The sequence below is a fragment of the Callithrix jacchus genome, chromosome 20, assembly GCF_049354715.1.
Source record: "Callithrix jacchus isolate 240 chromosome 20, calJac240_pri, whole genome shotgun sequence".
In the NCBI taxonomy this organism is placed as follows: Eukaryota; Metazoa; Chordata; class Mammalia; order Primates; family Cebidae; genus Callithrix; species Callithrix jacchus.
In genome coordinates, this window is record NC_133521.1 from 24,221,466 (window position 1) to 24,349,423 (window position 127,958).

The window sequence follows — 127,958 nt, forward strand, 5'->3', positions numbered from 1 at the left end:
GGGGGTTTCACCATGTTGGCCAGACTGGTCTTCAACTCCTGACCTCAGGATCTGCCCACTTAGGCCTCCCAAAGTGCTGGGATTACAGGTGTGAGCCACCAGGCCTGGGCCCCCAGCTGCTTTAAATGAGCACAGAGCATCAGCATAGCACCCTGATTAGCTCAAACTCAGAAGCTAGACTGCCTGGGTTCAAATTCTAGCTGGGACCTTAGTAGCTACTTACTACCTTATCCATGCCTTAATTTCCTCATCTGGAAACTATGATGGACCTGACAGCAGACTTGTTATGAAGTTCAAATCAGTTTATATAAACCATCTAGAAGACTGACTGGTAGCCAGGCACGGTGGCTCACGCCTGTAATCCCAGCATTCTGGGAGGCTGAGGCTGGCGGATCACCTGAGGTCAGGAGTTTGAGACCAGCTTGGCCAATAAAGTGAAACTCCATCTCTACTAAAAATACAAAAATTAGCCGGGCATAGTGGCATGTCCCTGTAATCCCAGCTACTTGGGAGGCTGAGGCAGGAGAATTGCCTGGGAGGCAGAGGTTGCAGTGAGCCAAGATTATGCCAACGTACTCCAGCCTGGGCGACAGAGCGAGACTCCGTTTCATAAAAATAAATAAAATTAAAATATAAGAGTGACTGGTATATAGAAATCCCTAACATAAACATTTTCAATTATAATGTTAATGCCCATATCGTCAAATAACATAATCCTCAACACATTTATTCACTGAACTTCCTAACTCAATTTTAAGACAAAATATAACAATGAATTAATAATCTGTACAAGTGCTGACAGGCACGCAGACTGGTGTGACCTCTATGGAAGGGATTTTAATAATATCTAACAACTACAGACGCACATTTACCTTTTGAGTAGGTAGGCTCACTGCTAGGAGTTTACCCTGAAGATACATCTCCAGGCAATGTTAAATGAAAAAGTAGATATGGTATGTCCATTCAAAGGCCTACAAGTAATAGCACTCAGTAAAACTAAGTATGCCTATAGTCCAGACCTTGGTTTCCAAAAACCAATCTTCCACTATAAGAAACCAGGTCTCTAAGCCGGCATGATGGCTCACGCCTGTAATCCCAACACTTTGGGAGGCTGAGGTTGGATCACCTCAGGTTGGGAGCTCGAGACCAGCCTGGCCAACATGGTGAAACCCATCTCTACTAAAAATACAAAAATTAGCCAGGGGTGGTGGCAGGCGCCTGTAATCCCTTTACTCAGGAGGCTGAGGCAGGAGAATCAGTTGAACCTCATTGCAGTGAGCCAAGATCACACCACTGTACTACAGCCGGGGCAACAGAGCAAGACTCTGTCTCCAAAAAAAAAAAAAGAAAAGAAACTAGGGCTCCTTGGAAAAATGGCTGATTCCAGGTCAAAGGCAGGGAAAATGCAAGGTGAGCCTGGAACATCTTTTTGTGTCAGAAAGTAAGAAAATGCTCAGAGATGAATGGGAGCATGTCAAAAGGACAGAGTTATATCTGTTAAGAGTATAGTATCCAGAATACATAAAGAATTCTTATAACCCAACAATAAAAAGTCAAATAGGCCAGGTGCAGTGGCTCATGTCTGTAATCCCAGCATATGGGAGGCTGAGGCAGGAAGATCACTCTAGCCTGGGAGGTCAAGGCTACAATAAGCTGTGACCAAGCTACTACACTCCTGCCCAGGAAACAAAGTGAGACCCTGTCTCAAAAACAAACACAAAAAAACAAGAGGCAAATAACCTAATTTAAAAATGAGTAAAGAATCTGAATAGACATTTTTCCAAAGATATATAAATGGCCAACACACACATCACAAGATGCTCCTTAACATTAGTCACTGAGATACCTACCACCTTCATACAATAGCTATAAGTTTTCTTTTTTTTTTTTTTTTTTTTGGAGATGGAGTCTCGCTCTGACACTGGGCTACAGTGCTGGAGTAGAGTGGTGCGATCTCCGCTCACTGCAACCTCCACCTCCCATGTTCAAGCAATTCTCTTCCCTCAGCCTCCCGAGTAGCTCGAATTACAGGCACCTGCCCACACCCAGCTAATTTTTGTATTTTTTTTTAGTAGAGACTGGGTTTCACCATGTTGGCCACGCTGGTCTCAAACTCCTAATCTCAGGCGATCTACCCTCCTCGGCCTCCCACAGTGCTGGGATTACAGGCAGCAGCCACCATACCCGGCCAGCTGTAATTTTAAAAAGCAAACCAAAAAAAACCAGGCTGGGTGTGGTGGCTCACTTCTATAACTCCAGCAGTTTGGAAGGCCAACATGGGAGAACAATTTGAGGCCAGAAGTTCAAGAGCAGCCTCGGCAACCTCCGTCTCTAAAAAATAAGATAAAATAAATATGGCTTTACAATGTCATTCTTTCCAGAATTTCTGACAATTTCAAGTGAGAAAGGTAAATATTTTTAGTTACGTGATCAGATACCCCATATGATTAGCAGACAATTCAATATGTCTCCAGTGGGATGATTCACCATAAGGAAAGCCACCAAAAATTGTAAGCAGTCTGGATTCGTGTTTATTGAAGCCAGTAATTAGAGACATCTTTTTTTCCCCAGGACTAGAAAGCAAGGTTCCACATGACTGCATACTGCACCCAGACAGAGCCATACCCCTGGACTAAGGCTGGTGGGGGATAATCTGCAGTCCTAATTTTAAGTTAGAAACACCAATAAATTTAGTATACAGACAACAGTGAACTTTCACTTACAGCATCAACATTGTTAAGGTCATAATGTACAGAGCAGTCACTTTCAACTTTGTTAAATTAATAAAACATGACAATGTCTTCAGTTTAAATACTGATTTTAAAATGCCAATCAATCAAAAAAAAAGTGCAAAAAAAATAACATAATCTAGCAGCATATCTGTTGCATTTTTAGGAAAGACCAATTCTTGGCCGTTATCTCGGCCACATACTCAAAGTTGGGCTTTTCTTTGATTTTTTTAATTTTAAAGACAAACAGCAGATGTAACCATTACAATATGCATAAATAGTCATAAAATTGTCTTTAACAGTCTTCCATACAAGTGTACTCTGCAAATAAAATGAATTTTACTTTAAAAAGTAAAGGCTGTTTATTATTTGGCCTTTGGTTCCAATGCTGGAAAACCCAAAATAACAAAACTCATCTCCCTTCCTCCCACCTCCCAAAAAGAACCCCGAAGCTCCCCAAAGTTGGTAGACTTTGGCAACCACTGAGCACATGACACTATGTATCAGTTTCTTCTGATACTAGGAGCATCCACTTGTCATGAGTAAATAAAAGTGGTCTCCAAGAAACCTTCCTTCAGAAGACGTGTGTCTTAGCATTTCATCAGTTTTAGTAAATTTTATATTGACACAAAAAGTGCTTATCAGTTCAAATGATAAAAAATTAAAATTAAAATTTTGCATTAAAATTTAAAATTATACCATATCCCTCTTAGGCATGTGCCTTTCCAGGAATTCCCGTTTCTGAGGTCACTCATTTAACTCCCAGGGACTAAGTGACCCTACTTTCAGTGCGGCCACAAGCTGTTTGGCCTCTATTGGTCACTATACCACGATTCTCATTCTACAGTCAGTTAACTCTCATTACCTAGACAACCTGGTAACTACAAGCCACAATATGTTTGTTTTTTTTAAAAAACGGAATTAAAAAGGGGAAAAAAAAGTATATTTGAACAATAAAACTGGCAGAAGAAACATTTCTGTCAGAAAGGCAAGTTGATACTCAGCTTTCTCCTTAACAGTGTTCAGACCTTTATGAAAGCAATTCAAGACAGTCTTAAGAGTCTTGTACACAACATAGGGTATTAAGTTATCCCCAGCACTACATTAGTGGTCAGTCAAATCTGGTATGTAAAAGTAATTACATTAGGGAAGTTATGCTTAGACACAGTACAACAAACATTCATATAAAAAAAGTAAACTCCACATGGTGAACTGTGGTTTTTTTCCCTTGGTTTGACAACAACATTTTATACATTAAATTCATGGTAGTGTTTGTATTTAAATGCTGTCATATATAATATTAAAACTGCCATTTCAAATCCACAGCAATCACTTCCAGAATGGTGTATGACATGACAATATGCATGAATTTGCCCTAAGTGGGGAGACACCTGAAACTCTTTATTTCCGTAAGAAAAAAAAATGCTACATTTTATGAAAACACATAACAACAGAAATGTATCATTTCCATTTTCAGTATAAAACAATCACACTTATCTGTCCATTTGATAGCACTGATCAGACCAGGAAGCTAGGACAAGACCCCTTTGCATTAGTGGAACTCTGTGATGCTTTCCACAGATCATAAGGCAGGGAGTGGTATAAGCCAATTAACCAGAGTGCAATTACATTAAAAACCTCCCGAAAACTTTCTGTGGCACATTGCATTATGGTAAAATGAGAGGTTGATCACCCATTTCTATTAGTAGGCCAGCTTGTGGTAATAAAAATGAAAAATTTAATTTAAAAACCAAAGCAGGAGCTATTTTGAAAACAAAATTCAAAGTAAACTAATTCTGTAACTGCTGACTTTGAAGACATCCCACAGTGACTGTCTGCCCCACAACACATATATGTGGCACCCAAAACCTCTCACAAGGACATAGCTGGGCCAAACATATGGGTCCTGGGCAGTTGCCATTGTTCCCACCCTTGGGTCAGCCCCACCTGACTCAGGCACCCCCACAATTAATATATCTTTCAAAAGTTAAAGATGCATTCAGAATAAGCCTAATTCCAATTTTGCTTAGTGTTTTGTTTGGAAATGCTTCTAACAATGATTCTTCGATTTCTACTGAACACACAGTATTTACTAACACTGCTCATCTCTTCCTTCCTCCACCTCCCCCAGCATTCAACTTCCCCACCATCACTTCTCTCATTATTCCTTCTGGTCTTTCTTTCCTGCACTTTCTGCTACTTAATCTGCTTCCCAAGAACAAGTGAATTTGCTAACATGAAACTGGTCAGACTAACCATCATCTTACCAATGATATCTTGGTCTCATGTGCTCCACCCTGATAGAAAGTGGGCCATCTTTCTTTCACTCTAACTTCCCCTCCACAAGAAGCCCAGATGTGCTTGCTTCCCACAAAAGAGCCACATGCCTGAGAGTCCAAGGGTTATCCTTAACAAAGGGGTCTGACATGTCACCTTCCTAAATGTGCATTTCACACTCGGACAAGCCAATGAAGTTTTTTTTTTTAAAGTTCATCTCCCCTGCCCCAAAAAACTGATAGCATGTGCCATATCAGAAAAATCCTGGTCTTAGCAGATCAATATACATAGTTATTTGGTCATTCGACATATGCACTTTTTAAGGAGGTTCAGGCTTCATTTTCTGTTGAGTTTACCATAGAGTCTGGCTTTCGAGTCATTCTGTCCAGTTCTTCCTGAACATTTGACAAAACAGTCTTTTGTCCTGGGGGAAAAAAAAGGCAAAGTAATGATGTGAGAAGAAACAATGTATTTTTTAAAGGAGAATTTAAAATTATACAGCCTTCTCTAATCACTTGATCACCTTAAACTTAGTGAGAATGAGGAAAGCCTTTTTCCACTTCAGTGGTGAGGAGACCCCAACTCAACACATCTTCATCCCAAAAGTCACAGGCCAGTGCTTCCTCCCAACTAGGTAACTTGACTGCTCCCTCGGGGCAGGGAAGGGAAGGGTACCTTTGTGCCAAACTCAAGAACCTTTCTGAAAACCCTCTCACCATCCAACCCTGACCCCTGTGCCCTCTCACCACCATCTTCCTAGAGGTGGTGTCCAAATTTCAGCAATACAGGAAACTATTTTCTTTGCCCAAGATAGGTGTTTAGGTTTTGTTTCTAATTACAACATTCTAGACTGACTCACATGGAGAGCCTGAAAACACTATGTTCCAATAAGAATATAAGACTACAGCCAGATAATTCAATCCTGCACAGAGTCTGTACTCATGTTTTTCTGCTGTCAAATACTAACAGGTCCAGAAACGTAGATCTGTTTCGCAGTAGGGAATACTACCAGCCCAGTCTGGGCCACTAGAACAGACTCTGAGTTTCTTAGAATGTGGGAGCCACTGGAGGGCCCAGGCTGCCCCAAGGAAGGAGTGATTTCCTAAGGGTCTCCACTGCACTCCAGCCTGGGCCACAAAAGCAAAACTCTGTCTTGGGAAAAAAATGTCACTGGTTCACCCTCCATGGACTATGACTTCTACTGGAGAGGTTCTACACCAGGGCTGCATATGTAATTTAGTCTATACCTCGAGACTCACCCAACAGCCAGTTCCCAAGAACCCAAATGTACACAAACCCTCTCAATGTGCCAAGGAAATCTGCATGGTAGTAAGGCAATCCCACTGAAAGCACGGCACACTGCTCAGTAGGAAGCAAAGACCTGCTTCCTTGCTTGGCTATTCAGGACACAGCGGGGTCTGCAGGGCAAATGTCTGCCTCTCCATCCTTGCAGTACTGCTCAACCATAAGAGTCACAGGTCTCCAGAGCCCTTCTGTACCTGACTTCTTGGCTGTGCTCTGCACCCCACCAGCACCAGGACTTCCAGGAGAGCCTGTCTTTTTACTCAAGAGACTGTTGAAGAAGCTGGCCAACACCCCTTCACTTGCTGCATTATCTAAGGAAAATTAAGGGGGAAAAAAGCATCATATAAACTAGAAGACTTAAAATTAAAACCCTGGTTCTCAGCTTGTAATTAGCCACTTGTGGCTATCAACTTCCTAGCATATTGATAACATTCATTTGCTATGATGCCTTTACACTGCTACTGCTGAGGCTAATTAGCACAATTACTAAGTGGAACCATGTTTACATTTCCCACTTGTTTGGGGCAGAATAGATAACCTGTGCTCCACACCACCTCCCTGTCCATGAGACTGTGGTTTTTCAAAATTGCTGAGCACTTAACACTCCAAACTTGCTATGAAAAGCCCACATCCTGAATAGAAGACACCCATCAAACATGCAACCATTAAATACAATTGTTTTTTAATGGTTTTATTGCAGGCAGTATCTTTGGGTATCACTAAGTCACTGGGATAAAAACTACTTACACTGAAACATAATTGAGCTTGACAAGAGAAGGGGGAAAAATCCCCCAAATTCATAAGTAGTAATAATATAAACATGATGAGAAACAAAGCTAAGGATTCAAAATACACATTTTAAAGTTATCTCCTGAGTCAGGTGTGGTGGGTCAGCGCCTATAATACCATTACCTCGGGAGACCAAGGGGGTAGGATTGCTTGAGGCTAGGAGCTTGAGACCAGCCTGGGCATAGTCAAGTGAGACCCCTATCTTTACAAAAAAATTTTTTTTTGTTTTTTTGAGAGGGAGTCTCACTCTGTTGCACAGGCTGGAGTGCAGTGGCACAATCTGGGCTCACTGCAGCCTCTGCCTCGTGAGTTCAAGCGATTCTCCTGCCTCAGCCTCCTGAGTAGCTGAGATTATAAGTGCCCACCATCATGCCTGGCTAATTTTTGCATTTTTAGTACAGACAAGGTTTCACCATGTTGGCCAGGCTGGTGTTGAACTCCTGACCTCAAGTGATCTGCCTGCCTCAATCTCCCAAAGTGCTGAGACTGCAGGATTACAGGCATGAGTCAGAGTCTTGCTGCCACCCTGGCAGGAGTGTGGTGGCAATAATTATAGCTCACTGCAACCTCGATGCCCTAGGCTCAAGTGATGCTGCCGCTTCATCCACTTGAGTGGCTGGTACTAGAGGAAAGCACCACCATGCCCAGCTAATTAAAAAAATTTTTTTTGTAGAGATGAGATCTCACTATGTTGCCCAGGCTGGTCTAAAACTCTTGAGCTCAAGAGATCCTCCCACCTTGGCCTTCCAAAGTACTAGTATTTTAAGCATAATCAGAACTCTGGAGGCAGAGGTTTAATTCTTTTAAATTCAATTTTAAAAATTTAATTAAAAAAATTTTTTTAAAATCAGCTGGGTGGTGAGGCGCGGTGGCTCATGCCTATAATCCCAGCACTTTGGGAGGCTGAGGTGGGCAGATCATGAGGTCAGGAGATCGAGACCATCCTGGCCAACATGGTGAAACCCTGTCTCCACTAAAATACAAAAAATGAGCCGGGCATGGTGGCGCACACCTGTAGTCCCAGCTACTCGGGAGGCTGAGGCAGGGGAATCACTTGAACGGGGGCGGTGGAGGTTGCAGTGAGCTGAGATCACGCCACTGAACTGTAGCTTGGCGACAGAGCAAGACTCCATCTCAAAAAAAAAAATTAGCTAGGCATGGTGGCACACGCCTGTAGTCTCAGCTACTCAGGAATTGAGGTGGGAGTTTGAGCCCAGGAGTTTGAAACTGTAGTGCGCTATGATTGCATCACTGCACCCCAGGATGGGTGACAGAGTAAGACCCTGTCTCTAAAAAAATAAAATAAACCGACCTTTTATTTTGCATTCTTCTCTGAAGGAATGCGCAGGGCCTAAGTGAGGTCTCACACAGAGCCAGGTGCATGGGCTACCAATTCCAACAAAGAAACAGGCCCTGGTCTCTGTCTACCACAGGCCGTCTTCCTCTGGGAGAGGGGAAATGGAAAGTAGCCCTTATTGGGGAAGAGAATAGCCCAGCTCTCATGGGTCTCCACCTTATAGACCCAACCACCCAGCCGCTGCAGGGCTCAGGTCTAAAACTAAACTACTCTCCACAGAGACATACTTTTAAGGAATACATACTTTTGATGTTTGGGTCTGGCTTCTTAACTGATGTGCCTGGGGAGGAGCTAGGCACACTGGCTGGCCCTCCCCGACCCTGGGTCCTTGGAGAGCCAGAGGGTCCTCTTGCAGGAGATTCCTAAGTCCAAAAGCAGCTAACGTCACACACAGGCATAACAACAACAAAAAATACATATCCCACAAATGGAGACATACTTCTGCAGGAAATTTTTCACAGGCTATGGTATAGGACTGGGAGTACGCTCCCAACTCAAGCCCTTTCTGGATCTGTTTCTCCTAAGAGAAAGACATCCAGATAACAAAGCCAGCTCACTCTAATTCCCAGAGTTGTGTTCTTTCATCAGAAACTTCTTGAGTTTCTTTTACATTCCTGGTCATAGGTTTTTAGGGAAGCCAAATTCCTACTGAAAATACAAAACCCACACAAATATAGGCTCTCACAAATAATAGTATAAAGTTTGACGACACCTACAACAGTGGGCCTTGACCCTCTGTTTAGCGTAAAGTACTCACGGAGGCTCTTGTGGGTGTGGCTGGCTGCTTGGCAAGGAGTGACTGCAAAGAGAGGGACAAACTGGCCATTAACCAAGGCCTGCAGAGAACACGGAAGGTCTGGAGAAAAACTTACTCCAAGTATTCCACTAGAGGGCACTATTAACAACTAAGTCCTGTTTTATACTGTAAATACAAAAAATCTAATTAAGAGTTTGGTATATGGTGAAAAAAAAATACTCCAAGTAACCAGTTTTGAAGCTAAGGAAGCAAGCAAGGCACAGAAAGGAGGAACAGTTGGAAAAAGAACCATCAAAACCTTCTGCTGACCTGCCTGTACCACTGGGCAGACAATAGGCAGACCCAGGATATGTCTAACTGTAATCTGGGTGAGAGAAATGTGAAGCTGGGTTTGTATTCTAAACTGTCAGCTTGGGGAAGTTCCTCTCCTCACCTGCAAAATGGGCATCACCTGCCTTTATGCACAGGGCCGTGTGGGGCTACATGAAATAACAGAAGAGTGGGCAGGTTACTTGGTAAACTGTCAACATAGGAAGTATTGTGCCAGAAAACCTGCACTTCCAAAGAAAGAGCACTTAAAAGACACGAATCCTACTACTGCTGTAGGAGAGTATGCACGGCAGGCAGGTGATCTCCTAAGGCAGGTGGTCAATCCCCAACTAATCCTAGAAATAGGAAGGAATGAGGAGACCTGGTCTCAATCCCTCTACCACTGCAAGCTCTTTGTGACTCCCCACATGGAGATACCCCCAAACCCACCCTAAGAACTGGCATTTCATGCTTGAGAAGGCCTCTGTTCTAACCTCACTGGTCTTACCTGTTGCTTCATTAGGAACACCTGCTCATCTTCTGCTGCCAACTCTTTGTCATGGACCAGCTGTGAAGCAATATACACATCTGTGGCCACAGGCCAAGAATACTCCCAACCACTGTTTATGCCGAAAGAAGAGTCTGAGGTTCGGGCTTCAACACAGGTCTGGGGAATCCCTGCTGAGACTGCAGAGTAATATTTTTCTAGCCTGGCACAGACCTCTCCCAAAACCAGCCATGGCATGTAGTCAACTGGCATTTTTGTCTGCAGAACATCACATGAGGGGATCCAGTAATAGTAATCCAGAGGCAACAGCAGCACTGGCAGGACTTAATGGGAAACACCACCAACTCCAGGTGGGCATTCCATCACTCCTGCCCACTGCCCTGAGCCATTTACATAAAACCAGATCTCATTTAAAGATCAACAAAAAGGCCCTGGTGCTTACTGCTGACCCCCATCCCCTACCCACCCCTCCCCCACCAATTTATACAATGTGTAAGACCTGTTTCTTTATAGTTTTCTTTTTTTTTTTAAGACAAGGTCTTGCTCTATCACCCAGACTGGAGTGCGGTGGCGTAATCTCAGCTCACTGCAGCCTCAGCCTTCTGGGTTCAAGTGATCTTCCCACCTCAGCCTCCCTATTAGCTCAGATTAATAGACATGCTCCACCATGCCTGACTAATTCCAGGTCTCACTATATTGCCCAGGCTGGTCTCAAACTCCTGGGCTTAAGCTATCTTCCTGCCTCAGCCTCCTAAACTGCTGGGATTACAGGAATGAGCCACCACACCCTGCCTTTATAGATTTCTTTTTGCATTAAAAAAAAACCTAAAACCTTTTTTTCTTTTCTTTTGACACAGAATCTCGCTGTCGCCAGGTTGGAGTACAGTGGCGCAACCTGGGCTCACTACAACCTCTGCCTCCCAGGTTCAAGCAATTCTCATGCCTCAGCCTCCCAAGTAGCTGGGATTACAGGTGCCCAACACCATGCCCAGCTAATTTTTGTATTTTCAATAGAGATGAGGTTTTGCCATGTTGGCCAGGCTGATCTCAAACTCCTGACGACCTCAGGTGATCCACCCACCTTGGCCTCCCAAAGTGCTGGGATTATATGCATGAATCACCATGCTCGGCCCTAAATCCTTTAAGCAATTGATGTGACTACCTTTCTGATGGGAGGTTTCACAATAAAGTCTTCATATGCATCTTCTGGCTTCACGGTTGTAAAATTTTCATGTAAAATAGCTATTTTCTTTTCATTGTCCCAGCCTGCAGGTCTAAAGGCAAAGAGAGAAGGACTGAATTGTTTTTCCTGGGGCTGCCTTAGAGTATACTCAGATCACATTCAGAACACCTGGGTAAGACCCTTCCCACAAGACACACAGTGTAGTTGTTGGGGGTTGCTTGTAGCTTTTGGCAGATATGCCAAAATACACTGAGGGTATAATCCATCAGACCATCATCAAAGGTCCTGCTCCATACTGAGTTCATGGGCCCAAGGCCTAAGCAGCCAGTATAAGATCTGACTCCTCAGGCCGCCCTACTCAAAGCATTCAGCACCCTCCCACAACTCCGCCTAGAAGAGCAAGGACACAGTGGGACTCTTTTCCGACAGAGAAGAGGATGCAGAGAGCAGCACAGAAGGCAGAGCTCAGGATAGGACAGTTTTCTTGGGCTCTGTAATGGCTCCCCTCCTGTGGGTTGTTTCTCTCTCTGACAATTCTTCTTTCAACAGTTATCTTGTGGACTGGTTCATTAACTTTGCTGGCATGAGAAGATGTGTCCTAGAGCCAAGGGGACACCAGGGCCTGTGTTTATCCAAGGCCCAAAATGAGAGGAGCACAGTTCTTGAGGTTCCTACACCAGTGCTGCCTAGCTCAACATCACAGGGTAGGATGCCACCCAAGTTCCATTATGTGAAGCCACAGGTTCCCATCTGAATCCTTTAAAAATAGCAATGGTAAAATGTCTTGTATGACACTTTTGAACTCGAGCAGCTCTGAAAGATGCCAATTGATTGTTCTTACAGGCCTCTCCTTCTCCATCTGACTCCTGCTCCATAGCTCTATAACCAAAAGTGTGCTTAGCCAGGGTGCCCCACCCCAATATCCTTGCTGACTTTGCCAGTCACCAGAGAGGTAACCACCAACAGGACCAAATGTGCAAAGGTGTAGGGCATGATGGAGATACTACCGTGGGCCATGTAGCCTTTGGAAGCTGCCAGACGTTTCTTCATTCCAGACCAGCTCCAAATCCAACCAGTCTCCTTGCTTCTAGGGATGACATGTGATTTGTATACCGAGTGATGCCAAAAACACACCACTCACTGGGCTTGCGCCTTTGGCACCTGCCTGACTGCTCTGAATGATTCTCTAAAATCAGTCTAAGCCTGTAGGTATGCCATCTATGACTAGCCTGAGTGACACCCTCCTTGAATGTGCAGGTGGCAACCCAGTTCCCTGAGAGCTCCTGGCTTTCGCATTTCCAGCCTCTCACAGACTGCACTCCCCACTCCCCTACTGCAATTCTTCCTAGTCCTCCTGGGATCTACCACTTGTCTTCCAGCATCACCCTCCTGCCTTCCCCACCACACTTCCTCCATAACCCCATCACTGCCCTTCCCTTTTTCAGCTGTGTGTCCCTTCTACAGTGCAAGAAACACGTATCATTCGTGTCCCTTGCAGAGAACATGAACACCTAGTGGGTGCTGAGTAAGGTTTCCTGAATGAATAATATAATTGTCTTTTAAGTCAAGAGGATACTGAAGCCTGAACATCAATCTGCTAACACAAGTCCTGTCAGAGACCACAGCTTCACCATTTATTTATGCATCCAGCAACACTATAATTCTCTAATGAGAGAAAGACACCAGCTTGGGAAAACAGGTATCCAAGTCTCTTATCAAGTACAATCAACCCCAGTGGCTCCCAAAATGTGAAACGCAAGAAACACAATAAGCACTTGTATAGCCAAAGCCTGTGCTGACAGAGATGCCAAGAGGATGTCTGCAATCATTCCAGCCAACATACAGATAAACCAGGTGCTTTAACAGACGACATTCAGGCCGGGCGTGGTGGCTCACGCCTGTAATCCAAGCACTTTGGAGGCCAAGGCGGGTGGATCACCTGAGGTCGGGAGTTCAAGACCAGCCTGACCAACATGGTGAAACCCTGTCTTAAAAGCAAAACAAAACAAAACAAAAACAAACAAAAAAAACCAGACAACATTCAGGATCCCTGAAGCACAAGTCCCTGTATTCTCTCCCTAACTCCCCAGAGTTGACAATGAGTGCCAAAAGTGGCTGGCTTAAGTTTTGGCAACTTGCTCTCAATGAAGAAAGGCAGCACCCTGATCACACCACCCACTTCCCTCAGGCAGATGCCTCATAATCCAGAAAGCAGCAGAGAGAGTGCTGGCTATAGAAGACACAAACAGAAGGCACCTTCCTTGAAAGGGTAAAATGTAAAAATCAAATGTACTGTAAAAAGAAGAGTTTCAAACCATCATCTCAAAAGAACTCACATAAAAACGGCATCCTTTTCCACAACTAAGGCAGGTGTGGTGAAGTGGAAACCGTACATTTTATGAACAATATACTTATACAACAAGTCGAGGTTTTTCTCTTCTTTCACTGATGTGTAAATCAAGGCGGCTCCATCTAATCAAACTGCTTAAGGAAAATCAATTCACTGCAGGAGACAAATACCTCAAAGTTCTACTCATAGGTTGATCGGCTTTTGATCAATACATGAGCAATAGAAGGCATTACAATTTTAAAAGCTAAAATGCTTATAGCATTACATAGACATATTGCATACTGGTAAAAAATAAAAATAAATAAATAAAAAGGTAAAAAGGTCATAGTAGCAGATACCAAGTCAAAAGCCTAAAGCCACGTTGACGCTAGTGGGCTGTACAGCTTATTTTTTAACATGTAAATTGTTGTCTTGATCCCACAGATGACTTCCTGAGAAATCAAGTATTGGCTCTGAGGTTAGACCAGGAAAACACCCTCAGAATACCAATGTACACAGATTCCTTCCCAGGCAGATGCTTACATGTGACCAAGTTTATCATTAAACACATCTTTTAAGGAATGGGTACCAACAGACTAATGGGCTAGTTCAAAGGAAGTGGCAGGAACCCATCTCTCACCTCCACCCCAGGGTGTGGAACCATAGCACCAACTGCTATTGGCCTTTTACAAGTAACAGGACTTAAAAGACTGCTGACACCACCTCTCTCTCATGGTCACTACAAAACATAAACAAATGGAAAACATCAGTAGCATATAAAAAAATACCCTGTTTAGGAATGACCTTTTCTGCATAAAAGCAGTTTAAAGATGTTTCTAAGACAGTTTGATAAAAGTACTTTGATGATAAAATGATCATATTAAATTCTTAACATGAAAGTTCATCAAATGCACAGCATTAATAAAAGTGGGTGGATGTGGTAACTCATGCCTGTAATCCCAGCACTTTGGGAAACCAAGGCAGGCAGATCACTTGAGGTCAGGAGTTTGAGACCAGCCTGGCCAACATGGTGAAACCCCGTCTCTACTAAAAATACAAAAATTAGCTGGGTGTGGTGGCTCACACCTGTAATCCCAGTGACTCAGGAGGCTGAGGCAGAAGAACTGCTTGAACCCAGGAGGCAGAGTTTCAGTGAGCCAAGATTGTCCCATTGTACTCCAGCCTGGGCAACAAGAGTGAAATTCCATCTCAAAACAAACAAAAAAATTATCCAGATGTGGTGGCACACACCTATAGTCCCCAGGTACTCAGGAGGCTGAGACAGGAGGACTGCTTGAACCCAGCAGCACAATTGCAAAGAGCTGGGACCACACCACTGCACTCTAGCCTGGGCGACAGAGCAAGCAAGAAAAAAAAAAAAAAAAAAAAGGCCAGGCACAGGGCATAGTGGCTAACACCTATAATCCCAGCACTTTGGGAGGCTGAGGTGGGTGGATGATCACTTGAGGTCAGGACTTTGAAACCAGCCTGGCCAATGTGGTGAAACACCATCTTTAATTTTAAATAAATAAATAATCAGAGGTAGACACAATAAGCCTAAAACTCCAATACAGTAAAACATAAACCTAATAAAAAGATACATAGCATTTCTCTCTGGCAGAACACTATTCTGAGTTTGGGAGGCACTTTATCTCTTTGAAGATGCCCCATTTGAAAGAAAGCTTGTGACCCAGGCCCCACACAGCACCCAAAGGATACACTGAAGGCAGAACCTTCGCAGGTGTGACTGGATAAAGTCCAAATGCTCATCCCTGTAATCATGCTCCTTCTCCAGGACACTCACCGCATCACACTACAAGAAAGACAGACAGAGTCATCTTTTTGCGTCATTGTCTGCTGATTATGGAACAGTGCATTCTTCAGAAAGAAAGTATTGTAGCTGCAAAGAAGAAAACCACAGCTCAGGGTCCATGCATTAATTAGAGAAGAGTAAAACAGAACAGGAGATTTTTTCCTGGTTCATCTTGGGCCTGTTTTTTTTTTTCTTTCATCTGTAGAGTGAACATGTAATAGGCCTGATCATCTAACAGCTGTTTATCAAACAAGGTCCTATCAAGAGACAGACCCACTGTACACAGCTGTGTACTCCACTCCACAGGGCTCCATTCTCAAAAACAGGATGAGAATGGCACACTATAATTGGGTAACATGATGGCTCTGACTGGAAATAAAGTACTTTTAAAACCCAAAACATGGCCTGACACGGTGGCTCACGCCTGTAATCCCAGCACTTTGGGATGCCGAGGCAGGTGGATCACCTGAGGTCAGGAGTTCAAGACCAGACAGATCAACATGGAGAAATCTCATCTCCACTAAAAATACAAAATTAGCTGGGTATGGTGGTGCATGAGTAATCCCAGCTACTCAGGAGGCTAAGGCAGGAAAATCACTTGAACCTGGAAGGTGAGGGTGCAGTGAGCCAAGATCACACTGTTGTACTCTAGCCTGAGCAATAAGAGCAAACCTCAGTCTCAAAAAAAAAAAAACAAAAACAAAAACAAAAACAAAAAAACTAAAAAATGTTATAAAACCTATCGCTTTTTTCCTTATGTAAGAGGTGCAACTTTATTTCTCTATGACTAAACTGCTTTTTGGTTTTCATTTTCGTTTGAGACATAGTCTCACCCTGTTGCCCAGGCTGGAGTGTGCAAGCTCATTGCAACTTCAGCCTCATGGGCTCAAGCAACTCTCTTGCCTCAGCCTCCAGAGTAGCTGGGATGACAGGCACCTACCACAACGCCTGGCTAATTTTTGCGTTTTCAGTAGAGACAGGGTTTTACCATGTTGGCCACACTGGTCTCAAACTCCTGACCTCAAATGATCGACCTGCCTCAGCTTCCCTAAGTGTTGAGATTACATGTGTGAGCCACCAAGCCTGGCATGACAGAACTTAATTTCTGTTCCCACCTCATCATTCTATTTTTCCACCAGCAGTTTGGACCAGATCAACTGATTTAAATGGCCTTTAAAAAAACTGCTGTGAGTTCTGAGTTTGAAAGTCAACAGTGCTTCAGAGAGATTAACCCTAGGCCATGAGCGAACCAACTAGTCATGTTTTCTGCATTTAAATTTCCAATCTACTTGACAATTTTTCCTGTCTTGACATATTCAATATACCTCAATATATCCCAAATAAGCCCAACTCTTCCTTGGGAAAAAAATGTCATCGGCTTCTCAAACTAACTTTCAGATGCCAACTGTTCACTAGCCAACCCAGCCAAGCCAATAACCCCCTGGCACGCACCTTTGTGCACACGACCAACACTGGAATTCCTAGGTTATGAGTCAGCACGTTGTCACCCAGAGGCAGGGCAACATTTTCTTCATCAGAGCCTGAGGTCAGAGGGCCTCTTCTCTGTGGGGAACCTTGACAACCTTCTTCAGGTTCCACATAGTCTTGAAAATCTTTCACAACTGGGGGGAAAGGAAAAAAATTACATGCAGGTAAATAAAAATACACATCAGCTTCAGAACACTGAAAAGAGTAGTAACAAACACAAACATGTGCAGTTTTATGTGATAAACTTCTCAGACACATCCAACTGCAAAATAAAGAATTTGGGAATGGTGACACAAAATGCCAATTCTGACATACTCAGTGTGAGCTCTGTAACATCGGGGCAGCAAAGACATTCTCCTGGATATCTTTAATTGCACCAAATCCCTGAAAAGGTTTTTTTTTTTTCCTTTGTTGAGACAGAGTCTTGCCCTGTTGCCCAGGCTGAAGTGCAGTGGTGTGATATCACAATCTTGTGAGCTTAAATTATCTTCCCACCTCAGCCTCCCAAGTAGCTGGGACCAAAGGCATGTGCCACCACGCCCAGCTAGTTTTTAAATTTTTGTAGAGGTGGGATCTTCCCATGTTGCCCAGGTTGGTCTCAAACTCTTGGGCTCCAGAGATCCTGCTACCTCAGCTTCCCAAAGTGCTGAGATTATAAGCTTGAGCTACCATGCCTGGCCCTTAAACAGGTTTTTTAGAAATTCTAAGGTTTTTTAGTTCTTACCATGAAGAAAGCAACTTTTCTTATGTATCTTACATTTTCAAAATACCAGAAGAGTTGAACTATGTTACTTCACCATTAGAAATAGCTATAACTTACAATACTCATCACACACTTCATTAGAAATGCTTAATTAGCTGGGTGCAGGGGCTCATGCCTGTAATCCCAGCACTTTGGGAGGCTGAGGCAGGTGGATCACCTGAGGTCAGGAGTTCGAGACTGGCCTGACCAACATGACAAAACCCCATCTGTACTAAAAATACAAAAATTAGCAGGGCATGGTGGTGCACCTGTAGTCCCAACTACCTGGGGACTATTCATACTGAGGAACGAGAATCACCTTAACCTGGGAGGCAGAGGTTGCAGTGAGCTGAGACTGCGCCACCATACTCTAGCCTGGGCAACCAAGTGAGACCCTACCTTAAAAAAATAAACATGCTGGGTGCGGTGGCTTACGCCTGTAATCCCAGCACTTTGGGAAGCCAAGGCAGGCAGATCACGAGGTCAAGAGATCAAAACCATCCTGGCCAACACAGTGAAACCCCGTCTCTACTAAAAATACAAAAAAAATTAGCTGGGGGTGGTGGCACACGCCTATAGTGCCAGCTACTCAGGAGGCTGAAGCAGGAGAATTGCTTCAACCTGGGAGGTGGAGGAGGTTGCAGTGAGCCAAGATCCCGCCACTGCACTCCAGCCTGGGGCCTGGCGACAAAGCAAGACTCTGTCTCAAAAAGATTAATTAATTAAAATAAAATAAAGCTTAATGAAACAATTTGAATTTCACAAGAACATGCTGTTTCCACGCAGTTGAGGTTTGTCAGCACTAAGTAAGCAGGCTGGTCTTACCCAGCACCAGATGCAGTTCCTTGTTATCCTTACTCTCGTGGACTCAGTCTCATCTTTAGGGGATCCTGAGTCACTTGTGCAGGGTTCGTAGCCTATTCCTGCCTAACACAAGAAAGGGTCAGTGGTACAATATCCACTTCTTGGCATACAACATTCACTAATCCAGCTAAGGAAGGCCATTAAGGTGACAGTGGTCCACGTCTCAGTTAAGCCAAGTGACCACAAAGCCCACAGAATCTGCACCTTTATGTGGGCACTTCAAGGCTCTTTTGTTGGGCCAGAGAACAAAAGATGTGATGATTAAAGCTACCTTGAGCCAGAGAAGAAAAAAGGCAGCTCTACCCTTCTAAGTCCAGTAAAACTGAAGGATCAAAGGCCTTTTACTCTCACCAACATGATCACTAAGTAAATGCAAATAACAGGACTAAAGAGGACCTAGAGAAGGTTCCTACCTATTCCTCTTCACCCACAGAACAGGTTTCAAACATTTTAAAACCACAAGTTGTTATTTACAAAGATTTGAGATTATTATGTGAGCATCTGAAATTATCTGAGAGCTCTTTGTCTTTCACATAATAGTGAGCAAATTGAAAACTAACTGATTAAGCCCTAAAGTACAAATGTGATATTTCATCTCTACAATGTCTCTTTAATTAAGCTCATTCATATAACTTCACTGTCAGGCTGGGCATGGTGGCTCATGCCTGCAATGGCAGCACTTTGGGAGGCCAACACAATCAGATCACCTAAGGTCAGGAGTTCGAAACCAGCTTGGCCAACCTGGTGAAACCTTGCCTCTACTAAAAATACAAAAGTTAGCTGGGCGTGGTGGCAGGCAGCTGTAATCCCAGCTACTTGAGAGTCTGAGACAGGAGAATCACTTGAACCCAGGAGGTAGAGGTTGCAGTGAGCCAAAATCATACCACTGCACTCCTGGGTGACATAGTGAGACACTGCGCCCAGCCTGACAGTGAAGTTATATGAATGAGCTTAACAAAAACCAAAAAACAGACAACAAGGACAACAACAAAAAACACTTCACTGTCAATATAAATAATCTTCTCAAAGTGACCTTTACTCCATTTTGGACTAAAACAGACAAGAACTCAACATGGTTATTGAAGGGTCTTTAAATAAATCAAATATTCTCACATTTTCTCTTTAAAAGCACTTTAACAAATCTTCAAATCTATAATATATACAACGGCTTAACTGGGTAAGATCTAACACCCCAAGATCTCATGAGGCCTCAGTTAGGGCTTCCCAGACAGTGAGCAGCACAGAGCCTGTAAAGGCTCACAGGTGAGCTAAGCTACGGTAGGAAGGTGGGGGAAGGCAGTTCCAACAGCCGGCTCCATGAACCTCCACCCCATTTCCTGTGCACTGCAAACTTTTCTGCTGTATTTCACCTGTGCCATGAGGTGAAAATAGTTCAGAGTCCCGGGTTATTATTCACGCTCTAAAAGAATGACTTAATTATGGCTGCCCAATAACAGCAGGAAATTCACGTTTTAAAATAACTTAGCATTTTATTTTATTTTATTTGAGACAGGGTCTTAGCTCTGTTGCTCAGGCTGCAGGGCAGTAACACAATCACTGCAGTGTCGACCTCCTGGGCTCAATCAATTCATCTGCCTCCGAGTAGCTGTGACTAGAGGCATGGGCCACCATGCCTGGCTAATTTTTTGTAGAGACAGGGTTTTTCCATGTTGCCCAGGCTGGTCTCAAACTCTTGGGCTAAACCAATTGGCCCACTTAAGCTTCCCAAAGTGCTGGGATGACAAGCATTGAGCCACTGTGCCCAGCTAAAACTTAGCATTTTAGAAAGCAATTTGGAAGGCAGAGCAAATTTACACACATAAAGGTAAATGAAAAGGGAGTATTAAAAACAGAAAGGAACAAGGTTTTGGATAGTAAAACGTGCATTTTTTTTCTTGGGTATACACATACTGAAGTGTTAACAATTTTTCTCCAGATGGTGAGATGGTGAGTATTTCACAGCAGGGGACATTAGCCCACCTGGGCTTCCCTTTGGAATCAGATGGGAGTGGGTATGAGAAGGAGATCACAGAGTACCTTCAGTGCTGCTGCTGCTTCTCTCTCAACTTTTCCCTCCTACCTCATTTATTGGTTCCATAGTCCTGAGAAGACCCTATAGTCCTACATAAGCATAAGAAAAGCCCCAGATACAAAACAAGAAAGAGAAGACTGAAGTACAAAAAGCACCGCCTTCTGGTGGCTACAGGGGATGCTTTCCCTCTCACTTAGATGATTCCTCCAGCCAAACAGCTGCCACAGACACAAAACCACTGGGAAACCTAACCTTAAAAGAGAGTGGCCAGTCATGGAGCAGCTTTCCAAAGTCAGCAGACTGGAGACTGGTGTTGGACTGGAAACTTAGTTGGATAATAGCCCTTCACTCATTCCATATAATATCTAGAATCCAATTAATCTGGAAAGCAAGAATCCTCTGAGCAAGAGGATACCCAACTCTTTACTAAAATGTAACCTAAACCCAGTACTAACAAAGCCTCCTCTAAGATACAACACAAAGGTGTGGCTACCATTTCAAACATCTGAGAAGGGGTGGTGACGGCAGAGAGGACCTTGGAAAGCCAGCCAGTCATGAGACAGACGTGGTTCCAGTAACTACTAGTTGCCCTACCGTGTCCTCTCTCCTTTTCTTCCTTATAACCAAACTGAACTTTGATATTTACAATACATGGCAACTCAGAGTAAAGATTACATTTCCCAGCCTCCTTAAAAGGCAGCAGGCCCTTCAGCCCTGCATTCCTCTTCCTCCATCCTGCTGACTGGAACACGGATGTGAAGGCTATAGCTCTAGTTGTCAGGAGGAAGAGAACCACACCCTAGAAATGACAAAGCAGGAAGCACAAAGGAACAGGGTCCACAAGCTGTCTTCCCAGGGCTACTTTTCAGTCCTGAACTACCTACACCTCTAGATTTCATTTACAGGAGAGAAATAAACCTCAGTCTTGTTTAAGCCATCATTACCTCAGGTTTTATGTCACATGCAGCTGAATCTAATCCTAAATAACAGCCATCAATGACTAAACCACAAAATAAATTAGTGTCTCAGGGAAATTTAAACTCCCGAGGAGCAGGCATTTTGTTTGCTGTGTCTCCAGCACCTAGAACGGTACCTGCTACCTGGTACAGTATAGGGTAGACACTTGCCCTATCTGGGGAAAAACAATATCCTTGGCTCAATTCTCTCTCTTTTCTGTCTTAACAAATCTCTACAAGGTTATCTATCACTCGTAAGAAAACAGCTTCAGAGAACTGAAGTTGCCAGTGCATTAGCCCACTCATCTGGGTACAAAGCTGTCTGTGCAGTGGATGAAAACAGGTCTTCAGACACAGAACTATTCAGAGAAGTTGTCTTTAGGGGCTCTATTTCAGGGAAAAAGAGGCATTATCTAGAAAGGTCAGTGGTTGAAGACAGACAAGCTGAGCTGCATAACAATCACAGCAGTACATATGCCAGTGACCAGGGAAATATAAACATGCCCAACAAACTGAAGAATACAATGTTAAACTTATTGTTTTAGCCAACGTGGCACAGAAGCAAGATGAAGTATGGGACAGGAAAACACACTGAGGGAAATCTGGTTTAAAAAGCACATCAAAATTTCGGAACCATTTTGCCAGTAAGTGTGAAGATCCCGTGGGCCATGCCCCAGAAGCCCTCATTAATTCACTACGGGGGGTGATGTCATCCCGTGGAAATAAGCCAGGTTGGGTCAAGCCTGCCCGGCCAGGAAGGCAGCTGCTGCTGCTGCTGCCATAGCTCCAGCCCCTGCCCCTCCCATTTCCCTGGCAAGTGGACAGAAGCTGATGTAACTGCACAGAAGCTAGGGAAAGGAAAAACAAGCTTCTGAACCACATTAAGGAAAAAAAAAAAACCCAAACAGAGTTCCTTTAATTTAAAAGTTCTTTATTCTCAAAAGGACTTGGATGTCCTTAGTCTTAAAATAATCTTTCATTTTAATTAAAAAAAAAGGACCTTCCTATTTCTAACTAAAATCATATTTGCTGGATTCCAAAATGAACTAAGGTAGGAGCTGAAAGCTTTGTCTTTTTTTAAGACTTCTTCTAAGCCTGCCAACATGAGGGTCCATAGGACCTTAATGTAATTCCAGGCCAGCAAACTCAAGCTGCAGAGACCACAGCAAACTCTCACATCCTCTGATGTCAACTCAGCAGACAGAGAGTAACAGAAAAGCACAGAGATCCACAGAACTTAACACATTTTGGGGAGTCAGGGAAGAACTCTTATTTGAAACAAAAACCAATGAACATAAATATCGATTTGTTTTCTTCAACTTGTGACACCTGAGTTAAAGACTGCTTTGAGGCCACGTGTAGTGGCTCACGCCTGTAATCCCAGCACCTGGGGAGGCCAACGTGGGTGGATCACAAGGTCAAGAGATCGAGAACATCCTGGCCAACATGTGAAACCCCGTCTCTAGTAAAAACACAAAAATTAGCTAGGGATGGTGGCGCAGGCCTGTAGTCCCACCTACTCGGGAGGCTGAGGCAACAGAATCACTTGAATCCAGGAGGTGGAAGTTGTAAGTGAGCTGAGATCACATCACTACACTCCAGCCTGGTGACAGAGCAAGACTCCATCTCAAAAAAAGACTGCTTTGAATACTTTTGACTACTGAGTTTACAAGAACCACTCTGAAATAAATGGTGCAAACAAAACAAAACCACAAATCAAGGAAAGTCTCTAGATTGTGAAAAGGAAGGTGGTTAGAAGCATCTAAAAAAACTGGTAAATTTCCCATTTCAGAAAATTCTATTTTACTCACACTTCCGTTCCAGCTCCCTCATTTTTTCTGGTGGAATTTTCATTTTATCAATGTGCTCACGTAAAACACTAGCCCATTTCTGCAGAGATTCCATCACAGTCCAAGGTCTAGACATGTCTGCAACAAAAATGACGAGGGTCTCTGGCAAGGATTCAGCAGAAACTGCAAATTTCAGCAGGCCTTTGTGGTACAAGTCTCCATCCAGAATCCACACATTGCAGCGTGTGTGATCTGAGAAAAGAAGTAAAGCTAGTTACCATCTGACAATGTCCATCAGCACAGCTGTAGAAATAGACACATCAGGTAGACCTTGAAGGTGACAGCTATGAATTCTAAATAGAATGCAAAATTTAGAAATCCAAACCAAAAAGTGCCCAAGTGTCAGTAGACAGCAATCCTTGGTCCTGGTGCCTTTAAAATTACAGTAATGCAGGGTCCAGGCATAGTGGCTCACTCCTGTAATCCCAACACTTTTTGAGGCTGAGGTGGGTGGATCATTTGAGGTGAATTTGAGACCAGCCTGGCCAACCTGGCGAAACTCCATCTCTGCTAAAAATAAAACAAAAATTAGCCGGGTGTTGTGGCGCTTGCCTATAATCAATCCTGGCTACTTGGGAGGCTGAGGTAGGAGAATCGCTTGAACCCAGGAAGTAGAGGTTGTGATAAACTGAGATTGTGCCAATGTACTCCAGCCTGGGAGACAGAATGAAAGTCCGTCTCAAAAAACAAAACAAAAAAAAAAAAAACAACCTACAGTAATATAGAAGTGTTCACACCTAAAAAGGTTTCCAAAATGTCTATGAATACTGAGAGTATCTTAGCTTTCAGTAAGAACCAAAAGATTCTATTGTTCACTGGTCAACTGTGCCACAATCTAAATAATCCATCATCCTAAGATAACAGAAATTAGTGAGGCAGTGAGCTCTGCCGAAGAGCCTATATTTAAACAAGCCCTTCTTGTGTTGGTCACACTAAACAATGCATTCACATCTCATGAAGGATACCCAAGAGACAGAACCTTTGTATTTAAATGTGAAGATAAAATCATTACTTACATAAATTGAGACACGAATTAGTTGCCTAATTATTATAGGGAATTAATAATTTGTTATGATATGGTTTTTTTTTTTAAATCCTTATCTTGTAATTTTTTTTTTGTCAGGTTACCTAAAGTCATAAAAAATCCTTATCTTAGACATCCTTATGGCAGTAGACATACATGAAATGATGTAACGTCTGAAATCTGCTTCAAAAGAATCTAGTGGGGAGTAAAGGGAGCAAAGAGTAAAAGTACAGTTGAAATAAAATTGACCAAGAGCTGGCAATTATTTATTTATTTTTGAGACAGGGTCTGAAACACCCAGGCTGGGGTGCAGTGGCACCATCTCAGTTCAACTGCAGCTTCAATCTCCCTGGCTAGTGATCTGCCCACTTCAGCCTCCGGAGAAGCTGGGACTACAGGTACAAGCCACCATGCCCAGCTAGTTTTCAAATTTTTTGTAGATAGAGTTTCCCGATGTTGCCCAAGCTGATCTCCAACTCCTAGGCTCAAGCAATCCTCCCGCCTTGGCCTCCTAAAGTGCTGGGATTAGAAGCCTGAACCAGTGCGCCCAGCCACAACCGGTAATTGTTAAAGCCACATGATGGGTACACTGTGTGGCTCATGATACCAGTCTCTACTTCGTATATATTTTTTGTTTTGTATTTAAAATGTTAAAATACATTCATACAAATGTGCAAGTGCTAAGCTTTAATGAGACATGGTTCCAAACTCATACCAGGATGATCTAACTGCAGACGACAATTCTCCAAATTTGTTTATTTATTTGAGACAGAGTCTTGCTTTGTTGCCCAGGCTGGAGTGCAGTGGCATGATCTCCGCTCACCGCAACCGCTGCCACCCCTCCCTGCCGCCCAGGTTCAGGGGATTCTCCTGCCTCAGCCTCCCATGTAGCTAGGACTACAGGCACATGCCACCATGTCTGGCTAATTTTTCTATTTTTAGTAGAGACAGGGTTTCACCACATTAGCCAGGGTAGTCTCAAACTCCTGACCTCAAGTGATCTGCTTGCCTCGGCCTCCCAAAGTGCTGGGATCATAGGTGTGAGCCACAACACCTGGCCAAATTTATAATATATTTTTAGAAATTTTCAGTTATCTTTGAGAACTATATTTTACTTATTTTTATTTTTTGAGATGGAGTCTCCCTCTGTAACCCAGACTGGAGTACAGTGGCGCGAGCCAGATTCATTGCAACTGCCAACTCCCAGGTTCAAGACATTCTCCTGCCTCAGCTTCTGAGTAGCTGGGATTAAAGGTGTGTGCTACTATGCCCAGCTAATTTTTGTATTTTTAGTAGAGATGGGGTTTCACCATGTTGGCCAGGCTAGTCTCGAACTCCTGACCTGACGTGACCCACCTGCCTCGGCCTCCCAAAGTGCTGGGATTACAGGTATGAGCCACTGCGCCCAGCAGAACTATTTTTTATAAAAGTACCTTGAGAACTACTATCAAAAATATTTTAGTTAACTATTAATGCTTTTTCGTTTTGGACAGAGTCTCGCTTTGTTGCCTAAACTGGAGTGCAGTGGTATGACCTCAGCTCACTGCAGCCTACACCTCCCAGGTTCAGGCAATCCTCATGCCTCAGCCTCTTGAGGGGCTGGGATGACAGGTGTGAGCCACCACACCTGGCCTATTTGCTTCTTTTTCAACCAATTCCAACACACACTTTAAAACCAGCCAGGCACGGTAGCTCACGCCTGTCATCCCAACACTTTGGGAGGCCGCGGTGGTGGATCCCTTGAGCTCAGGAGTTTGGGACCAGCCTGGGCAACATGGCAAAACCCCATCTCTACAAAAAATACAAAAATTAGCTAGACATGGTGGCCTGCACCTGTTGTCCCAGCTACTCAGGAGGCTGAGGATGGAGGATTGCTTGAGCTAAGGAGACAGAGGTTGCAATGAGCCAAGATCATGCCACTGCTCTTCAGCCTGGATGACAGAGCCAGACCCTGTTGCAAAAAAAGAAAAAAAGAAAACAAACAAAAAAACTCAATCTTCCTCTTTTAGAAAAACATACTTAAAAAAAAAAGAAACCTATCTTTTATTAACTGTCTTTTTTGTATAAGCAATTAACATGCTATAAAAATTTATATTCATGACTTAGTGTCAACAGTATAAAGTATCTAAATCTAGCTATACTTTCAAACTCTATTTTAGTTTATACTTTCAAACTCTATATTTAGCTTTAGTTTGGGTTCTGTGAATGTCTTCAAAAATATTGCTCTGTACCCAAAGTCTATGGATTTTAATGCCTACCCATCCTCAGGCATGGTTCCTTTTTTCAGCCTCTCTCCCCACTGCCCACTACACATAACTCACCCATATGCTTGGAGATTACACCGCGTGTAGCATTAAACAAATGCCCCCAAACTTGGAGGCAGAAGTCCTTTGACATGTCACATCCCACCACAAACCAGGTACAAGCCAGAGACTATTTTCTCTACCTGGGTAACTGCCTGCAAAGTGTATATTTATAACTCACCCACACCACACAGTAAAAAAGACTAGCACTGGAAAATGTATAATTAACAACAGATAAGGGCAATTCTTCCATCAAACAGAAACTTGCAAGTAGGCGGCCTAAAAAAAATCCAATAAATGCAAAGACCAAGAAGTTTTTAAGGTAACCTTAAAAAAATCTGTATAGAAGTTAAAATATACTTAAAAGCAAATAAATGTGGTCAATACGATGCTTTGGCACGAAATATGCTTATGCTATCTTGAAACAGAAGAGGCTATAGAGATTCACAGATTATCTACATCATGTTTTATACTTTCAAAAGAAACAAAAGGGTACTAGAGCTATCACCACATCTCAAGCACTGTTATACTTGACACACCCTGTCTCATCTTGTATAAGCACCATTACCCCATTCTACAAATGAGGAAACTCAAGTGCAGAGTAGTTAAGTCAGTTACCCAAAACCACACAACTACTGACTACAGGCATGGCATTCTGAACCAGTTATGTCTGGCTCCAAAGCCACAGTTCTTTCCACAATAACCAGGTTGTTCACACACACACACACACACAAAAAAAAATCTGGAAGCAAAAGACTCAAGGCACGTGAGATCCTCTGGCCAGGCTCAGCAGCCCTGTATGCATAGACTCCAGTGGGCCTAGATAGGTACCCAAATGCCTCTGTTGTCCTTATACGAAAGACTCTTACCCATGCCCTCTACTTTTTTTTTTTTTTTTTGAGACAATCTCACTCTGCTGCCCAGGCTGGAGTACAGTGGCACGATCTAGACTCACTGCAACCTCTGCCTCTGGGGTTCAAGCAATTCTTCTGCCTCAGCCTCCTGAGTAGATGGGATTACAGGCATACAACACCATGCCTGCCTAGCTTGCTAGCTAGCTAGCTTGCTTAGTTAGTTAGTTATTTCGATATGGCATTTTTCTCGTTTCCCAGGCTGGAGGGCAATGGTGTGATCTAGCCTCACTGCAACCTCCGCCTCCAGGGTTCAAGCAATTCTCCTGCCTCAGCCTCCAGAGTCACTGGGATTACAGGCATGTGCCACCACGCCCAGCTACTTCAGTATTTTTAGTAGAGACAGGGTTTCCCATGTTGGTTAGGCTGATCTTGAACTTCCAGCTATTTTATTGTATTTTTAGTAGAAATAGGGTTTCACCATGTTAGTCAGGCTGGTCTGAACTCCTAACCTCACGTGATCCGCCCACCTCGGACTAAGTGCTGGGATTACAGGCGTGAGTTGCCGCACCTGGTCACCAATGCTCTCTACTAAACAGCTCTTGGAGATGTTAGAATTATGGTGCTGGAAAGAACCTTGGTTCAACTTTATCATTTTAGCAGTAAAAAAATGGGGGACTAGAGAAGGTAGGATCAGCCCTTGTTATATAATTGACCTTACATCATAATCTTTACTGCTTAAATGAGTAAAGGCAAATATAAAGAAATTTTTTATTTGAGACAGAGTCTTGCTTTGTCACCCAGTGGAGTACAGTGGCACAATCTCAGCTAACTGCAACCTCTACCTCCTGCGTTCAAACTATTTTCACACCTCAGTCTCCCTAGTAGCTGGGACTACAGGCATGCACCACCACACCCAGCTAATATTTTATATTTTTAGTAGAGATAGGGTTTCACCAAGTTGACCAGGCTGGTCTTGAACTCCTGACTTCAAGTGATCCACCCACCTTGGCCTCTCAAAGTGCTGGGATTACAGATGTGAGCTACCACGCCTAGGCTAAAGAAAGTAATTTAATGAATACACTTCATCTTTAGGTTATACAGGTAACTTTTCAACAACAACAAAAACAGGATCTAGGTACCAATAATTATTTGTGAGTCACTAAAAAGATCTAACATAGGCTGGGTGCAGTGGTTCACTCCTGTAATCCCAGCACTTTGAGAGGTTGAGGCAAGCAGACTGCTTCAGCTCAGGAGTTTGAGACCAGCCAGGGCAAACATAGTGAAACCCCATCTGTACAAAAATTAGCCAGGTGTGGTGGGGTACACCTATAGCCCCAGCTACTTGGGAGGCTGAGGTGGAAGGATCACCTGAGGCCAAGAGGCAAAGGTTGCAATGACCTGAGACTGAGAAACTGCACTCCAGCCTGGGTGACAGAGTAAAACCCTGTCTCAAAAAAAAAAAAAAAAACAAACTAATGTAAAACCACAAGATTATAAAGGAGGCATTACTAAACAGTTGAAACCCAAAACCGTTATTCCAACTCAAAATTACACTTATAAGAAAAAAATTTTTTAATTATATGTAATCCTTATGAGAATGTTTCTCATGTCCTTTTAATCATCCTAAGCAGAAACTATTATTACTATTCACATTTTAAAAATGAGGAATTAAAGAACATTACCACCTCTGAGCATCTATTCCTCTACCAGAAGAAACAGAAAATAAGCATTTCTTTCATTCTTTTTTAAAAAACAGAGATGGTCTCACTCTGTCACCCAGGCTGGAGTGTACTGGTATGATCTTAACCCACTGTAGCCTCCAACTCCTGGCCTCAAGTGATCCTCCCACCTGAGCTTCCTGAGTAGCTGGGATTATGGCAGGAGTCACCAAGTCTGGCAGAAACTACCATTTCTAAACTGTCACAAGAGACTCAGGAAACTCTCCTATGAACATATGTTAAATTGTTACACTCTAAATCACACCAACTTCGGATTCTCTACTAGAACCAGGAAGAGTAACAGTGGTCCCCAGAACAGCCAAGCATTTCTCTCATATAAAACTCCAAAGCTTTAAAAAACCTTTCTTACTACCTTTATGGGTAAGTGAAAATTTACCTACAGTATATCTTCTTAAGTGCAGGCTAGCCAGAACAGTGGCTAACAGTCCCATTCCCCAATTTTGCTAACATACTCTATAAAGAAAAGTGGGTTAAGTCCTGCAAAAACTGTATACTTCATCTATTCTCTGCGATTAACTTTCTGAGAACCAAACAGAAAATAGAATGCCTGGTCATGTCGCAGGAACTGCACCCAAAGAGTCAGAGTCCTGCATACATCCCCTTATCATGGTATCCATGCTTCACTCACCATCTCGGTCCTCATCATGCACACTGAGGTAGAGATATTCTAGGCCTCTTCCTTTTTTGCCATGCTCAGCTCCTTGTAGTTTAGTCATGAGGGTTGTTTTACCAGAACCATCTTCACCTACAAAGGATGTTTGCAAGACAAAGGTGTACTGTTTATTCTGGGCAAGGATGGGGAGGCATGACACTCACATGACAAGGAACAACTAAGAATTTCATGCAAAGCCTGCTGTTGAGGTCTCACCTGCTTTCATAAACAAAGCAGACTTTGCTGGAAGAGTGGTTGGGAGGGTGGGGAGGAGAGGGTGGTAAAGGCAGCAAATTCCAAGATCTAAAATGATATTCTACTGCAGTTATCCTTACTTCACAAGGGAAGTAATGAGGCAGGTCCACAGGCCCTATCTACAATTTATAAGACATGCATTTGGAGAAGTGAAAGTAAAAGGTAGGGTTAGTTTCTCACAAGATAAACTTTCACAAGAAAAACAAGAAATCTTCAAAATATGATACAATTAACCTAAAAGTCCAGGTACTGTGAACTAAAAAAAGGTCTGATCCTGCTTCACAGTGGTGAAGAATGGAAGTTATTTACTTTTGATTTTAGTACATCTCCTTCACAAGCATTCTGGAGGCTGAGAAACTGACGAAAATAGTAACAGACCTAAGCAAAACTCTAGTACAATCTCAGTTAATTATTAAGCACTTCCTCATCTCCCTCCACCCAAACAACACCCCCCTCTCCCTGGATCCTTAAACATCAAGGAGAACCATCGACAACAAACATTACTAGGCACTTCTGGCATTTAATAATATGGAATTACAGAACACGAGAATTGAAAGGCAGTCCACAGATCAAAGACCTCCTCTCCATCTCCAATGCCTCTACCTTATTCAGGCCCTCCGCATCCAGACCATAGTGCGTACCTGTCAGACTGACTTCAGTACCTGCTCATTTTGAGCTACTCGTCCCTCTGCAGGAAGTGTTCTTTCTAAAACTCAAATCTGGTGGTTCTGATCCCCCACTTCTTGAAGATCTCTAAGGGTCCGATATTACCTACCACAGTCATTTCCTGAGGAAGGTCACACATTCTCTTCAGTAACAGTAGGAAAACTACCAAGGTAGTGATTCCCATGAGAATTGGGGGATGGAGGTGAGATAAAAGGCCTCTGAAAATCAGAGAACTTCGAGAAATAGCATTAACTCTTAAGCCTTCCCACAATCTGCCCCCAACTTACCTTAGCAGGCACCAACCACAGGCGCTTCTAGCAGTTTCCAAACCCCATACCCTCTCGTCACCTGTGTCCCTGCATATTGACACTTTTCTGCAAAATACTCAACCCCCAAATCACCCTCCTTCAACAGCTCCAAGCAGTGTGATGCTTCCACAATAATCCGCATGGTACCATGCAATCACCAATACATCCGTCTTCCTCGACTGAGATTCTTGTGCAGTGTTTAAGAGACGTCTATACTGTGCCAGTGTCCAGCCCACAGGTCCCAAGCAATAAATGGACTTGCTGTGTGAATGTACCCAAACTCCCTCATTTGAGGAGAGTGACGCCAGAGAAATCAGGGGACCTGACTCAGGTAATCTAGCAGTGAGAGCAGGAAAAGTCTCCAGTGCTGACTCTCTGTCCTTTGCAAACTCCCTAAAACCTCCGACTGTGCACTACTGATGAGGCTTAAAGAAGGGTTCTGTGGCCATTTCCCCACAGCTCCGAGCCCAGGTCACCTCGTTCTGCCACTTTCTACGCCTAACCTCATCTACTCACTCCCCTCTCCACGATCTCAATTTGGTAACCGTCGAGGCTATGGGGCATCGAAGGCCAAGTGACTCAAACAATGTGCCGACAACCCCAGAGCACCACTGGGCTTTCCGAAAAGGGTAGCATCCCACCCTCAGGCGAGGGAGATTGGTCACTCTCCAGCTGCCTTGCTAGGTCTGACGGTGCCTTTCCCGCCAGGTTGCGGGCAGGCGGCTGGAAAGGGGAAGGCCGGGACCTGTGGGAGGGGCGCCCGCCTAGCCCACCCTAGAGCCCCGGGGCAACGCCTCGCCGCCGGCGCTCACCGAAGACCAAGATGTTCTTGCCGGACGGCAGCTTAGACCTGGCGCGGGTGGACACTTCGCTCAGGATGGAGGACCTGCGGCGACAATGGCAAGAATGGTCAGCCCCAAGCTGGGATGGCCCGGCCCGCGACGGCCCCTCGAATGTGTCCGACGATCCTGCCCAAAGGCCGCGCCCTCCCCTGCCCGGCCCAACCGCCCTCGGCCTCACCATAGGCTCTGGCCTTCCTCCTCCTCACTAGTCAGGTCGCTGACGGCTGCCACCGCGGGCCCGTTGGGGCCCAGCAGCAGCTTCTTTTCCACCCCCACCGGCGCCATCTTGCCAACTGCAGCCACAAAGAGGGCCCTCCCCCGGGCACGCCGAGGACCCGCGAGGACCCCGGCCGGGCCGTTCTCCGCTCGCCGTCCCCCGCCCCGCGCCTCCCGCCGACCTGGCTGCGGGGACTGCGCTGCCCAACGTGTCCTCTAGGCCTGCGACGGCCTCGAACTACCACGGGTTGCGAGGCCGCCGAGATGGCGGACGGCAGTCAGGCAGCCGCCGGGGCAGCCATGCGCTAGGAGGCGGCGGTGACAAGGGCTGGCACCGTCCGCACCGAGGGCGCGCTGGCGGCCTCTGCCGGCCCAGAAGCGCAAAGCAGCGCCTCGCCACGCTCGCTGATTCTCCCCTGAGCCGCCTGGGGCCGGGATAACTGACCCCAAAGCCTAGGCTTTGGAATGAAACTGATGCACACACAAAGGCGCTATTTATCTAGAACTCACTGTGTGCCAGAGTCACACATGATCTCACTGATCTTATCTTTCACAGATGAGGAGCCTAAAGCTCAGAAAGTTTAAGAAACCCACCCGAGGACCCAAGGCTAGAAGATAGCATTCGGTGTTTCTACTCTTATTCATTATATCATGTATGAACTTGGCCTAACTCTAGTCAAGCCTTGCGTTGAAAGACTAGCCTTAAGCAAGACCCCAAAATCCTCATAAATATCCTGCTTTTACCCCATCTCCGCTGAAGACTAAAGACTGTGAGATAGTGCTCTTGACCACAGTGCATAATACACTTGGCTGTGCTTTACTAATATGCTTTTTAAAATGATGTTTTCAGGGAGCCAGCATTTCACACCAGAAGAGCCTTTAATTTCCTCTCGTTGGTGGAGCGGGGGGCAGGTGCAGAGCAGGGAGGAAAACAGGGAAAGGGATAGAAAAGGGAGAGGAGAGTAACCGAAGGAAAACAATACATTCCATTATCAAGCTTTATTTTAGGTGTGGCCTCTACTTGAGGGCTCTTACCATTCTCTATGGAAACAGGCTAACAAGACATTTCTAAATATCACAAGAAAGTGGAATATGGCAGAAAAGCACCAACTAAGTGGGTTTCAGATGAGTAGGATTGTGATCCTGATGCCAAAAATCTGGCAGCATGAATTACAGGATACAAGAAATGGGCATATCATCTGCCAAACTGGATGTAAAGTTTAAACAAGACGAGAGTGAAAACCCATTGAGTTCCTCCCTTGGATATCTGGGAAAATAAGGCAAAGTGCCAGAAGTCCTAAAAGGGCAAGCAGTGCTGAATTTTCACAGGACAGAAAATGGAGTTGAAAATTACAGGCCAATAAGCTTAATCAGCACTAAATGAAATTTCGTGATTTAGAGGTTAAAAAGAGAGTACCAGATTTACACAGTATCTTTCTTTTTTGCAGGAGTACCATGTAGGTGGATGCTGCAGATATAGCAAATGCAGGTTTCAATAGGGCTTTGGACAACTCACATCTTAGATGAGAAAGTGAAATGGAGGCTGGATGATGGCATTGAGGCTTATTAAAGACTAGCCCAGCTAGGCATGATGGCGCACGCCTATAATCCCAGCACTCTGGGAGGCCAAGGCGGATGGATTACAATGTCAAGAGATTGAGACCATCCTGGCCAACATAGTGAAGCCCTGTTTTTACTAAAAATACAAATATTAGCTGGGCGTGCTGGTGCACACCTGTAGTCCCAGCTACTCAAGAGGCTGAGGCAGGAGAATTGCTTGAACCCAGGAGGTGGAGGTTGTAGTGAGCTGAGATCACATCACTGCACTCCAGCCTGGTGACAGAGCAAGACTCTGTCTTAAAAATAAATAAAATAAAAAAACAAAGACTAGCCCAGAGATGAAAAGGAGGGACCAGCAAAAAAGGCTGCTAGGGGCCTGCCCAAACCTACTGCCCTGGCTAGCCAAGTCAGGGTGCCATCAGAAACTAAATCTAACAAGATGAAATTTAGCAGGAACTACTAAAGTCCTGTGGAAGGGTTTTAAAAAAATGCATAGGAAGACCAGGTGCGGTGGCTCATGCCTGTAATGCCAGCACTTTGGGAGGCCAAGGCTGGTAGATCTCTTGAGGTCAGGAGTTCCAGACCAGCCTGGCCAATAGAGTGAAACCCCATCTCTACTAAAAGTACAAAAAAAATAATTAGCCAAGAATGGTGGCATGCACCTGTAATCCCAGCTACTTGGGAGGCTGAAACACAAGAATCACTTGACCCCAGGAGACAGAGGCTGCAGTGAGCCGAGATCGCACCACTGTACTCCAGCCTGGACGACAGAGCAAGACTGTGTCTAAAAAAGAGAAAAAAAATGCATAGGAACGGGATAGGAAATTGTTTGAAAGTAATAAAAATTACAGTCCAAAAGTCATTACTATATTAACTATAATCTGAGAATTGGTCATGTAGAATGCCAAGAAGCCTTTTAGGGTAGAACCCATAAAACCTCACTGATGCTAACAAAGAAGCTAGCCCCCCATGCCAGTCAGGCTGATTTCTTAGGGTGACATTTCTGGACACATTTTGCAAAGACAGAGGTGTCCAGTGGTCAGTGACTAAACTCATAAGGGGACGTGACATACTTGGGCTCATCAATATGAAGGATAAAGATATCTAGAGAGAAGGGAAAGTGTAGCCACTTCTAAAAAGCTAAACCAAATACACACCAAAAAGAAGTGAACCTGACTATACAATGTGGGAGTATTCAAATCAACATCGCAATTAGCCTTTAGAAGAATATTGTTTACTACAGTAAACAATACGGAAACTTTTTAAAGAGACAGGGTCTCGCTCCCTTGTCCAGGCTAGAGTACAGGGAAACACTCATAACTAACTACAACCTTGAACTCTCAAGTAACTAGAACCACAGAGGCATGCCGCCACATCCAGCTAATTTTTAAATTTTTTGTAAAGATGGGGGTCTGTTGCCCAGGCTGGTCTTAAACTCCTTGCCTCAGTAATCCTCCCATGTTGGCCTCCCAAAGTGCTGGGATTACAAATGTGAGCCACCACTACAGCCAAGGAAATATTTTAATTAACAAAATGGCAAATATTAATTTAGTATGTGGGAACCTTAAATAGCTTGGGAAACTATACTTTCTGAATTCTGGGGAGGGACATTTGCACAGTGTAAAAATGCCAAAATCCAAATGTCTCACATAGTATTTATTGCAACATAATGCCAAATAACATTTAAAGGTTCATCATTCTTTTCTCTATGTCCTTTAAGCTTAAGGAAAAATAAAAGCATATTCCTAAACAAATATTTGATCTTATGAAGGAATTTTATTAATCTGTATACTGAAAATATATTTGCTTTATAAATCATTGTAATAATTTGGTGAGTTTCAGCATCACAAAACTGTTTAATGAAAACTGTATCCTCATTTCCACATTCCTTCTCATGAGAGTTTAGAAAAATACTTTAAATGTAAGGTTGTATCTTTCAAGGCACTGTATTTTAAGAATCCAAACTAAAAACTGACAGTCTTCTTCCAATCAAGAAGCTGCACACTCGGGGCGTTTGGTCAGCTTGTGGTATTTGTGAGCAAGGTCCACAGCCTTCCGTCCTTGCTGAAAGGGGAAAGACCACAAAATTAAATTCCAGTGATTTCCCATTTTCTTAACTCCATTGAAAAGGTAATTTACTTCTTCTTCAGTAAAGTTTTTTCGAGTTCTTCTTGTTTCTGTAATTAGAATTGTAGAATATGTTAGTATTTGCTGAACAAAGGTCCTGAGATGCAAATAAGTGCTTATTTGGATATGTTTAACTTATACTTAAGGATATAAATATAGAGAGAAATGCCAGGGCTACTCATCATGTGGAAACCCACTTCAATTTTAAAAACCTGAGTGCCTAATATTAAGCTAGTTGCTATCACTGCGACTTCTTCAGTAAGTATAACTTAATCTACAGTAGTAATACAATATCTTTCAGTCAAGAAACAAAAGTTTATAAACATTTGATTGTTAATTCAATGTTCCTGTGAGGCCAGTTAACAAACAGCTTACCGGCCAGGAGTGGTGGCTCACATCTATAATCCCAGCACTTTGGGAGGCTGAGGCAGGTGGATTACTTGCAGTCAGAAGTTCAAGACCAGCCTTGCCAATGTGGCAAAATGCTCTCTCTACTAAAAGTATAAAAAGTAGCCAGGCGTGGTGGCACATGACTGTAGTCCCAGCTTCTTGGGAGGCTGAAGCATAAGAATTGCTTGAACTGGGGAAGCAGAGGTTGCAATGAGCTGAGATCGCGCCACTGCACTCCAGCGTGGGCGACAGAGCAAGACTCTGTCTAAAAAAATATAGAGCAAGACTCCATCTCAGAAAATAAATAAAAATAAAAATAAAAAATAAACAGCTTACCTATCTTACAGTCTTCCCAAAGGGCTCCATAACTTGATAGAATAGAAAAGAATATCAACACTTGTTATTTTAAATATTAGGTTTGATAATGATTTTAAGAATAGAGGTCTTTTGAAATTTGCTTTTAAAAATGTGGTCAGCTAGATCAAAACTCAAAATATAGGCTGCAAAATGGGGAAGGAAGTTTTTAATTATCTGGTTTTTAAGGGATACTTTCTATAACCAGAAAGAATATACAGTTGGTATCTGTAAACAAACATTTTCTGGTGATGATTACTAGGAAATAGTATTCTTTAAGCTTTTTTATTTATTATTATCTCATGTTATCATTGTAGGTAGATGCTGGTGAGGAGAAGTTTTTTGTATTTCCACTTGAGGCTGTTATTTACTTTAGTAGTACTGGGTGCAGTTGTCCTGGGTCAACTTGGAAATCTTAGAAAATCTTGCCCTTGCAGGCCAAGACAGCCATTTGTTTAGCTTTCCTAAGAGCTACTGTTCAGACCTTTTAAAACAGAGGAGAAAATCTTCCCAGCAGAAGGTTGAGAAATCAGTGTAAATAATGTCTGATTACTTGATAGTATTATTTAGAATGTAAGCTCCATGAGGACAGCAATTTTTATCTATTTTATTTACCATTGTATCCCCAGTGCTCAAAATAGTATCTGACACACAGTAGGTGGTCAGTAAATACTTGTTGAGAGAAAAAAATTACTGGCAAAACTATCTCAAAACATATCAGTGAAATTACTCCTTCCTTTTAGGTCTACTGGAAAACTGTGGCTATCCAAGAAATAGATTTTAACTTCCCTTGCTAAATAATTTGAACTCATAATAATCAGAACTAGATTGGTTACTATAACTTTCAGGATATTGATCCCTGTAGTTGATCATGTAAAGCCCCTTTTCCATTGTGGCTGCCCTCTCCCTGACTTTTATACTTAACATCTGTGTCCAAATCCTCTAAGATTCCTACAGCAGAGTACTGAGCAGCCTGGAAGAAGGAAACAGGTCTCTACACCCCAAACTCCTTGCTCTGTGGCTTCTTTAGTGCTCCTCTTAATATTGACTAGGTATCAGGGATGAGCAGGGAAAAATGGGCTTATTCTAGGGACTCTTATTTTTCAGGCCCTGTCAAAACACCAATCCATCCTGAAATAGAGCCTTGGGGAAATCTGTAAATGCTTAGTACAGTGGTCCCTTCTCAAAATAATGGGCTCAAATTTGAGCCCAAAATTGAGTATAAAATATAATTAAATGAATTGTAGTAAGTGTCCTAAAAGAAAGTCAAGAGGGGAAAAAATGGCAACATACCAAATATTCCTGGCCTGCTTGTGAAAGAAATGTAAGAATCACTACTTTCCCAAGATTCCTTTCTAAATTCTAAAAAGTTAGGCCAGATTATCTGGTTTTAGCTAAAGCAAGTGTAACCTACAAAAAAAAAAAGTATGTTTTTTTCTGAGCTCAATGTCACTTAACGGTATATGAGACCCCTGTATATAATCATTGTATAACCATAATTATGCCCATTTCATGAAGCTCTGCAAACTATTTTACTATACAAATGGATTACAGAATATTTTTTGTTGTTACCTACTTGCTTTAAGACATTAAAAAAAATCTATTACTAATTTGATGCCAAGTCCTTGTCAAGAACAAGATCTCCAAGTGCATGATGTTTCTATGAAAAATATCCATTTTCTAACAATTACTACAGAAAGTATTATTTCATAAAGTGGGCTCATCTGTAGTGGGACTATACTTAATTATAATTTGCATGCAGAACTTTTAATCTAAAAAAAAGGCCCAAATATAAAAAAAAATTTGAAATTTCTTGAAAGTTTTGGCAGTGAAAATAGCCAAATAAATATATGTGGCAAAATGCTTCCTCAATGTATGAAGTCCAAATGACTCTGTAATAAATAACAGAGTGGCTCTATAGATGTTACTAATTCCTAGATTACTTTGATAAGTAATATATCCAACCAATTTTAGTCAGCGGGTATTAACTCCATATAAATAAAAGAAAATTATAATGTTATTTAATCTTCTGATAAATTGGAAATGGTGATCAATGTGAAATGTTAACCATATAGTTAAATAAAAATTCCCATAAATCAACTAATTGTTTAAGAAGCCTTTTGATTTTTTAAGCAGAGTTTTAAGGTTTATACTATTTGTCTCTTCAATTTTTATTGTTTCAAGGGCTGTAGTTATGAACAAAAACCTCCTGGAAAGTCTCTCTGAAGCACTTGTACATAATAATTGTGTTCTTGAAATAGAAATATGAAGATAGAACAAGGGCTTCTGGAGAATGGCTTTTTGAATTAAATTTCTGTTACTTACCAGCTATTAATAATTATGCCTTACAATAGGAGAAAATTAATATCTAACTTACAATATTGCTATAGGAATTAAAGAAAATAATGTCTATACAACATCTAACACCTAGCAGGTGCTTAATAAATGTTAGTTTACTCCTGCTCCTTCCCCTGCTGGCAGGCAATGGGTGACCAAGCAACGTAAAGAGGAAATTCTCTTTTATTAGAAGGTAGGACCCTCATCAGAGGCAAGGTTTACCATTTAAGATCCATTAATGATGGGTAAGAACAACCACTCAGCTGATCTTTTTTCCTCAGAAATATATGAAATTTAAGTTCATTTAAAAAGTATATATATTCAGCCAGGCACAGTGGCTCATGCCTGTAATCCCAGCACTTTGGGAGGCCGAGGTGGGTAGATCACTTGAGGCTGGGAATTTAAGACCACCCTGGGCAACATGGTGAAACCCTGTCTCTACTAAAAATACAAAAATTAGCTGAGCATGGTGGTGCGTATCTGTAATCCCTACTACTCAGGAGGCTGAGGCAGAAGAATCACTTGAACCTGGGAGGTGGAGGCTGCAGTGAGCCGATTGCTCTGCTGCACTTCAGCCTGGGTGACAGAGCCAGACTCTGTCTCAGGGAAAAAAAAGTTAAATTAAATATATTCACTTATTCCTCCAGGGGTAGTAGATTCATTACTGAGTCGTCGTCTTCTACATGGGGTCAGGAGAATTTCTGAAAAATATGGAAAACATTTAGCACACTTAGCGTATCAATCTGAGTAATAGCATATCAATTCCATTAATATATTTCCTTTATTTCCCCATCTAGTTGGAATCCTTAGGTAAATTAGGAAAAATTTTTAAACTGACAGAGTCTAAGACTACTCCCTGGGTACATCTTGAATTACTGGTTGCTTAGAGACAGATTTTCTTTTTAACATTATCCTCTAGGTTTTAATGTATTTAATGTTGTAGATAATAGTTCAGAAGGTATAGCCATAATTATAGTTTTAAAGCTGCTGAATTAATTACTTTTGTTACAGATAAGTGATTTCCTTAGTTCACTTTTATATCTGTCTTCAGCTTCCACAATGACTCTGTGACGATCACATTGGTATGGGCAAGAGTGCAAGAGCTTGCTAAAGTTTCGGCTATTCAGGGATTTTTCTACTGCTATGCAACCTAAAAGAAAACAAATTAAAGTTATGTATAGATGTCACAAAATATCTAGTAACAAATCTATGAAAGCAAATATCTATGTGATGGTAACTGAAGTAAAATCAGGAACTATGCATACCTCAAGAAGCTCAAAATCATGTAAGAGAGAACAAGACTCAATCTTAAAAAAAAAGAAAAGAGGGCCGGGCGCAGTGGCTCAAGCCTGTAATCCCAGTACTTTGGGAGGCCGAGGCAGGTGGATCACAAGGTCAACATGGTGAAACCCCGTCTCTACTAAAAATACAAAAAATTAGCTGGCCATGGTGGCGCGTGCCTGTAATCCAAGCTACTCAGGAGGCTGAGGCAGGAGAATTGCCTGAACCCAGGAGGTGGAGGTTGCGGTGAGCCAAGATCGCACCATTGCACTCCAGCCTGGGTAAGAAGAGCAAAACTCCATGTCAAAAAAAAAAAGAAAAAGAGCATCTAGGGCTAGGTGTGATGGCTCATGCCTGTAATCCCAGCACTGTGTTGCCCAGGATGGTCTTGAACTCTTGAGCCCAAGTGATCCTCCCACTTGGGAGGATCCCACAGTGAGACCCTGTCCCTACCAAAAAAAAAAAGAAAAAAATAGCCAGTGTGGTGGCACACATTTGTAGTCCTAGCTACTTAAGAAGCTGAGGCAGGAGGATCCTTTGAGACCAGGAGTTCAAGGCTGCAGTGAGCCATCATCACATTGCTGCACAGAATAAGACACTGTCTCGCTCTCTTTTTTTTTTTTTCTGAGATGGAATTTCACTCTTGTTGCCCAGGCTAGAATGCAATGGCACAATCTTGGCTCACCGCAACCTCTGCTTCCAAGGTTCAAGCGATTACTCCTGCCTCAGCCTCCCAAATAGCTGAGATTACAGGCATGTGCCACCATGCCCAGCTATTTTTTAGTAGAGACAGGGTTTCTCCATGTTGGTCAGGTTGGTCTTGAACTCCCAACCTCAGTTGATCCACTAGCCTCAGCCTCCCAAAGTGCTGGGATTACAGGAGTGAGCCACCGCACCTGGCCAAGACCTCTGTCTCTTAAAAAAAAGAAAAGAAAAAAAAAAGAACATCTAGTTTGTCTGGTTTTGAACAAGAGTCACTGTTAAGAGAAGATAACCAAAAGAAGTGATCGTTAGCCTCAGTCAACTTTTTTGTTTTTGACATTATGTAAACTTTCAAACACTGAACCCCCGTGTATCCATCACCCAGCTTCAATAATTATTAACTCATTGCCAATAATGTTTTATTTATACCTCTACCTACTCAGCTCTGTCCTTATATATTCATTCGATTATGATACCTGGAATTTACATTAAAGTATCATTTCATCTGTAAATATTTCACATCTATCCTTAACAGATAGGGACTTGTTTTTGTTTTTCCTGTGACAGGGTCTCATTCTGTCACCCAGGCTGGAGTGCAGTAGTACAATCACAATTCACTTCAATCCTGACACTTTGGGCTCAAGTGATCCTCCAGCCTCAGCCTCCTAAGTAGCTGCAACTATAGATGTGCTTCATCACACCTGGCTAATTTTTTATTTTTTGTAGACACAGGATCTCCTTACATTCCCAGGGCTGGTCTCAAACTCCTGGGCTTAATCCTCTCACCTCAGCCACCCAAAGTGCTGGGATTACAGGTGTGAGTCACTGTACCAAGCAAGGACTTCTGTTCTGAGATAGTGTCTCACTCTGTCACCTGGTGTTGGAGTGCAGTGGCATGATCTCAGCTCACTACGACCTTAACCTCCTGGGCTCAAGCAATCCTCCCACCTCAGCCACCCAAGTAGCTGGGACTACAGGCATGTACCACCACACTCAGCTAATTTTTGTATTTTTTTTAGAGATGGAGTTTCACTATGTAACAGCCTAGGCTGTTCTCAAACTCCTGGGCTCAAGTGATACATTTGCCTCAGCCTCCCTAAGTGCTGGGCTACAAGCATGAGCCACTACGCCTGGCCAGGATCTTTTTTGTAAATACATAAAACTATCATAACACCTAAAAAATAATGCTTAATATAATCTAACATCCAGTCTTCCATTTGCCCCATCAATTCAAAAATTTCTTTTGAAATTTGGTTATTGGAATCATGTCCCAAATAAGGTACACCATTCCTTTATTTTTTTCAAGAGACAAAGTCTCACTATGTTGCTCAGGCTGGACTTGAACTCCTGGGCTCAAGCAATCCTCCCACCTCAGCCTCCCATGTAGCTGGAACTACAGACACATGCACCACTGTGTCTGACTTATATAAGGTTAACATATGTCAAGGTGCTTTTAATCTATCAGTTGTCTGATACATTAGTTGCTTTTATCAGTTGTCATTTACTTACTGAAGTATCTCTTCCTTGTCATTTACTTATTGAAGATACTAGGTCATTTGTACTATAGTTTCTCAAAGACTAAGTTTTGCTGATTGCATCCTAGCTGTGTCCTTTAAAATGTTCTTGTGTGTCCTATAAACTAGTAATTAAATTTAAATGGTCGGATTCAGGTTCAAGTGTTTTTACTAGAATTCCATGCAGGTAGTATTTTGTGTTTCTTACTGTATCACATTAAGAGGTACAAATTCTGTCTCTTTTTTTAAAAAAATGTAATTGGGCAGCCTCTTGAGCCAGAGTAGGCTCAGAGAAACTCCCTCGTTTTAAAAAAATATTAAGATAGATCAGCAGCAAACCACCATGGCACATGTTTACTTATGTAACAAACTTGCACATCATGCATATGTACCTCTGAACTTAAAATAAAAGTTGGAAAAATATTTTTTAAAAAAGATAGATTGGTAGGTTTAAGTTATGTCAGCCATGTCTATCCATTAAAAAATTCTCCATCAGCTTGTCACCTAACTGTATCAGTGGCCCGTTCCTGAAGGACTAGAAGTTGGCCACACAGATAGCTGGCTGAGATGAAGACATTTCAGTACAATGAAGATGTGCAAAAGCACAGAAGTGTGAAAAAGCATAGTGTTCAGAGAATCATGAACACTCTAATAAGGCTAGAGTACAGAGAAGTGTGGGAGAAAAGGTGAGGCTGAGGAGGGTTGCAGGGAACCAGACCAAGGAGAATCTTGAAAGCCATGCTAAGGAATTTTAACTCTCTTCAAGGCAACAAGGAGGAACATAGAGATACTTATTAAGCAGTAAGTTGACATGATTTCATTTGTCTTACAGAAAGGGCAGCTGAAGGCAAGAGGATCAGTTGAGAGGTTACTTTAGTATTCCAGAAAATAAATGGAGAGATTTTGAAACAAGGCATTTGCAGGGAGAATGGAGAGATTTCTGAGGTAAAATTAGAAGGATTTGATGAATAATGAGCTATTGGGGTAAGGAAAATGTTTAAAATAACTCTCAAGAAATCTGGTACTTGATGAAATGGCAGAGTTTGAAATAACCATAGGCTAGGCACGGTGGCTCACACCTGTAGTCCCAGCACTTTGGGAGGCTGAGGCAGGAGGATCATGAGGTCAAGAGATCAAGACCATCCTGGCCAACATGGCAAAACCCAGTCTCTACTAAATACAAAAATTAGCTTGGTGTGGTGGCACGCACAGGTAGTCCCAGCTACTTGGGAGGCTGAAGCAGGAGAATCACTTGAACCCAGGAAGCAGAAGTTGCAGCAAGCCAAGATCACGCCACTGCACTCCAGCCTGGCGACAGAGCAAGACTTCATCTCAAAAAAAAAAAAAGTGGAGAAAAAAGACATATGGGATTCCGATTATGGCTAGACATCAGCTTTAGAGAAACAGAGATCACCTTTTCATCCAAGAGGGAAGAACAATGATGTTCTGAGCTGTATGTAGAGAACTTCAATTTTGTCTATAGAACAGAGTACAACAGCAAGATGAACAAAGAAGAACTACCAGGGTGTAAAAGAGGAGGAAAAGGGATAGAATAAGTATTGTGGACATTTATAAGAGCCCTGCAGAAAAAATAAATAATGGACATGAAACACTAGAAATATTTACATATTTATTATAAATATAAAAATAGGTATTTTAATACTTAATGCCTATGTTTACAGAATAATCCAGAATGCATACCTAGTAATAATGGTTCTCTAAAAACAACAAATATTTATTTTACTCAGTAAGGTTTAATTAATAGATGGTATCAGGACAAAAAGATAAAGTAATAAAAGGTATTGTGTTGATTCATATATATGAATATTGGAATACTGGAAGCTCAGCCTGATGCTGATAAAAGGTGGTTTTGTTTTGTTTTATTTGAGATGGAATCTCACTTTGTAGCCCAAGCTGGAGTGCAGTGGTATGATATTGGCTCACTACAACCTTTGCCTCTGGGGCTCAAGCGATTCTCCTGCCTCAGTCTCCCAAATAGCTGAGAATAGAGGCATGCACCACCATACCCTTTTAATTATTTTGTATTTTTAGTAGAGACCGTGATTCACTATGTTGCCCTGGGTTGTCTCAAACTCCTGAGCTCAGGTGATCCACCTGCTTCGGCCTCCCAAAGTGCTGAGATTACAGGCATGAGCCACCGAGCCTGGCCTGTTTTTTTTTTTGTTTCGATTTTTTGAGACCGAATCTCGCTCTGTCACCCAGGCTGGAGTGCAATGTTGTGATCTTGGCTTACTGCAACCTCTGCCTTCCGGGTTCAAGCAGTTCTCCTGCCTCAGCCTCCTGAGTAGCTGGGATTACAGGCGTCTGCCACCTCACTCGGCTAATTTTTTTGGTAATTTTATTAGTAGAGACAGGGTTTCACCATCTTGGCCAGACTGGTCTCGAACTCCTGACCTCATGATCCTCCTGCCTCGACCTCCAAAGTGCTGGGATTACAGGCATGAGCCACTGTGCCCTATTTTTTTTTTTTCCTCTTTTTTCTTTCTGGCCTTTTTTTTTTTTTACTTATAGAGACAAGGTCTTGCTATGTTTACCATGCTGGTTTTGAACTCCTGGCCTCAAGCAATCCTCTAGCCTTAGCCTTCCAAAGTGTTGAGATTACAGCTGCCTCACCTGGCCAAGATAGAAGATATTAATTTGAATGTTTTGATATTCCATAGTATTATTCCTCCAAAGGAAACAAAGTAAATCATATATATAGAACTATTGTAAATTCTAGTTAATTACAATAAGTGTGGTGGCTCATTCCTGTAATCCCAGAACTTTGAGAGGCTGAGGCGGGCGAATCACTTGAGGTCAGAAGTTCAAGATCAGCTTCGCCAACACGGTGAAACCCTGTCTCTATGGAAAAAAAAAAATAGCTGGGTGTGATCCCGGGTACCTGTAATAACAACTACTTGGGAGGTTCAAGTTCAAGAATCACTTGAACCCGGGAGGTGGAGATTATAGTGAGCCAAGATTGCACTACTGCACTCCAGCCTGGGTGACAGAGTGAGACTCCGGATCAAAAAAAAAAATTCTAGTTAATTAATATCATAAAAGTCTTTGTGAAACAACTGCAATTAAAAAAATACTTACCTGAGCACCTATATGTCAATATTTTGGAACAACTGTCAGTTGCTAAAAAACTGACTACTTCTTTATTTATTATATCTGAACATAATGTAAATGGATCTGGAAAAAATTGCAAAATGGAAGATTTTTCTGATTAATGAAAAGAATCAGACATTTAAAAAATATATTAAATATCAAGCTTTTCATAAACCTTAGCCTAGTACTATGCATCCAGTGATGCTGGTAATAAACAGAAAGAGTCTGGATATTAATAGAAGGCATTTACAACAGAAAGAGTCAAAGGTGCGGCTTATACTTTAGAGGGCCAATATACCAACGGACTTTTTTTTTTGAGGCGGAGTTTCGCTCGTTACCCAGGCTGGAGTGCAATGGCACGATCTCAGCTCACCGCAACCTCCGCGTCCTGGGTTCAGGCAATTCTCCTGCCTCAGCCTCCTGAGTAGCTGGGATTACAGGCACGCGCCACCATGACCAGCTAACTTTTTGTATTTTTAGTAGAGATGGGGTTTCACCGTGTTGACCAGGATGGTCTCGATCTCTTGACCTTGTGACCCACCTGCCTCGGCCTTCCAAAGTGCTGGGATTACAGGCTTTTTTTTTTTTTTTTTGGAGATGGAGTCTCACTCTGTCACCCAGACTGGAGTGCAGTGGCATGATCTCGGCTCACTGCAACCTCTGCCTCCTGGGTTCAAGCAATTCTCCTGCCTGAGCCTCCCAAATAGCTGAGATTATAGGTGCCCACTACCACACCTGGCTAATTTTTGTATTTTTAGTATAGATGGGGTTTCACCATGTTGGCCAGACTGGTCTTGAACTCCTGACCTCAGGTGATCTGCCCACCTCCACTTCCCAAAGTGTTGGGATTACAGGTGTGAGTCACCCCACCTGGCCAATGTACATTTTTAGCTACATTGGTTACCTAAATATATTGGTTACCAAAGAAACATTTTTAACCATACCTGTTACTGGTAACTGCTGCTTTATGTTTTTGGTAATGTGAACTGGATGTTTAAAAACATGGTCACTAAAAGGAAATAGACACCAGATTACTAAAAGTAAACATACTGTTTGGTGTGTGGACCAGTGTTTCTGTAAGCAGTGTTGTGATTTTGGGTGTTTGGTAGGCAAAAGGAACTGGGAATCAGGATCTACCAAAATCTACCAAATTCTGCCAAAGTAGAGCCTGTAACAATTACAGTCTTGTTTCTAGATCTAGAGTTAAACAAGACTCCAGAGGGCAACAGTGTTGATGCCAGAAGAAACATGGGAGAAAAAGATTATAAAAAGAAGAAAGTAGGAGAGATGAGGGCAAAAAGGAGAGAGCAAAATCAGTGGAGCAAAAATGAACATGGGCGCGGGATGGCAAAGTGCTAACAATAATAATTTAAAGAGCTGAATTTAAAAATCCTTCCTAACCCTCAAAACATTTGTGTGTTTGAACCCTGGGGTCCTTGATGAATAAATACAAGTTTTGGTTATACTGTCACAATGATAACAGGCAGTACAGAAAAAGGCAAGAACTGTAGACCACATAACAGGCATAGCAGTAGCTTTATGATTATAGCTATCTGCCCATGTACATATATTTGTAGGCACTACTACATTGGAGAAAAAAAGCGTTACAAAGAGATGGAAATATAAATAACTTGGCTGAGGTAGAAATATGGCTAACCCTAGAGGGTGGAAAGCTTGGGATGGAGGGCAAGAAGGCTGGCCCAGGAGCATGTCTCACTGCTTCTCAACTCCCCATCCCTGATAAATCAAGTTAAAATTAACATCAAGAATGGTCTTGAAACAGACAAAAGGGGTGGTCTTGGCATAATCCTTCTTCCTGGTACATAGTTTATACCCTTCAACCTGTCCGAAATGTAGTAGCATACTCTTCATTTTTCCTAAGCACTGTAATCATCAGAGCACAACCCAATAAAGGGTTTAAGAAAAGCTACAATCCCAGGTCTAGCCCCATAAGCTAACTACAAGGGAAAAAAGAGTATGTTCTAGAGACAAAGTGCAGGGAAAAAATAAAAGGGCAAACCCAAACCAAATTTTCCTCACATCCTTTATCACATTAAATTTAAAATGTGATATTCTCTTTATCACATTAAATTTAAAAACTAGTTTTTGCTATACTGCTGATAGATTATCAATGTATGCATTGTTACTTCAGATAAACAGTTTCCATTTAGGTTTTATTTTCTGACTATCCTTTCTAAAATTCAAATCTGTTATGTCACTCAATTTAAAATCCTTAGTCACTCCCTATAACCTGTGAGTTAAACCCCAAACTCCAGAGTATGACTTTGCAAGGCCCTAGATGAACTGGCCCATAGCTCCCCGTACAAACTCCTTTCCCAACACTTCCTACTTTCGGCTCTTCCCAAGACCATGTTTCATCACATCATTTCTATATGCCCAGTATTTGACAGTGTGGCATACAGTAGTACACAATAAATGCTTGCTGAATAAATAAAAGTTACAATTAATTATTAAACATACCTTGATTGAGAAGCAAAATTATTTTCAAAAGTTTCTTCATGTAAGTTTTGATTGCAGCTTGACTTGGCTTTATATAAAGTCTTATTTCGCTCACTCTGCCTATAACAAGCATGAACTGGATTTGCACTCTTTAATGTTGTCTTCATTTGGTCATCATTTGTACATGCTTTAGACATGACTCCATGGGACTTATAACTCTGAAGCTGTCCAAAATGGCTTTTATCCTTGTCTTCTGCTTTGGTACCTCGACCAATATGATCTCCATGGAGATTTTTCCATGTGTTCTGAATACTTACATTCATAGATGAAATATTATCCTGATAGTTTTCTCTTTGTATTTCTTCCTACAATGTAAAAATGACAAGTAAATAATTTCAATATGGCTGGATGTGGTGGCTCACGCCTGTAATCCCAGTACTTTGGGAGGCCGAGGTGGGCGGATCATGAGGTCAAGAGATTGAGATAATCCTGGCCAACATGGTGAAACCCTGTCTCTACTAAAAATACAAAAATTAGCTGGGCGTGGTGGTGTGTGCCTGTAGTCCCATCTACTTTGGAGGCTGAGGCAGGAGAACTGCTTGAACCTGGGAGGCAGAGGTTGCAGTGAGCCAAGATCGCACCACTGCACTCCAGCCTGGCACCTGGCAACAGAGCGAGACTCTGTCTCAAATAATAATAATTTCAATATAACCATTCCCTTTATAATCCAATTTATACTTCACTTAAATAATGAAGAATGAAGAAAAAATTTATGGTTGCCAATAGAACATATATGATAAAAGGGCCGTTCACATTAGGAAGAAAAGGGGTTTATTCATTAAATGATATTGGGACAATTAGGTAGCCATCTGGTGAAAAAATAAGTTGATACCTTTCCAAGTATCATCCAAAATCAAATAATAAAAGAAAACTGCCGGGCGCGGTGGCTCACGCCTATAATCCGAGCACTTTGGGAGGCCGAGGCAGGTGGATCACAAGGTCAAGAGATCAAGACCATCCTGATCAACAAGGTGAAACCCCGTCTCTACTAAAAATACAAAAATTAGCTGGGCATGGTGGCGCGTGCCTGTAGTCCCGGCTACTCAGGAGGCTGAGGTAGGAGAATTGCTTGAACTCAGGAGGCGGAGGTTGCAGTGAGCCGAGATCACACCATTGCACTCCAGCCTGGATAACAAGAGCAAAACTCCATCTCAAAAAAAAAAAAAAAAAAACTAATAAAAAAATTGTAAAGTTCTGCTAGAAACCAAAAATGTTATTCTGGGCAGGGCTCTCAGGAATAAAGAACCAGAAGTAAAACCAAATGACTATCAAAACACCCATAAGTAATATGTACAAAGCATATCTTAAGCAACAGGATAATTTTTGTTTATTTGTTTTATATTAAGATGGGGTTTCACCATGTTGGTCAGGCTGGTCTTGAACTCCTGACCTCAGGTGATCCGCCCACCTTGGCCTCCAAAGTGCTTGGATTACAGACATGAGCCACCACGCCCAGCCGATAATTTTTTTTTTGAGATAGGGTCTTGGTCTGTTGCCCAGGCTGGAGTGCGGTGGCATGACCACAGCTCACTTCAGCCTTGACTTCCTGAGCTGAAGCAATCCTCCCACCTCAGCCTCCTGAGTAGCTGGAACCGCAGGCACACACCACCACACCAGGCTAATTGTTTACTATTTCTTTGTAGACACTGGGTATTTCCATGCTGCCCAAGCTGGAGGATAATTTTTTAAAATCACATTTATAAAAAGCGACTACAATGAAATATGAAAAAGATCAATGATAGCATGAAAAAGCAGGCACAGAAGATGAACAGAGAGTCTATAGGAAAAGAAATATAAATAGCTCTTAAACATAAGAAAAAATGTTTCATCCCACTTAGGAGAAATAAATATTAAAGCTACATTGAGATATCTTTCTTCATCTATCACACTTACAAAGATCAAAAGACTTTGAGGAAACAGATACTCTTTTTTAAAAAACAAAAAAAACCACATTTTTTTCTTTTAGAGATGGGGTCTCACCATTTTGGCCAGGCTGGTCTTGAACTCCTGACCCTTAGGTGATCCCGCCCACCTCAGCCTCCCAAAGTGCCAGGATTACAGGCGTGAGCCACCAAACTGGCCTGGAAACAGATACTCTTTCTTTTTTTGAGACGGAGTTTCGCTCGTTACCCAGGCTGGAGTGCAATGGTGCGATCTCGGCTCACCGCAACCTCTGCCTCCTGGGTTCAGGCAATTCTCCTGCTTCAGCCTTCTGAGTAGCTGGGATTACAGGCATGTGCCACCATGCCCAGCTAATTTTTTGTATTTTTAGTAGAGACAGGGTTTCACCATGTTGACCAGGATGGTCTCGATCTCTTGACCTCGTGATCCACCCAACTCGGCCTCCCAAAGTGCTGGGATTACAGGTGTGAGCCACCTTTACTAGTGGGAGTATAAATTGATACAACTTCTGTGGAGAAACAATTTGACCGTATCTTTCATAATAAAAACTATGCCTATTTAGGTATTCGAGAGGTACTATTATTTTCTCCATTTGTCAATGATGAAACTCAAGCACAAAGAGATTAAATAACTTGCCAAAACTTCCCCTAAAGTTCACAGCATCCATGAATTTGGGTATCTGTGGGAGATCCTGGAATCAGTTCCCCATAGATACCAAGGGATGTCTGTACTTTAAATGGGTGAACAGTTATGGTATATGAATTGTATCTCAATAAAGCTGTTACAGAATTCACTCACACACACACACACACACACGTACATGTGTAGCAGGTATTTAGAGTTGTTTGCAATGGTAAGAATTTAAATATAACCTACATGTCCAACAATAAATGACTGGTTAAATCAATTATGGCACGTCTGTAATAGTGAATACTACTCAGACAATTAAAATAATAAAACCACTATATTATACTAACTTGGACATTATGTTTTTATTTATTTATTTTGAGATGGAGTCTTGCTCCATCTCCCAGGCTGGAGTGCAGTGGTGCTATCTCAGCTTACTGTAACCTCTGCCTCCCAGGTTCAAATGATTCTCCTGCCTCAGCCTCCCGAGTAGCTGGGATTACAGGTGTGTACCACCACATCCAGTTAATTTTTGTATTTGTAGTAGAGACAGGATTTCACCATGTTGGTCAGGCTGGTCTCAAACTCCTGACCTCATGATCTACCCATCTTGGCCTCCCAAAGTGCTGGGATTACAAGCGTGAGCCACTGTGCTTGGCCTGTTTTTATTTTTTTAAATATATGCACATACAAAGACACAAAGCTGCATTCATAGAAAAATATATTTATATAGAGAGGAGAGAGGTTATTAGATTATTACTTCTTTTTTCTTTCTGGAACCCCAATTATTCAGATGTTAGATCTCTTGGCTCAATATTCCATGTTTCTTGTCTTTTCAGTCATCATTTCTACTTTTTAAAAATCTTTTTTGTTCTATGTCAAAGCATGATTCTTCAAGTATTACTATGGAGTTTTCCATTTAAAACCATTAAAAACAAATAACTTGGGAAGAAAACATTTTTTTACCCTCCAACCTCTACTGTTAAAAAATATTGGCTGGGCATGGTGGCTCATGCCTGTAATCCCAGCACTTTGGGAGGCTGAGGCAGGTGGATCACTTGAAGTCAGGCATTTGAGACCAGCCTAGCCAACATGAGAAGACCCTGTTTCTACTAAAAATACAAAGAAATTAACAGGGTATGGTGGCACACATCTGTAATGCCAGCTACTTTAAAGGCTGAGACATGAGAATTAGTTGAACCTAGGAGGCAGAGGTTGCAGTGAACCGAGATTGTGCCACTGCACTCCAGCCTGGGCATCAGAGCAAGACTGTGTCAAAAAAATTGTTTTTAAATTCACGTCAGTGTAGTGTGGAGAAAAAAGAAATAAAATTTTAAAATTTGAAAAAAGTTCTATATTCTTTAAAACAAATAATCCAACCCTATTTCCTTCTCTTTCAAGCTGTTCTATTCTGTGGAGAATTTCCTTTGCTTTCTTCCAGTGCTCTTCGAAATTCTTCTCATTCACATTTATGTCCTTTAATTGCTGTGCTTCATTTTCATCAAAAGGATATTCTCCTAGACTGAGAGATAATTTCTCAGCTTTGTAATATGGGAAAAAACAATGAACGAAAGGTTATTTAAACACTTTATATATAATGACAACCTCACACCCTACCCTCTGCTTTCTCTAAATTTTTCCATCCAGACTATCTTAACAGCTTAATTGGTACTGAAAAATAAGTGGAAAGAGTACTTTGCAGAGGCCCAGGACTCAAACTGTCATAAATTAGACTTTACTCTTCAGAGTTACAGAAGAAAGAACATGCAAATATGTTATGCCAGGCACATAAACACTCTCAGGTACATGGATACTGGTTTTAAAGTAGTTATATTTTTAGCCCGGGCACAGTGGCTCATGCTTGTAATCCTAGCACTTTGGGAGGCCGAAGCAGGAGGATCACTTGGGGTCAGGAGTTCAAAACCAACCTGGCCAATATGGTGAAATTCCAACTCTACTTAAAAACAAAAAAACAAAAAGTAGGCAGGCATCATGGCATGCCCTATAGTCCCAGATACTTGGGAGGTTGAGGCACAAGAATCCCCTGAACCCAGGAAGCAGAGGCTGCAGTGAGACATGATTGCACCACTGCACTCCAGCCTGGGCAACAGAGCAAGACTTCATCTAAAAAAAAATAGTTTTTAAAAATAATAATGTTCATAAGGCGATTCCTTCCTATAATCTTTTAAATTTTTTTTTTTAAACATAGTGTGCCTGCAGTTTTTCTTCCACAAAGATCAAAATTCTTATGGCCACTGCCCTCTGAGCTCAAGCTACATTGGCCATCAATTCCTTAAGTGCACCAGGGTCCCCCCATCACAGGGCCTTTGTGCCTCATTGTTGCTTATGCCTGAGACACTCACTGCTAACAAATTCCTTTCTTTTAACCTAGTTAACTCTAGACATTGAGTTCTTAGCTCGAGAATCACTTCCTCCCAAAGCCTTTTCTGCTCCATGTCTAGGTAAGATTCCTTTGTTATAGGCTCTTAAAGATCTGTGGTCCATCCCTTTATACTTGTTATGTCAATTTATAATACCACATAGTGTCTTTTTTTTTTTTTTTTTTTTTTTTTTGAGACAGAGCCTTGCTGTCACCAGGCTGGAGTGCAGTGGTGCAATCTTGGCTCATTGCAACCTCCGCCTCCCGGGTCCAACAATTCCCCTGCCTCAGCCTCCCAAGTAGCTGGCACTACAGGTGCTACGGGCATGTGCCACCACACCTGGCTAATTGTTTGTGCTTTAGTAGAGAGGGGTTTCACCATGTTGGCCAGGATGGTCTTGATCTCCTGGCCTCCTGATCCGCCTGCCTTGGCCTCCCAAAGTGCTGAGATTACAGGTCTGAGCCACTGCATCAATCCATAATCTCATTTTTTGAGTTACTATTTCTCAAATTAAGCTCTGTGAATACACAGACTTTTTTTTTATCACTGTATACCTGATGCCTAGCACACTGCTCAGCACATAACGGAAACTCAAAACATTTTAAAATAAATAAACGTACTTATGATTTAATAATAAATAAACCTTAGTCCTCAAATTCCTACAAATGAAATTTGTGTACATGGCATAAAATAGTGAATTAGCTATACTGCTGCTCTCTTCCACATAGGTTTGTATATGCTGAATATACCCTAGTTGTCATATCCAAATTACATACTCTTTTTTTTGAGACAAGGTCTCACCCTATGACCCAGGCTGGAGGGCAGTGTTGTGAACAAAGCTCACTGCAGCCTCAACCTGAGCACCTCCTGAGCTCAGATGATCCTCCTACCTCAGCTTCCCAAGTAGCTGGCAGGCATGCACCACCATGCCCAGATAATTTTTTAAATTTTTTTATAGAGACCTAATTTCTCCATGTTGCTCAGGCTGCAAAACTCCTGGACTCAAGTGATCTGCCTGCCTTGGCCTCCCAAAGTGCTGGGAGTACAGGCATGAGCCACTGTGCAGGAACTACTCTTCTTTTCAAACGTATGAAGAATCTGAGAGCTAAAAGGGCTTGGCTCATGAAAGCAGATATAAATTCCCCTTTATAAATTTTGGTTGGTATGTCCTTAAAGTAACAGTAAACTTACTAATTTTTTTGCAGTTGTAAAGCACAAATGTGGCAGCTTTGTTCAGTTCCTCATTCTGAGATTCAGTTAAGGCTTGAATCATGAGTGGAAGGCCATTGTGCTTAAACAGGTCATACTGATTTTCCTCTGGAAAACAAAATTAAAGGGGACAATAATTGTATCAGAAACTATCTATATGAGGTCATATTTTTTCCTTGTGATAATTATGAACATAGTTCAAAATGTTAAAAATAGGCTGGGTGTGATGGCTCACTCCTGTAATCCCAGCACTTTGGGAGGCTGAGATGGGTGGATCACTTGAGGTCAGGAGTTCAAGACCAGCCTAGCCAACATGGTAAAACTCCATCTCTACAAAAAATACAAAAAAATTAGCTGGGCATGGCAGCAGGCACCTGTAATCCCAACTTCTCAGTAAACTGAGGCATGAGAACTGCTTGAACCTGGGAGGCACAGGCTATAGTGAGCCAAGATCGTGCCATTATACTCCAATCTGGGCAACAGAGTGAAACTTCTAAAAAAAAAAAAAAAATCAAAAAAATTTAAAAATAGAGAAACACATAGTTTCAAAAGGATTTTTAATACAGAAAGTAATTCACTTACACTTAATACCCATTTCATAAGTGATTTCTGAAATGTAGCCACACAGTATCATAATTCATAAAAGTAAACAGACTGCCCTCACTTGACTTGAAAAAGATTATATTAATCCTAAATTACAGAGAGGTTAAGGTAAAGAACAGACAATAAATTAACAGAGGGAGTAGAAAGTGAAGGAAGGAAGAAAGAGTAAAAGCAGCAACAGAAAGCAAAGGGAGGAGAGCAGAAAAGTGAGAGGGGATAGAGTGGGGGGGGGAGATTAGAAGAAGAGAGATGGGTAGAGAGGAAGGTGGAGAGAGTTGGTAAGAAGGAGTAGAACAGAAGGAGAATGGGAGGAAAGTAGAGAGGGGGAGGAGGAAAATAAAAGGGGGAGAAGGAAGAAGAGAAGAGAAGAAAAGAGAAGAGAAGGAAAAGAGAGTAACAGGTAGAAAAAGAAGGAATCTTTGAAAGTTTTAACAAGGAGAACAGAATTAGATTTGTCCAGCAATGTGCAGAGTGGACTAAAAATGAAGACAGAAGGGAAGGAGCTTTCTCCCTAAGCTGCAGTGAGAAAATCACTGCAATAATATTGGTGAAAGATGTTGTAGAGCTAAGAGCCTACTTTGGGAGGACAGCACTGGAACTGAACAGAAAGGGATAAACAGAAGTAGAATCACAGATCTTAGTGGCTGACTTAATACAATGAGTGAAGGAGAATTAGAAGTTAAAATGACTAGTTTGGGGTCTGAATAACTAGGAGAAAAGCAATACTTTTTTCTTTCTTTCTTTCTTTTCTTTTTTTTTTTTTTTTTTTTTTTTGAGACAGAGTCTCACTCTGTCGCCCAGGCAGGAGTGCAGTGGCGCAATTCAGCTCACTGCAACCTCCGCCTTCTGGGTTCAAGCAATTCTCCTGCCTCAGCCTCCTAAGTAGCTGGGATTACAGGCCCCCACTACCATGCCTGGGTAATTTTTGTATTTTTAATAGAGATGGATTTTCACAATGTTGGTCAGGCTGGTCTTGAACCCCTGACCTCATGATCCACCCACCCTGGCCTCCCAAAGTGCTGGGATTACAGGTGTGACCCACTGCACCTGGCAAAAGCAATACCTTTAAGACCATCACATGACTGGAAGAAAAAAACAGACGTGTATTTCCACTCTACTATTTTAATAACCATACTCAATAAATCTAATACATACCACAATCCTCTGTGCAATGACCAAGAGTGAGCATGATGCTGAATTTTTCTCCTGAATCCAGACTTTCATGAAGCAGTAATGCCAGAAGTTTTGAAACAATGTGGTACTTGCAGAGTACTATCCCAAAAGTAGCTATTAGTACAAAATAGGAAAAAGAGATACTCAGAAAAATTTAAAACGTATGAATATATATATATATTCATATAAATATATATATATTCATATAAATATATAAATATATACTAATATATTTTTCAGAGTTTATTCAGGCAGAATGTTATATATCTATATAACATTAAATATACAAATAACATCTAATAAAGATGTGTATGTGTGAATATAAATAAATTCATTGTAATAAGATGATGGCTTATTACCATAACCCTCATTACTTTTCCTTCCCATACTAAAGACATATTACTAAAGCAAATTTTTTGAAGAATTTTTTTCTTAATTGTTCTGCAGAATGCTGTGAAGATGAAGTAACACTAACTTCCTAAAAGCTGAGTATGCTTACTCTCCCCTTATATACTTCTTATCTAGATTGAACAGTAAAGACTTTCCTACATAATCAGTTCCTGCTGACATTTAAAATACAATATTGGGCCAGGCACGGTGGCTCGCGCCTGTAACCCCAGCAGTTTGGGAGGCCAAGGTGAGCAGATCAGTCAGGAGACTGGGACCATGCTGGCTAACATGCCTCTACTAAAAATACAAAAAAAAATTAGCCGGGCATGGTGGTGGGCACCTGTAGTCCCAGCTACTTAGGAGGCTGAGGCAGAAGAATCGCTTGAACCCAGGAGGCAGAGGTTGCAGTGAGCCAAGATCACGCCACTGCACTCCAGCCCGGATGACAGAGTGAGACGTTGTCTCAAAAATAAAAAATATACTATTAACTGATCACAGTTCTACTGACTTATTGATGCAATAAAGCATATGTGAAGCTATGCTGAGATGTGATAAAAGTCTAAAAGTCTACCATTTTAGGCTATACTTCTCCTAATGGGGCTTTTAACAGAGTTCACCCAGAGTCTAACCATAGAAGTTAGGAATTCACAACAATAAAAAAGTTGTGAATTCCTAAGGGACTACATCTTAATCAATTTCATACTCGTAAAGCTCAACATATAGCAGGCCCTAAATAACCACTTTTTCAAAAACCATCTATTTTTTGCCCCCCAGTTGTTAATACAAATTTTTTGTTTGTTAATACAAATAGTGTTTCTTACTCTTCAGTGTTTGCACATGTGAGAAGCAGCAGCCATGAGTTCAAGTCTGGTTCCGCTACTCACTAGCAATGCTGTATTGGGTAAGTCCAACCCCATACTTAGCAGAAAGAGATGTATTCTTTATATAAATTGAGTTTGCCATTCCTTAATCTCAAAAATATCTCTTGGTTTCTCATCTGAAGCTTTTAATTTTTTTTTTTTTTTTTTTTTGAGAGAGATAGTCTTGCTATGTTGACCAAGCTGGTCTCAAACTCCTGGCCTCAGGCAATCCTCCCATCTTGACCTCCCAAAGTACTAGATTACAGGCATGAGCCACCATGCCCAGTCTGAAAATTTTAACTTAATGCTGCTTTTTTTTTTTTTTTTTTTAATGGAGTTTTGCTCTTGTTGCCCAGGCTGATCTCAGGTCTCTTTTTTTTTTTTTTTTTTTTTGAGACAGAGTTTCGCTCTTGTTACCCAGGCTGGAGTGCAATGGCGCGATCTCGGCTCACCGCAACCTCCGCCTCCTGGGTTCAGGCAATTCTCCTGCCTCAGCCTCCTGAGTAGCTGGGATTACAGGCACGTGCCACCATGCCCAGCTAATTTTTTGTAATTTTTAGTAGAGACGGGGTTTCACCATGTTGACCAGGATGGTCTTGATCTGTTGACCTCGTGATCCACCCGCCTCGGCCTCCCAAAGTGCTGGGATTACAGGCTTGAGCCACCACGCCCGGCCTGATCTCAGGTCTCTTACTGCACCTCTGCCTCCAGGGTTCAAGTGATTCTCTCATTTCAGCCTCCTGAGTAGCTGGGATTACAGGCGCCTGCCATCACATCTGACTAATTTTTGTATTTTCAGTAAAGACAAGGTTGGCCAGGCTGGTCTTGAACTCCTGACCTCAGGTGATCCGCCCACCTGAGCCTCCCAAAGTGCTGGGATTATAGGCATGAACCACTGTACCCGGCAGTGCTGGATAATTTCTAATACTCCCTTCCACTTGTGAGAAACTGTTAGTCTAAACCATGTTACTGTTTAATCTACTATTTCAACACTCATCATGCTATATTCAAACAAAATTCAATTTCAAAACAACTAGTAAGCATTGTTACTCACGATTATCAGCAATGCATGCATCCACGGTCTTTGTCACAACCACTGCAAGTTTAGCACTGGAAAGAGTCTCATGTGAATCAGATTCCAGTTGCATGAGAACTTGTGCCAATACATCCAGTCCACCCACAGATATAAAGTATTTCTGAGCATATGCTTAAAAAATAAAGTAGCAAAACTATTAATATTTTAAACAAGACAGGTGAATGGTTTTATTCAATAAATTTGCACTAAACATAACATTAACTTGATCTGTTCAAATACTTTCTAAAAATCCCACAATTAAATAATTTAAAATCTAATCTTTACCTGTGCATATACATAATCAAAATAATTATTTATGTAAGCACCTTACTTTAACATAGTAAAACTATATGTATAGCACAGTATTTCTTGTGTCTTAGAAATCTTTTATGTTTCATTTAGTAAGAACTGCTCTATTTTGTAAAAATGACATTATTAAACTGTCCTTTGCACTGAACATGGTGGCTCATGCCTGTAGTCCCAGCACTTCGGGAGACTGAGATGGGCAGATTGCTTGAGATCAGTTCAAGACCAGCGTGGCCAACATGCTGAAACCCCGTCTCTACTAAAAATACAAAAAATAAGCTGGGCATGGTGGTGCACACCTATAAACCCAGCTACTCAGGTAGCTGAGGCAGGAGGATCACTTGAATAGAGGAGGGGGAGGTTGCAGTGAGCTGAGCTCATACCACGGTACTCCAGCCTGGTTGACAGAGTGAGACTCTGTCTCAAAAAAGCAAATCAAAATGTGTCCCTCAACAGCATTAAACAAGTATTTCAATAGAGTTATAAAGAATATATTCATTCATTCAGCTTGGTAATTAGCAAGTTGTCTGTTTTCTGCAATCTAACTAATTCCTCAGATTGTTTGACTCTTCAAAGTGCTCTTCTAAAAGAGTATACATCTCATCCATCATATTTACACCTAATTCTTTTAGTTCTTGAAGCTTAAAATTATAACACATCACTGAGACTCATAACGACTACTCCAAGCAAAGATTCGATGGCTGGTATATATTTTTTGTTCCCTGGATGAAAATAATTCTGGGCTGGGCATGGTTTCTCACGCATTTAATCCCAACACTCAGGAGGCCAAGGCAGGTGGATTACTTGAGCTCTGGAGTTCAAGACCAGCCTGGGCAACGTAGTGAAACCCTGTCTCTAAAAAAAAAATACAAAAAAATTAGTTGGGCATGGCGGCGCATGCCTGTAGTCCCAGCTACAGGGAGGCTGAGGTGGAAGGGTAGTTTGAGCCCAGGATGTCGAGGGTGCAGTGAGCTATGAGTATGCCACTTCACTCTAGTCTAGGTGACAGAGCAACACCCTATCTCAGAAAGAAAGGAAAAGAAAAGAATTCTGATGGGTAAGTATCCAATGGGTCTCTGGATACAAAGGTCTCTAACAGCCTCTGTCTCAGTAATGGGCTTATAATAAATGAATATACGGATATATAGGCTGCTGATTATAAATCTACCAACCTTCTTGTTTATTCTAGTTCCATAAAGTAAAGCAAAGTGATTTAAAGACAAAAATTAATTTTTGTATTGTTTAACAAAACAGATATTAGTCTAAAAATCATATTCAGAATTTTTCACATCTGGGAAAGGAATTTTTAAAAAAATTTTTTATTATTTATTTATTTATTTATTTTTTGAGATGAGGTCTTACTCTGTCATCCAAACTGGAGTGCGGTGGCGCCATCTTGGCTTGCTGCATCCTCTGCCTCATGGTCTCAAGCAATTCTTCCACCTCAGCCTTCTAAGTAGCTGGGACTACAGGCAAGCACCATGCCCAGGTAATTTTTGTATTTTTGGTAGAGATGGTGTTTCACCATGTTGTCTAGGCTGGTCTCGAGCTCCTGAACTCAAGCAATCTGCCTGCCTTGGCCTCCCAAAGTGTTGGGATTACAGGCGTGAGCCATTGCGCCCAGCCCAGAAACATTATTTAAGGACAGGCAAACATTTTCAATATACGGTGGCTCCAAAATAGGATTTTCTACTAAAAAGTATTTTCATTTTTAAAAAATCTTCAAAAAAGAGGCTGGGTGTGGTAGTAGCTCATATCTGTAATTCTAGCATTTTTGAGAGGCTGAGGCAGGATGATTGCTTGAATCCAGAAGTTCAGTATCAGCCTGGGCAACAAAGCAAGACCCCATCCCTACAAAAAATAAAATAAAAAATTAGCCAAGCTCAGTGGTGTGTGCCTGTAGTCCCAGCAACTCAGGAGGGTAAGGCAGGGGTATTGCTTAAGCCCGGAAGTTTAAAGCTGCAGTGGTCATGATTGTGCCAGTGTACTCTAGCCGGCATGACAGAGTGAGACTCTAACTCCAAAAAAAAAAAAAAAAGCATCTGAATGCTTAGATGAAAATGGCAGTGTATTACTACAGATTCATAGTTATAGCCTAAGTGACAAAAACTTGGGCATATAAGCAGAAGAACATCCTAGACCACATTTATTGTACACTGAATATTTCAGATTTTCGCTAATCTGTAGTTTACTGAGATTAATGAAGTCCTATAAGTATCACTCATTAAAGCTGGCTTTTAGAGGAAAAGGGATTGTCAGGGTATCATGAGATTCCAATTTTTTTTCTTTTTTTTTTCTTGTCTTTCTCTCACACTGAGCAAGATTCCAATTTTTTTCAATTCTAGAGCCATACCCTTTGCATGTGAAACGTATTTGTTTCAAACACTTGAACATAAACATACATCAGCAATGTGTGAAAGTTCTAGTTGTTGCACATCCTTGCTAATATTTAGCATGATCGCCTTTTATTTATTTTATTTATTTATTTTGAGATGGAGTCTTGCTCTGTCACCCAGGCTGGAGTGCAGTGGTATGATCTTGGTTCACTACAACCTCCTATTCCTGGGTTCAAGCAATTCTCCTACCCTCAGCCTCCTGAGTAGCTGGGATCACAGACACATGCCACCACACCTGGCTAATTTTTGTATTTTTAGTAGAGACGGGGTTTCACCATGTTCAGGCTGGTCTTGAACTCCTGACCTCGTGATCCGCCTGCCTCGGCCTCCCAAAGTGCTGGGATTACAGGTATAAGCCACCAAGACTGGCCGACCATTTTTTATTTTTAACATGCTAGTGGATGTGTAGTAGTATCTCCATGGGATTTCACTTTGGATTTTTCAAACTAATTATTTCTTGAGCATTTTTTTTCCCTGAGACAGAGTCTTGCTCTGGCCACCGTGCCCAATCTTAAACATCTTTTCAAGTACTTAGTAAATATTCATATCTTCTTTGGTGAAATATCTGTTCAAATCTTTTGCCCATTTTTTTAATTATCAGGTTGTTTTGGTCTTATTATTGATTTATAAGAGCTGTTGACAAATTTCTGGGTACAAATTCTTAGATGAATGTTTCTCAAGTCTTTTATTTTAGTCTGGCTTACCTTTCATCCTCATAGCAAGCTCTTCTGAAGAGCTAAATTATTTCAGTGAAGTCCAATTTATCATTTTTTCCTTCCCTTTTTTTTTTGTTTTTTGAGACAGAGGCTTGCTCTGTTGCCAGGCTGGAATCTGCCTCCCAGATTCAAGTGATTCTCTGTGGCAGTCTCCCGAATAGCTGGGATTACAGGCATATGCCACCACACCAGATAATTTTTTTTTTTTTGCTTTTTTTTGTTTGTTTGTTTGTTTTGTAGAGATGGGGTTTCACCATGTTGGTCAGGGTGGTCTCAAAATTCTGACCTCGTGATCCACCCACCTTGGCCTCCCAAAGTGCTGGGATTACAGGCATTAGCCACCGCGTTCAGCCTTACCATTTTTTCTTTAGTGATTCGTTCTTTTTGTGTCCTTAGAAATCTTTGCCTACCCTCAAGTTGTGAGAACTTTCTGCTTTTGTCCACATTATATATTTTTCAATCTTGTATTTAACTCTATGAGCCTTGATTTCAAGTTAGTTTTTATATACTGTATAAGAGTTCAGACTCATATTTTGCATATAGATATCCACTTTTTCTAGTACCATTTGTTGAAAATATCTTTTCCTCCACAGAATTACAATGGCATCTTTGCAGACAATCAACAATCATATATGTATTAATCTATTTCTGGGCTCTCATTTTTGTTTCCTTAATCTATAAATCTACAAGGCTGGGTACAGTGGCTCATGCCTGTAATCCCAGCACTTTGGGAGGCTGAGGGAGGATGGATCACCTGAGATCAGTTCAAGACCAGCCTGGCCAACATGGTGAAACTCTGTCTCTACTAAAAATACAAAAATTAGCCAGGCACGGTGGTGGGCACCTGTAATCCCAGCTACTCAGGAGGCTGAGGCAGAAGAATCACTTGAACCCAGGAGGTAGAGGTTGCAGTGAGTCAAGACTGTGCCATTGCACTCCAGCGTGGGCAACAAGAGTAAAACTCTGTCTCAAAAAAAAAAAAAAGAATCTATATGTCTACACCTACAGCAATGCCATGCTTCCTTGACTTCTGTGTAAGTACTAAAATCAGGCAACATAGTCCTACAGTTTTGTCCTTTTTTCCCCAAAAGTTTTGATTATCCTAGGCCTTTTGCATTCTATGTAAGTTTTAGAATTAGCTTGTTAATTTCTACAGAAAAATCTGCTGAGATTTTGCTTGGGAATGCCATGAATCTAGAATTGAATCTGAAAGTGACATTCTTACAATGCTTGAGTCTTACAATCCAGAGTATTATATATCTCATTAATTTTCTTTTTATTTTCATTTTTGTTTGTTATGGGGTGTGTGTGTATGTGTGTGTGTGAGAGAGAGAGAGAGAGAGAGAGAGAGACAGGATCTCTCTCTGTTGCCCAGGCTGGAGTGCAATAACACAATCATAGCTCATTGCAGCCTTGACCTTCCAGGCTCAAGCAATCCTCCTACCACAGCCTCTCAAGTAGCTGGGACTACAGGTGTGAACCATCACACCTGGCTAGTTTTTAAATTTTTTGTAGAGACAGGGTCTTTCTATGTTGCCCAGGCTGGTCTTAAACTCCTAGACTCAAGTGATCCTCCTGTTTCGGCCTCCCAAAGTGCTGGGATTATAGGTGAGTCACTACACCTAGCCTTTTGTCTTTTTTTCTAGTCTCAAGGGGAAAACATTAAGTCTTTCACCATTAATTATGTTACCTGTACTTTTGTACAGGCCCTTTATCACATTAAGGAAGTTCCCTTCTGTTTCTATTTTACCATGAGTTTACAAATGTATTTTGAATTATGTCAAATGCTTTTCCTGTATCTATTGAAATTATCACATTGTTCTTTTCTAGACTGTAAATATGATGAATTTTCTAATGTTAAGCCAATCATGCATTCCTGGGATACATGTCACTTGGTCATAATGTATTATCTTTTCTACATATTGCTAAATTAGATTTGTTAATATTTTGTTAAGGATTTTTACATCTCTATATTCATAAAGCTATTAGCCTACAGGTTCTCGTAATGTTGATTCTGGGTTGTGATACTGGAGTAATGCTGGCCTTATATGTTGGGAAGTGCTTCTCCCACTTCTATTTCCTGGAATAATTTATTTGAAATTGTTTGCTTCCTGAAATGTTTGGCATAATTTGCCAATAAAACCATTAAGGCCTGGAATTTTCTATGCTAAGGTTTTGCTTTAAGGTTTTTGTTGTTCTTGGTTTTGTTCTTTGTTTTTAAGAGGTAGGTTCTTGCTATGTTGCCCAGGCTGCAGTGGCTATTCTCAGGTATGATAATCATACACTATACCCTTGAACTTCTGGGCTCAAGTGATCTTCCCACCTCAGTCTCCCGACATCTGGGACTAGAGACATGTGCCATCATGCCCAGCTTTTGTGATAAGGTTTTAAACTACAAATTTGACTTCTTTAACTTTAACTTCTTTAATGTAAGACTCAGCATTGTAAGAATGTCACTTTCAAATTCAATTCTAGATTCATGGCATTCCCAAGCAAAATCTCAGCAGATTATTCAGGAATATTCAGGTTACCTATTTCTTCTTGAGTGAGCTTTGTTTGGTAGTTTTTATCTTTCAAAGAATTTCTCCAACTCATCTAGGTGTTTTTTTTTTTGTTTTTTTTTTTTTTTTTTTTTTTTTGAGATCAAGTCTCACTCTGTTGCCCAGGCTGGAGTGCAGTGGTGTGATCTTGGCTCACTGTAACCTCCGCCTTCCAGGTTCGAATGATTCTCCTGCCTCAGCCTCCCAAGTAGCTGGGACTACAGGCATGCACCACCACACCCATCTAATTTTTTTTGTATTTTTAGTAGAGACAGGGTTTCACCATCTTTGGCCAGGATGGTCTCAGTCTCTTGACCTCATAATCTGCCTGCCTCAGCCTCCCAGTGTGCTAGGATTACAGGGGTGAGCCACTGTACCCAGCCTCATCTAGGCTGTTAAATGTCATGACATAAAGCTGTTGTACTATTCTTTCAATATCTGTTAAGATCTATAGTGATGTCACTTTTCATTCCTGGTATTGATAATCTGAGCTTTCTCTTATTACTTTGTGATCAGTCTGGCTAGAGGATCACTTTTATTGATCTTTTTAAAGAATTAGCTCACGTTTCAATTATTTTTCTCTATTCTGTGCTTTTCTCTATTTCACTGATTTCTAATCTTCTCGTCATTATTCCCTTTGTTATACTTATTTAACTTGCTTGGTTTGCTAATTTCTTAGGTAGAAGCTAATATAATTTTTTTATTGTCGTGTTGGCCAGGTTGGTCTTGAACCCCTGACCTCAAGTGATCCCCCACTTCAGCCTCCCAAAGTGCTGGGATAACAGGCAACAGCCACTACAACCAGCCAGAAGCTAACAGAATTGACTTGAGACCTTTCTTCTTTTCTTATATAAGCCTTAATACTATAAATTTCCTTCTAAACACTGTTTTGCAACATCCCACAGATCTCTTTTATTTATTTATTTATTTAACTTTATTTTTTGAGACAGAGTCTCACTCTGTTACCCAGGCTGGAATACAGTAGTGTGATCTCGGCTCACAACCTCCACCTCCTGCCTCAGCCTCCTGAGTATCTGGGATTATAGGCACCGGGCTGTTTTGTATTTTCAGTAGAGACAAGGTTACACCATGTTGGTCAGGTTGGTCTCAAACTCCTGACCTCAAGCAATTTGCCCACCTATACCTTCCACAATGCTGGGATCACAGGTGTGAGTCACTGAATCAGGCTGTGTGTGTGTGGTGGGTTTTTTTTTTTTTTTTTTGACAGAGTCTCATTCTGTTGCCCAGCATGGAATACAATGGCAAGATATTGGCTCACTGCAACCTCTGCCTCCTGGGCTCAAGTGATTCTCCTGCCTCAGCCTCCCAAGTAGCTGGAATTATAGGTGTTTACCACCACGTCTGGCTAATTTTTGTATTTTTAGTAGAGATAGGGTTTCACCATGTTGGTCAGGGTGGTCTCAAACTCCTGACCCCAAGGGATCCGTCCACTTCAGATTACCAAAATGCTAGGATTATATGCGTGAGCCACTGTGCCTGGCCTAATGCTATATTTTCATTATCATTCAGTTAGAAACATTTTCTAATTTTCCTTATGATTCATGCATTGACTCATGAATTTTAGTACCAAGTTGTTTAATTACCAGATATCTGGGGCTTTTCTAGGTGTTTTGTTTTTATTCATTTCTAATTTAATTACCTTGTGATCAGAGAACACACTCTATGGGTTTTAGTCTTGCTATCTGGTTTTTCTGTTTTATGAAGGTATCTGGGGCAATTAAAAACCGATGCTGCTACCACTATTTCCCAAATATCCTCCTAAAAAGATCTACTTTAAAGATTTTCTTATCTTTAAGAATCTAAATACATTTAAAAAAAAACCCAAATTACAAGAATTCAATTGATTCAATAGTGAATTCAATAGTTTTTATTATGCTTTGAAGTATGTTTCTTCAACTATGACCTAGAAAATAATGAATACTTACTGTTATTTGCAAGAGTGAGTGCAATAAATGAGCAAATAGGGCGAATTATTTCAGGTTTCATGCAATTTTTTAGCCACTCATTAGCATGTGGAAAAAGTGAACAGCAAAACATTTGATTCTCATCTGAAAGAAGACAAAGTCAATCATGTTTTAATATGACAATTGGAAAATATCAGTTTTAATTTGTTTTTATCTTATTTTTATATTTAAACATTACAGATAATTACCATTTTGAGGATTGTTGACACAGACACACAGAGTACTACATACTGAAGACCATAACTGATAACTCTGGAAAACATTTTTATCTGACAAATCCAACTCATGTTTTGAAAGAAGTGTCCTATTAGGTTAAAAAGAAAAGAAAATAAATTAATACAAATGTGTTAAGGTCCTAAGTAATGAATAATTAACAAAAAGAAATTTGTATTTGTTTACCTGAATAACCGTGACAGAACTGTAATACAACCTGTTTCTCTCACAAGTGTTTGTCCAGTCCCTTAAAAAAAAGCCATAAAAATACGAGTTTTATTTACAAATAGTCTTGTAGAAATAAAGAACTGTTAAGTTTTATTTTAACAAATAACTTTTAAACAACTTTAAAATATAACACAGAATTACAGTGGATAAAAATTTGTAATCAAGATTATTATAAAAAATATCACTAATGCTTATAAAATAATTGTATTCAAATTTTCCTCTAAAAATTACAAAACTCTTATTCTGCATCATGGTTCTGTGTTACAGTATCAAGGTAAGTTCCAAAATAGAAAAAATAAATAAATTCAGCCTTTTCTAGTTTTTCCAAAATAAAACAAATAAAATCTAGACACATTTTTTTTTTAAGTGCACACCTGGCAAGAAGGAACCTCCTTAGGCCTCTCTGCCAAGAAGCTTAGCCGAACTGCTTAAGCTGCTCAGACTACCATTATATCTGGGTCTGTGACCCTTTCCATGGAAACAAGAATAGCCAAGACCTAGAAGGGCGAGGAACCAGCCACTGGTAGCAGAAGAAGGTGAGGATTGACTCCTCCCCCTCAAGGGTACAATCTGATGCCTCGCTTCCCCAAGGTTGCCCAGCCCCTGCCCAACACCCTGGGGGTTTGGGCCTTGAGCCCTATGACCACCCAGACTTCCCCCGGCCCATGCCATTTTCCCTCTAGCTGAAAGAGTGGCATAAGAGAGTCTGCTGGTACTGAATATGGTCTTTGTGCTGGGACCTAGGCGACATGGGGAATAGGTCGCACAGCCTTGGCCTCCCCAAGTGCTGGGGTTACAGATGTGACCCACCTCGCCTATCTAGAAACATTTCTCTTTTTTGAGATGAGGTCTTGCTCTGTCATTCAGGCTAGAATGCAGTGGCTCGATCACAGCTCACTGTAGCCTCGACCTCCTGGGCTTAAGGGATCCTCCCACCTCAGCCTCCCAAAATGCTGGGATTACAGGGATGAGCCACCACACCTGGCCTAGAAACATTTTAAATGCTTACAAAATTTCTAACAATTTGAAGAACTAAAATTTTAAAAAGTTAAAAAATAACTGAGCAGTAAGTATACAGGAACATTCTATATTATCTTTGCAACTTTTCTGTAAATCTAAAATTATTCCAAAATAAAAACCATTGGTGGCTTATACTGTAAACACTGTAACTAAATGGTCAATTCAGCAGAAAATCAACTAATTCATTAAATGCCTCCCTTTTTCTCTTTAAAACTGTTACCTTTCAATGATAAGCACTATAATTACGTTATAATTTCTTAAAGTTAGTAAGTATTGAATGATTAAATACATGCTATTAACCCCCTTTACTTTTTTTCTTTTTTCTTTTCTTTCTTTTTTTTTTTTTTTGAGACAGTCTTGCTCTGTCTCTCTCGCCAGACTGGAGTGCAGTGGTGTGATCTTGGCTTCCTGTAACCTCTGCCTCCCGGGTTCAAGCGATTCCCTGCTTCAGCCTCCCGAGTACCTGGGATTATAAGTGCACACCACCACACCTGGCTAACTTTTTGTATTTTAGTAGAGACAGGGTTTCACCATGTTGGCCAGGATGGTCACGATCTCCTGACCTTACTGATCCACCCACCTCAGCCTCTCAAAGTGCTGAGATTACAGGCGTGAGCCACCGCCCCCTTATCTTTAAATAAGTATTTCTCAGAGGAGAGATTTTAAAAAGGTACTCGGCAGGGCATGGTGGCTCATGCCTGTAATCTCAGCACTTTGGGAGGCCGAGGTGGGTGGGTCACTTGACACCAGGAGTTTGAGACCAGCCTGGCCAACATGGTGAAATCCCCATCTGTACTAAAAATCCAAAAATTAGCCAGGCACAGTAGCACGTGCCTGTAATCCCAGCTACTCAGTAGGCAGGAGAATCGCTTGAATCAGGAGGCAGAGGTTGCAGTAAGCTGAGATCGTGCCACTGCACTCCAGCCTGGGTGCCAGAGTGAGACTCCGTATCAAAAAAAGAAAAAAAAAACAAAAAAAGTACTGATACAAGGTCTAAAGTAAAAAATTAATAATGACTGTTCCAATTGATTAAAGTGTTTTCAAACATTCATAAGAGAATGTACTTACTGTTATTTGAAACCAGAACCAAAATAACATAAACAGACATTCTTTTCAAATTTATGTTTGAATCATTAGATAAGAACCAAGTTAAGTCTTCAAACAACTCTGAAGTACACAAAGTCTGTTGACAGTAAACTGAAATATAAAATATAATTTTAATTTCAATGCATTATGACAAACATGCTTTAAAATGTGCTGAACAAAATACAAAATTGCCTAACTGGGGATGGCTCTTAACTGAATCTCATTTAATTGATATTTATTAGTCATACAACAATATTTCTGACAAACCGGTATGTGTTTACTCAATTAGCAGACTAAAAAAGTGGTATATTGGAAGGGCAGGGCTAAAAATAAAAAAAAAAATAAAAACAAAAATAAAGAAAGAAAGAAGCAGTATATTAATCAAAAGTACTTAATCTAGGCTCCAAAACACACATTAGCTAGAGTTTATAATAAAAACTTATCTGAATAAAAACTTAAATAAAATTTAGCAAAAAAAACCTTTAAAGGATGAGTAACAAAACAGCAAGAAAAACAATTCAAAAGAATTCAGAAATCTGCTTTAGAAAACAGAGGGACAAACAATATTTGTGCTATTGAGACTTTTCTAGAAATGAAAATCTTTTCAAAAATCATACTACCTGAGTTTTTTTGTGTGTGTGATAATAATGAAAGCAGAATTTTACAAAAATAATATAGACATAAAGATACAATCAATATTTCATACAGTTCCTAGAATCAGCTATTAGACTCTATCTCAAAGGCAAGGACTAAGCGAGGCACAGAAAGACAAACATCACATGTTCTCACTTATATGTGGATCTAAAAATCAAAACAATTGAACTCATGGAAACAAATGATTACCAGAGGCTGGGAAGGGTAGTGGGAGGTGGTGGGGAATGGTTCCCCCCCAAAAATAGAAAGAATAACTAAGACTTACTATTTGATAGCACAACAGAGTAACCATAGTCAATAATAATTTAGTTGTACCCTTTAAAATAACTAAAGAGCATAATTGAATTGTTTGTATAACATAAAGAACAAATGTTTGAATGGATGGAAACCCCATTCTCCATGATGTGATTATGTATTGCATGTCTGTATCAAAACACCTCATGTACCCTAATAAATATATACACCTATTATATAGCCATGAAAAGGACCGTATCTTACTTATCCCTGTATCCCCAATGCTTTGCACAAGCCTTGGTTCCTAAAAGGTTATAATTCTCTTTTTTTGAGACAGTCTTACTCTGTGATCTGTCACCCAGGTTGGAGTGCAGTGGCATAAACTCAGCTCACTGCCACCTCCACCTTCCAGGCTCAAGCAATCTCCCACCGTGGCCTCCCAAGTAGCTGGGACCACAGGTACACACCACCACGCCTGGCTAATTTTTTTTATTTTTGGTAGAGATTGGGTATCACCATGTTGTCCAGGCTGGTCTCAAACTCCTAAGGTCAAGTGATCCACCTGCCTCAGCCTCCCAAAGCGCTGGGATTATAGGTGTGAGACATCATGCCTAGCTGATGAAGAAATATTTAATAAATGAAAATATAAGAATATAAAGTTGGTCTGACAAACCAAGGGTTTATATTCAACCTTATTTTAGACATACTGCAGAAAAGCGTTCTTGCCAACATGAATTTCTATACCCAAAGCATATTTAACCACAAATAACATGGTTGTGGGTTATCTTCATTCTTCAATCTGGAAGGAAGATGAAAGAGAATAGAAAGGAAAGAAAAAAGGGAAAGGGAAGGGAAGGAAAAAAGGAAGGGAAAGGGAAGGGAAGGAAAAAAGGAAGAGAAGGGGAAGGAATAAGGGGAGGAGAGCTGAAGGGAATAGAGAAAAGGGAAAGGGAAGGGAAGGGAAGGAGAGAGAGAGGACGAAAAAGGAGAGAAGGAAGGAAAGAATGGAGGAAAGGAGGGAGGGAAGGAAGGAGGGAGGCTGGATAAAATTATTCAAACATAAAAAAAAGGAAAGGAAATTAAAATTAGTTTTGAGTATACTGTTAAAATATAACACAATGCTTAAGTATAATGAAATAAAGTTTATATTTTACCATTTTTTTCTGCGATAGCTCCTAATGTATATAAGGCTGCTTCTTTTACCATGCTATGTTCACTTGACTTTGCAAGATTTTTTACAAACATCAAACCACCAATTTCCCGAAAATAAATACTTGCGTTACCTGTAGGATATGCAGAAAAAAACAAAATAGAAATGATATTTATTTTGATCATCCTTTCAGGGATAAAATAAATCACATGAAGAAAGTAACATATTATGTAGAATAACTGAGTGAAAGATAAAGAATATGCTTATTTGATATAACATAGATCTAAAGAACTAGAATCACAGATAAAAATTCACTATTATATCTTACTGTTTTGTTGACAAATTGAATGAATAGTGACCAAAGCTTCCTTTTGTGAAAAAGCATTGTCCATTTGATGCTTTAGACACTCCAATAGTAAGTTCAGGTCAGTCTTCATTTCTAAAGAACAAAAATGTCATTATTTTAAACGGTCTCTTTCAAAAACTAACCATTCGAACTTCACGTACTAAATACATACCTTTGGAATAGTCAACTTTTAAAGTAATAGGCATGTATTACTTTCATAAGCCAACAACCATGTATTTTTTAAAAGATGTTCTTTAAACAAAAGAATTTAAAATGAACTTCTTATAGTTCTTTGATTTTCCCTTTGCATAAGTATAGGAATAGAAAGTCCAAATATTATTCTCTTTAAGTAAAGCTACACTGGTTTAAATATCTGCCATTTAGGAAAAAAAGTGGATAAAAATGAAAATACAACATATGAGAATTTGTGAAATGCTACGAGAGCAGTATTTAGGATGAAAGGTCTCAAATCAATGATGTCAGCTCCCACCTGAAACCAGTGAAACTGAAAACAAATACAGAGGATGTTCTTCGAGAAGATCAATAAAACTAATAAATTTCTAGTCAGATGAATTAGGAAAAAAGGAGTAAAGACACAAATTACCAATATAAGAAATGAGAGAGATGGCATTACCACATTCTACAGATATTCAGAAGATATTAAGGGAGTACTATGCACAATTTCATACCTATAGATTCAACAACTTAGGTGAAATGACATCACCAAAATTCACCCAAGAAAAAGACAACTTGAATAGTCCTGTATCTATGAAAGAAGTTGAATTAAGTGTTAAAAACTTTTCCACCCAAAGAAAACTCTGGGTTCAGATGGTTTCATTTGTAAATTCTACCAAACATTTAAGGAATAATATAAATTCTACTCAAATTTTTCCAAGAGTTTAAGAGAAGGAATACTTCTCAACTTATTCTATGAGGCTGGTATTACCCTTATACCAAAATGGAAGCCATTAGAAAGAAAACTACAGGGGCCGGGCACGGTGGCTCAAGCCTGTAATCCCAGCACTTTGGGAGGCCGAGGCGGGTGGATCACGAGGTCAAGAGATCGAGACCATCCTGGTCAACATGGTGAAACCCCGTCTCTACTAAAGATACAGAAAATTAGCTGGGCATGGTGGCACATGCCTGTAGTCCCAGCTACTCGGGAGGCTGAGGCAGGAGAATTGCCTGAACCCAGGAGGCGGAGATTGCTGTGAGCCGAGATCGCGCCATTGCACTCCAGCCTGGGTAACAAGAGCGAAACTCCGTCTCAAAAAAAAAAAAAAAGAAAGAAAACTACAGACCAGTAACCCTCATGAAAATACAGGCAAAAAGTCTAAACAGTTGTAGCAAATTGCATCCAACAACATATTAAAATAAAAATACATCACAACTAAGTGGGTTTATTCCAGAAATGCAAGGTTATGATTTGAAAAAAAAAAAATCAATGTAACATAATAAGCTAAACAGGAAAACCTTTTGGTCATCTTAATAGATGTAAAAACAGCATCTGATAAAATTCAACATGCATTTCTTATTAAAGAAAAATATTCCACAAACTTGGTATAGAAAGCAACTTCCTCGACCTGGCAAAGTGCATCTACAGTTGAAAATCCTACAGCAAATATCATACCTAACAGGGAAAGACGAAATACCTTCTCTCTAAAACCAGATATAAGATAGAGATGTTTGCTCTCACCACTCTTTTTTTTTTTATTGCATTTTAGGTTTGGGGGTACAAGTGTGGAACGTGCAAGATAGTTGCATAGGTACACACATGGCAGTGTGTTTTGCTGCCTTTCTCCCCAGGCTATCCCTTCCCAGCCCCCCATCACTGTCCCTCCCCTATTCCCCACAATAGACCCCAGTGTGTAGTACCCCCTTCCCTGTGTGCATGTGTTCTCATTTTTCCTCACCCGCCTATGAGTGAGAATATGTGGTATTTCATTTTCTGTTCTTGTGTCAGTTTGCTGAGAATGATGTTTTCCAGATTCATCCATGTCCCTACAAAGGACACGAACTCATCATTTTTGATTGCTGCATAATATTCCATGGTGTATATGTGCCATATTTTCCCAGTCCAGTCTATCATCGATGGGCATTTGGGTTGGTTCCAGGTCTTTGCTATTGTAAACAGTGCTGCAATGAACATTCGTGTGCATGTGTCCTTATAGTAGAACGATTTATAGTCCTTCCGATATATACCCAGTAATGGGATTGCTGGGTCAAATGGAATTTCTATGTCTAAGGCCTTGAGGAATTGCCACAGTCTTCCACAATGGTTGAACTAATTTACACTCCCACCAACAGTGTAAAAGTGTTCCTATTTCTCCACATCCTCTCCAGCATCTGTTGTCTCCAGATTTTTTAATGATCGCCATTCTAACTGGCATGAGATGGTATCTCAATGTGGTTTTGATTTGCATCTCTCTAATGACCAGTGATGATGAGCATTTTTTCATATGTTTGTTGGCCTCATGTATGTCTTCTTTTGTAAAGTGTCTGTTCATATCCTTTGCCCATTTTTGAATGGGCTTGTTTTTTTTCTGTTTAAGTTCTTTGTAAATTCTGGATATCAGCCCTTTGTCAGATGGGTAAACTGCAAAAATGTTTTCCCATTCTGTTGGTTGCCGATTCACTCTAGTGACTGTTTCTTTTGCCGTGCAGAAGCTGTGGAGTTTGATTAGGTCCCATTTGTCTATTTTGGCTTTTGTTGCCAATGCTTTTGGTGTTTTGGTCATGAAGTCCTTGCCTACGCCTATGTCCTGAATGGTTTTGCCTAGATTTTCTTCTAGGGTTTTTATGGTGCCAGGTCTTATGTTTAAGTCTTTATTCCATCTGGAGTTAATTTTAGTGTTAAAGTGTCAGGAAGGGGTCCAGTTTCTGCTTTCTGCACATGGCTAGCCAGTTTTCCCAACGCCATTTATTAAACTTGGAATCCTTTCCCCATTCACAACTCCTATATAACATTGTCCCAAAGAGTCTAGTCAGTGTCATCAGATAAGAAAAAAGAAACAAAAGGCCCCCAAAGTGGCAAGAAAGTATTTGAATTTGCATACAACATGATCTACATAATTTGATGGAATCTACAGAAAGCTACTAGAATAAACAAACCAAGTTTTCCAGATAACTCTTTAATACATAAAAATAGATTGTAGAGTCAAGTGTTGCTTAATGATGGAGATACATTCTGAGAAATGCATTAGGTGATTCCATCATGGTATTAACATCATAGAGTGTACTTACACAAACCTAGAAGGTAGAGCTTATTATATATCTAGGCTGTATGGTATAGTTCTATTGCTCCTAGATTAAAACCTAAACAGCATGTTACAGTATTGAGTAATATAGTCAATTATAACACACTGACAAATTTTTGTATATCTAAACACATCTAAACATAGAAAAGCTATAATACAGTTTTTTTTTTTTGAGACGGAGTTTTGTTCGTTACCCAGGCTGGAGCGCAATGGCGCAATCTCGGCTCACGGAAACCTCCACCTCCTGGGTTCAAGCAATTCTCTTGCCTCAGCCTCCCAAGCAGCTGGGACTACAGGCATGCGCCACCATGCCCAGCTAATTTTTGTATTTTTAGTAGAGACGGGGTTTCATCATGTTGACCAGGATGGTCTCGATCTCTTGACCTCATGATCCACCCACCTCAGCCTCCCAAAGTGCTGGGATTATAGGCGTGAGCCACCGCACCCGGACTATAATATAGACTTTTTAAAAGGTACATCTAGAAGTTTCTCTGGGTGTATCAGTGAGTGAGTGGTGAGTGAATGTAAAGGCTTAGGGCATTACTGTACACTACCGTAGACTTTATAAACACTAAATTTAGGCTACTCAATTTATTTTTAAAATATCTTCAATAATAAAATAAACTTAGCTTATTGTAACTTCATCTAATTTTTTCTTTTCTTTTTGCTACTAATCATGCCACATTATTTTTAATTATGTACAAAGATCTAACATGTCACCCAGGGACCATTTCACCCACTGCTGTTTGGCTGCCAGTCTTTTGTTTCTCTTTTCAGCAATGGTGAGGCAGATACCCTTTCCTCGGGGAAGAGAAATCCATGGTTTATTGCCCTTGCCAATAACAAAAATGTTGGAAAGTCAAGTGGCAAAGCTGCTGCCATTGGCATCTTTCACATGAACGACATCAAAAGATCCAGGGTGCCTCTCTCTGTTGGTAATCACACCAATTCTTCCCAGGTTAGCACCTCCAGTCACCATACACAGGTTACCAGTGTCAAACTTGATTAAATCAGTAATCTTGCCAGTCTTGAAATCAATCTGAATGGTATCATTCACCTTGATGAGGGATCAGGGTAGCAGATGGTACGAGCATCATGAGTCACCAGATGAGGGATTCCTTTAGTGCTCACAAAGATTTTTCTCACTTTGCAAAACTTGTACTTGGCCTCCTCAGGTATAATACTATGGACAGCAAAGCTGTCATAGATCAGACAGAAATTGGTGTCATAGATCAGACAGAAATTCTCTCCTGTCTTGTAAATGCTAATGACATCCATGAATCCAGCGGGGTAGGTTATATCAGTTCAGACCTTGCCATTGATCTTAATGAACTGCTGCATGCAAATCTTCTTTACTTCATCTCCTGTCAGGGCATACTTAAGTCTGTTCCTTAGGAAAATGATGAAGGGGAGACACTCTTTCAACTTGTGAGGACCCGTGGATGGATGAGGAACAAACACATTGGTCAATTTATCCAGCATCCAATGCTTTGGAGCTGCTTCCTGCTTCAGATGCTTCTTGGGACCACAAGCCATGGCTGTGTTAGGCAAGAAAAGAGGACCTCTGACTTCCAGTATGCATAGAAATTGGTACCAGAGACTATGCACACCGGATATCCCAGCTAATTTTTTTTTAAGAGATAGGGTCTCACTATGTTGCCCAGGCTGGTCTCAAACTCCTGGCCTCAAGCAATCCTCCCATATTGGCCTCCCAAAGCACTGGGATTACAGGTGTGAGCCATTATGCCTGGCCTATTTTTATTGTTTTAAACGTTATTAAAACTAAGACACAAACATACACATTAGCATAGGCCTAACAGGGTCAAGATCATCAATATGACTGTCCTTCACTTCCATATCTTGTCCCACTAGAAAGTCTTCAGGGCACTATCACGCATGGAACTGCGGTATTTATAACAATGCCTTCTTCTGGAATACCTCCTGAAGGACCTGCCTGAGGCTGTTTTACAAACTTTTTTGTGTATTATTAAAAGCAGTATATTCTAAAACAACAATAAATAGTGTAGTAAATACATAAACCAGTAAGACAGTCATTATCAGGTATTATGTACTGTAATAATTGGATGTGCTATAGTTTTACACAACTGGTAGTATGGTAGGTTTGTTTACACCAGCATCACCACAAACATTATGAGTAATGTGTTGCACTACTGCATGATAGGAATTTTTCAGTTCCATTATAATCTTATGAGACCACTGTCCTATATGAGGTCTGTTGTTGACTGAAACATCATTATGCATCACAGGACTATATTTTTAGATACTAGCAATAGACAAACGGAAATTGAAAATTTAAAAACCATTCCATTCCAATAGTATTAAAGATATGAAATACTTAGGGATAAATTGACAACAGAGGTGAATGAGACATACACCAAAAACTAAAAAATACTGCTGAGAGAAATTAGAGACGACCAAAATAAATGCCATTATATACCATGTTCATGGGTCAAAAGACTAAATATTGTTAAGATGTCAATTCTTCCCAAATTAGTCTATAGACTCAATGCAATCCCAGCAGGGGTGTGTGTGTGTGTGTGTGTGTGTGTGTGTGTGTGTGTGTAAATTGACAAGCTGATGCCAAAATTCATATGGAAATGCAAAAACCCTACAATAACCAGACAACATGGAAAGATAAGTATAAAGCCTAAGTATAAATCTGGCTAACTCTACCAGATTTCAAGCCTTTAAAAACCTACAGTAGTCCAGACACAGTAGCTTATGCCTTTAGGAGGCTAAGGCAGGCAAATCACTTGAGGTCAGGAGTTTGAGACCAGCTTGGCCAACATGATGAAACCCCATCTCTACTAAAAAATACAAAAATTAGCTAGTTGTGGTGATGCGTGCCTGTAATCCCAGCTACTCAGGAGGGTGAGGCAGGAGAATCCCTTAAAAGTGGAAGTTGTAGTGAGCCAAGATTGTACTGCTGTACTCCATTCAGTCTGGGCAACAGAATGAGACACCATCTCAAAAAAAGAAAACTAAAACCTACAGCAATAGAAAGAGTGTGGCACTGGCATTAGCATAGACAAAAAGATCAATGAAACAGAACAGTAGAGAAATAAACCTATACAAAAAAACCCATGACTTTTTACAAAGGCATTGCTAACAAATAGGGTTGTAACAACTGGATATCCATACTCAAAACAACAGCATCCAAAAACTCTTGAATTCATACTTCACATCACATACAAAAATCAACTCAAAATGGAATGCATATCTAAATGTAAAATCTAAAATTGAAACTTTTTTTTTTTGAGAGGGAGTCTCACTCTGTTGTCCAGGCTGGACTGCAGGGGTGCCATCTCAGCTCACTGCAACCTCCACCTCCCAGGTTCAAGCGATTCTCCTGCCTTAGCCTCCCAAGTAGCTGGGACTACAGGCACCCACCACCATGCCCAGCTAATTTTTGTATTTTTAGTAGAGACGGGGTTTCAGCATGTTGTCCAGGCTGGTCTCGAACTCCTGACTTCAGGTGAGCTGCCCACCTCGGTCGCCTGAAGTGCTGGGATTATAGGTGTGAGCCACTGCACCCGCCTAGAACTATAAATGTTAATTCAAGCTTTATTCCAAAATCTATATACAATTTGACTTAAATTCTTAAAATCAAGAGAGGAAATTGTTTTAAGACTATAGTAAAGAATTTTATAGGAAAATAGTTGTGTATTGTTTGCTGTTTAGTTATAAACAAAAGGTTTACATTTTGATAAGGCTTGATATATCTATGTAGCCATGCAAGTATAAACAAATCAAGATAGTGAATGTATCTTCCTGCTCCTTTGTAATCCCTCCCTTCCATGCTTTCCTGAAGCCTCTTTTCTCAAGCACCCACTGATCTGCCTTCTGTTACTATAGACTAGTTTGCATTTTTTCAGCACATGGAATCATACAATATGTATTCTATTTTGTGTGGCTTCTTTCACGCAGCATAATTATTTTGAGATTCATCTGTGTTGGTGCAGGCATCTATAATTCCTTTTTATTCCTAAGTATTCCATTGTATAGTTATGCCATGATTTGCTTATCCATTCATCTGCTGATGGACATTTTGGTTGCTTACACTTCTCAGCTATTACATATAATGGTGCTATGAACATTTGTATGGACATATCTCTCCCCTTTTAAGGGTAAACACTTAGGAGTGGAATGGCTGAATCAAGTGGTAGGTACACATTAACAATTTATGAAACTGCTGAACTGTCTTTCAAAGTCTTTGTACCATCTTACATATTTAGCAGCAGTATATGAGAGTTCCAGTTCCTTCACGTCCTTGCTAACATACAAAATGATCAGTCATAAATTTTAGTCATTCTAGTGGGCATGTAATGGCATCTCCTTGTGGTTTTTATTTTGTTCTTTTTGTTTTGAGACGGAGTCTCACTCTGTCACCAGGCTGGAGTGCAGAGGTGCGATCTCAGCTCACTGCAACCTCTGCCTCCCAGGTTCAAGTGATTCTCCTGCCTCAGCCTCCCAAGTGGCTGGGATTACAGGCACCCACCACCATGCCTGGCTAGTTTTTTGTATTTTTAGTAGAGATGAGATTTCACCATGTTGGCCAGGCTGGTCACAAACTCCTGACTCAGGTAATTCACCTGCCTCAGCCTCCCAAAATGCTGGGATTACAGGCGTGAGCCACTGCGCCCATCCTGGTTTTATTTTTGAGACAGAGTCTCACTCTGTCGCTCAAGCTGGTGTGCAGTGGCACAGTCTTGGCTCACTGCAACCTCTGCCTCCCAGGCTCAAGTGATTCTCCTACCTCAGCCTCCCAAATAGCTGGGATTACAGGTGTGTGCCACCACACCCAGCTAATCTTTTTGTATTTTAGTAGAGATGGGGTTTCACCATGTTGCCCCGGGTGGTTTTGAACTACTGAGCTCAGGCAATCCATCTGCCTTGGCCTCCCAAAGTGCTGGGATAACAGGGATGAGCCACCTCACATGGCTATAGTCTCACTCTTGAAAGAAATTCAACTGCCAATTTATTTCAATGAATTAATTCATGACAAAATTTGTTAGTGAAAAACGATAGTAAAAAGTTATCACTAAGTTGTTTTCACAATAACAAATATTTATTTGTCATTAGACACTATAAGAAGGTAAGTTTGGCCAGGCATGGTGGCTCACACCTGTAATCCCTGCACTTTGGGAGGCCGAGGTGGGTGGATTACCTGAGGTCAGGAGTTCAAGACCAGCCTGACCAACATGGAGAAACCCCATCTCTACTAAAAATACAAAATTAGCCAGGTGTGATGGTGCATGTCTGAAATACCAGCTACTTGGGAGGCTGAGGCAGGAGAATAGCTTGAACCTGGGAGAGGTTGCAGTAAGCCGAGATCACGCCATTATACTCCAGCCTGGGCAACAAGAGTAAAACTCCATCAGGCACAGTCACGCCTGTAATCCCAGCACTTGAGGAGGCTGAGGTGGGCAGATCCATGAGGTCAGGAGTTGGAAACCAGCCTGGCCAACATAGTGAAACTCGGTCTTTACTAAAGATACAAAAAATTAGCCAGGGGTGGTGGCGTGTACCTGCAACACCAGCTACTTGGAAGGCTGAGGCAAAAGAATTGCTTGAACCTGGGAGGCAGAGGTTGCAGTGAGCCAAGATTGGGCCACTGCAATCCAGCCTAAGCAACAGGGCCAGACTCTGTCTCAAAAAAAAAAAAAAAAAAAGAGCAAAACTTCATTTCAAAAGTTTGACTCTATGGATACCGATAAGCCACATCAACAACATGCCAAATAATTTTTTTTTTTTTTTTGAGATGGAGTCTCACTCTGTTACCCAGGCTGGAGTGCAGTAGTGTAATCTCAGCTCACTGCAACCTCTGCCTCCTGGTTTCAAGTGATTCTCCTGCCTCAGCCTCCTGAGTAGCTAGGATTTCAGATGCACACCACCACGCCTGGCTAATTTTTGTATTTTTAGTAGAAATGGGGTGTCACTATGTTGGTCAGGCTGGTCTGAAATTCTTGACCTCAGGTGATCCGCCTGCCTTGGTCTCCCAAAGTGCTGGGATTACAGGTGTGAGCCACCACAGCTGGGTGCCAAAGAAAACTTTTGATGGAGCATAGTGATTTTCAATTCTAGGCACAATGCAGGCAGGATACAAGAAACTTTTTTTTTTTTTTTTTTAAGAACAGAGTCTCACTGTATCACCCAGGCTGGAGTGCAGTGGTACAATTACAGAGCACTGCAGCCTCAACCTCCTGGGCTTAAGGAATCCTCCCACCTCAGCCTACCAAGTAGCCAGGACTACAAGTACATGCCACCGTGCCTGGCTAATTTTTCTATTTTTTGTATAAACGGGGTTTTGCCATGTTGCCCAGGCTGGTCTCAAACTCCTGAGCTCAAGCCATCCTCCTGCTTTGGCCTCCCAAAATGCTGGGATTACAAGTGTGAGCTACCATGCCTGGTCTGCAAGAAACTTCTTTACGTACTCCTCCATTCTCTTCTGTACGCCTTTCTCATACTTTGATATCTCCTATCGTAATCCTTCCCTTCCCAGCCAAAACATCTCCTGACATCACAACTATCATGTTTCACCTTGGTTTTTATCTTCTCTAGGCAAAGTAACCTAGCTCCTTCAATAATTCCTGAAGAAAATAAACAAGCAAATACTGAAGTGAATACAAAAAAACATAAGCAATCAAAGAAAATTTGCTAATTGGATTTAAAATTTTAAACCTTTATACTTCAAAAGACACTATCGAGAATACGGAACAAAAGCCCAGTCTGGAAGAGAATATCTGAAAATATTGTTATCCAAATAAAATAGGGAGCTTGTGTTCAGAACAGATAAAGAATGCTTAAAATGCAATACTAAAATGACAATCTAAAGTGTGGAATGGATTTGAGTAGACATCTGTCCAAAGAACATAGAGTGCCAATAAGTATATGAAAAGATGCTCAACATCACCAGTCATTAGGCAAATGCAAATCAAAAACACAATTAGATACCACTTCACCCTGTTGCTAAACAATTGACTGATAAGAGCTGATGGATAAATACTCTTCACCCTTTGGGGTGGGATGACTCTCAGGGACATAACTCTAAATGGGCTCCCGAGTTTCCCAACAGGCTTAAGCTCCAGTTACCCATAATAATAATATATTTGATAACACACTCTGTCTTCTTTTTCCTATCTCATTTCCCCACTTTCCAGCCATTGTTTCCTGGGATCACTTTATGAAAAAAAAGTACTTGCACTCAAATCCTTACCTCACAGTCTACTTCTGGGAGCAACCTAAAGACTTAAAGTGGAAGAGAGTGAGATGTGGGACTGAGGTTGGAGGTTTCATAAATGGTTTGAGAGGGTAATCACCAACAGTTTTCCCCTGTCTCTCCAGTTTTTAACTTCTCCCTTTTCAGAATCTCCATTCCCTCTTCAGAAATTATCCTGTCTTTTTTTTTTTGAGACGGAGTTTCGCTCTTGTTACCCAGGCTGGAGTGCAATGGCGCGATCTCAGCTCACCGCAACCTCTGCCTCCTGGCTTCAGGCAATTCTCCTGCCTCAGCCTCCTGAGTAGCTGGGATTACAGGCACGTGCCACCATGCCCAGCTAATTTTTTGTATTTTTAGTAGAGACGGGGTTTCACCATGTTGACCAGGATGGTCTCTATTTCTTGACCTTGTGATCCACCCGCCTTGGCCTTCCAAAGTGCTGGGATTACAGGCATGAGCCACGGTATCCTGTCTTTTATAACACCTTCCTGACATTATAACTTCCCCCTAGCTATTGCCACAGAGCTTACTATGCATTTATTTATCTATTTATGAATGAACGACAGGGTCTTGTTCTGTCACCATGACTTAAGTGGAGTGGTGTGATCATGGCTCACTGCAGCCTTGACCTCCCAGGCTCAAGTGACCCTCCCACCTCAGCCTCCCAAGCAGCTGGCACTACAGGCATGTACCAAAGCACCTGGTTAATTTTTAATTTTTTTTGTAGAGACAAGGTCTCACTCACTGTGTTGCCCAATTTTGTCTCAAACTCCTGGGCTCAAGTGATCCCCCACTTTGGCCTCCCAAAGTGCTAGGATGACAGGAGTGAGCCAACCACGCCTGGCCAATTATGTATCTTTAGTCAAGCTTTTAAAGAGTAAGCCAATTCATTCATACTGTGTGTCTTCAGATCTTAATCTTAATTCCAGTCATACCTAAACAGACTGCAATCTGACTAAAATCTATTAAGTTTACTGTTAATATAACAAATAACATCCTAAATGCAAAATGCAGTAGAAAATTGAGTCCTCATCTGTGGCATTTGACATTTTAGGCTCTTAAGCAACCTCTTTCCCATGAAGCATTAGGTTCTGATTTCACCTTTTTGAAATGTTTTTCTTAGACTTTTTTAAAGAACTCTCTTCCTCAGCTAAAACTTTATGTGATGGTATATATTAATGAACACTATTCTCTATCCCTTTTAACTTCTTCCATGCCCATGGATTCAATTGTTCATCTTTCTGGGAACAATTCTGAAATCTGTACTTCCAGGCATACTTTGATGATGGTCCTCTCAAGTTCCCACTATTCTTGTATACACTGACATTAAATCAACTATCATGTGATATTTGAATTATCAGTATGTCTTTTCTCATTAGAATGTCAGTTTCCTAAAGCCAGAAATTATGTGACAGGCACAGAGTTGCGCTCAATATTTATGTAAATGGCTGAAAGATTCTTTCATTTCCTGGATCCTGTCAGATAATCTACAGTATTATCTAGCAAATACAAAACTAATTGCAGATATATGATCCATCAATTTCTCACCTTGTGTTTTCTTTGTGTCTTCACTTTCCATGCTTGTCTGTATTCTTTTTCCTTATATTTCATCTATAAGACAAAGGTATTTTCTCAATTTAAATCAATGTTTGAGAATGCCAAAGATATAAATATAAAGGGGTGGGAAACATTGTTTTCCTGAAGCCAAAAGACCAGGGAACTACAACTTTTAAAATAATAATTAAATGTAATTAACTTAGTTGAATAATAAGTTGAATCTGCAACTTATTAGATGTGTGATAAGTTGAATCTGCACCTTATTAATTGTGTAATATCAAGCAAGTTGATTAAATTCTTTGAGGCTCTGTATCCTCATCTGTAAAATAGCAATGATATTCCTATTTCACAGAGTTGTTACAATTACATTTAAAACATACATCAATGCAACTGGCATTTTTAAGCACTATATGCATGTAACAAATTTTATTAAGCAAATGAATGATTGGGTGCCTGGATTCTGGTCCCATTTCCTTCTTCTTTTTTTTTTTTTTTTTTTTTTTTGAGACAGCAGGGTCTCACTCCGATGCCCAGGCTGGAGTGCAGTGGTTTGATCATGATTGAGTGCAGCCTTGACCTCCCAGTCTCAGGTGATCCTCCAGCCTCCAGAGTAGCTAAAACTACAGGCACATGCCACCACACTTGGCTAATTTTGTGTATTTTTTGTAGAGATGGGGTTTTACCATATTGCCCAGGCTGGTCACAAACTCCTGGGCTCAAGCAATCCACATACCTTAGCCTCCCAAAGTGCTGGGATTACCGGTGTGAGCCCCCACACCCAGCTCTCACTTTCTTCTTATTTTTCTCATGAAAATATTCATCTCATAGTTTCAGATTAGGGACCCCTCTACCAATGAGAGGTTTAAAAACACACACACACTTTTCAGATTGGCCTTTCTCTTCACAAGCTAAATACTAAATTAACAACCCATGAGTATTTTCAACATGGTATAGTGAAATGGGATCTCACTGTGCTGTCCAGGCTGGTCTCCCAACTCCTAAGCTCAAGCAATCCACCCATCTCAGCCTCTCAACAGTGTTGGGATTAAACAGTTGAGCCACCATGCCCAGCCCAGAAGCATTTTTAAAATAACTGGCAACTCTGATATGGCCTCTCACATACCTTACTTTTTAAAATCCTAAACTGATTAGTTAGAAAAATGTCTCAGAGTCCAGTTAACTTCTCAGGGCAAAAAAATCAGGATTCACAGAACTCTAAAATTCTTATTCATTCCAACACTATGTTGTTAAAGAGAGATATCCAATTATCCATTTATAGAGCAAGACCTTGTCTCAAAAAGAAAAAAAAAAAAAAAAAGAAAATTCCTAAGCACAAAGAAATGTTTAAAGAAATAACAATTTAACAATCTTTTATAAAGTAGTATACAAATGTACAGGTATATTATTTTTGCATTTTTATAATGAGGCAGGGTCTCAATCTGTCACCCAGGCTGTAGTGCAGTGGCATGATCTTGGCTTACTGCAGCCTCAAACCCCTGGGCTCAAGTGATCCTCCTGCCTCAGCATTCCGAGTAGCTGAGACTACAGGCGGATACCACCATTAATTTTTTTGTTTTATTAATTTTTAAATATTTTTTGAAGAGACAGGGATTTTGCTATGTTGCCCAGTCTGGTCTTGAATTCCTGGCTCCAAGTGATCCACCCATCTTGGCCTCTCAAAGAGCTGAGATGACAGGCATGAGTCACCATGCCTGGCCCATTTTTTAACCTAAATATTACATTAAAATAGAAATAGCTATTTTATGATAAATCCACAGGATAGGATATTACAAGAATATTCACATTTACTAGAAATGGTCAATGGCAAAGAAAAATGCTTACATTACAGAGTTAACCAAAAAGTAGATTAAACTCAATTTAATCTACAGTATGATCCCAATTAGATAGAGGTAAACATAAAATAAGTCTGGCTAGAAAGATGACAATAGTAACACTTGTTTTTAGCAGGTGGTTCTATGGGTTTTATCCAACTATTTTCTATTTTTCATAATTTTTATAATAACAACAGTATCTAACATTCAGTAAATATCTATTGAGGTTAGGCTCTGTTCTTTACACCTTACGAATATTCTTTTTAGTCTTCACGATAACCTTATGAGGGAATTATAAGGATGAAGATACGTGAGGCAAGGGCAAATAATTTGACAAAGTTCAAATTGCTAGTAAGTGTCAGAGTTAAAATGGGAACCAAGAAAATTTGAGGCAAGGGCCTATACTCTTATCCTCTCTTATACTGTCTCCCGTATATAAATATATATTGTTTTTAAACAAATGGGTTAAGATTTAGAAAAGATTATAAATTTTAAAAAATGAACTCTTTAAAAAATGGACAATTGTTATCATATATGGATGTTTTTGTTTCGTGGATGACTTTAAGGGCTATTTCCTTAATTTTAATTATCCAATCTATTCTGTTTTTAATATAATTTTTAAGAGAGGAGTAATGTATAATTTTTAAACCTAAATGCTTTGAAATAAAAACTGACCACCCACACTACCTGTTTTCTCCCTTTGTTTTTATACTTTTTTCTTAATAAAGGGTTACTTTGCACAATAAGATAGTTTGCCAAGTACCTGGGAGCATTAACACAAGTCATCTATGTACTTGCGAAGTGCTTAAAAACACCCATAGCAAAGGGCAAGTTATAGCTTTCAAGAGGTTGATAATCATAAAATTTTAAATTATAAAAAAAGTATAGGCCGGGCACGGTGGCTCAAGCCTGTAATCCCAGCACTTTGGGAGGCCGGGGCGGGTGGATCACGAGATCAAGAGATGGAGACCATCCCGGTCAACATGGTGAAACCCCGTCTCTACTAAAAATACAAAAAATTAGTTGGGCATGGTGGCGTGTGCCTGTCATCCCAGCTACTCAGGAGGCTGAGGCAGGAGAACTGCCTGAAGCCAGGAAGCTGAGGTTGCGGTGAGCCGGGATCCCGCCATTGCACTCCAGCCTGGGTAACAAGAGTGAAACTCCATCTCAAAAAAAAAAAAAGTTATATTCTCAAGAACAAAAGCACCTGCCATATAAAGCAGATTACGAAGTGCTTTCAGTAATTTAGTGAATATAGGTACTGTCACAAACAAGGAGATTTCAAAATTCTTTACTGTATTCTCAGAGGAAAAAGGGTTTTTTTCTGGATAACAGAAAGAACCTCTCCCATTTACACATTTCACTCAATCGATTCCCCAAAACAGTACTGTTAACTTAAATTCAAATTTCAGTAAGAAAAGTAGCTGAACATTATTGTTTACCTGATTTAGGAAATGTATATCAAAAGTTTTTAGCAGACAGGGCAAAGTAGCTCGCACCTGTAATCCCAGCACTTTAGGAGGCCAAGGTGGGTGGATGACTTCAGGCCAGGAGTTCGAGACCAGCCTGGCCAAGATGGTGAAACCCCGTCTCTATCAAAGAAAAGTATAAAGATTAGGTGGGCGCCGTCAGGCACCTGTAATCCCAGCTACTCAGGAGGCTGAGGCAGGAGAGTTGCTTGAGCCCAGGAGGTGGAAGTTGCAGTGAGCCGAGATCAACCTAGGTAATGGTGGGAGACTTTGTCTCAAAACAAATAAATAAATTAATTAATTAAAGAAAGCTTTTTTTTCGAAACAGTCTTGCTCTGTAGCCCAGGTTGGAGTTGAGCGGCACGATACCAGCTCACTGCAACCTCCACCTCCCGGGTTCAAGCGATTCTCCTGCCTCAGTCTCCCAAGTAGCTGGGATTACAGGGGCCCGCCACCACACCCGGTCAAGAAAGCTTTTTGAAATCGAAATTTTATCCCAAGATACCAGAAGGATAAATGGTATCTTTTTGTGTAAGGCTGGCAGGACTGATAATCCCACCACTAAATTGTTGTCCGTGGATACCCGGCTTGGAATTATATACAGCAAAAATACCCTCTAAAGAAGAGACAAGAAAGAAAGGGCAAATTGTTTTCAATGGTTTAAACAGATTGAGAAATAACAGTCACTCAGGTCCCAGAAAAGGCACTGAGGGTACCAGGAGTCAGCTGGCTTTACAATATGAAACCCTCCCCCGCGCCTCCCGCCAAGAGCATAAATCCTCAGGGCCTCCTCCTGGGTTCCATGGGTGACAGGCAACCTTTCCAAGGCGGGAGCACTCACCCCGCGGCCAACTCACCTACAGAGTTGGAAGAATTCCTTGTGCAGCGCTTAGGTGGCCCCTCCAGGCTCCTCTCCGACCAGGGCTCGCAAGTCCTGCGCGGGAGCAGGGCACTGGTTGGCGGCGCGGGCCACTCGGGCCATCAGCCCCCTCAGCAGGCCCTCCCCACTCAGGTGCTGTGGGACGCGCGGCCCGGCCCTGACTCTGAGAAACTACCTCACCGGTGGGTCCCACCGTCTCCACACATCAGAGTCACGTGGGGAGGAGCCTAGGTAGTCGGACGTGAATTCGGGGCGAATACTGCCAGGCTCTACACACCTCTAAATGGTGCGTGATAAATGTCTCTTCCCGCCAAGGGCTGTGGGGACTACAGCCGGGGCCTGGCACCTGCCCATAAGGGCCCTTCCCCCAACTCTACCCTTCTCCTCATGTGGGCTAACAAGGGCCTGACGAGGCAGTAGGGCCTCCTGGCCGGCCCAACCCGCCTTCCACAGGCACTAACATACGGAGTTTTCAGGAGCAGTAAGGCAGGACCCGAACGCGCAGGAGGGAACCTGACCTCTACCCTCCCACGACGGCGTTCGCCCTTTCTTCCTCACTGCCCACTGCCACGACGCCCAACGGCTTTCCCGCCCAGCCGTCCAGGCTCACGTCCGGGGGCGGGACTTCCGGGAGGCATCCCTGTCATCCCTATGCAGAGTCTAATTGCCTCCGCAGGTGCCCCAGGTTGCCAATGGCAAGGGAGTGGCCGGCGTCCAGATGCAGGGTTTTTAGAAAAGTTACAATTTGAAAGAGAAGTCTAATCTCACAGTTCCTGGTTTTTAGGGTTTTTACTTCAGAGGAGCATTAGCCCCAAAGTTAGGGAACCGTGAGCGCGGTTGACTAGGCCTGGGTCTGGGACGGTGGCCGCAAGGCGCTCGGCGGCGAAGCCTCAACTTCCCCTCTGCCTGGCACCTGTATTTTGCACTGTGCCTTCTCCCTTTTGTTGGGCACCCCGCTGATGGTCACCGCAGCCCCACAGAGGCAGCCAGGCCTCCAACAAATCAGGGGACCTCCGGAGTTCAGTCCAGACGCCCTTTTCCGCGCCTGGACCAAAGGATCAGAGTGGGGCCCAGGCTAAGGCCTGTCCCTTGCCTCCTCTGCCATTAAAATGCAGCCCACGGGACGGCTAGGCGATGGAGGAGTGAGGAATGCCCCCGATACGGTGAAGAACAGCTAAAGAAGGGCTGACACATCAGGGCCCAGAACACCAAGTGCCTGTAAAGTACCCTCGCAAATCGAACAGGTTCTCACTTAGGAGACGCTGGCCTCAGAGACAGCTGCAGGAAGGTTGCCCTAGGGTACTGAGAGCCATGCAGCACGGACCACATGCCTCAGCCATAAATATTAACACATCAAGCCTGAAACCGGACACTGCCCCACCTTCTGGATTTCCCCTCTGTTTACATCTACTACTTCCTTTTCTTTTGTCCTCTAATATGCTGGTGAATGCTAATAGTCCCACGTGAGTTTTCTTTAAAATGAAATTTACAAGCATATATAGGGGTCCGGGCATGGTGGCTCACGCCTATAATCCCAGCACTTTGGGAGGCCGAGGCGGGTGGATCACGAGGTCAGGAGTTCAAGACCAGCCTGGCCAACACAGTGAAACCCCGTTTCTTTAAAAAAGAAAAGAGAAAGTATAAATAATTTGAGTGGAACGACCCCACAAAATTTTTTTTTAATTGCATTTTAGGTTTTGGGGTACATGTGAAGAACATGCAAGACAGTTGCATAGGTACACACGTGGCAGTGTGATTTGCTGCCTTCCTCCCCTTCACCTATATCTGACATTTCTCCCCTTGCTATCTCTCCACAACTCCCCACCTCCCGCTGTCCCTCCCTTATTCCCCCCAACAGACCCCAGTGTGTAGTGCTCCCCTCCCTGTGTCCATGTGTTCTCATTGTTTAACACCTGACCCCATAAAATTTAAAGAAGTAGGTGTAAGCAGCCAAAACTCAAGTTAGTTAAGACAACACTACATACAAGGGAATGGTCTTGTTTTCTGTAAAAACTACATATTCAGAAATAATTTCTTTTTAAATTCTATTTGTTTTAACAAATGATGGTCATAAAATGTCCGTAGCTAACATTTGCACATGGCTTACATTCATTATTGAAGACGGTAAGAAAAAAATTTTTTTAACTATCTCTAATAAAACACAAGAGATAATCTGTGGCAAGTAACTTTGAAATAGCAAGCCAATATTGATGCTCAATGAGAAATGGATAGGATTCATTTTCTAGGAAAATGACTGTCTCCTTTCCCCTCCTCACAAAGAACAAGACTACATTATTACAAATGAGAAAAAATGTTTATTAAGGAAACAATTTAGCAGCTCTCCTTTAGAATTTTACAGACCAAAGCACAACCCAAAGGCAATTACAGTTTCAATCATTAACGCACCGTCTAAGGTGCTTACTCTACAACTGGAAAGTTGCTGAAGTTTGTGACATGCCACTGTAAATGTAAGTATTATTAAAAATTACAAATTGTTTGGTGATTATTTTGATGACCTCTTGAGCAGCAACTCCTGAAAGGAAAAAGGAGAAATGCAAATCTTTGAAAAGAGTGATCAAGAATTATATATAAATACTCAATTCGATAAAGAAATCTTTCCTTTTCAAAAGCAAAAGTGTTTGAAAGTGACTCAAAACAGATGCAGTTAGCTTACTGATTCGTATCAACATAAAAGCCTATAATTCTTTTTGTTATTAAAGGAAATCTAAATAGTAGTGTGATTGGCCAAACTTCAAAAGATACACACAGGCATAAAAGATTCTCAAAGGACACCATTCTGCTGCATTTTAATTTTATCTTATATCTCTTTAACTTTTATAATAAAAAAGGAGAAAGGTATATTTGTTCTAAATGCATTTGCAGTTTAGGAAGGATCTATATTAAATATTGCCAGACTGCTATATTTACTCAAAAGAAAAAAAAAGTAAGAAAAAAAGTTGTGCATCTTTTATATCCTGAAGATTCCTCTTTCCCAAATATTCATGGACTGGATAGAATTTTTTTTTTTTTTTTGAGACAGAGTCTCAACTCTCTCACCCAGGCTGGAGTACAGTGCATGATCTCGGCTTGCTGCAGTCTCCTCCTCCCAGGTTCAAGTGATTCTCCTGCTTCAGCCTCCCGAGTAGGTGGGATCACAGGTGCCCGCCACCACACCTGGCTAATTTTTTTGTATTTTTAATAGAGACAGCGTTTTACCATGTTGGCCAGGCTGGTTTCTAACTCCTGACCTCAAGTGATCCGCCCACCTCAACATCCCAAAGTGGAGGCCTTACAGGTCACTGTGCTCAGCTGACTGGAAAGAATTTGTGACTACCGTGCACCATATACTGTTATAGGTAGTAGGGATACAGTAGGGAAAAAAGACAAAAAGATCCACTTGCCCTCTATGTTACTTTTTAGCAGCGAGAGAGAAATAATTTACAAATAAATAGAATGTGTAGTAAGTCAACTGACCATAGGCGCTAAAGAGAAAATTCAAATAAGGGAGATATAAATGCAGGATATAAGGTTCAGTTTTAAATAGGGGAGTCAGGGATGGCATCACAGAGAAGACAGCATTTGAACAAAACCTGAAAAAAGTGAGGGGATATGATGGCACTATGCAAAATGATTACAGAATGGATAGCAGTAAAAAAAACAAAACAAAACAAAAAAACTCTTCAATTTATACTTTTTTTCTGCTATAGACAAGTCATCTAGTCCATCCATCTGGCTGTACCTCTTCTCAACATTCTGGACTAAATCTGAATAAATAATAATTTGCCCTTTTCTGTGAATTGGCAGTTAACTCTGCTATTCTGGCACAAGAGACTTGGTTTTAGTTTAAAATAAATTACTACAAATCAGGCTTTAATTTGGATTTGCTTAGAAAATAGTTTTCTTAAGTCTTATGATTTATTTACATTTTGAACACTTCAAATATTAATCAGACCTAAATCTGCCTTCAAAACATTCAATATCTAGAAGGAAAATGCCATGAGCAAATAGTTCAGTCTACAGGAGATCACAGACAGGAGAGTAGTATTTTTTTGAGGGGTGTTACGTACTAAATGGTTTGTGTCCCCCTCAAATTCATATGTTGAAATCCTAACCCCCAGTATAATTGTGTGAGGATAGGGCCTTTGGTAGGTGATTAGGTCAAGAGGGTAGAACCTTCATGAATAAGATTAGTGCCCTTAGAAGAGACCCCAAAAACTTCTTTTGACATTTTTTTCCACCATGTGAGAACACAGAAGAGAGAGCCGTCTATGAACCAGGAAACAGCCTCTCACCAGACCCTGACCATCCTGGCACCCTGATCCCAGACTTCTAGCCTCCAGAACTCTGTGATAGATTTTTGTTGTTTATAAGTCTATGATATTCCGTTACAGCAGCCCAAGGTGACTAAGACAAGGGGGAAGTAGAGTGAGAGAGGGAAGTAAAGGGAGCTTTTATGAAAGACATCATTTTTGAGTTGGGCCTTGAAGAATATGTAGCTTTTGGATATGCAGAAAAAGATATTTTATGGCAAATAGCCCCAAAGGAGCAAAGATCTAGGAGCAGGAAATCAAAGAGCATGCCTGAGGGGAATGCGAGTAATATGATAAAAACCAATGCTAGAGAGGCTGAGTAGAACCAGAACACAGGGTTTTTAATATCAAGCCAAGGTCCCTGGGCTTGCTTTGAGGACTGTTGAGGGCAGAGGGTTAGTAGAAGGACACAATCAGAGCTATGCTTTAGAAGGATGAATGACTGTTCAGAAGTTTAAGTTGGTTGGCAGTGGGAGAAACGGAAGGCAGGGAGACCAGTATAGGGGGAATTGAGTAAGTATTTTAACCTGGGCAACACAGTGGGACCTTCTCTCTACAAAAAACTAAAAAATTAGCCAGGCACGTTGCTACACACCTGTAGTCCCAGCTATTCAGGAGGCTGAGCCCAGGAGGTTGAGGTTGCAGCAAGCTATGATCGCGCATCACTACACTCCAACCTGGCAAAAGAGTGAGACTGTGTCTCAAAAAAAAAAAAAAGAAAAAGAAATATAACATCCTGCTTCACTGCCCTCCCTAATTAAAATAGCTATGACAACAAAACTTCATATTAAAATAGTAACTGTACTATTAATAACAGGTGAGTCTTCTCATATATGGAACTCACCCCCCAAGAATGCAGCAATGGTATGTGGCTCAGCGGCTCCATATCGGCAACTAGAAGAGAGCACAGAGACATGAATTTTGATTAGCCTTATGACAGGTGAGGTATCATCTCTTAGACACCCTAAAAAATACTCACAATTCATGGACATAATCATCTTTCACCATTACAGATAAACCGTATTCCTGAAGGAAGCCAGTGAGACAAGACTTCAACTTTCCTATATCTTCTTCAACTTGATAGTTAGATACCCCTAAAAATGAAAATTTTCATTACAATAAATGTGATTCAAAATTAATGGCTACCTCCTTTAATCTGTTTTCAGATGTTCTAGTCAAAACATGTATGAAACTGAAGAACAAAAATAACAAAGTATGAGACCAATATTTGCAAATATCACAAACCTATAATCAGAGACCAACTAAAACCTAGCAAAAATTTGAATTTAATTAAATCAGTTAATTGCTTCATACCCACTGTCTAGAAGAGCATCTGGCACATAGTGCTTAATAATTATTTGATAGAAGAACTGAAAGAGAAAGTAATGTCCTACTTATACCCTTTATAAAAGTTATTCTCCAATTCTAAAAGACTAAATAATAAATGACACTGAAGACATACTACTATTGATAACAGGTAACTTTTTTTTTTTTTTAATGAGACACAGTCTTGCTCTGTCACTGAGGCTGGAGTGCAGTAGTGCGACCTTGGGTCACTGCAACCTCCGCCTCCCAGATTCAAATGATTCTCATGCCTCAGCCGCCCAAGTAGCTGGGACTTACAGGAGTGAGCCAACCAGCTAATTTGTTCTATTTTTAGTTTCCGTGTTGGCCAGGCTGGTCTCAAACCTGGCTTCAAGTGATCTGCCTGCCTTGGCCTCCCAAAGTGCTGGGATTTTAGGTGTGAGCCACCATGCTCAGCCAGTAATAGGTAACATTTATTGAGCATTAATAGATGCTGGACACTGTGTTCTAAGGACCTTATACATATTAACTGATTGAATCCTCACAACAGTCCTATGAAGTAGGTATAATCATCCCCATTCATAGAAGAGAAAACTAAGGCATAAGCAGATTAAGTTACTTAGCCATATACCGCTAACTAGGCTATGAGCCCAGGCAGTTCTTTTTTTTTTTTGAGACGGTGTCTCATGCTGTGGCCCAGGCTGGAGTGCAGTGGCATGATCTTGGCTCACTGCAACCTCTGCCTCCCAGGTTCACCAGGTTCAAACGATTCTCGGGCCTCAACCTCCCAAGTAGCTGGGACCACAGGTGTACACCACCATGCCCGGCTAATTTTTGTATTTTTGGTAGAGATGGAGTTTCACCATGTTGGCCAGGCTGGTCTCGAACTCCTGACCTCAAATAATCCACCTGCATCAGCCTTACAAAGTGCTAGGATTACAGGCGTGAGCCACTGCGCCCAGCCCCAGGCAGTTCTTCATGATTAAACTATAATGCCTATTATTACTAGTGGAAGGAAAAATGTAATTACATGATATTCAGGTATTATTTTTAAAAATCATAAAAAAACTATTATCGCTACTCTTCCAACAGTAATATCTATCCTTTACTGGATACTTACAAGGTGCTAGGCAATGTGTTAAATGGTTTTCATATATCATATATTTAACTCTTAAAATCCAAGAGTAGATATTATTACTGCCATTCCATAAATGACAGAACTGAGACCAGGAGGGAAATAGTGACTCACTCAAGGTCACAGACAAAGCAAGTGATAAATCTTGGACTGAAAGCCAGGTTTAACTCCAAAGCCTATGTTCTACAGTCTCCCACAGTGGCTCCCCAAAAAACATCTCCTTCAAATCCTTATGTAATCCCCTCCCATTCTTAATCTAAGCTGGCCCTGTGAAACCAATAGAATACAACAGAAGTGATGCTATATGATTTCCAAGGTCATAAAAATCCTTGTACCTTGTTTGGGTTTTTTGGAATGTTAACTACGGAAGCCAACTGACATGCTAAAAGGAAGTCCAAGCTAGCCACATGAAGGGAGATACCTGAGCAGCCCCCAGCTATTCCCACTATTCTGAGTAACGTGTTGGTTACATGAGTAAAAATGTCTTCTTGCATATCTAACTCAGTCAGTCAAGCCTTCAGAATGACTCCACCTCCAGGCATCAAGCAACTGCATGACTCCCCAAGAACTGCCTGAGCAGGAAATCCACAAAATCACGACTTTACTTACTGCCTTAAATCACTAAGTTTTGAAGTGGTTTGCTATGCAATAGATAACTGAAATAAATTCTAATCAAATAAAACAAATAAAGCAATACTTATTTTGTGCTTATTCCTTTTTTTTCTTCTAGTAAGTTTGCTCATTAAGACTATAAACTCTGGGCCAGGAGGGGTGGTTCATGCCTGTAATCCCAGCACTTTGGGAGGCTGAGCCAAGCAGATCACTTGAGGTCAGGAGTTCAAGACCAGCCTGGCCAACATGGTGAGACCCCATCTCTACTAAAAATACAAAAATTAGCTGGATGTGGTGGCAGGTGGGTGCCTGTAATCGAAGCTACTGGCGAGGCTGGGGCAGGAGAATTGCTTAAACCCAGGAGACAGAGGTTGCAGTGAGCCGAGACCACACCACTGCATTCCAGCCTAGAAGACAGAGTGAGACTCTGTCTCAATAAAAAAAAAAAAAAGACTGTAAACTCTGGAGACACACTGCATCGGATGGGGCAACAGGTTTTATGATTCCCCTAGGACGTGTTGCTATGCAATAATCTTGCACAATTAAAATTATCGTACACAATAAAAATATTCTGAGCAACCACAGATCTTTGAGATTATGCCAATTCTCCAATGACTCTACTTGCTGAAGATAAAAAGTAGATACTAAACAAAGAAATCCCTATATCTTCAGAGTTCTTGAGTTCAGAAATTACTAGCATACTTTTTTTTTTCTAAGACAGAGTTTCACTCTGTTGCCCAGGCTGGAGTACAGTGGCATGACCTCGGGTCACTACAACCTCTGCCTCCCGGGTTCAAGCGATCGATTATCCTGCCTCAGCCTCCCTAGTAGCTGGGCCTATAGGCGTGCACCACACGCCCAGCTAATTTTTGTATTTTTAATAGAGATGGGGTTTCACCATGTTGGCCAAGATGGTCTTGATCTCTTGACCTTGTGATCCACCTGCCTTGGCCTCCAGGCCCAGCCACTTTTTTTTTTTTTTTTAACAGAGTCTCACCACGGTCACCCAGACTGGAGCACAGTGGTGCAATCATAACTCACTGCAGCCCCGACTTCCAAGGCTCATGTGATCCTTCCACCTCACCCTCCGAGTAGCTGAGTCTACAGGTACACACCACCATGTCTGGCTAATTTTTTGTATCTTCAGTAGACATGGGGTCCTACCATGTTGCCCAGGCTGCTCTTGAGCTCAAGCAATCCACCTGCCTCAGTCAGCTTCCCAAAGTGCTAGCATTACAGGTGTGAGCCACAGTGCCTGGCCAGCATACTTCTTCTGGCTTTCCCATTCCACTAAATTAAACTCAGTGGGAGGCCAGACGTGGTGGCTCATGCCTGTAATCCAAGCACTTTGGAGGCCAAGGTGGGCAGATCACCTGAGGTCGGGAGTTTAAGACCAGCATGACCAACATGGTGAAACCCTGTCTTAAATTAAAAAAAAAAAATTAAATTCAGTGGGAGTCTTAGTAGCAAACTGTGGAAAATGACAGAAAAAAAGTTTTCTTCTGTATATTCAACCAACATCCCCCTGTAATAGTTTAGAACACTAAAAAAACAAAAGTTAGTTCCTCACTGGGGAACATTTGGGGTATAATCTGTTTACAATGTGAAATTAAAGCAATGCTATTATAAACACCCTGAGAACACTTTCAATTTAAATATTTTATTGAAAATCTTATTATATCTAGTAATTCAATTGCTATTCTTACCTGGATATCTACCATGTTGTTTATGAAATCTATCAACAGCCCGTAACATTAAGTATAACACTATTTCATTATCTGGATTGTCCATGTTAGAAACTGAAAGGAAAAAAATTTCAGTATGATTTGGTTAATTTCCAATATAACAAACAATGAAGAGCTGAATTTACTATATACTTGAGTTTCAGAACTATTAGAGCTGGAGTCACACAATCTCTACTAAAGTAGTAACATACTGAGTTTAACTCATACATATCATACAATGGACTCGGTGACCCAAATATGACTTTGTGCATAAATTAAGTTTCATGTAATATATACATAAACTATAATTACTTAGATAAGCTTAGAATAAAATTAGAATATAAATATTTACATTACCTTTTATATCATCACCATATACTCAACACTATTATACACAAAATATTTATATCTTTTAAATTAATTAAAATTAACCCAGAATCAGAGGCTATTATACTTACTAATTTCATCCTTGTTAATTGTATCCAAACCATATTCTTCAGCTAAGGATCGACATCTCACCACTCGAAGAAATGCAGAATTGCTGCCTGAACAGAGGAAAGATATTAAGGAAGTAAAAACTGTGACAGGTGAATATTAAGAATCACAGGTGACTTTAAGAACAGAGAAGGCCAGGTATGGTGGCTCACACCTGTAATCCCAGCACTTTGGCAGGCCAAGGCAGGTGGATCACAGGTCAGGAGTTCAAGATCTGCCTGGCCAAGATGGTGAAACCCTGTCTCTACTAAAAATAAAAAAATTAGCCAGGCATGGTGGTGGGCGCCTGTAATCCCAGCTACTTGGGAGGCTGAGGCAGAGAACTGCTTGAACCCAGGAGGCGGAGGTTGCAGTGAGCCAAGACCACACCACTGCACTCCAGCCTAGGCAACAAAGCAAGACTCCATCTCAAAACAAAACAAACAAAGAAAACCCCAGAGAATTATGTATATACCCTTCTCAGACATGGGAATGTGAAGGAATGTTTTCTCCTTAGCTCTAATAGAAGAGAAAGAACTAGAACACCAATCACCTTAAATTTATATCCCTGGCACTACAACCAGTTCAGACCGAGTAAGGTGATAGGCTCCCTGAACCTCAGTTTTCATGTGTAAAATGGGGATGACACCGTTTCCCTTTGAGAATTGTTCTATGGATTAAATGTGACACCTGTATAAAGTAAACTAGTACAATGCCTGATATGGCTCTACAAATAACAATTTTAATCATTATTAAGTATAAGTAGTCCTAAGGGAGAGAGGGTTATGAATTGTACTCTTGATAAAGGTAAGGACTTTTTTTTAAGCTTTGTATTATTGAAATTTTTAAAAATGCCCCAAAGTAGAATAGAATAATAAATGTTCAAACTTTCAATCTCATGTCATATAATCTAATATAACAAAGCTAATTCAAGATTAATCTAATAGACAAACAAGGTGCAAGATCAGTAGTGGAAGAAAACATTAAAACTGAGCCTAAACAGGCATTGTGGAGAAGTCATAAAATAGAAAGCTTGGATAAATCTTTTTTAAGGATGGGGAGCATGCAAAATATAAACTTCCACAGGACGTAGGAGCAGTAGGAGCTGTAGCTATAGGGAGGAAATCTTCGGATGGCATGTACAACAGATTGAGGATTTTGAAACTGACTCTTAAATAAAAGAAAATGCTTTTGGCCTACAGAGGAGTTACTGAGAAGACTCCCACGAATCTAACCACTCTGAAACTAGATGGCAAAATTCTTAATTCCATTCCAATCATTTAAAACAGACCAAAGTGAGTATTTAAACCAATATTTCAAAGTACATGTGACTCAAGACTTCACAGCCAAAGTCTTCAAACAAAAAATTTCCTAAATTACTTAAAATTTAAAAACGAAAAATGCTGTATTAATGACAATTTTCAATTAACTGACCATCATGTCTTTTTGGCATTGCCACCAATAAACATGCTCTACCTCTGATTCAGTCTTAAAATACTCTCCATTTATTATATTATGAGAGGAAAAAAACCTTACCTATAATTATATCTACACCACTGAGGCCATGGAAAACTTAAAATTTCAACCATTCAAAATACCTGGAAACATTCCCTATGGCACATTTCTATCAAGCAAAATAAGGAAATTAATTCAAGGGGACTTACAGAGTAATTTTAATTCTTTCTCTGAAATGGACTCTGGTGCCTGTAAAGAGATAAATATAAATCTGTTCCAGTTTAAAAGAGAAAATTAACAAAGGGTGCAGCACAAAGCCAATCACTGTGAAATGGGGAGGCTTGCTCCGAGAGCTGGGAGAGCACTTTAAAAATAATCTTGTTTCCTTATCACAAACTCTCCCATTAGGCAGGCAAATGAGAACTTCCTCCAAAGAAGCACAGAGCCAGTGCTACACCTTCTGTCTCTAAACCCTTTCTGGCTGGAGTCATGTGCTCAGGCCTGTATGGGCACAGTGTGCCCAGCAGCTTACCTGGCCAATGGACTGCAGCAATTTGGCAACATGATCACCTACAGCGGCAGCATCTTTCTTTGCTTTTTCACGGTAACTGAAAAAGAACAAAAAGCAATTATTAACAAATTTTTAAATTAGCAAAATTTAAATTATCATGAAGTAAACAAAAAATTTCCTTCCTTTTCATCAAAAAACACAGGCCTGACAATGTATGAAATGTGAAAATGCCAGGGAAATGCTATCAACAGCACCTATGAGTAGCTGGAAATCTTTCCAGTGTTAATGACAGACTCTCAGTGCCCACTAAAACCCAGAGTCCCTCTAACAGCACCCAACTTGAAAACTACCCTCCTAAAGGGATCTATGATCTATCTAGGCTTCTGTGATAAAGGACCTTAAAAAAAAAAAAAGTTACTGAAGAATATGACTTATCTCCTGGAAGTCAAGTCCAAGGAAAGTTAAATACATTAAAACTGTCCATCTCCAATGTAAAACTTCTGTTTTCTGAGACAGGATCTCACTCTGCCACCCAGGCTGGAGTGCAGTGGCGCAATCCTGGCTCACAGCAGCCTCAGCTTCCCACGCTCAAACAATCCTCCCACCTCAGTCTCCAAGTAGCTGGGAATACAGGAGCACGCTACCACGGCTGGCTAATTTTTGTATTTTTTGTAGAGATGGAGTTTCGCCACATTGCCCAGGCTGGTCTTGAACTTCTGGATTCAAGTGATTTAAAAACTGAAAATACTGTATTAATGACAATGTTCAATTAACTGACCTTCATGCCTTTTTAGTACTGCCACAGATAAACATGCTCTATCTCTGATTCAGTTTTAAAATACTCTCCCCATTTATTATGAAAGGAAGAAAAAAAACTTTATCCAATAATTATCTATACCACTGAGACCACAGAAAACTTAAAAAATTTCAACTATTCAAAACACCTGGGAACGTTTCCTGTGGCATATTTCACCACACACCTTGGCCTCCCAAAGTGCTGGGAATACAGGTATGAGCCACTGCACCCAGCTATAAATCTTTTCTTTAGGTCTATTTACCTTTCACCCTCTAACAATCAGCAGTGTTCAAGCCGACTACCTCCTATGTAAGGTCATACTTCTTTCTATCCTCAATAAGTTTTAAGTAGTTGAACTCTTAGGCTAGCACAACAAACCAAAATTTGTTCAACAGTGACTATGAAGAGTGAAATCTGTCTGGGGAACAGAGATCATCTCTGTGTGACATTACTTGGCCCCCAAAGAAACCAAGCCAGCGGACCTGGATTCTTTGCACCATGCCCCAACTATACGAGGATAATATTCATTGAGACTCATCCCTATGATAGTCTATCTGGGTTCAAGCTAGGGATACCTGGATAGCAAGTATCTACATAATCATAGACTCTAAATTATGAAACATTAAGATAAAAAATTCATCACACCCTTCATGGTTTTAAGTTACAAATAGAAGGCAGTATAGGGCCATGGCTAAGAATGTAGGCTCTGGTACTGGTTTCCTGGGGTTCAAATCTTGGTTCTGCCATTCACCAGCTATGTGACCCTGTATAAGTTACCTTTTCAATACCTTAGTTTCCTCATGTATCAAATGGGGACAATAACAGTATCTCTCTCTCATAGGGTTGTTGTGAACCTTGTGTGTATAATAAATTACTTAATACATAGAATATAATTGATAGGACAGAGTAAGTGATCAAACACTAAGTTTATCATGAAATATGAAAAACAAAATCTGCCTCCTAGGGGTATGTGGTAATTCTGTATTTCGCATTCAATTTTGCTTTGAACCTAAAAAGAAACTGCCCTCTAAGTTCTTTAGCTTATTTTTACTTACTTATTTATTTATTTGAAACAAGGTCTTGCTCTGTCACCCAGGCTGAAGTGAAGTGGCATGATCATGGCTCACTGCAGCCTCAAACTCCTGAGCTTAAGGGATTATGCCTCAGCCTCCCGAGTAGCTGAGATTAAAGGTGCGTGCTACCATGCCCACCTAATTTTTCAATTTGTAGAGACAGAAGTCTCGCTATGTTGCCTAGGATGGTCTCAAACTTCTGGACTCAAGCAATTCTCCCACCTTGGCCTCCCAAAGTGTTGGGATTACAGGCAGGAGAGACTGAAGCTGGCCTAGTTTATTTATAAGCAATGAGGTTATAATAAACTTTTACTTGATTTCTGACAGGCTGATAAAATATTTATTTCTAATACATTCAAGACTTTTGTCTATTACATAGTTTGAAAACAATGACATACACGTTTTGCAGTTTTATATATTTGCCTGAATCTGCAATCATATCAGGAATCGTGCCTCGAACAGGTAAATTTCCTTGACCCTCTTTGGCCACAAATTCCTTTAAGGCACGAGCTAAAATCCAAAATGATGGAGTCTAAAAGAATTAAAAAAAAAAAAATTAACATTAAGTGGTGTTTTAAAACCAAAGGTTTAGACAGCAATGTTTTTACTTTTGTTGTTGTTACCTGTTTGGTGATATTTATGCAGCGATCATCATTAAATATATCTTCAATACTGCTTGGGATCTAACAAAGGAACATGAAAATTTACTTACACGGTATTAAGAATTTGCCCATTTTTATTTTCAGTGCTAATTCTTCAGATACGTTCTTTGAATTCTCACACTGTAATAAAATACAAACTTCTGATTTGTTTACTATTTTATTTTGAATGAGTACCATATGAAGACTTGAAGGGGAAAGAAACAAAGACCTCTCCTGCCCCCTGTTACTAGCATTTAATACCTATTCTCTTATACCATAAGTGCAGTAAAGAAGGAGCCCCAGTAAATTATTTTATATAGTTACATCTGAAGATACAACAGATTATAGACTTGTAGTGTTTCATGATTTTCCATCTTGTCAAAAATTTGAAACCCTTGCACCCTAATTAGTGACCGTTGAGACAACCACTCTGAAAAAAATTAAAACTATAATTTTATTGCAAGATCATCATACATTAATCAAAAGTATAAACTCAGACACAATGATACATACTTATAATCCCAGCATTTAGAAGGCCAAGGTCAGAGAGTCACTTGAGCCCAGAGTTTGAGACCAACCTGAGCAACACAGAGAGACCTTATCTATACAAAATGTAAAAGTAAATTAGTTGGGTGTGGTGACACATGCTTGTGGCCCCAGCTACTTGGGAGGCTAAAGTGGAAGGATCGCTTGAGCCCAGGAAGTAAAGGCTGTAGTGAGCAGTGACTGCATCACTGCACTCTAGCATGGGTGACAATGTGAAACTGTCTCAAAAAAAAAAAAAGGTATACAAATCATAGGCTTTGATTCTACTGTTGTGTAGAATCAAAGAAATTTATTGGTGCTACCTCCTAACTGGTCTCTCTGCTTCCACTCCCAGTCCCCTAAATTCTGTTCTCCTCACCACAGCCAGATGGTCTTTTAGAATATAAAGCAGCTCACTCCACTTCTGATGGAAATGCTTAAATGGCCTGCAAGGACTTGTTATGATCTGGCCCTTTCTGCCTCTCCAAACTCAAATCCTTCCTGCCACTTTTCCCCCTTTTTCACTTCATTCCAATCACATTGACTTGCTTACTGATGCTTGAACAAAAGTCAAACTTCATTCCACTTCTGGGCCTTTGCACATGTGCCTCCTCCAACTGAAAAGCTCTTCCACCAGACCTCTGCATGCCACTTCACTCAGGCTTCTGCTTAAACATCTCTTGGAAAGTTTCCCTGGCTCCCTATCTAAAATTGTCTCTCAACCCCAGATCCCGTTTTCCCAACATGCTCTCTGCTCCTTTGTTCTGCTTTAATTTTGTTCACAGCACCTGGTGCATTTTTATCTGTTTATTTAGCTTACTGTCCCCCAACTATTAGAACTATTAGAACCTTTTCTTTTCTTTTTTTGTTTTTTTTTTTTTTTTAAGACAGAGTTTCACTCTTGTTACCCAGGCTGGAGTGCAATGGCGTGATCTCGGCTCAGGGCAACCTCCGCCTCCTGGGTTCAAACAATTCTCCTGCCTCAGCCTCCTGAGTAGCTGGGATTACAGGCACGCGCCACCATGCCCAGCTAACTTTTTGTAATTTTAGTAGAGATGGGGTTTCACCATGTTGACCAGGATGGTCTCGATCTCTTGACCTCATGATCCACCCGCCTCGGCCTCCCAAAGTGCTGGGATTACAGGCGTGAACCACCATGCCCAGCCAGTACCTTTTCTTTTCAACCGTTGTTTTATATTCAGTGAAATACAGAGATTTTAAATGTCCAATTCAATGCATTTTGATAACTATATATATATATTTTTTAACAATAACCCCAATTAAAACAGAAAATTTTCATCACCGGAGAAAAGTGATGATTCACAAAGCATGTTTTTTTTTGGACACAGGGTCTCACACCATCACCCAGGCTGCAGTGCAGTGGCACAGTCAGGGCTTACTGCAGCCTCAACCTCCTGGGCTCAAGCAATCCTCCTACTACCTTAGGCTCCACAGTACCTGGAACTACAGGTGCATGCCACCACACCCAGCTAATTTTAAAATTTTCTGTAGAGACTGAATCTTCCTATGTGTTCAGGCTGGTCTTGAACTGGGCTCAAGCAATCATTCTTCCTTGGCTTCCCAAAATGTTGGGATTACAGGTGTGAGCCAACACACCTAGCCAGCACATTTTTTTTTTTTTTTTTTTTTGTAACAGAGGCTCACTCTTGTTGCCCAGGCTGGAGGGAAGTGGTGAGATCTCAGCTCACTGCAACCTCCGCCTCCCGGGTTCAAGTGATTCTCCTGTCTCAGCCTTCCAAGCTGGGAATATAGGTGCCCGGCACCAGGCCCCGACTAAGTTTTGTATTTTTTAGAAGAGATGGGATTTCAGCATGTTTGCCAGGCTGGTCTCGAACTCCTGACTTCAGGTGATCTGCCCTCCTCAGCCTCCCAAGTGTTGGGATTATAAGAGTGAGCCACTGTGCCAAGCCTCAGCCAGTGAACACTTTTAATCACTTAGCAACACTGCTTCATTGTCTCCAAAAAGTTGGTAATAATATCTTATGTGCCTTCCTAACTTGAAAGGCAGTATATTTGCTGTTTTAAATTATAAGAAAATTCTAATTTAAATTACCAGTTGTTACTCCAAAGCTCTCCAAAAACCTCAATGGTCAGCCTTCAACAACTAAGCCACAACAAAACCAAAGGCATCTGAGTAATCCTCCAAATAACTGTTAAAGTGTACAATGTCATTAAGAACATCTTTCATTCTACCCAATAATTACTGTCAGAAGCAAAGGCAGGTTAACAAAATTTAACTTTTCAGGCAACACTACTTTAGACAAGCAAAATATCACCTTCATTATGTAATTCCTATCCCCAAACCGTTATTATTCACAAATCATGTATTTCAAATATTTACATATTAAATAAATTATTGCACTGCTATTATATGCTGAAGCACTGACATGCACTTTAACAAAGACAACAAAAGGATATTAAAACAAGCTTCCAGTTATATTGTATTTATTTTTTTGTTTGTTTCTTTGTTTTGAGACAGGGTCTCACTCTGTTGCCTTAGCTGGAGTGCAGGGCGCAATCTCAGGTCACTGCAACCTCCGCTTCCTGGGTTCAGGAGATTCTCCTGCCTTGGCCTCCTGAGTAGCTGGAATTACGGGTGCGTCCTGCCATGCCTAGCTAATTTTTGTATTTTTAGTAGAGACAGGGTTTCACCATCTTGGTCAGGTTGGTTTCAAAGTCCTGAGATCTGCCAACCTCAGTCTCCCAAGGTGCTGGGATTACAGGCATGTGACACCACACCCGGCTCTGTATTTATTTCTAATTCTACATTTAGAAAATGTTAACTTATATCATTATAATCAACCATTTAACAGCCAAGGACTCTAGAAAACACCTGTTGATATGAATCCCTCAGCAACTCTTTCATTACCTGAGTTGTATTTAGTGCTGTGTTCACATTTTTAATAGCTTCTTCAAAATTCTCTTCATCTTCTGGAGCCCCATTTTCATTCTTTAGAATTCCTATTATAATGGGAAATTGTCAGCAAACAACAGCCCTTTTCCTTTCACTCCTCTGTTCCCCCATTATAAAAAATAACCTTGTCAGACTCTGCAGAATATTAAATCTTAATAAGAAATATGGCTCATCATTAGTCCTTAAAACTATACAAGGTGTGGCTCCTTAACTAATCCAGAGGCAAAGTAAAATAAAAGTTCATGATGGTATTATCTGACAAAGGTGTTAACAGAAATCCAATAAACACTTGCCTCTAGCAATTTGCTTTTCAAGCTTTATACTGTATTTAATTATATCCCATAATATTACCTTGTCTAATCAAATCTCTGAAGTCCTCTTTTTCTTTATACGTTTTAGGTATTCGTCCATTTGTCTAAATTGGTTAAAATTTTTAAAAATCTAGTTATTAAGAACTCAAAATACAAAAACCGAAAGTCTAAAGTATCCCCCATTCTCTACAAAAGATTTCATCAACAAATATAATTTCTCTGTGAAATCACAGGCTCACTTGACAGAAAACGGACACTGTGCCCATTTATCTACATTAACCCCCCCAACATTTTTATAACAACATTTATCAAATTTCATTTTGTTAATTAAAATTATCAGGATCACAAGAGGAACTGTTAGATTTAAATTTAAAAGCAGTCATTTGACCTACCATACAACCCCATAAGGAAAAAAAATTAATCTCCCATTTCCCACCAAGGAAATTCTTTATAATAAATTGAAAATACAGTTGCATATGAAATTTTTTTTAAAAAGGACATACTTCACTATACCACTGTGCTAAATATTTCGCTATGATCACAATCCATGGAGTATGGCTATGGTCCTAAAAATGAGAGACAATCAAAGAAAGTATCAGTATTATTAATTCTTCACTGTACCATCTAGTTTTCAACAAATTCAACATTATTTATGATCTCCTAATATATGCATAGTAATGAATAGAGGAAAATGAACTGAGTTAATAAAAACTACTTTACATATTTTTTTAGAGGTAGATACCTAGTATGTCATATATATACTATGATTGTCCCCATTATGCCTGGCATATACATCAGAGACTGCCATCCAAAAACACAGCTCAAATCTCGATTTCAGACACCAATCCTAAAGTAAGAAACCAGGATCTTCTGTTTTCTGATGAACCCAATAAACAACTGCATGTTAATTAATATGGAAGTGGGAAAAAATATATATACTCTTTAAATTATATTGTCTGTTATGTCATTATTTCTATTTGTTTAGAAAAAGGCCATAGAGAGGGCTTCTTGGAATTTTTTTTTTGGTTTCTGTTTTTTGTTTTAAAACTTTTTACGTTTGATTTTTGTGGGTACTTAATAGTGTATATATTTATGGGGTACATGCTTTGATACAGGCATGCAATATGAAATAAACACATCATGAAGAATGAGGTATCTGTATAGCATTTATCCCATCAAGCATTTACCCTTTATGTTAGAAACAATCTAATTAAACTATTTTTTAGTTATTTTAAAATGTATAACTAAGTTATTATTAACTATAGTCACCTTGTTGTGCTTTCAAGTAGTAAATCTTATTCATTCTTTCTCATTTTTTTTTGGTACCTAATAACCATTCCCATCCCATCTCCCCATCTGGAATATGTTAATGTCCAATTTCTTGACCTGGGTAGTGATTACACAGATGTTCTGTATATGTACTTTTCTTCAATAAAAACATTTTTTAATTTTGAGGAAAAATTAATATGTTGGAAACAAGGTCAAATGTTGTTACTGAGTAATCTGGATGACAAGAATATGGAGGTTTACAGGGTTTTCTCACTTTGGTATAATTCAAAAAATTTAGGTTAAAAAAAATGTTTTAAGCCTATCTACAAATGTAAGGTCACATACACTACCAACCTTTTTTTCCATATGATCCAAATCATAGGACTGAAAATGTTCTCTCAGTTCAGGAAATGGCTTATCTAGTCGTAGATCCTCTAATGCATTATCTGGATGAGATTCTATTACTGTGAAACAAAGAATTCAAAAGGATAAATTTAGTACTTTAAAAAAAAAGAGAGAGATGAGGTCTTGCTGTATCACCCAGGCTGAAGTGCTGTGGCACAATGATAGCTCACTGCTGGTTCAAACTCCTGGGCTGAAGGGATCCTCACACCTCAGCCTCCTGAGTAGGTGGGACTACAGAGTTGTGTCACTGTGCCCAGCTAATTTTTAAATGTTTTTGTAGAGATGGGGGTCTCACTCTGTCACCCAGGCTAGTCTCAAACTCCTGGATTCAAGGGCTCCTCCTGCCTCAGCCTCCCAAAGTCCTTGTATTAAAGGTGTGAGCCACCGTGCCCAGCTTAAAAAATAAACTTAATTATTTAGCAATACTGATGACAATATACTACATTATAGAAACTTAGGAAATTTTTAATTTTTAAATGGGCACAGGGCCCACAGACTTCACTGTTTTATTAAGGTACAATTTATATACAGTAAAATGCACAAATCTTAAGTCAACTATAAAGTTTCAGTAAAAATAAAACCATGATTCCTTTTGAACAGAATCTGTTGTAATTGAAAAAGCTCAAAATTGACAAAATGTATATGTACAGATAGTAACTAATGACCTATCCTTCCTCCTCTTGTGGTCTTCAGTAGACAGCATCACCATCTACCTAGCCTTCTTCCCCAGACACCTTATGGTCACCCTTCACTTCTTGCTTCCTTGGCTCCAATATCAGTCACTCCCCACTTCCTCATCTCACTCTGTACACTGCTCTTCACATGGGAGAGTACAGGGGAGTGTATAATTTCAGTGAGTGTTTACAGGTAGGCCTAGTTCTGTCACTTGCTAACTATGTGACCTCAGACAAACAATTTAAACTCTCATTGCCTCAGCATCATCTATAAAAGATATTAATGTATCTACAGGTTGTATATCTCTCTTATCCAAAATGCTTGGGACCATAAATGTTTTGGATTTTGTTCATATTTTGGCATATTTGCAAATACATACTAGATGAGCATCTCTAATCCAAAAATCTGAAGTCAGAAATGTTCCAATGAGCATTTCCTTTGAATGTCATGTCAGTGCTCAGAAAGTTTTGCATTTTGGAGCATTTCTGATTTTGGATTTTTGGACAAAGGATGCTCAATCTGTACCTTATAAAGGTTTTGGAAAGAGTAAATGAAATAATTATCATAAAGGCAGGCACAGTTAGCAATGTTGAATCTTCATTATTATCTACCCCTTCTTCTTCTCTTCCTAAATTAGGAAAAAGAACACTCTCTTTCTTTCTTAGGCCACTGCAAATTTCTAATAGCAATCCCTACCTCCAATCTTTGCCCCTTTAAATCCATTTACTTTTTTTTTTTTTGAGATGGAGTTTTGCTCTTGTTACCCAGGCTGGAGTGCAATGGCGCAATCTCGGCTCACTGCAACCTCTGCCTCCTGGGTTCAGGCAATTCTCCTGCCTCAGCCTCCTGAGTAGCTGGGATTACAGGCACGCGCCACCAGGCCCAGCTAATTTTTTGTATTTTTAGTAGAGACGGGGTTTCACCATGTTGACCAGGATGGTCTCGATACCGCGACCTCATGATCCACCCGCCTTGGCCTCCCAAAATGTTGGGATTACAGGCGTGAGCCACCGCGTCCGGCCTAAATCCATTTACTTTCTACTCAACTTCAAAGTGACCCATTTAAAATAAAATTTTTTCCTGCACTCTCCCACTTTCAACTCTTTTGTTCCCTCCCATCAGTTGACATCACTTTCAACTCTTAAATGGCTCACCACCAGCAGCCAGAGCTTATCCTGACAAGCACTCCCTAACTGCCAACACAGATATTACTCCTCAGTGATGCTACCAATACCAATAGCTATCATCGCATTAGCACAGTACCTGGGTCATAGTAAAAATGCTTTCTTGAGTAAATAAAGAGCATTGTATGAATACTGGATGAAAATTTTATAATGATCTAAGATTAAAATTTTATAAGTAAAGGGCTTATATCAACCCTCAGCTGCTTATAAATGACTTTGGTCTTCTACAACAGTTTCCTTGGGAACAGTAGTTAGGTAAATGTCTTTATTGTGTGAAACTGCACCTGAATTGAGAAAACCTAAAGCCTGCATGAGAATGAAATAAAAGATTGGAGGGGCCAGGGCAGTGGCTCACACTTGTAATCCCAGCACTTTAGGAGGCCAAGGCAGGTGGATCACCTGAGGTCAGGAGTTCAAGACCAGCCTGACCAACATGGTGAAACCCTGTCTCTACTAAAAACATAAAAAATTAGCCGGGCATGATGGCAGGTGCCTGTAATCCCAGCTACTTGAGAGGCTGAGGCAGGAGAATTGCCTGAATTCAAGAGGCAGAGTTACAGTGAGTCAAGATCATAACATTGCACTCTAGCCTGGGCAACAAGAGTAAAACTCCGTCTCCAAAAAAAAGAATGGAGTGGGGAAAGGTGGTGCAACTTCATGGGTCAGAGTGACCCATATCCACATTCCTTAGCTCTCCACAGTCATACATGCCCAATGTGAGTTAGGGGGCAAAAGAAGCTGGGTACTTGCATAGTTGCAGGATGTCCTAATAAGATCAAGAAACTATACCTGTTTTATCTCCTGCTTTGTATCCTTCTGTAATGCTACATAAAGAGTAGATTAAAGCCTATTGAATCTGATTGCCATTTTGAATCTGCAACTAGAGATGTGCTGCTACAAATTTACTTTGTAATTTAAAACTGACTTTCTAAATTGTCAAGTTTCTAAAATTATAGCTAACACAACCAATAGTAAGTCCATATGCTCTACAGTTTTACCTGGATGTTCTTTTATAATGATCCTCATATAACCAACTAGTCCATATGTCCTACAGATCAAAAGAGGGATCTGCGAATTCCAGAGGACATCTGCTAAGCGTAGTAATGTGCTGTTTAAAAAAAAAAAAAGGCAAAATATGAACATAAGCAAATGGAAATATGCCAAACATGAAACATGCCAAACCTGAAAATGTCTTAAAGCTACTTTCTTACTAAATAATAAATCCAAATAAATATAATTGCATTTACATAAGCAGGTCAAGAATATACTGAAAAGCAAACATTTCCACAGGCTGCAGTCTCAAAGAAAGTACATGTTTTGGACAAGAGGGATGTGAAACTCAAATGTGTCATATTAAGGAGAAATGTTAAAGAAAACTTCTAAACATTTCCATGATAAAGAAAAAATATATAACTCATGTATACACCCCCAAACAATTCCAATAACCAATTCACCCTCTCTCTCTTTTTTTTTTTTTTTTTTTGAGATAGGGTCTCACTCTGTTGCCCAGGCTGTGGCATGATCATGGCTCACTGCAGCCTTGACCTCCCGGGCTCAAGCAATTCTCCCATCCTAGCCTCCTGGGTAGCTGGGACCACATGCATGCATTCTGTCTGGCTAAATTTTGTATTTTTTGTAGACACAAGATTTTGCCATGTTTCCCAGGCTGGTCTTAAACTCCTGAGCTCAAGTGATCCACGTCTCAACCTCCCAAACTGCTGAAATTACAGGCATGAGTCACTGTACCAGCCTTCAATCATCAATTCTAACTAGTTTTTAATCACTAAAAATTAAAAACAACAACAACAAAAAAGAAACAATGATCAGTTTAACTGCTCTAAATATATTCCAAAGAGTTTCACATCTAAGGCCAGGTGAGCAAGACTCTGTCTCAAGAAAAAAAAAAGTTTCACATCTCAGTATTTTTCTCTTCCTCATCTTTTCAATGCTGGAACAGTTCTAAGAATTTCTTTTTTTTTTTTTTATTTATTTTTTTGAAACCAGGTCTCACCTAGGCTGAGTAGAGTAGAGGGGCGTGATCATGGCTTACTGCAGCCTCAACTTCCTGGGCTCCAGCAATCCTCCTACCTCAGCCTCCAGAGTAGCTGGGACCACAGGCATGAGCTACCACTCCTAGCTAATGTTTGTATTTTTTATTGAGATGGGGTTTTTCCATGTTGCCCAGGCTGGTTTCAAATTCCTGAGCTCAAGCAATCTACCCTCCTCAGCCTCCCAAAGTGCTGGGATTACAGGTGTGAGCCACCATGCCTGGCCAAGAATTTCAAATTTAAAGTTTCTATAGAATTTAAGAATTTTTAAAAATAATCATAGACTGTGCTGATAAAACAATGCAAATCAAATAAGATTAAAATAAAAACATATTAACATAAAAATTTACCTTTCAGGAAGCTGAGTTGCAACCACAACAGTAAACCTACAGAAAAATGAAGGATCATTGTCTAGAAGGTTTTCTGGACTCTAAATAGGACAGCAAAGAAAAAAAACCCAACAATTTCACAATCATATTAAACATGGCAGAAATAGTTAAGCTATTTTACAACAAATGAGGCAACAAATCCAATTCAACTAATCATAAATGATACAAAGATTCAAAATTCTAAATTTCTAGGGCTTTGAATTATTTTAAAAAATTGTATTTCAGCAGACATAAAAATGTGTGTACATATATACCTCTTCCACAAAACTTCCAGAGACATCGCTATTTAATTCTTGTAAGAATTCCATGGCAGCTTGAGCTCGGTTCTTTTTAAAAACAAAGCATTTAACTTGAATTAGAAAAAAGTTTGGTCACAATATAATCCCCCAATTTATGGAACAGGCAAACATACTGTAAAACTATCCAAATTTCATATGTAAGTATGACAACTCTGTTTCCCTTCTTTTTTCTTTTTAGAGACAGGCTTTTGCTCTGTTACCCAGTTTGAAGCATAGTGGCCTGATCATAGCTCACTGCAGCCTCAAACTCCTAGGCTTAAGCAATCCTCCTGCCTCAGCCTCTCAAGTAGGTGGGACTACAGGCACGTGCTACCATGCCCAGCTAATTAAAAAAAAATATTTTGTAGAGGCAGGGTCTTGCCATGTTGCCCAGGCTGGTCTTGAACTCCTGGCCTCAAGCAATCCTCCTGCCTTGACCTCCCAAAGTGCTGAGACTACAGGCATGAGCCACCAGTCCCAGCCAATTCTGCTTCCCCTAGTGTTTATGACTCAACAGAATATTACTTAAAACAAAGGAAAACCATCATTATCCAGAGTTCTCAAACAACATTTTTGTACTCAACTTTTTTGATTTGACAAATGACCAAAAAACTCTAGGTAGCAGGCAGGGATATCCTAGATCATGTTCAGACTCACTGTCACCCCCCAAATCTAGAATCCTGTACAAAAGTGGTTAATCACTATGCTAACAGTCATTTCACTAAGTTGACTAATATGGTTTCATAAGATTTTTTAATTTGAAATACAAAGATAGAACATCTTCTGGCTCTTATTAAAAATTCTGTCAACTAGAATCCATCTTCTGAATATTACATTACTCAAGATTTAGCTTTAATACAGGATACAATGTATAAGCACAGATAGTACTTCTAAGTTTTTAAACCACCAAACATATGAAGATTTACAAGATTAGAAAAATTTGGTAACTTTTTCTCAGAGAAATAATATGCTTTTTTAAAGTCAAAGCTTTTCAAACAATCAAAGCATAGTGGCACCATTAGATCCTCAAGTGCAACTATATTCTCTAACAAATTGTTTACCTTGCCGATACTGCTTCTTTGAAGGAAGAAACTAAAGTGAACAGAATAAAGGGAAAAAAAGTAAAGCTTACTAATTTTAAAGGAAAAGCTCTTTGTAATAGCATGCATATTCATTCATAGTATAAAACAAGCTATATTGTGATTACAGATGGTAATGGCCTTCCTAGAGGAAGAAAATCAGATAGGCTTATAAACAAAGATAGGCTAATAAGTCAATGTTTCTTTTCCAAAGTGTGTACCACTTTGGGAAATGTGAATATCACAAGATCCTCTGAGAAAAAAGGGTTCCTTGGCTAAAAAAAGTTTGGGAAACACCATATGCTATATTTCCCTCTTGGAAATTCATAATATACATAAAACATATGATACTAAAATTTTTTTTTTTTGAGATGGAGTCTTACTCTGTCGCCAGGCTGGAGTGCAGTGGTACTATCTCAGCTCACTGCAACCTCTGACTCCCTGGTTGAAGGGATTCTCCTGCCTCAGCCTCCCGAGTAGCTGAGATTACAGGCAAGCGCCACCGCACCCAGCTAATTTTTTGTATTTTTAGTAGCGATGGAGTTTCTCCATGTTGGTCAGGCTAGTCCCAAACTCCCGACCTGAGGGGATTTACCTGCCTTGGCCTCCCAAAGTGCTGGGACTACAGGCATGAGCCACCGTGTCCAGCCAACTTTTTGCATTTTTAGTAGAGATTGGGTTTTGCTATGTTGGCCAGGCTGGTCTTGAACTCCTGACCTCAAGTGATCTGCCCGCCTCAGCCTCTCAAAGTGCTGGCATTACAGGCCTGAGCCACTGCACCCTGCCACTAAAATCTTAAGGTAAAGAAATTTTAACTTTATTTGATCCATTTCCCAAACTAATTTGACCATGGAACCCACCGGCCCATTTAACAGCTTTTAACATTCTCTAGAACCAGTGTTCCATAGATTAGTCTCGGTGTACTGAACCATTTGTTTTTGCACGTAACTATAACAGATTTATTCAGACTTCCTCCCACACATACCCTTGACATGTCTCAAGGCCCAGATATGAGGCTGCTGATCAGAGTCAAGATGCCATTTTTTGGCATAAACTCACTGGCTCCATAGAAAAAACTCTATTTTTATCACATTCTACTCTAACCAACCAAGTAAGCAAAGAGAACAAGATTTCTTTATACATGTCAATAAAAAGGCTGTTCTGTGCCTAGCAGAAACTGGCACTACCACCCAAAGAAAAGGCATCAAAACTAAATATGAACTAATTGTTGGTTTTCCTTATATTTACTCACTGTTGTTATTACTGACAAATACAATGAAAGATACCAGACTTCAAGCCCCTGAAAAAGTGCGGAGCATTAAATCCAAATTTGGGAATGCTCTGAAAATCTACATATAATCTTTAAAGAATAATATACAGGCCATCTTTAAAACAGCATTTCGTAGACACAGTATAAAGTGATATACGCCTAGACTAAGCTGAGAAGACATACAGGTATTATTGTTAATTATATGTGATTATATAGGAGTCAGTGCAAGAGCTTAGAAGTGTCCATATTACATGAATAAACAAATAATGACTACTCTTTTATATTCATAACAATCCAGTAATGATGAGTACCTTTTATTAATGGCCCATTTGCCAAATGCTGTATTGCACTTTACCTGTATTATCTCACTTCCTCCTCACCATAATCCCAAACAAAGATGACTTCCACTGAGAGCCGAGTCACCCTGACTGAAGCTAGGATTCAGGACTTGCCTTCCCATGAAAGTGCACTGCCTTCCTTAACATGTATATATTTGAAAAGAATAGAACATACTTGTTTCCAGCATCTTCTCCGCTGACCTGATTGCCATCAATAATTGTAAACGAACCAACACCTGAGAGCCAAAACAGAGTAAGTCAGGAATGTACAGTTCTAGGTCATAATCTTAAAGAAGTAAATTTAGAACACAACCACAAAACTACATTACCTGGTAGTACCAAGTTTTTAAGAATTTCAGTTCCTGTGGCTGTTGCATTTATTAGGCAAACATGAGCAGATTCTAAAGCCTCTTGCCCATGATCACCCCACAACCTACAAAAGAGACACAAATTTGACATGTTTAAAGCTTTCATGACAATACAGCTTTCTTATTTGAATAGTGATCTTTTTTTTTCTTTTTGAGACGGCCTCTTATTCTGTCACCAGGCTGGAGTGCAGTGGAGTGATCAGTGCAATCTCCACCTCCTGGGTTCAAGTGATTCTTCTGCCTCAGCCTCCCTAGGAGCTGGTCCTACAGGCACATCCCACCACGCCCGGCTAGTTTTCTATATTTTTAGTAAAGATGGAGTTTCACCACGTTAGCCAGGATGGTCTGGATCTCCTGACCTCATGATCCGCCCACCTCGGCCTCCCAAAGTGCTGGGATTACAGGCATGGGCCACCATGCCTGGACTCATTTATTCTTAAGTTATGTTAGATGCATTTAAGTTAAGTTAGATGTATTTAAGATCTTGACATAGGGCTTGTTACTGTGACTTCTCCAAGGATGGGCAAAACCTTTACCAAGAAAACTGAATTATCATCTGAAAAGCCTCACGTCAACTTCTACAGGAGTGCTTTAAAGTATAATACCCAATGAACATTCTAAGAGCATGATTAATGTGCCTTCCCCATCACCTAATCTAAAGCAGATTACTCCTTATTACGTAACCAGTATGTCCTCCAGAGCATATGACAAGCAACTGCCTCATTTTTCTTTTTTTTTTTTTGAGACAGGGTCTCACTGTGTTGTCCAGGCTGGTCTTGAACTACTGGGTTCAAGCATTTCTCTGGCCTCAGCCTCTAGAGTTGCTGGGACTTCAGGCACAAGCCACTGCACCTGGCTTCATTTGTTTTTGTTTGCTGGGCATCCATCTTTCCACTCCACTCTTAGCTTTGTAAGGGCCCAGACAGCTGTCAAATGTGTGGAGGAATCGCCTGGAAGAACCAGATGGACTGTAAATGCCCGTTTTCTCCATGAAAGTATAGCACGCAGAAGACACCTGACATATATTTGATGGATGCTTGAATAGCTGGAGAGTAAACTTAAGAATACTGGTTCATCAGGGAGGCAAAGGTTGCAGTGAGCCAAGATTGCACCACTGCACTCCAGCCTGGTGCCTGGCAACAGAGCAAGACTCTGTCTCAAAAAAAAAAAAAAATAAAATAATAATAATAATAATAATACTGGTTCATTTCAGCTGGGCGAGGTGGTTCACGCCTGTAATCCCAGCACTTTGGGAGGCCAAGGCAGGCGGATCACCTGAGGTCAGGTGTTCAAGGACAGACTGGCCAACATGGTGAAACCCTGTCTCTACTAAAAATATAAAAATTAGCTGGGTACACACCTGTAATCCTAGCTACTTGGGAGGCTGAGGCACAAATCGCTTGACCCCGAGAAGCAGAGGTTGCAGTGAGCCAAGATCATGCCACTGCACTCCAGCCTGGGTGACAGAGTGAGACTCGGTCTCAAAAAAAAAAAAAAAAAGAATCCTGGTATGCCTCTAAGTAACATGTTTCAAGAAGAGGTAAAACGTATTCAGTCCTCTCTAACTTGCTGGCCCAATTAAGGTGAAGCCAGGAGGGCCGTATTGACTGCTGCATTTTGCTTCTAACTGCTTCCCTTTGACAGTTCAAAACCAATAACCAGTTCTCACTATGAAAGGTAAAGTTTGGGACTTAAATGGAATGTCTTCAGCAAAACCCCTCTTTTGTTAGAGTTGCTAAGTAACCTCAACTATCTTCTCAGCTCTGTCACACGTATGGTTATACCTGCATTCAAAACAGACAAACTCCAATAATTTACAAGAAAACCTAAGTTGGTTATAAGGACTGTCACCTTTCTTTCTTTTCCTAAAAGCTTGGGAGCAGGATGTAACTGTGTACCTCCAAAAAACCCAGAAGAGCCTGACTTTACATCCTGGCTCAAGATATGGGGAACTCTGTGCAAGTTACCTAACTTCTCCAAGACTCAGTTTCCCTAATTGTAAAGCACAGGAAATGGCTGCTTTCAAGGGTGCTCTCAGACTTAAGTGCCTCTAATACAACACTAGGCTGGTGGTACAAACAGAAACTCCAGTCCTTGGAGATACATAACTTCTGTTGTCTCAGAGGCTCCAGGAAGAGGAAGCCAAGCAGCTTTGTTACTTCCACAGCCTCAAGATATAGAAGACGCTCAATAAATAAGCAATGGGGAGTGAAAGAAAAGGCAAGGGTGGGGAAGTAGCCAAGGACCCTCCTGATGGCTTGGGCCTGCAATGCCCATTAAGGTAGCCGCCAGCTACACGTACTACTGAGCAACGAGGCTAGTGTTAACTGAGATGTACTGTAAGTGTAGAAGGCAGTATTTCTAAGACAGTTTTGGGTTTTCTTTTTTTTAAAGAGTCTCGCTCTGTCACCCAGGCTGGAGTGCAGTGGCGTGATTTCAGCTCACTGAAACCTACACCTCCTGGATTCAAACGATTTTCTGGCCTCAGCCTCCAGAGTAACTGGGATTACAGGCGCGCGCCACCACACCCGGCTAATTTTTGAATTTTTAATAAAGATGAGGTTTGACCATGGTGCCCAGGCTGGTCTCAAATTCCTGACCTCAAACTCCTGATCCACCCGCCTCCGCCTCCCATAGTGCTGTGATTACAGGCGTGAGCCACCATGCCCGTCTTCCAAGACAGTTTTAAAAAGGAAAATACTCATGACCATCCTGCAAGGTGGCAAGATCCCGTTTCTACAAAAAACATAAAATATTTTTTAAAATTAAGTAAAATGTCTTCATAACTTCTTATGTTGATTACTTGTTAAGATAGTAATATTTTGGACATATTGGGTTAAATTGTATTTAAAAATAATTTTCACCTATTTCTTTTTACTTTTAGAGTGGTTACTATAAAATTTATAATTAAATTTGTGATTCACATGAGACTGGCATTACATTTCCATTGGACAGCGCTGGTGAGAACAAAACCGAACCCTCTATGCCGCTCTTGCGGCAGGGATGGGGTGCGTTCTGGGCCTCCCCATTCTGAAAACCAGGAGCCTGGGCGCGGCGAGGCGGGGCGGGCAGCCGCGCTAGCGACCGGGCTTGGCAATGGGGACTGCGTGTCCCGAATCGCACACCGCGTGGCGGGGAAAGGGGTCCTGGTCCTCGCGGAGCACCCTCGGCCCGGGGCGGGAGGCCAGAGCGCCGGCTTCCCGCGCCCCACACGGCCCGGCCCAGCCTGAAAGGAGGCCTGAGGGAGGCCCGATCGCGCCGCCTGCGCCCTTAGGCCCGGCCCGGACTCAGGGAAGCCCGCCGGCCCACCCTCGGCTCGGTGAGCCCCGGCTCACCTCAGCTGCCGGTCGTACTTCTGCTCCTTGAGCAGCTTCCCCGGCTGCGCCATGGCCGCGCCCGCCGCGCGGAGAACCGGGGAGCCCCCGCAGAGCGCCGCCACCAGCTCTACGAGCGCGCAGGCGCACTGAGCGCCCCTCCGCCGCCACCGCCTCCTGCGCGCTGCCCGCAGGGGGCGCCGCACTGCACTGCGCACGCGTCACGGGTACACTAAGGGCGTAAGCGGCCCCGGCCCCGAGCAGGTCTGGGGATCTCGGTCCCAGTAGGCAGGAGGGGCAGCCCCGCTAGCCTACCAATTCGCGGTCTGGCCGTGCAGCATTTGGGGGCGACTGGGGCCTTGGAATCAGGCACACTTGTATTTTGACCACTTAACTGGTTGTGAGATCTCTTTACCTCTCAAATCCTCCGTTTGCTCACCTGTGCAGTGGGGATAAATGGGTTCCAAGTGTCTTTGGCCTTAAATGAGAATTTGAATACAGGAGGCCAGACTCCCCCAAAGTCTTGCATGAATAATAACTTTCGTTGTGATTATCATTATTTTTCACCCATTTCTTCCTCTCATGAAAAAGCCCACAAGCCTATTTTGAATCACAAACTCCCTGCTGCAGATGCAAACAAGTCCAGGGCTCTGTTGTTGAAGAGTTTAGTCTGGTGAAGGGAGAGGGTCAGTAAACAAGCACTCACCAGACAATGTGGCCTTCCTGTAGATAGAGGGAAGTAGCGTGCTCAGGGTGCACAGAACAAGCTCCCCACTCGCCCTCTCCAAGAATGTTTCATGTGGTGTGGAGATGGAAGGGTTTTTTTTGTTTTGTTTTGTTTTTTGAAACAGGATCTCACTCTATTGCTCAGGCTGGAGTTCGGTGGTGCAGTCTTAATCCACTGCAGCCTTAAGCTTCTGGGCAGCAATCCTCCCACCTCAGCCTCCCAAGTAGCTAGGACTACAGACGTGCACCACCACACCCAACTAATTTTTGTATTTTTTGTAGAGACAGGGTTTTGCCATGGTCCAGGTTGGTCTCAAACTCCTGGGCTCAAGCGATCTGCCCACCTTAGCCTCCCAATGTGCTCAGATTACAGGCATGAGCCACCGTGCCCAGCTGGAAGGGTGTTTTAAGCATAAGGAACAGCAGGTGCCATCTCTAAGAGGCAAAGAAGGCATAGCAAGCCGCAGGTGCTAGAGTAAGTTGGTCAGGTGAAGAATCAGGGGTGGTTTGGAAGGTTTGAGACAAAGCTGGGACGGGCTGGGTTCAGAGGACTGCGAACATAGATTCAAGGAGGAATTTAAAGTCCTCCACTTCCTGAAAAGACCCTCTTCTCAGGAAGAGAATAGCTGTCTTGTGGGGATGGCAGGCCATGGAAGGAGGTTTTGTTTCATGAGGACAACTGGGAGGGGGGTGGTGCTGAAGACAAGGTGACCGTCTGGAATAAAGATGAAGACTCCTTCCTCTCTTATCTTCCAGACCCTACAGGCACCTTCAGGTTAATAACTCCCTGAAATAAGGTGGAAATGAGTACGGATTCCCCACCCCCAACCGCCTAGGTTAGGAACCAGAGTGGTGGCACAGTTTGATGGTAATGATGCAGTGGTGATAAGTTGCACTTTCCCCTGGGCGTGTTCTCCAGACCAGGGTGAGAGTACACCCTTACATACCTTCCCTTGTCCTTACTCAACTCTCATGGAACACAACTGATGAGAAACAGAGGCGTGAGGCTTTCCCAGCTCATCATGTGTTTGTGCTGTCACATTTCCTTCTCCAAGTGAACAAGTGAAATATAAGGGATAATAAAATACACTCCAGGAAAGTAGGAAGGTCAAAAGGCAGCAGATGAGAGTTCACTGCTTTGCTTCTCATGCCCATGGACTTCAGGAAAGGAAATATCCTCAAATTTGGTAGAGGGCGAGTCATAGTGCCTGTGAAGAAGTAAATTACTTTGAAAAGGCTTGTGTTAGAGGCCGGGTATGGTGGCTCATGCCTGTAATCCAAGCACTTTGGAGGCCAAGGCAGGCGGATCACCTGCAGTTGGGAGTTCAAGACCAGCCTGACCAACATGGTGAAACTCCATCTTTAAAAAAAAAAAAGAAGAAGAAGTTAAGAAAAGGTTTGTGTTGGTGGTGTCTGTAAAATGATAACTCAGGGTGTCAGTTTCCTAGGAATGTTGTAACAAAGAACCACAAACCAGGTGGCTTAAAACAAGAGAAATTTATTGTCTTACAGTTCTGGAGGCTGGAGGTCTACAATCAAAGTGTGGGCAAGACTATGCTCCTTCTGAAACCTGTAGGGGAAAATCTGTCCTTGCTTCTTCTTGGCTTCCTGGGGTTTGCTGGCAATCCTTGGCTAGCAGCCACAGCACTTCAATCTCTGCCTCACCGCTACATGGCATGCTCCCCTCATCTCTCTGTTTCTCCTCTCATAAGGACACAAGTCACATTGGATTAGAGCTCATGCTGATGACTTCATCTTAACTGGATTAATTACACTTGCAAAGACCCTATATTTAAATAAGATCTCCACAGGTACTGGCAGGTTAGGACTTCAGTAACTTCTGGGGAAGACATAATTCAGCCCGTACCCAGCACCTTTGTATTAATATTATTTTTTAGAGGCAGGGTCTCACTATATTGCCCACACTTGTCTCAAACTCCTGGGTTCAAGCAGTCCTCCCACCTCAGCCCCCCGAAGTACTGGGACTACAGGCCTGAGTCACTGAGCCTGGCCCTGCCCATTTTGTAATAGGGTTATTTTTTTATTTTTATTGAGTGGTCTGATTTGTACATTTTAGATATTAGTCCCTGATCTAATGTATAGTTTGTAAATATTTTTTCTCAATCTGTGGGTTGTCTCTTTACTCTGTCATTTCCTTTGCTGTGCAGAAGCTTTTTAATTTGGTATAAACACATTTATCTATTTTTTCTTTTGTTCCCTATGCTTTTGGAGTCTGGTCACTATTTTTTGGTGGGGTGAGGGACAGGATCTCATTGTTTCACCTGAGCTTCAGTGCAGTGGTTATAATCATGGCTCACTGTAGCCTCAACCTCCTGGCCTCAAGCAATCCTCCTGCTTCAGCCTTCTAAGCAGCTGGGACTACAGGCACCCACTGCCATGCTTGGCTAATTTTTATATTATTTTCTGTAGAGATGAAAGTGAAAATAATGATAATAATTCAACCCATAAAACCATGTAAAAGTGCCTATGCTGGAAGAGGAGAGACTGATCAAACATAGTTCTTTTGATGGCCCTGCCATGAAAGAACTCAAGGTGAGTCCTCCCTGTTGTGGAGGGTGGAAACTAGAGGTATCAGACCAGGAAGCCATGGTGTAATTCCTTTAAGCTATTGGTTTTCAAACTGTGGTCCTGGACCAGTAGCATCGACATCACTTTGGAAACTTGTTAGAAAGGCAAATTCTTGTCTGGGTGCAGTGGCTCATGCCTGTAATCCCAGCACTTTGGGAGGCCAAGACAGGAGGATTCTTTGAGGCCAGGAGTTCGAGACTAGCCTGGGTAACACAGAAGACTCTGTCTCTACAAAATAAATAAATAAATAAATAAAAATAAAAAATTAGCCAGGTGTGGTGGTGTATGCCTTTAGTCCAGTTATTTAGGAGGCAGAGGTGGGAGGATCACTTGACCCCAGGAGTTTGTGGTTGCAGTGAGCTATGATCTCTACGATCTCGCTACTGCACTCCAGCCTAGGCAACAGAGCAAGATGCTCTCCCCCCGTCTCTTAAAAAAAAAAATTAAGCATTAAAAAAAAAGAAAGCCAGGTAAGGTGGCTCACTCCTGTAATCCCAACACTTAAGACGGTGAGGCAGGAGGATTTCTTGAGCCTAGGAGTTTGAAACCAGCCTCGGTGACATAGTGAGAACTTGTCTCTGGAAAAAAAAAAGAAAAATTCAAATTCTTGGAACTTACCCATACCTGCTGAATCAGAAACTATAGAGTGAGGCACAGGCAACTGTTTTAACCAGTCATCCAGGTGTTTCTGATACGTGCTTGATCCTACCCTGGCTTACTGAGCACTTACTATGATGCCAGGCAGGCCCCTGACATGCATCATCTTGTGAGCTCACAACCACCCGATGCAACAGATATTGCTGCTAACCCTGTTTTGCAGAGAGGGGCTGGTGTTTGGAAAGAAGAGTGAAGTAGCAAAAGATTAACAGGTGGTGCAGGGGTTAGAAACAAATACCCCAGTCTGGTGTCGTGGCTCACACCTGTAATCACACCTGTAATCTCACACCTGTAGTGCTTTGGGAGGCCAGGCATAGTGGTGTATGCCTGTAGGATAGGAGATGGAGGATCACTTGAGGCCAGGAGTTTGAGACCAGCCTGGGCAACATAACAAGACCCTGTCTCTACAAAAAAAATAAAAAATTAGCCAAGCATAGTGGCACACCTGTAGTCCCAGCTACTTGGGAGACTGAGGTGGGAGGATCACTTGAGCCCAGGAGTTGGAGGCTGCAGTAAGCTATGACTTCACCACTGTACTCTAGTCTGGGTGACAGAGTGAGACCTTGTTTCATATAAAAAGAAACAAATACCCACAATGAATCTGACCAGACTTCAGTGCAGGTATATTATTTTATCCAGCCTAGTTGGTCTCAGGGAGGGCAGACTAGATCTTTGGGCTGTCAGGAAGTTTGGGGCTAGCTCTGTGCTAGCAGAGATTATAGTCTGTGGAAGACCAGCCAGGAAGAATGAGTCACAACCCAGGACATCCACTCGGGCCACTAGCTCTCCCTGCCTGTCCTTGCCCATCCAATTCCTTCACACCCTGGTCCTCATTGGCTGACTCTTGCCTTTCTCCCCAACCCCATAAGCTCCTTGAGGCAGCTGAGTATATAAAGTTCACAGTTGTATCACCTGTGCCTGGCCCAGCAGTTGACATCTAATAAATCTTCAATAAGATTTTACTGTTTACTGAATGAAAGAATAAATTTCTGAAACTATTGCCATCGTAATGTGTACATTTTAAAATATGTTCCTAGCAATGTATGTATTATCGGACTTAGTAATTCTACCTCTATCAATTTATTCCAAGGAAATCATCAGACACACATAAAGATGTATAAGTAAGGAGACCAGGCACAATGGTTCACGAATCCCAGTACTTTGGGAGACTGAGGTGGAAGTATTGCTCAAGGCCAGAAATTTGAAACAGATGAGCCTGAACAACACAGCAAGAACCCATCTCTTAAAAAAAGTCATACTGAAGATGTACAAGTAAGGATGTTGACTGCAGTGATATTTGCAATACTGAAAACTAGAAATAACACAAAATCACAGCAGTATGTGCATAAATATTATGTGTCAAGTTCTCCAAGGCCTATCAAGGAAACATTTACCATAGGGCACTGGATGGAAAAAAATTGGCCCCAAAGCCATCCTATGAGCCTGATTGCTCAATTGTTTTCCTTTTTTTTTTAAAGATGTAGTCTCTCTGTGTTACCCAGGCTGGAGTGCAGTGGTTTTATAGCATAAAACAGGTGGGATTATAGCATACTACAGTATCAAACTCCTGGACTTAAGGGATCCTTCCACCTCAGCCTCCTGAGTAGCTAGGATCATAGGCACACCACCATACTCGGCCTTGACTATTTACATACTACTAATACATGCAGGTTGAGCATCTCCAATACAAAAATCTGAAATCCAAAATGCTCCAAAATCTGAAACTTGTTGAGAACCTGCAAGATGCCATTGTGGGAGAGGGGCTGAGATAGGGACACTTGTGTTCTGATGGTTCACTGTCACAAACTGTTTCATGAACAAAATTATTTAACATAGTGTGTCAAATTACTTTCAGGCCATGTCTATAAGGTAAGCATAAAATGTAATGAATTTTGTATTTAGACTTTGGTCCCATCCCCAAGATACTATGTATATGTAAATATTCCAAAATCTGAAAAATATCAGAAATCCAAAACACTTCTGGTCCCAAGAATTTCAAGTAAGTGATACTCAACCTGTATCAGAAAACCTTGGCAGAGCATCACCCTAATACCAAAACCAGGAAAGGACAAATCTGGAGGCATCACATTACCTGATTTCAAACTATACTATAAAGCCATAGTCACCAAAACAGCATGGTACTGGTATAAAAATAGGCACACAGACTAATGGAACAGAATAGAGAACCCACATACTTACAGTCAACTGATCTCTGACAAAGCAAACAAAAACATAAAGTGGGGAAAAGACGCCCTTTTCAACAAATGGTGCTGGGATAATTGGCTAGCCACACATACAAGATTGAAACTGGATCGCCATCTCACTTTTTGCAAAAATCAACTCAGGATGGATTAAGAACTTTAAGACCTTGAAACTATAAAAATTCTAGAAGATAACATTGGAAAAACCCTTCTAGATGTTGGCTTAGGTAAGGGATTTTATAACCAAGAACCCAAAAGCAAATGCAATAAAAACAAAGAGAAATAGTTGGGACTTAATGAAACTAAAGAGCTTTGCATGGCAAAAGGAACAATCAGCAGAGTAAACAGAAACCCCACAGAGTGGGAGAAAATCTTCACAGTCTATATATCTGACAAAGGACTTAATATCCAGAATTTACAACAAACTCCAACAAATCAGTAAGAGAAAAGCAAACAATCTGATCAAAAAGCGGGCTAAGGACATGAATAGACAATTCTCGAAAGAAGACATACAAATGGCCAACACACATATGAAAAATGCTCAACATCACCAATGATCAGGAAAATGCTAATCCAAACCACAATTCGATACCACTATACTCCTGGCCATAATTTAAATAATAATTATGGCCATTTAAGAATGGCCATAATTAAAAAATCAAAAAGCAGTAGATGTTGGCTTGGACGTGGTGATCAGGGAACACTTCTACACTGCTGGTGGGAATGTAGACTAGTACAGCCACTATGGAAAGCAGTGTGGAGATTCCTTAAAGAGCTAAAAGTAGAACTACCATTTGATCCAGCAATTCCACTACTAGGTATCTACCCAGAGAAAAATAAGTCATATGAAAAAGATACTTGCACGCACATGTTTATAGCAGCACAATTCACAATTGCAAAATCATGGAATCAACTCAAATGCCCATTAATCAACAAGTGGATAAAGAAACTGTGGTACACACACACACACACACACACACACACACACACACACAGTAATACTACTCAGCCATAAAAAGAAATGAATTCACAGGGCAGCATCTGCAGTTACCTGGATGAGATTGGAGATTATTATTCTAATTCTAAGTGAAGTAACTCAGGAATGGAAAACCAAACACTGTATGTTCTCACTGATATGTGAGAGCTAAGCTATGGGGACACAAAGGCATAAGAAAGATACAGTGGACTGCAGGGACCTGGGGGAAAGAGTGGAAGGAGGGTGAGGGTTAGAAGACCACAAATATGGTGGAGCGTATACTACTCAGGTGATGTGTGCACCAAAATCTCACAAATCACCACTAAAGAACTCACTCATGTAACCAAATACCACCTGTACCCCAATAACTTACAGAAAAAATAAAAATTAAATTTAATTTAAAAAGTAAACCTTGGCAAGATGGTTACTAAAATGTTAACAGTGGTGAACCTTGAGTAGTGACATCACCAGTGATTTTACTTTTCTATGTTTTTCTGACTCTTCCAAATTTTCTACAATAGATGTCACTACTATAATTGGAAAAGAAATGTTTGGAGTTTTAAATATACCCAACAAGGCCGGGCAGGGTGGCTTGCATCTGTAATCCTAGCACTGTGGGAGACTGAGGTGGGAGGATCCCTTGAGACCAGGAGTTTGAGACCAGCCTGGGCAGCATAGTGAGACCCCTGTCTCTATATAATCTTTAAAAAAAAAAAAGGTAAAAGAAAAAAGGAAGTGAAAGCTGGAGGCCAAGGTCGTTTGATGAATGAGGGTTGGCTTTACAAACTGCTCATGCCCTCCTCCCCCAGGCCTCCATCGCAGTCCTCACATCTCTCATTTCCCCCTCCCATATAAATAGCAAAAACCAGGAGCCATTGACACCAGTGAGACCAAAGAGAAAACTCTCAAGCAGAGAAATCAACTCAGCTTTAAAGACAGCATGTAATTGAGACTGGAGGCATCTGAATGAGGGCACAGGCTCCCCCAAGCTGACCTGAGTGGGCTGCTGGGGCAACTGGTACTTAGCCTCAGGAGGGCAGTCTCCACTGGTTCCTCTCACCTGCCTGAGTTCCCAGTACCCAGAGAAAATGCTGAAGACAGGCTGCAGGAAGGAAAGAACTGGATCAACTTTAATGTGGTTGTTAAAGAGGTAATACATGCTTTAATTCATTCAAGAGACACAAAGGAATCCCAGTAGAGTGTCCTTCCCACCTCATACCACACCCTCCCACAACCTTCCGGCACCCAGTCTCCTCCCTGTAGGTAAACACTCTCCCTAGCTTCTCTAAAGTCCTTTTGGAGAGGACTTGCGTATACACACAAATGAGAGTCAAATTTAAAATCCACTTCCTCCCTTTCCAGTGATTTTGGACAGTATTGAATGAGGAGCCCAGCAGCCCTGGGCTTTCATCTTTGTTCCGTCACTCACTGTGCATCTTCCAGCCCGTCACTCATCTTCACTAAGCCTTGCTTCTCTTCTGTAAAATGGGGTAAAAATCCCTCCAGGGTTACTATATAGATGAAGCTGGATGCAAAACTATATGAAGAATTCCAGTTGTTTATTTTCCTTTCTTTCTTTGTTTTTTTTTTTTTTTTTTTTTTTTTTTTGAGACAGAGTCTCATTCTGTAGCCCAAGCTGGAGCACAGTAGTGCAATCTTGGCTCACTGCAACCTCCACCTCCTGGGCTCAAGCAATTCTCATGCCTCAGCCTCCCGAGTAGCTGGGTCTACAGACGCGCGCCACCATACCCCACCAATTTTTTGTATTTTAGTAGAGATGGGTTTCACCATGTTGCCCAGGGTGGTCTTGAACTCCTGAGCTCAGGCAATCCTCCCACCTCAGCCTCCCAAAGTTCTGGGATTACAGGTTTGAGCCACCGTGCCTGGCCCAAATGTATTTTTAAGAACTACAAATTAATATGGAAAAGACCTGAGTCCCTGTGAAGAGGAAGTGGGTCAATGGAGTTTGGGCCATCCCCACAGCTTTCTCTCCCAGGTAAAGGGTGTTGCAGCTCTCCCAGGTAAAGAGTGGCTGGCTTCTCCGGGCGACAGAAGGTCCAGGCCTCACCCAGAAGCATGCTTTTGTATTCTTGATCTGTAGATGCCATTTCTGGCTTCGAGACCTGGGGCCCTGACAATGTTGTATTCTCTGTCACATCTGGTCTTGGGGGCTACCACCTGCATCTCTGTCATAAGTTTCCTGCCCCACCCTAGGGTCAGATTTCCTGCTCCTGGATCAGAGAGGCGCATCTTTGCAGGCCTGGGCAGTCACTGACATCAGCCCAGCCACTCAGTTGTCAATTAATCTCCATAGCTCTGTCTGAGGATCTGGGGTTCAGGGCTTGGGAGAGAGAAACTGAGACAGACACAGAGATGTAGGGGAGCCAGGCAGACAAGGTGGCAGATTCCTTCACAAGGTTAGCCAAGAGCAGGGCCTCAAAGAGTGTCTCTATTCAAGATCTGGGCAGCAGACATTGTACTAGCGGCTGTTCAACTCCTGCTGAGTGCAGGGCCCTGGATGGGATCATTTGTCTGTCCTTCCATCCACCTATCTGTTTGTCTTTCCGAAACTGCCTGCTGAGGACTAGCCAGAGACCAGCCCTATCCCTGGCAGAAGGCCACATGCTAAGATGAATCAGATTGGGCCAGCTGGAGCCAGTGGGTGGAAGACAGAGGACACACCAGGTGGAGGGCACAACAAGGACCAGGGTTGTGTATGGAAAAATGCTGGACCAAGGCAGGCTCCGGGGTTGAGTGCAGGGTGGAGGGCCTGAGCTCCCCGCGGGTGTACTGAAGCTCATGGGGAGGTCAGAGAGGAGGGACAAATAGCAGGCTATGGAGGGAAAGGCAGAGTCCCTGAAGAAAGGGACTTTCTCTGCTGCTTCCAGCAGAGAAAATAACAGCGATGGTGGAAGTCAAAGCCTCAGACTTGGTTCCATGGGCAAGCCACCTGGTGTCTCCCCATCCTCATGCCCATTGGTTGATGCCACTCCTCCTCACTCCCCCTTAAGGG

General features: G+C 41.3%; 3 protein-coding genes, 1 long non-coding RNA gene and 1 pseudogene across 19 annotated transcripts; 1 reads left to right on the forward strand and 4 right to left on the reverse strand.

Annotated features, from left to right (window-relative positions):
* Nucleotides 1-2,508: 2,508 nt before the first annotated feature.
* Nucleotides 2,509-32,228, reverse strand: DYNC1LI2 (dynein cytoplasmic 1 light intermediate chain 2). The gene is made up of 13 exons (XM_002761049.7): nucleotides 32,110-32,228; nucleotides 31,902-31,975; nucleotides 29,837-29,953; nucleotides 23,250-23,480; nucleotides 16,809-16,978; nucleotides 15,263-15,356; nucleotides 13,551-13,686; nucleotides 11,194-11,305; nucleotides 10,032-10,091; nucleotides 9,215-9,256; nucleotides 8,702-8,819; nucleotides 6,506-6,622; nucleotides 2,509-5,430 (listed from the first exon to the last, which is right to left on the reverse strand). The coding sequence occupies exons 1-13, from the start codon at nucleotides 32,214-32,216 to the stop codon at nucleotides 5,336-5,338; spliced, it is 1,473 nt and encodes a 490-aa protein (XP_002761095.1). The 5' UTR covers nucleotides 32,217-32,228; the 3' UTR covers nucleotides 2,509-5,335.
* Nucleotides 10,047-11,230, forward strand: LOC128930304 (uncharacterized). Its single transcript, XR_013530082.1, has 2 exons — nucleotides 10,047-10,170; nucleotides 10,889-11,230. It is a non-coding gene; the product is annotated as an uncharacterized LOC128930304 (long non-coding RNA).
* A 3,115-nt stretch (nucleotides 32,229-35,343) lies between the features above and the next one.
* On the reverse strand, nucleotides 35,344-87,970 carry TERB1 (telomere repeat binding bouquet formation protein 1). Of its 11 annotated transcripts, none has more exons than XM_035282704.3 (20): nucleotides 87,891-87,970; nucleotides 87,350-87,426; nucleotides 86,466-86,615; nucleotides 83,183-83,245; nucleotides 71,120-71,230; nucleotides 70,796-70,924; nucleotides 68,736-68,864; nucleotides 66,606-66,666; nucleotides 66,395-66,510; nucleotides 66,168-66,290; nucleotides 58,243-58,395; nucleotides 55,921-56,052; nucleotides 54,145-54,270; nucleotides 51,953-52,113; nucleotides 48,005-48,348; nucleotides 46,468-46,532; nucleotides 45,512-45,607; nucleotides 39,916-40,065; nucleotides 39,551-39,616; nucleotides 35,344-35,884 (listed from the first exon to the last, which is right to left on the reverse strand). In XM_035282704.3, exons 4-20 carry the CDS (start codon nucleotides 83,211-83,213, stop codon nucleotides 35,697-35,699), a joined length of 2,181 nt encoding a protein of 726 aa, XP_035138595.1. In that variant the 5' UTR covers nucleotides 83,214-83,245; nucleotides 86,466-86,615; nucleotides 87,350-87,426; nucleotides 87,891-87,970; the 3' UTR covers nucleotides 35,344-35,696. The 11 variants fall into 11 exon arrangements, with proteins under 11 accessions (XP_035138595.1, XP_035138596.1, XP_078213496.1 ...); XM_035282705.3 differs by having other exon boundaries at nucleotides 35,347-35,884; nucleotides 86,523-86,615; XM_078357372.1 differs by having other exon boundaries at nucleotides 35,546-35,884; nucleotides 86,523-86,615; nucleotides 87,838-87,970.
* Nucleotides 74,957-76,064, reverse strand: LOC144580517 (small ribosomal subunit protein eS4, X isoform-like; annotated as a pseudogene).
* Nucleotides 87,971-89,667: 1,697 nt separating the features above from the next.
* NAE1 (NEDD8 activating enzyme E1 subunit 1) lies at nucleotides 89,668-117,947 on the reverse strand. 6 transcript variants are annotated; one of them, XR_008478208.2, is made up of 22 exons: nucleotides 117,818-117,947; nucleotides 114,444-114,547; nucleotides 114,290-114,350; nucleotides 112,489-112,519; nucleotides 111,404-111,475; nucleotides 111,111-111,190; nucleotides 109,711-109,820; nucleotides 106,803-106,912; nucleotides 105,683-105,745; nucleotides 105,220-105,283; nucleotides 104,824-104,915; nucleotides 101,391-101,450; nucleotides 101,166-101,299; nucleotides 98,920-98,995; nucleotides 98,597-98,636; nucleotides 96,917-97,003; nucleotides 96,441-96,533; nucleotides 92,662-92,776; nucleotides 92,527-92,576; nucleotides 92,278-92,376; nucleotides 90,430-90,550; nucleotides 89,668-89,905 (listed from the first exon to the last, which is right to left on the reverse strand). XR_008478208.2 is itself a non-coding variant. In XM_054248683.2 (22 exons), exons 5-22 carry the CDS (start codon nucleotides 111,427-111,429, stop codon nucleotides 89,876-89,878), a joined length of 1,389 nt encoding a protein of 462 aa, XP_054104658.1. In that variant the 5' UTR covers nucleotides 111,430-111,475; nucleotides 112,489-112,519; nucleotides 114,290-114,350; nucleotides 114,444-114,547; nucleotides 117,818-117,947; the 3' UTR covers nucleotides 89,668-89,875. The 6 variants fall into 6 exon arrangements, 5 of the variants coding, with proteins under 5 accessions (XP_054104658.1, XP_054104654.1, XP_054104656.1 ...); XM_054248683.2 differs by having other exon boundaries at nucleotides 92,278-92,359; nucleotides 111,111-111,146; XM_054248679.2 differs by having other exon boundaries at nucleotides 92,278-92,359.
* Nucleotides 117,948-127,958: the final 10,011 nt, after the last annotated feature.

Bases quoted from the DNA above. Each gene is read 5' to 3' on its own strand.
- DYNC1LI2 (XM_002761049.7), bottom strand. From the start codon at position 32,216: ATGGCGCCGGTGGGGGTGGAAAAGAAGCTGCTGCTGGGCCCCAACGGG. The intron at 10,092-11,193 runs GTAGTCACATCA...ATTGCTTCACAG, and splicing joins TGAAACCTCCCATCAGAAAG to CTGGTCCATGACAAAGAGTT. The intron at 5,431-6,505 runs GTACAGAAGGGC...TTTTTCCCCCAG, and splicing joins GAGCACAGCCAAGAAGTCAG to GACAAAAGACTGTTTTGTCA.
- TERB1 (XM_035282704.3), bottom strand. From the start codon at position 83,213: ATGGAAAGTGAAGACACAAAGAAAACACAAG. The intron at 71,231-83,182 runs GTGAGAAATTGA...TTTGTTCTTTAG, and splicing joins AGACACAAAGAAAACACAAG to AAATGAAGACTGACCTGAAC. The intron at 52,114-54,144 runs GTAAGTTTACTG...CATATTACAAAG, and splicing joins TTACAACTGCAAAAAAATTA to CTGAGAAATTATCTCTCAGT.
- NAE1 (XM_054248679.2), bottom strand. From the start codon at position 117,870: ATGGCGCAGCCGGGGAAGCTGCTCAAGGAGCAGAAGTACGACCGGCAG. The intron at 105,284-105,682 runs GTATGTCCTTTT...TAACCAATTTAG, and splicing joins TAGCACAGTGGTATAGTGAA to ACAAATGGACGAATACCTAA. The intron at 97,004-98,596 runs GTAAGTCCCCTT...TCCTCTGTTCAG, and splicing joins GAAAGAATTAAAATTACTCT to GCAGCAATTCTGCATTTCTT.